General features: G+C 38.3%; 12 protein-coding genes, 1 long non-coding RNA gene and 1 pseudogene across 17 annotated transcripts in view; 7 read left to right on the top strand and 7 right to left on the bottom strand.

Annotated features, from left to right (window-relative positions):
- LOC148743512 (adenosine receptor A1-like) overlaps window positions 1–1,453 on the bottom strand; it is a 2,781-nt gene extending 1,328 nt beyond the window's left edge. The window contains exon 1 of the mRNA XM_088727224.1: window positions 1–1,453. This exon is cut by the window's left edge and continues 1,328 nt beyond it. Within this exon, the coding sequence (XP_088583350.1) occupies window positions 1–25 (25 nt within the window). The 5' untranslated portion in view covers window positions 26–1,453.
- A 126-nt stretch (window positions 1,454–1,579) lies between these two features.
- LOC148743511 (GFP-like fluorescent chromoprotein amFP486) lies at window positions 1,580–4,746 on the bottom strand. Its single transcript, XM_088727228.1, has 5 exons — window positions 4,655–4,746; window positions 4,031–4,128; window positions 3,397–3,615; window positions 2,487–2,696; window positions 1,580–1,833 (listed from the first exon to the last, which is right to left on the bottom strand). The coding sequence occupies exons 1-5, from the start codon at window positions 4,670–4,672 to the stop codon at window positions 1,704–1,706; spliced, it is 675 nt and encodes a 224-aa protein (XP_088583354.1). The 5' UTR covers window positions 4,673–4,746; the 3' UTR covers window positions 1,580–1,703.
- A 7,653-nt stretch (window positions 4,747–12,399) lies between these two features.
- LOC148743510 (uncharacterized) lies at window positions 12,400–13,242 on the bottom strand. The gene has a single exon (XM_088727204.1). The coding sequence runs from the start codon at window positions 13,057–13,059 to the stop codon at window positions 12,400–12,402; it is 660 nt and encodes a 219-aa protein (XP_088583330.1). The 5' UTR covers window positions 13,060–13,242.
- Window positions 13,155–20,383, bottom strand: LOC148743509 (uncharacterized). Its single transcript, XR_015989452.1, has 3 exons — window positions 20,159–20,383; window positions 19,473–19,576; window positions 13,155–15,829 (listed from the first exon to the last, which is right to left on the bottom strand). It is a non-coding gene; the product is annotated as an uncharacterized LOC148743509 (long non-coding RNA).
- Window positions 20,384–23,228: 2,845 nt separating this feature from the next.
- LOC111333570 (BTB/POZ domain-containing protein KCTD9) lies at window positions 23,229–39,693 on the bottom strand. 2 transcript variants are annotated; one of them, XM_022939173.2, is made up of 12 exons: window positions 39,542–39,693; window positions 38,039–38,163; window positions 37,388–37,455; window positions 36,891–36,945; window positions 36,415–36,470; window positions 35,598–35,726; window positions 35,202–35,269; window positions 32,775–32,867; window positions 32,525–32,674; window positions 28,002–28,107; window positions 27,685–27,818; window positions 23,229–27,308 (listed from the first exon to the last, which is right to left on the bottom strand). In XM_022939173.2, the coding sequence occupies exons 1-12, from the start codon at window positions 39,605–39,607 to the stop codon at window positions 27,144–27,146; spliced, it is 1,215 nt and encodes a 404-aa protein (XP_022794908.2). In that variant the 5' UTR covers window positions 39,608–39,693; the 3' UTR covers window positions 23,229–27,143. The 2 variants fall into 2 exon arrangements, with proteins under 2 accessions (XP_022794908.2, XP_022794909.2); XM_022939174.2 differs by lacking the exons at window positions 37,388–37,455; window positions 38,039–38,163 and having other exon boundaries at window positions 39,542–39,674.
- Window positions 39,694–39,744: 51 nt separating this feature from the next.
- LOC111333555 (xaa-Pro aminopeptidase 1) lies at window positions 39,745–55,894 on the top strand. Its single transcript, XM_022939153.2, has 24 exons — window positions 39,745–39,951; window positions 40,372–40,435; window positions 41,301–41,405; window positions 42,141–42,181; window positions 42,966–43,017; window positions 43,255–43,277; window positions 44,339–44,465; window positions 44,935–45,030; window positions 45,150–45,231; window positions 45,584–45,740; window positions 46,362–46,406; window positions 46,849–46,935; window positions 47,936–47,986; window positions 48,136–48,194; window positions 48,469–48,546; window positions 49,985–50,056; window positions 50,471–50,531; window positions 51,834–51,903; window positions 52,096–52,200; window positions 53,153–53,224; window positions 53,500–53,576; window positions 53,777–53,824; window positions 54,353–54,403; window positions 54,760–55,894. Exons 1-24 carry the CDS (start codon window positions 39,838–39,840, stop codon window positions 54,877–54,879), a joined length of 1,857 nt encoding a protein of 618 aa, XP_022794888.2. The 5' UTR covers window positions 39,745–39,837; the 3' UTR covers window positions 54,880–55,894.
- A 919-nt stretch (window positions 55,895–56,813) lies between these two features.
- Window positions 56,814–66,569, top strand: LOC111333571 (nucleoplasmin-like protein ANO39). The gene is made up of 16 exons (XM_022939176.2): window positions 56,814–56,914; window positions 56,981–57,078; window positions 57,704–57,826; window positions 58,253–58,304; window positions 58,643–58,681; window positions 58,920–58,961; window positions 59,097–59,149; window positions 59,246–59,303; window positions 59,936–60,054; window positions 61,877–62,077; window positions 62,663–62,701; window positions 63,774–63,836; window positions 64,205–64,273; window positions 64,794–64,829; window positions 65,696–65,770; window positions 66,458–66,569. Exons 1-16 carry the CDS (start codon window positions 56,884–56,886, stop codon window positions 66,497–66,499), a joined length of 1,140 nt encoding a protein of 379 aa, XP_022794911.2. The 5' UTR covers window positions 56,814–56,883; the 3' UTR covers window positions 66,500–66,569.
- A 5,348-nt stretch (window positions 66,570–71,917) lies between these two features.
- On the bottom strand, window positions 71,918–96,360 carry LOC111333545 (uncharacterized). 4 transcript variants are annotated; one of them, XM_088727166.1, is made up of 30 exons: window positions 96,015–96,352; window positions 94,704–94,807; window positions 94,196–94,236; window positions 89,781–89,869; window positions 89,140–89,175; window positions 87,928–88,377; window positions 87,100–87,231; window positions 86,492–86,722; window positions 85,877–86,053; window positions 84,564–84,701; window positions 83,860–84,111; window positions 83,381–83,527; window positions 83,049–83,186; window positions 82,542–82,643; window positions 81,819–81,922; window positions 81,099–81,284; window positions 80,711–80,782; window positions 80,079–80,194; window positions 78,597–78,819; window positions 78,177–78,245; window positions 77,249–77,391; window positions 76,540–76,654; window positions 76,266–76,416; window positions 75,681–75,807; window positions 75,283–75,340; window positions 75,111–75,199; window positions 74,882–75,002; window positions 74,136–74,177; window positions 73,186–73,321; window positions 71,918–72,600 (listed from the first exon to the last, which is right to left on the bottom strand). In XM_088727166.1, the coding sequence occupies exons 4-30, from the start codon at window positions 89,842–89,844 to the stop codon at window positions 72,533–72,535; spliced, it is 3,687 nt and encodes a 1,228-aa protein (XP_088583292.1). In that variant the 5' UTR covers window positions 89,845–89,869; window positions 94,196–94,236; window positions 94,704–94,807; window positions 96,015–96,352; the 3' UTR covers window positions 71,918–72,532. The 4 variants fall into 4 exon arrangements, 3 of the variants coding, with proteins under 3 accessions (XP_088583292.1, XP_088583289.1, XP_088583293.1); XM_088727163.1 differs by lacking the exons at window positions 94,196–94,236; window positions 94,704–94,807; XM_088727167.1 differs by lacking the exons at window positions 94,196–94,236; window positions 94,704–94,807; window positions 96,015–96,352 and adding an exon at window positions 93,599–93,739.
- A 5,009-nt stretch (window positions 96,361–101,369) lies between these two features.
- LOC148743508 (uncharacterized) lies at window positions 101,370–101,879 on the top strand. Its single transcript, XM_088745232.1, has 2 exons — window positions 101,370–101,651; window positions 101,740–101,879. The coding sequence occupies exons 1-2, from the start codon at window positions 101,406–101,408 to the stop codon at window positions 101,866–101,868; spliced, it is 375 nt and encodes a 124-aa protein (XP_088601358.1). The 5' UTR covers window positions 101,370–101,405; the 3' UTR covers window positions 101,869–101,879.
- Window positions 101,880–102,410: 531 nt separating this feature from the next.
- LOC148743507 (uncharacterized) lies at window positions 102,411–102,962 on the top strand. Its single transcript, XM_088751372.1, has one exon. It carries the CDS (start codon window positions 102,411–102,413, stop codon window positions 102,960–102,962), a length of 552 nt encoding a protein of 183 aa, XP_088607498.1.
- Window positions 102,963–106,141: 3,179 nt separating this feature from the next.
- Window positions 106,142–108,245, bottom strand: LOC148743506 (uncharacterized). The gene is made up of 2 exons (XM_088751363.1): window positions 108,064–108,245; window positions 106,142–107,912 (listed from the first exon to the last, which is right to left on the bottom strand). The coding sequence occupies exons 1-2, from the start codon at window positions 108,243–108,245 to the stop codon at window positions 106,142–106,144; spliced, it is 1,953 nt and encodes a 650-aa protein (XP_088607489.1).
- A 2,199-nt stretch (window positions 108,246–110,444) lies between these two features.
- On the top strand, window positions 110,445–113,194 carry LOC111342120 (uncharacterized). Its single transcript, XM_088727146.1, has 3 exons — window positions 110,445–111,572; window positions 112,061–112,178; window positions 112,458–113,194. The coding sequence occupies exons 1-3, from the start codon at window positions 111,120–111,122 to the stop codon at window positions 112,871–112,873; spliced, it is 987 nt and encodes a 328-aa protein (XP_088583272.1). The 5' UTR covers window positions 110,445–111,119; the 3' UTR covers window positions 112,874–113,194.
- A 1,506-nt stretch (window positions 113,195–114,700) lies between these two features.
- Window positions 114,701–119,191, top strand: LOC111342131 (microfibril-associated glycoprotein 4-like). The gene is made up of 4 exons (XM_088727140.1): window positions 114,701–115,209; window positions 116,589–116,709; window positions 117,221–117,632; window positions 117,927–119,191. Exons 1-4 carry the CDS (start codon window positions 114,886–114,888, stop codon window positions 118,150–118,152), a joined length of 1,083 nt encoding a protein of 360 aa, XP_088583266.1. The 5' UTR covers window positions 114,701–114,885; the 3' UTR covers window positions 118,153–119,191.
- Window positions 119,192–119,536: 345 nt separating this feature from the next.
- On the top strand, window positions 119,537–120,920 carry LOC111342130 (uncharacterized; annotated as a pseudogene).
- Window positions 120,921–141,765: the final 20,845 nt, after the last annotated feature.

The raw sequence follows: 141,765 nt of genomic DNA, 5'->3' as shown, positions 1-141,765 counted from the left end.
GACTTGTGGAGTTTTCCCAGCTCATAGTCAACGCCACATCGAGATAAAGAACAAATCATGTCAAGCTCCCATAATGTTTTCTTTTTTATGAGTGTACCAATATTAACTGCTTTATGCCCGAAATCATATTTACAAGGATCGTTGCCCACAAATAAATTTTAAGAGGTAACAAAAGCGCGCCCTTGAATCCTTAAATCAAAAGTTTAGCTTCTGAAAACTGTGTAGTAGATCTCAATTTAGATTGGAAGTATGAAAAAAAGTATCTTCCCATGCAAAAACTTCATTCGAAAGTTTTCTTCTAGAAAGGACTACGCATGTAGCAAAGCGACGGAAAGAATATTACATCCCTGTACCAAACATACGATAAAAGAGATTCTCGTTAAAGCCAATACCGTATGAAATTATGACAGTTATGACCGTATGATATTATGACTTTCAATAGTTCATACATTGAGCCACAAACCACTCAAAAGATATCGTTTCATCTTTTATTGAATAAAGCATGACACTAAATATGTGTGAGTAAACCTATGTGCAACCTATGTAGTTGCGGCTTGTAGAAATGGTATGCCTTGTTAAAATTCACAATTGCTAGAATATAAACAATAAAAGACATGAGCATGTTTTTGTGTTCAATGATCAATGAAACGATCGATATACGTTTTAAGCAGATCAATGCTAGGTTCATTATCTGATCTTTCAGTATAAATCCGCATATATCCTGCTTCGTGTCTTAAAAGATGACTGCATAATCGTCTGGTATCATCACTAGCTGGGTGTAAATCCAGGGTGATATATCCAAAAGGACGTTGAGTTGCTTGAGAATACACTTGCATAATATTCTGCCATGTCATCGGAAAGGCTTGTAGTAATAAATTTTTAGTGATGAGGATGAGGAATTCCTCTGAATTCCCTGAGAAACTGTCTTTGGAAGTCTTCTGGACATGTCAGCTCTTTAACAAAGCTACATGATTGCTGTTAAAATTTAAATGGGAGGTGGCAGGGCTTGGTATTCAGTGTCTTGGGTTCTAAACACTGCTCCATACTGTTTGCAATGTTACTATTTAGTGGTTTGACAGTTGTTGGTCTATCTGTACCCGAAAAGTAAAAACAAGGCTGTTTTGAGCCTACAGTTGTGATACCAACAACTCTTGATCTATTTCAGTTTAGCAAGGGCAGGTTTCTGCAATAGAAAAGCCGTTTTTTTCGGTGATCTGTCCCACAAGAACCTGGGCATGTGGTTTGCTAACAGGTTGCAAATTCAAATCATGCATATTTTTCCCACCAAGAAAGCTCTTTTTATAAAATTTCCTACGCATGTATCATGTGCAACTAAGAAGTTAACAGTGAGAAAAAATGTCAAAAGTTATGGGCTAAACGAATTGATCCGCAGGATTACAGAAGATTGAGAGAACCTGTTGGTGGAAATTCTGTAATAATTTTTGCGATAGCCGGACATTTAGTCTATTTGAGACCACGATGATACTTCAAATATGTAATCAGCAAAGAAACTAGTAACTCTTGTCCCATGATTGACCCAGTTATTTCGTTTGTGTAACTCAACACAAGGAAAGACACATTGTTTGCCCAGATTTTATTCAATAATCTGTGAATATTCCAATGAATTACTTGTCAAAATACATGTAATTAGGTACATGCCATGTGGTTTTTTTGTCCACATCGGTTTTGACTCCTTGCAACGTTCAAACCTCGAGGACTCTTGCCACAGCATGTTCTTCAAGTTTAAACGCCAGTCCTTCCTTATCAAGGTTGGTTCTGGTAAGACGAAGATCCACAAAATGGCTCGGTGGCATCTGAACTGGCTTGTTGGCCCTGAGGAGTAAAAGATCAAGGATAACTTGTGACGTTCCGTCCTAAAATATGAGGTATAAAAGTTAAAGAAATTGATTTATCGTCTATTTCCAAGGTCTCAAAAGCCTTAGTAACCTCGGAGATCCACATAGTTTCCATCAGTGTAAGTTAACATCGTGATGGAATCGTTAGCGAACAAACTGGAGCCTCAGTTTCCTCTGTAACTATGAAGTGTAGTTGCTAAAGCAGTGATTGCAAAATTAGATGGCAAAATCTCGACGGTGACTTAAACCGTTCAGCAAAACTGCTTTTGTTTATAATTTGTGCTATTACCACAAGACAATCATTTTTCAATTTCAATTATCGCACTACCGTTAATGGAATTCTTCTTTCCAAAAGTAATGTCCGTTTATCTTTGCAGTATGAACCTTACTGAAACAGGCGAAATAAAAATGATCTTCTTGACCATTGAGCCTCAAGAATTAAATTCGTATTTCACACAGCTAGCAGCTACATTCTTCCATGTGGAGATACAGAGAAAATTTATTGTCACGTTTGATAACTTTTCCAATTCTCATTATAACGTAGTTAAAAAAAAATACTTTTTAAGGGGCTCAGGAAAGTCCACGAAGAATGAGTTAGATACATGTGAATCTATGTACCCGTATAATTACCTGTAATTGTTTTCATATCGGCATTTCAGAGTTTTGCCTCCTTCAACCATCAGGTACATGATAGTGTCTCCCTTGATTATTCCATCACAAGGAGTCATTTTCTCTGAGGTTGGTTCCCAGCCAAGAGTCCTTTTCTGCATGACGGGACCGTCAATGGGAAAGTTGCCTCCTTGAAAATTGGTCTTGTGCATAAGGGTGTTGCCTTTGAGGCTGTCCAAGTAGAAAGTATTTCAGAACACAGAATAGGTAATACATAACGAACAACTGCGGCAGAAAAATCTGTAGTTCTTTTAACGTGGAAGAAAGGTTGAAAAAGGAATGAGACTGAAGCAAAAAGAGTAAACAAGAGTAGGGCTTAAAGAAACGAACATAATCAAGGATAAGCGAATAAACACGGAATGCCAAATCTCCAAGCTGAAAAATTAAGGTTTACTTTTGAAAACTAAGGTTTGCCTTATTCCTTTAAGGAAACAAAATAATTTACCTGTTTACGCAATTTACTGCAGTTTTGGTTTAATCTTCGGTAATGTAATTTAGAAACATGAAAATCAGTCATAAATGTTCACTTTCTCGCGTCGCGATCAAATCTTTGTGCAATGATGCAAAATATGTGAGAAAGTTGAAGTGACTGGTAAAAATATCAAAGACTCCATAAAATCGAAGATATCTTAAGAGTTTTTTGGCGCTTTATAAATTATTGATATTAATTGTAGAACAGTTAATGATTATTTGGAGGAGGATCTTTCTCCGATGCTTTCGTTCTTTCATCATTAATAAAAATAAAATGCGTAGAGCCCGACAGCGAAATCAACACAAGCAGATGAGAAACGTTCCCTTTTTTATCAAAGACTTCTGTGCAGTCTGCCAGTTAGAAAGCTGATAACCAGTTAGTTGATAAGGAAATGCTCACCTCATTTCCACAGTGGCCGTGGCACATCCTCCATCTTCAAATGTTATTTTTCTGTCGTATTTTAGACCTTCGGGAAATGCCAGCTTGAAATAGTCAGGTATATCAGCAGGGTACTTCATAAAACACTTGAATCCATACTTCAAGGTCGGTGCCACTAAGTCAAAGGCAAATGGAAGGGGTCCGCCCTTTGTAACACGGAATGTTCCTGCTTGCTTGCCTCTGAAATATTCAGATGGAGAGGGTTTTTGTCATGGTATTACTTTAAAAGCGAAATCGCCGCAACTACACTTGATTTATTTGTTTAATTTCATCACGAGCGATTTATTTACAATGACTTCTGATTAAAGAACATTGTTAATTTTAAGTGTAGGAATTGACTATGAAGAAAACTGAATTACGTCACAGAGCCCTGATGTATCTACCTTTTTGAGGCAACCAGATGTCACAAATGGGCACAAGAAACATAGTTGACATAATCAAATTCTCATCCATTCGAAGTCTGCAAGATGTAGTTTACTTTTCAAGTTTGTGTTGGTAACAAATGAGTTAGCAGGTAATCCCCGATTATCTGACTAGCACTGAATTTACTCAAAAGGTGAATTTAAATGCAGGTCGTTGTCTCGCATAAACTTACTCGTAAGGTTTTCCAGTGCCTTCTCCCTCGATGGCAAATGCATGACCATTTATGCTTCCTTCCATAAGCCAGGTCATCTTCATGGTATCGGCTAAGGCCTTAATATTGGAAAGAAAAAAACAACAAATAACTGTTTTGCAGCTGAAGCTCAACATTCCTCTGTTTCAAGCTTTACGACAGAAAACTTTACATGATGTTTTCAAAGTTACATAACATGGCACATTTGTCACCTTTATGGTATCGGCGATAAACTGGCTATACACTCAGAAAAGATGTGTAAAACTTTATCGAATCGAAACTGCCTATAACACAGAACTCTCCGTGGCTGTGATTATCTTTGCCGCAAGTTTATTAGGTAAAAGATTATCATACATTAAACCAAACAGTCAACGGACCAAATTGACCGTTATGACACCGAAGACGGGTGACAATCCGTTTCGATATTTCCGAACCTTTTGCTTTGGAGCTGAGATTCAATTGACGTTTCAATATTTTAGCAAGTTAAGCCTGAAATAGTTCACAAGTTGTTTTGGAATCACATGGTGTGGTGTGACAGAAAGGTTTGAACACTTGATTGAATTGAAAAAAGAAAAGGTAATAATGACTGAGTTGCAATTTACTTACTTGCTTTGAATGAGACATCTTGAGATCTTTCTTTCCTGAGGCTCAAACGTTTCCAACAAGTGGCGGTTCGATTCGGCGGGTCTGTCTGGCAGGTCAGAGGCTGACTGATGTCTGACTACCACCTTTCGCCAAATTTATAGCAATCTCCCGCCTCATATTATGTAACTACGCCGCATAAAATGCAATGTTACGTAACTATCGACGCTTTAGTTGAAAAAGTGTGCTACTTGTAGATCCTGCTACAAGAATTTACCGGCTCTCAACCCACGTTATGTAACTACGCAGCATATTATGCAATGTTATGCAACTATCGACGCTTTAGTTGAAAAAGTGTGCTACCTGTAAATACTACAATAAGAATTTACCGCGTCTCAACCCACGTTATGTCACTACGCAGTATATAACATGTGAACCTAACTGATGTCTAACCTGCACCTTTCGCGTTACGTAACTACGCAGTATATGTAACAGGTGAAGCTCACTGATGTCTAACCTGTACCTTTCGCCAGATTTATAGTACCACAAACGTGATCATTTAAGCAGAAAAAACGCAATTGATTTCTTTTCTGGGTACCGAACATTGGGCGCAACTTAAAACTACTGGAAATGCACTGCACCCACCTTAACTCAAGGTCAATCTCAAATTCGTGCATGACAGATTTCCGTTAATAGTACAGCTGTAATCCAGTTTAGATTCAATTCCTCTTTCAACTCTTGTCTGGGCTCCGCAAGGTCTTATCGGTTTCGCACAGTCAGATAAACTCTATTTTGGTCTCTTAATTTGGGTGCAATATGCGCAACCTAAACCTAATGGAAATGCATTGCTCGTACAGAAAAACGACTCTTGCTTCAGCACCCCACGTTATGTTATTACTCAGTATATTATGCAATGTTACGTAAATAACGACGCTTTAGTTAAAAAAGTCTGCTACATGCATGTCGTGCTACAAGAATTTACCGGCTCTCAACCCACATTACGTAACAAAGCAAAATATAATGTAAATGTGATGTACCTATCGACGCTGCAGTTTTAAAAAATGTAGCTACATGTATGATGTATCGATAACAATCTATAAAAACCAGTTTACTATTGATATCGAAAAATACTGAGGTTATGTAAACAAATGTTTAGATACCACTTTTTAAAGGATTTTTGTCGGTATAATTATAATGCTTTCTGTCTAATAAAATTCGTAAGGGAGGGATTTTTCTATAAATTGAACCGCTGTAATCTCTCACCCCACGAAATTATGTAACGACGCAGCATATTGAGAAATGTTATGCAACTATCGAGGCTTCAGTTTAAAAAGTCTTCAGTTTAAAAAGTCTGCTACGTGTATGATGTAATGATAAGAATTTATAAACACCGCCTTATCGTATCGTAAAATACCAGTTTCTGTGTACCGATGCTAAGATGTCCTTTTTAAAAGGAGTTTTGGTCGTATGAGTCTAATACACTTCTGTTTTATACACGATTTCAAATTCGTAGTTGACGGATTGCCGTTAATTGTACCAGTATAATCCAGTATGGAATAGACTCTCTATTTAGCTCTTGTCTACTTCCCCTTAAAAAGAATATAGCAGCTACCTAGAAGAAATACGAATTCAATTTTTGAGGTTCAATAGTGAAGAAGATTAATTTTATTTCACCCATTTCAGTAAGGTTCATACCGTAAAGAAAAACGAACCGATTGCTGATGGAAAGAAGAATTTCATTAACGGTAGTGCGATAATTGAAACTGGAAAGTGATTTTGAGATTTTGAGATTTTGCCGCTTATTTTTGCAATCATCGCTTTACCAACTACACTTCATAGTTACAAAGGAAATTGAGGCTCCAGTTTGTTCGCTTACGATCATATCACGATGTCGAGTTACACTGGTGGAAACTACCTGGATCTCTAAGGTTACTACGGCGTTTTGGTAAGACCTTAGAATTAGACACTGTTATATATTATAGTTTGGAGAGTAGGCAAAATGTGTAAGGATAGCTTGAGGCGCAGCCCACAGTAGTTTTTTTTTTAGGCCAAGCTAGCTTTTTGAGGGCTGTCCAAACTTCCCGCGTTCATTTATAACTCGATATACGCACAGCTAAAAGCATGAACAAATTCTTTCAAAACAGCAAGGATCTGCGCGAAGAAGATTTTTATTGTGATAGAGTGCAAACTTTTCACAATGCACAAAAAAGTAAACAACGTCCCTATTGGCTGGTCAAAAACACGCCACATTTTAGACTTGGGTTTCAGCGAGAAAATTTGATCCAGTTAACCGATAACTGTGAATGGAAAGCTCAAAAATAACGGGAGAAATAGAGAAAATCAAAGCTAACTGAACTTAAGTGTCACTATAAAAATTTTAAAAATAAAAGACCCGGAGACGAAGTTGTCAAGGGACTTGATTGTTCAAAAGAATGTTCACGCTGCGCTTGCTGAGTTTTTTTGGCTTTGTTTTTGCTGCTTGTTGGGTCAGGACCTAAAAGGTCAATGCAGATAGAAAAATTGGGCAGTCGTTCGCTGGTTTCTTCCATATTTCAAAGAGAAGGAAAACTGCACTGCAGCTTAACAGGACAGCATCTCTGCAGCCAGGTAAAAAATAAAAGCCCACGTTAACTTGCTTAAGTACAAGCGTGCGTAAATAAAGATTTTATTCATAGCGGCTCAATAGGACTTAGATAGGGCAAGCACGCTTTGTTATAATCCCTCTTTTTACCATTTTAAGCCTGAGCAATACTACGAAGTTATATTCCACGACATATCGTTTTCTGTCCGCCGAGACGTAATCTCTCTTTCAGGAATCAAAACCTCACGAGACATTGCATTTCATAGCCCCATAAAGGTCCAGAGGGATAAACCGGCGCATTTTAGTGGTTTTGGTTCCTTTACGTCGAGTGCCACATGACACAAGACCAAACAAAATCGGAAAGGGATGGAAGTGAGTCATTTGTAGCCTCAAGACATTGCATTTCATAGCCCTGTAAAGGCCCCACCCCGTTCCCAAAACCCTTGGAAATTTCTGAAGTATTCCCGAGAGCCCTGATTAAAGATCGCGAAAACAAAGTAGCACGCATGCCAAACGGAGAGACCAAAATATACTTAACATGACTGCACAATATCAATTATATCGTGCGAGGCCCAGACAGGAGATGAATGAAGAATTTATTCGATACTGGATTACACAGGTACAATTCACAGAAATCCATCAGCTGCGAATTTAATATTGTTATGAAATAGGTTGTTGTTTATAAAAGAGAAGTGTATCAAAATCCTTTAAAAAGTGATAGCTAAACATCGGTATAAAGGAATTAGTATTAAGGCAGTTTTTGTCAATTCCTATCAATACATCACACAAGTAGCAGACTTTTTAAACTAAAGCTTCGATTGTTACATAACATTGCATAATATGCTCCGTAATTACATAACGTGGGGTGGGAGCTGGTAAATGCTTTTCGGGGAATCCTCCGTGCTGAGGCAGATAGCGGTGAATTGAAGTGGTTTTGGTTTCTCTAAGTGGAGCACCAGAAAGCGCATAACCAAACGAAAATCAGGAAGGTATCAAAGTGGGTCATTTGTTGTCTCGGGACATTGCGTTTGAAAGCCCCATAAAGGCCCTACTACCCTCTAACCCCTCTCCCATCCCCAAAGTCTCCCCCCCCCCCGAGATACTCTGGAGTTTGCAGCAGAGCCCTGATGATAGATCGGAGAAAAAAGTCGCACCGAAACGGAGAGACCAAAATATACTTAATCTAATTGGGCAATACCAATAGTATCGTGCGGAGCCAGGACAAGGTCTAAATTAAGAATTTAAACTAAACTGGATTACAGCGTTTCAATTTCAGCGTTTCAGACAGAAGGGTGTTAGACTTATACCGAAAAAAATCATTTGATAAGTGGTACCTAAACCTTTGTTTCAAAGACCTGGTATTGTGCGATACCATAAGGCGGTTTTTGTCAATTCTTATAAATGTATATGTAGCAGACTTTTTAAACTAAAGCGTTGATAGTTAAATAACAATGCATATTATTAAAAACTGAATCATTGGATAATGCAATTCAAGACTTATTGGTTTAGCCATTATGGTATATGAGCCAATATACCATAATCTAATATCTGTACATTGTGACATCCGGTTTCTTCTTACAAAATAAAGTCGAGAAGATTTGTCTAATATCTTGGGAGCGTTTTTTTAATAAAACAGTTCTTCCACTCGCACTTGTTGGATATGAGATGATTATAATCAACTCTGCGCTACGAAACTCTTTGGCTATCTATCATCTCATATCCAACGCGCGCTAGTGAAATAATTGTTAAATATGCTGCGTAGTGACATAATGTAGGGCGGGAACCGAAAAATTCCGTGCGGAGCCCTGACGAGATATAGATTAAGAATTTATACAAAACTGGATTACAGCGTTTCAATTAATAGAAAAATCCGTCATGCAAGAATTTGAAATGGTTTGTTAGACAGAAGGTAATTATAATTATGGCGAAAACAATATTTTAAAAAGTGGTATCTAAACCTTTATTTACGGGACCTCAGCATTTTTCGATATGGTAGGGCGATTTTTATCAACTTTTATCATTACATCATACATTTATTAACATTTTTAAAATTGCGGCGTTGATAGGTATATCACATTTACATAATATGTTGCGTTGTTACGTAATGTAGGTTGAGAGCCGGTAAATTCTTTTCTTTTTGGTTTCTTTAACTCGAGCACCAGGAAGCGCAAGACTAAAAAAAAATCAGAAAGGTATCAAAGTGAGTCATTTGTAGTCTCAGGACATTGCATTTCACAGCCCCGTAAATGCCCCACCCCTCCCCCTTCCTTCCCCGCTGAAGCAAGAGTCGTTTTTCTGTACGTGTGATGCATTTCCATTAGTTTTAGGTTGCGCATATTGCACCCAAATTGAGAGACCCAAATAGACTTTATCTGACCGTACGATACCGATAATACCATGCGGAGCCCAGATAAGAGATGAAAAAAGAATTGATTCCAAACGGATTACAATTGTATTACTAAACGGAAATCCCTCTAGTACGAATTTGAGATTGACCCTGAGCTAATGTGGGTGCAATGCACTTTCATTAGTTTTAAGTTGCGCACAAAGTTCGTGTCAGATCAGAAAATCAATTGGGACATGTCTGCCTAGCTGGTCACGTTCGTGGCTCTATAAATTTGGCAAAAATGTAGCTACATGTATGATGTATCGATAACAATAGATAAAAACCACTTTACTATTAATCTCGAAAAATACTGAAGTCCTGTAAACAAACGTTTAGATACCACTTTTCAAAGTATTTTTGTCGGTATAATTATAATGCCCTTCTGTCTAATAAACAATTTCATATTCGTAAGAGACGGATTTTTCTGTAAATTGAACCCCTGTAATCTCTCACTCCATTAAATTATGTAACGACGCAAGGTATTGAGCAATGTTATGCAACTATCGAGGCTTCAGTTTAAAAAGTCTGCTACATGTATGATGTATTGATAAGAATTTATAAACACCGCCTGATCGTATCGTAAAATACCAGTTCCTGTGTACCGATGCTTGGATGTCACTTTTAAAAGGATTTCTGGTCGTATGAGTATAATACCCTTCTGTTTTATAAACAATTTCAAATTGGTAGGTGACGGATTTCCGTTAATTGTACCTGTATAATGCGGTATGGAATAAACTCTCTATTTAACTCTTGTTTACTTCCCTTTAGAAAAGAATATAGCAGCTACCTGGGAGAAATACGAATTTAATCTGTGAGGTTCAATGATGAAGAAGATTAATTTTATTTGACCTATTTCAGTAAGGTTCATACTGCAAAGAAAAACGAACAGTGCTGATGGCAAGAGGATTTTCATAGCAGTTTAGCACGTCTAACCTCTGGGATTGGAGAGGGCCTGGGTCCGAGTTTGTAAATAAATTAAAAAACGGCGCGAATATGAGTGGAATAAAGTAATGTTGGTGAACGACTGAAAGTTGAACACTCGAAAACGGTGAACTTGTTCCAACCTTTTGGATTTGTTCATCTATTTTAGGATGCGGAGTAGCCCAGGTATTAGGCACTGCCTGGGGTCAGCCTCGTTCTAGTCATTTTATTCCTCAACTTTACTCAGTTCGTGGCACTCATGCACTCACGGTAAGACATGACCACTAACAAATCCCTCTTCCTCTTTCCTGCTCTTGTCGCGTAAAACATGTAAATATGCTATGACTTGATTAAAATTTGATGGAAAGATAATCATGAGACAGTTACAACGCCTGCTGGTATTCCGTATTTTCCCCCGGTTTCTATGCTCTGTGGTTAATTTTTCCCGAGAAATGGGTATGTTCATGAGCATGGTGATGCGTTTTTTGAATACCCTTTTCGTTCGATTTTTTTTTCTGATAATTTTAATTGCGTCGATGTATCGTTGTTATTTTCCTCACTTGCGGAATTTTGTATAGAATTTAAAACACTTTCGTCACTGCTAGAGATCACACTCGCGCGTTACAGTTTATTTTTTAAATAAGATTTGAACTAAAGTAAACATTTTTATTGAGAAAAAAATGCCATCGCTAGTTCGTGAGAGAGAAGAGAGATTGATTGGAGACGTAACGTGAGCTGTACTCCTTCGCGTATGAAGTGTTTTGATAATGGAGAATATGGAAGGACCGTGATTCGTCCGGATCACCTATGGAAGTTTACTAAAGATAACAAGTAAGTCTGAGCGTTTAAGACAATTATCGTAGAAATATATTAAAATGTATGATTTCCTTCTCATGTAGAGTCTTCGAAAAGAAGAGAAAGCAGCGAGCAAAGAGAACTCGTCCTTATAAGCTAAAAAGAGAAACTCCCAGCACCCTCCTTTACTACCAGAAATGACTATAGACCACATGTCTGCAAAGACAGGTCCATTGAACACAGAATCGAACAGAGGTGTCGCAGGTAACACCTAGAGAGTATGATGCGATAGAAGTTTCTAATTAGGGTTAGCAGATGGGGTACATTTCTAAACTTAGTATGGTCATAAATAAAATTCGACAAAAAAAATTGTTTACAATTATTTTGTCTTTGTTTCGCGTAAACATACACACATACTATCCCCCTACTACAGTGGTTACACAGTGTTCATTTCCTCCTCTTTTTCACCATCATCATCATCACTTTCATCCAATAACGGTTAGTTGATCAGACGATTCAATAGGAATTTTCTCCTGTCCACGGCAGCCTCTAATGCCTCCTCCCAATCCATACCGTCTTCTTTCATCAGTCGTCGAGCGGTATGCATGACTTGCCTATGTATTTCATCCTGTTTAATACGGTTATACCACTTTAGACGATGCAAGTATAACCTTCGCAACTTACGCTTAGCTAAAGGTAAGAGCGAATTGTCATACTCGGATGCCCCCTCTTTTTCCTGTTCTTCTTCTTGTTCAGCCAAAGTTGTTTTCATATCATCTTCGACTTCCTGTTTCAATTCTGACCATGGATTCATACTGACAATGTCATCATCATCATCGTCACCCTTGTCTTCATCTTCTGTGTTCTCAGACTCTTCAACTTCTTCTAGTGGTTCGCCAAAGACATCTAGATCCTGAGAATTATCAGTCATGGTCACACACACACACGCACACACACTCACTCACACACACACACACACTCACTCACACACACACACACACACACACACACGCACTATAACTTTTCTCGATGTGTACTTGCTGGTGGTTGTTCCTAAATGATTTCTGTCCATTGTGTAGGGCTGTTTTAAAGTTTCACTTTTCTAGGATACATTCGCATACATCCTTCATGTGTCGAAAGATGACAGAATACGCGGTGAGCATCCTTACTAGCAGGATGTAAATCCAGGGTGATATACCCATAGGGTCGCTGAGTTGCCTCAGAATACACCTGCATAATATCTTGCCATTCCATTGGAAAGGCTTGTAACAATAAATGTTTGAAACCCAATTGATCGCGTGGGTTTTTGAAAGCAACCACGTAATGAGCATTCCTTGAAATACTTTTTGCATATTTGCCAGGTGGAGACATATCTTGACAAATATAGATAACAGTTATGTTACGATGATGAGAATGTTTGGTGAAAAGGTCTAACACTTCTTTATCGTCTCCTCCTTCAGTCATAAGATCATCCATGACCAGTAATCCACCATCTTTAGGGAACCATTGCTTTAACTGTTTTTCATCGGGTAGGTTATCGTGAGATTTTATACCATGTTGATGCATCTCACGGAATCCATCTTGCCAAGCACCGTAACAGTAGTGAATGACGGCACGGGGTGACGCAAACAATTCATCCAAATGTTGTAGCAGTAATGATTTGGTGGAGCAAGTTTTACCGCATCCCGAAGGACCAACGATGAATATGCTACTGGGTGATTTGAATTTGAATCCCTCACTCCTCATTTGTGATAGATTGAACGACTGAGTCGGGTCTGTAGTCACGGTTGGAATGGAATGGGTATTCACAGTTGAAGGGAACCGTTGATTTGGATTGACCTTTGAATTCACGCATGAATTTTTCTCGTGACGCTCTTTGTTATCCGAACGCGTAAATGCTCTATTATTAAATGAAATTATTATTAAATTTAAATTTATACCGCGCAGTTTCTATAAAAATATTCAACTGCATTAGCGGCAAAGGTGTGGCATTATCCGATCAGAAGTTTATCAAGGTAACACGACTCCCATTTCGTGTCACAGCAATACTAATGAAAAATGTAAGGTTCTCTGCTTTTTATATATTATTGTCTCACCACTTTCCCTACCCTATCACCCTCTTCATCCGTGTGTAAGATATCTTTGTTCTTGTTAGATTTTGATAATGTCTCTAACTTGGCGCAGAGTTGATCGTATTTTTTCTGTAATTCAATCACTTCAGTTTTCACCCGCGTGTGGTGAGACATCTTGGGTATCTTTTCTTGCCTTCCTATCAGTACTTGTCGCTCACTTTTTCGCTGTTGTAGCAAGGATTGATAGCGTTCTTTGTGTGCAGCAAGACTCTTTTCAATCTCTTGAATCGCTTCATCTAAGACCGTACATTCTACTTGATGGTATGCTTCATTGACACGTTTCTGAGCTTCAGGAATTTGCATCTTAGGGTAACTTTTCATTGATTTCATCCTTTTGGGGAATATTACGTTCTCGGCATGTTTTTTATATACCTTCAACACATTTTCCTGATACTTTACGCGTGCATGAACAGCGTGCATTTTTCGTCGATACGACTATAGAACCGCGGAAAGATCCTGACTTGTGGAGATCCACCGGGAAGTACCTCAGGCCCTTTGCTCCTCAGTGTTTACACAAACGATCTTCCCCTGGTGCTGCAAAGGTGTAGCTCCCAGAGTTATGTAGACGATACGAAGCTCATCATCCCTTTCCAAGTGAAAGATACAGCGCATGCTCAGTGTAACCGACTTAAACAATCAATGACCTTCTTCAAATTGCCGAATGGTGCTCTAATATTTATCTTTTATTGAACCCAAGTAAAACCAAATTGATGGTGTTTGGGAGCAGACAAATGCTCTCAAAGTTAGGCCCCTATTCGCTTCACTTCATGGGGAAGGAACTCTTACCTGTCAACACGGTTAAAGACTCGGGCGTATTTTTAGACTCTAATCTAACCTTTGACGAACACGTAACCAAAACTGTATCTTCCTGTATGCATCGACTCATTCAAGTTAATCGTACCAAACATATTTTTAACAAACATACTCTTCTTACGATTGTTAACTCTTAGTTTTTTGTAAATTGTTTTATTGTTCAAGTGTATGGTCGAATACCTCTAAGCGCAACATAACGAAATTACAGAGCATACAGAATTTCGCCAGTCGCATTCTTTGTGGTGCGCGCAAATACAACCATGTTAAGCCTCTTCCTAAAGAACTCAACTGGCTCCCAGTGGCAAATAAACTGTATCTACCCGACGCCATAATGACTGTCAAATATATAACAGAACGAGCCCCTAAACACCTCTCCTTCCAGTTTATCAAACGCGAGGAGATGAGCAGCCGTAAGACCAGAAACTGCCAAATGTTGCAAATCCCCTTTTTAAAACTAGTAGTGGTCAAAAGACTTTTTATTTTAGATCAGTTGATACTTGGAATAATCTTGAGCACTCTTTTGAGATTTGTGATTCAACACACATTTTTAAGCATCGCCTTATTAATAAGATACGTGATAATTTTGTAGATTAATATTTAGCAATTATTCGCCTCAGGTTCGGTGAATATCGTCGAATAATCCCCGAGACGAAGTCGAGGGAATTATTCGACAATATTCACCGAACCTGAGGCAAATAATTGTTTTAGTATAATTTCCGAGCAGAACAACAAAGATATTTCTAAAATCATAACATTTTAGTCACATTTATTAACATTTTATTTTAACATTTTATATAAACCGCGTGGAGCGGTTTATATAGCGTCATATAAGGAACCGCTCGGCCAATCAGATTGCTAGAAACTCTTTGCTTAGCTCTGTAATTATACTAATATGCATTACATATCATATAGTATTGTCATTATTATACTGTATTGTCACGGTATGTTGTTTTATTCAGGATATTGTCTTTGAAAAGCCCCATAGGGGAAAGTCAATAAAGTATGTAAATGTCAAAACCGAATGTTAGGGCTCCGCCCATTGTAACACGAAATGTCCCTGTTTGCTTGCCTCTGAAATATTCAGATGGAGAGGGTTTTTGTCATGGTAGTACTTTATAAGCGAAATCGCCGTAACTACACTTGATTTATTTGTTTGATTTAATCACAGGAGTGATTTGTTTACATTGACCTCTCAATATAGAACATCTTTAGTTTAAAGTGTAGGAACTGACCACTAAGAAAACTTGTTTACGTCACAGAGCCTTATTATATCCGCCTATTTTTAGGTAGCCAGATGTCACAAATGAGCACAAGAAATATAGTTGGCATAAGGGCTGAAGATTTGGCATTGACAACCGCAGACCAATTTCTGTTCTTTCTAAATTAGTAAATTATTTGAAAAAGCTATGTACTATCGCCTCTCCAGTTATTTGGAAGAGTTAAAGATACTTTATCCACTTAAGTTTGGTTTCAGAGAAAAATGTTCGACTACCCATGCTCTTATTTCTATCACTGAATCTTTTCGGCAGTCCACTGATAATAATGAATTTGGTTGTGATCTATTCATAGACCTGAAAAAAGCATTTGACACTGTTAATCATACAATCCCATTAACTAACCTTAACCACTATGGAATAAGAGGTTTTGTGCTTGATTTGTTTAAATCTTACTTATTCTAAAGAGAACAATTTGTAAATGTTAATGGCATAACTCACCTTCGTTGCATGTGACCTGTGGTGTCCCACAAGGATCTATTTTAGGACCCCTTTTATTCTTATTATATGTAAACGATTTGCCCAATACTTCTAACTTACTAACATTTCATCTATTTGCTGATGATAATAACATTTATTTTTCTAGCTAAAATCTTATTCACCTTGAAACAAACCTAAATCTTGAATTAAAATCTGTAATCGATTAGTACTTAGTATTTCTAAAACAAACTTTATTGTTTTTCGTTCCAATAAACTTAAACCGAATTAGTCACTAAGAATTAAAATTGATAATGTACCTGTTAAATAAGTTGACTCCACTAAGTACCTGGGTATAACATTTGATTCTACCTTACTCGAATGATGTTAGATTTTGTTAGACATTTAAGAATAAACACTAGCGAGAAAAACACACAATGTTTCGATGACTCCATGTCATCATTCTCAAGTGAGAAGAGAACAAAAACGAATAGCCAATCTATACCGTGCGAAGGCGGCAAACGTAAAAAGTTTAAAATATTTAAAATATTTAAATAAATAATTGCGCGTGTTGAGTTCATAAATGTAAACTATTAAATAAATAGTTTCGCGCGTATGGAATCTGATTGTTTGTTCAAAGAGGGCTTCATCTTCTTTATGAAAAGCATTTCATGAACTAAACAGTCCAGTTTCCCGGTGCACTTTTTAAGCACGTTGAAATGCTTGGTCAGGTCGCCGATGGTTTGTAGGCCGTGGTCGTTCTTTAGATGTTTGCCGATGGCCGAATTACGGTGCTCATTAATACGTTGATGTAACTGCCGGCTGGTGTACCCGACGTACTCTGCATCACACAGATCACATTTATAATTATATACAACGCATTTATATGAGAACGATCCTTCGCAGTAAAGCACTATTTGAGCAATAGTGAAAATCAGACCTGAAAAAAATTTCAGGCCTGTACGGGACTCGAACCACTGACCTCTGCGATACTAGTGCAGCGCTCTACCAATTGAGCTAACAAGCCAACTGGGAGCAGGCCATCAAATAAATTCGATATAAACCCGTAGATGATAAATCAAACAACAACAAACATATGAAACATATGTGTGAACTGCGGTTATGAGACGTATATGAGAACGATCCTTCGCAGTAAAGCACTATTTGAGCAATAGTGAAAATCAGACCTGAAAAAAATTTCAGGCTTGTACGGGACTAGAACCACTGACCTCTGCGATACTAGTGCAGCGCTCTACCAATTGAGCTAACAAGCCAACTGGGAGCAGGCCATCAAATAAATTCGATATAAACCCGTAGATGATTGCAGCGCAGTAAAGCACTATTGCTCAAATAGTGCTTTACTGCGAAGGATCGTTCTCATATACGTCTCATAACCGCAGTTCACACATATGTTTCATATGTTTGTTGTTGTTTGATTTATCATCTACGGGTTTATATCGAATTTATTTGATGGCCTGCTCCCAGTTGGCTTGTTAGCTCAATTGGTAGAGCGCTGCACTAGTATCGCAGAGGTCAGTGGTTCGAGTCCCGTACAGGCCTGAAATTTTTATTTTTTTTTATTTTTTTCAGGTCTGATTTTCACTATTGCTCAAATAGTGCTTTACTGCGAAGGATCGTTCTCATATACGTCTCATAATCGCAGTTCACACATATGTTTCATATGTTTGTTGTTGTTTGATTTATCATCTACGGGTTTATATCGAATTTATTTGATGGCCTGCTCCCAGTTGGCTTGTTAGCTCAATCGGTAGAGCGCTGCACTAGTATCGCAGAGGTCAGTGGTTCGAGTCCCGTACAGGCCTGAAATTTTTATTTTTTTTTATTTTTTTCAGGTCTGATTTTCACTATTGCTCAAATAGTGCTTTACTGCGAAGGATCGTTCTCATATACGTCTCATAACCGCAGTTCACACATATGTTTCATATGTTTGTTGTTGTTTGATACAACGTATTGTTGGCTAACTACAGGAGGTTTAGGCTCACGTACTCTGAGATCTTCACAGATTTTGCGACTCTTGAACACGGGATGAAGGGTGTGATCGATTTTGCTGCTTAGATCTGATAATTGCCTTTTCACTGCGTCAGCTGACTTTTGATCTTTAAAAGGCAAAACCACTCGGTGAACAGCATTTCCGTTGACGGATAATTGAGCTTGCACTCCAGGGTTTTCCGACCTAACTGAGGCGACAAAGTGAGAGATGGTGGAATTGATGAGGTGGTCGGGATACTTGAGGTTTGTAAACATCATCTTTAGATGATCACATTCAGATTTGAAGGACTCCCATGTGGACGACAGGCGGAATGCGCGATTCAACATGGTCTTAAGTAGTGATTTCTTGTACCTTTTATCGACGTGGCTCTGGTGATAAAGCAATAGGCCTGTGTTTGTTGGTTTCCGATCAACACTAGTTTCTAGTTTACAGCCTTTCTTGAGCACTTCCATACCGACAAAAGGTAACTTGTTTCCAGATGCTAGCTCTATGGTGAAGTGTATGGACGGATGGCAGTTATTTAGCGTTGATAATAAATCTTCAACTAAAAATCTTCTAAAATAAATCTCAACACGCGCAATTATTTATTTAAATATTTTAAATATTTTAAACTTTTTACGTTTGCCGCCTTCGTACGGTATAGATTGGCTATTCGTTTTTGTTCTCTTCTCACTTGAGAATGATGACATGGAGTCATCGAAACGTTGTGTGTTTTTCTCGCTAGTGTTTATTCTTAAATAGATTCTACCTTAACATGGAAAAGTCATATTAATGAGCTTTGCTTGAAACTATCCAAAACTGTAGGTATCTCGTCTAAAGTGAGACACTTTGTCAACAAAGATATTCTTATCCTGCTTTATTACTCCCTTATCTATCCATTCCTCACTTATGGCGTCCATGTCTGGGGTTTAATCTTTCCCTCATTTCTAACAAAATTATTTATTATCCAAAATAAAGCAATCAGAATAATATCTTTCTCTGAGCCAAAATCCCATTCTGAGCCTCTGTTTAAATCCTTCAAATCTTCTTAAGCTCAATGATGTTATTGAATTACAGATTCTTTCCTTTGTTTATCAGTGGTCACATAGACTGTTACCCCTTTGTTTCAGTAAATATTTCAAATTTACATCCTCTGTTCATTTCTATTCAACGTGGCAATCATGTAACAAAAATCTTTATGTAGCCTCAGTTAATACTACTCAATATAGCCTACGGTCCCTAAAATTCACTGGCCCTCGCCTTTGGATCTTTTTCTCTTTTTTCCTTTGCTGAACTATGTTTAGTTGTTATGTAAATTTAACCTATATACCTTGTAAAATCGAGCTGAGTTAAAATAAATCATCATCATAATCAAACTTTCATCCATTGAAAGTCTACAAGATGTGGCTTATTTTTCAAGTCTGCGGTGATAGCAAATGAGTTACCAAGTTCTCCCCAATTACCTGACTAGCATTGAATTCACCCAAAACGAGAATGTACAGGTTGATCGTTATCTCGCATAGACTTACTTACTCGTAGGGTTTTCCAGTGCCTTCTCCTTCGATGGTAACTGCATGCATGACCATTGACGCTGCCTTCCATAAGCCAGGTCATCTTCATGGTATCGCCTAAAAAACCTCAATATTGGAAACAAAAAAAAATATCCAAGAAGCGTTTTGGAGCTGAAGCTCAACATTCCTATGTTTTAAGCCTTATGCCAGAAAACTTTACAAGATGTTATCAAAGTTACATGACTTGGCACAGGTGTCATCTTCATGGTATCGGCGATAAACTGGCTATGTACTGAGAAAAAAATCTTTAAAACTTTATAGAATCAAAACTGTCCTGTCACAGAACTCTCTGATGATGCAGGTATCTTTGTTACAAGTTTATTAGGTATAATGTTATCCTGCATTGAATCAAACACTCCACGGATTAAGTTTGACCGTTATGAAACCGAAGACGGGTGACAATCCCTTTCAATATTTTGGGAACCTTTTGCTTAGGAATTGAGATTCAATTGACGTTGCGATGTTTTGGCAAGTTAAGCCTGAAGTCGTCCACAAGGTGTTTTATAATCACATGGTCACCATCAAACACTCAAACACTCCACGGACTTTTTTTTTTTACTGTTACACCACGGTGGTGTAACAGTAAGGTTGAACGCTTGAAAAACTTGAAAAAAAAAAGTACTAATAACTGAGTTGCAATTTACTTACTTGCTTTGAATGAGACATCTTGATCTTACTTTCCTGAGGCTCAAACGCTTCCAACAAGTGGTGCTTCAATTCGATGGTTTGACTGGTAGGTGAAGCTTATAGGTGTCTAACTTGCACCTTTTGCCAAATTTATAGTGCCACAAACGTGACCAGCTAAGAAGACAATACGCAATTGGTTTTTTGATATAGCAACCGAACTTCGTGCGCAACTTGTAACTAATGCAAAAGCATTCCACGCACCAAAGCTCAAGGTCAATCTTCAAATTTGTTCAAGAGGGATTTCCGTTAATTGTACAGCTGTAATCCAGTTTGGAATCAATTCTCTTTTGATCTCTTGTCTGGGCCTGTATGGTATTATCGGTATCAGAGAAAGTCTATTTTGGTCTCATAATTTGGGTGCAATGTGCGCAACTAATGGAAACTCATCCCATGTAAAGAAAAACGACTCTCACTTGAGTGGGGAAAGGGGGAAGGGGGGAGGGGTGGGGCATTTATGGCGCTATGAAATGCAATGTCCTGAGACTACAGTTTCAAATTCGTACGTGACTTATTTTTCTGTTAATTGAGATTCTGTAATCCAGCTTGGAATAAATTCTTAATTTATCATCATGGCTCTCCTGAATACTTCAGACATTTCTGAGGGAATGGGAAGGGGTAGGACCTTCACAGGGCTATAGAATGCGATTTTTTGCGGCTACAACTGACTCACTTTGATCCCTCTCTGATTTTGTTTGGTCTTATGTTATGCGGCACTCGACCCAAAGTAACCAAAACCACTGAAATGCACCCCTTTATGCCTCAGGGCGGAGGATTAACGGATTACCAGTTTCCGTCCCACATCATGCACAAGAAGCTCAAGCTCACCACTAGAAAAGCGGACGTGACTCAACAGTGTTGCGCAACGTTTTATATTTATAAAGGTTTGTATGGGATATTATCGGATTGCCTTAAAGTGCCCCTGAGACGAAAATTGACCATTTTATTTTGGCCTAAATTGTTTACACAATGTTGAATTGGATCAAGTTAAGACCCTTTTTGCCATTAAAAACTCAAAACAGGGAAGGGGTAGGACCTTCACAGGGCTATGAAATGCGATGTTTTGCGGCTACAAATGACTCACTTTGATCCCTTTCTGATTTTGTTTGGTCTTGTGTTATGCGGCACTCGACCCAAAGTAACCAAAACCACTGAAATGCACCCCTTTATGCCTCAGGGCGGAGGATTACCGGATTACCGGTTTCCGTCCCACATCATGCACAGGAAGCTCAAGCTCACCACTAGAAAAGCGGACGTGACTCTAACAGTGATGTGCAACGTTTTATATTTATGAAGGTTTGTCTGGGATATTATCGGATTGCCGTAAAGTGCCCCTGAGACGAAGATTGACCATTTTATTTTGGCCTAAATTGTTTACACAATGTTGAATTGGATCAAGTTAAGACCCTTTTTGCCATTAAAAACTCAAAACAAACCTTCGATGACCAATTTTTACCGCTTCAAAGTCGTTCAAAAGTCGTCCGCTATTGCTGAAAATATGATCCAGCCGAGCCCGCTAAGACGTCATTATGACGTCAAAGGCTCAACAAACTTATGCTTTGCTTTGTCACAACTCTCTTTGTTCACTGCACAGAGAATCACTGTTTCGTTGTCAGTCGGGAAATGTCGACTTTTTCAGACGATGAATTGTCCCAGAAATCATCTGAAGCTTCTGTGGATAGTTTTGCGCCGACAAACAATGAATTTTTGCCCTGCGAATAAAGATAAACAAAGAACGGCACGGGTTCCCCATGTTGCTTTTGTGGTCGCATCGCTTTATCGGCTTCGAACTGTATTTTTGCTTGTCGTAAGGAATTTTCCTTTTTTGTAAGAAATGATCGGGTGATTAGTAAAAGTAGTTTTCGGCAATGGCTAATTGTGTATCCGAAGGCGGATATTGGGAGTTTGTGAAAACCATTTCTAAGCCATCAATGTGTTTTCCCCGATGCATTTGGTCAATTATCTCATTAACCCTTTCCTACGTGATTTTTACTATCTGTTGAATGCGCCTCATCGAAAATGATGAGCTTTCCACCCTTGTCTCCTTCTTATACAGTAAAGTAAAACTCAACGCAAAATCTATCAAATCGCTCAAATTCGCCACTTAGAACCACAGAAAGGACAATAGACAGAAAGTGAGGTAGGTTTACATTTATTTTGAGCCTTAACATAGACATTCCTTGATATAAGTTTACGATAATACGACTCTTCAATATTCTTCCCTATATTTATTTATATTTCGAACAAACGACCAGACACGCCGCTTGTGTGGGCGCCGTGTGTTTTTTTTAGCAGATAAACACCAAAATAGCGCTAACTCGCCGAAAACGCTTCAAAATGGCCTGAGACGCTGGTAATCAACAAAGAAAACAACAAGGCAACTCCATTTTATTTTAAAACAAGACATTTTTTCTCTCTTTTAAGGCAAATCGATAACATCCCATACCACAGGCCGCCCAAGCTCTCTTTGAGAACTACACAAGGAACACAATTGGCATTTCGATTTATAAGGATTTGTATGGGATTTTCTACGAGATAGCCAGAGATAGTTAAAAGTGAAAATATTAAATAAAAATGGCTTAACTTATTCCATACGTATGTTGCTTGCTCCTGGTGTCGTTATCTTACCGATTTCACTTGATTTAAGCGGTTTTATTGAATCCTGGTTTTCTCTTCTTAAAGATTCTTTAAGAAGAGAAAACCAGGATTAGCCCCTGGGCCTCCGAGGATGGCAAATGACATGCCCCCATTCTTGAAGGACAGACGAACAAATTAAAGCGGCTTTTCGACCCCAGAAAGCTGAATTTAGTAAAACTTTAAGAGCACTTAAGTACCTTTGCCAAAGAGCTAAGGAGACTTCCCAAGACAATTTTTCGATGGATTCAGAGGGATTCCACATCCTCAGTGCTACAAGTGTTTTACCTGTCCTTGCCTACTTTTCTCCTTTGTCGGTATTCAAGAACCTTTTTCGAAAAAACTTGCTTTTAAACATACAACTCAAGGTTATCCTCAGACAAACACACGCTTTCTCAAATAATATATAACTTAGTTTATTTTTCATCTTTGATTAATAATGGTTTTCGGCAGTTGTTTCAGTGCTCCAATAACTCTTTTTCAAAATTGTCAGTGGCTTTCTCTTCGGCAGGACCGTTCGACTTCCACGCTTCTATTCGATATTCGACCATTATTCAGTAGTCGTTATTTACGAATTTGTTCAAGCTTATCGTGCGCATCCATAACTCGATATACGCACAACTAAAAGCAAGAACAAATTCTCTTATAACAGAGCGACAACAAGGATCTGCGCGATGAAACTTTTTTATTGTGATAGAGCGCAAAATTCTAACAACGCACAAAAAAAGTAAACAATCGTTCCTCTTGACTGGTCAAAAACACGCCACATTTTTTACTTTGGTTTGATCCACTCAACCTACAGGCAGCCCAAGCTCTCTTTGAGAACCACACAAGGAACATAATTTGCATATCGATTTATAAGGATTTGAATGGGATTTTCTACAAGATAGCCATAAAGATAGTTAAAAGTGAAAATATTAAATAAAAATGGCTTACCTTATTCCATTCTTAAAGAGAAGACCAGGATTCAAAAAAACCGCTTAAATCAAGTGAAATCGGTAAAATAACAACACCAGGAGCAAGCAACACACGTATGGAATAAGGTCAGCCATATTTATTTAATATTTGCACTTTTAACTATCTCTATGGCTATCTTGTAGAAAATCCCATACAAATCCTTATAAATCGATATGCAAATTGTGTTCCTTGTGTGGTTCTCAAAGAGAGCTTGGGCGGCCTGTGCTCAACCGATAAACGCTGTGAATGAAAAGCTGTCAAAATTAACGGGAAAAATGGAGAGAATCAAAGCTAAATGAACCAATGTGTCATTAAAAGAGCCGGGGGTGAAGTTATCAAGGGTTTTGATTGTTCAAAATAATGTTCACGCTACCGCTTGCTGAGTTTTTTTTCGGCTTTGTTTTCGCTGCTAGTTGGATCAGACCTTGAAAGGTCGATGCCGATAGAAAAATTGGGCAGTTGTTCGCTGATTCCTTCCATATTTTGTAGAGAAGGAAAACTACACTGAAGCTTAAGGATACGGTAGACCTTCGCAGGCCAAATTTTGCCAAAACTTTTTTTTCACCCCAAACAAAGCATTACTATTTTAACTAGAGTTTCTAAACTTTTATTTTAAAATATTGAAACGTACTCGAGTTATTTAAAAACGTTTTTTCGAACTGAATTCTTTGAGCCACCACAGTGTGAAAAGCCATTTATTGTTGAGATAGATTGTGTGACAAGTTAGTAAGATAAGTGATTGGGTGGTGACAACTTTTCGCTTGTGGTTTCAGTGTCGGTAATGGGATCAATTAACCGGTCCATTTGTTAGCTTATATCGTTATCACATACTGATCTTATCGGACTAGGGAATTGAATCAGGGGCAAGCGACCTTTTTCCATTGGAACTATTTCATTTGCCACAAACTGTTAACAACAAAAAAAGTTTCTCTTGTCTGGAAAGGAAAGAAATCACGTTCTGTCTTGTGTGATAGCGACACACTGATTTCACTTTTTGTTGTTGTTCTGTCTGGAAATATCTTTTAAGTTAATCCACGCTTGTGTATTAATGGTGTGCCGAAGAGATAAGAGACTCGGGGAGACTACAATTACTGCCTCTGAATATGACGCTTTGTTCCCGTAGTTTTAACAATCGATAATTGTTGTTTTGGGGCACAGCATTAGCATATATTGGTGGATTAAATCTTTTCCGATGAGTACTCTTGTATCCATTTGCTTTTCATTTGTGATAACTTCTAATAAGTGCTGTGCAAGCTATTTCCAAACATTTCCAAACTATTGTGCGAACTGTCGTGCAAGACGTATTCACTAAGCAGCGGGCTTAACAGACACATCAGTAAGAGCTAAGGTAAATATGAAGGCTTGAGGAATTATTTGCGAATTACAGGAGTCGCGTAGACCCGCCAACACCTTTTAAAGTGTATGTGGACGGGGCTCACGTGAGTGAGATAACTGATCTTTCCAGAAAGACTCTCCCCTAGCGACCTAAACATATCTTTTGAACATATTTTTTTATCATTAACAACTACGGTAGAAATACTTCTAATTAAGGTTTCCATTACCTTTTTTCCAGCTCTTTCTCTGAACTACTCGATTCTGTGTGGTTTACAAATAGAAATATATTAAGAAAAAATTGATAAATAGTGCCTTTACACTTCGGAATCGCTAGGAGTACAACCAATAAAGACAACGGACCACGTGGTGGGTCAAATTTAGCATTCAAGTGAAACCACAACCATAAAAAAGTAACTGGAAAGAAAAAAAACTTACCATCTCCAGAGACAACCGAGGAGTAAGTGCTTTTTTGTCTTTTTCTTGTTGAGAAGAATCCATCAGTACAAGGTTTATATTCAAAGGCATATATTCAAGGTATATATAATTAACGCGAAAAGGTGTCGAGTAACTGACGATCTCTCAATTTTAACAGGAGACCGCTGGTAGCTGCCTTGATAGCCACCAGTGTGGTTAATAATTATTTAAGGTAGAGTATTAATTTGTAATAATTCGGAGATTTTTAAAATTGAAACTACTAAACTAATTGGAAATATTGCATTTGTTTAATCTTCTGCAATGGTTCCGGCTGGAATAGCGTGCCGGCTTAATGGTCATTGCGCCCTAGATATCCTATAGGTGTGTAAACGTGTGGAGGCGAATTTAAAACGGGGAGTAACCATGTGATGGACTAGCATCCCATCCAAGGGGGAGGGACAGTACAAATATTTCGTCGCTTAGGCTGTATGGGCTACTCGCCCGACGCAGACTTTTTTTAATTCTAATACGTGCATCTCCATGAACAGTTCCGGTAAGTGTTTTTTTTTTTTTCGGGACCCTCAGAGATAAACTTCGCATCAAATTATTTGATTAAGTTGTAAATTTACCATTAATTTTTAATCATCAATATTCTTATTCATTTATTTACTTTTATTTTTTTTAAATTTATTATTTCTTGATCATTCCGGGAATTCCGGGTATTCCGGCATTCCATATCTTCCAAACTACCGTAGCCAAACTTCAGGACAAGACGCGACAATTTTCGAGCGCCGAAGGCGCGAGCTGCTAGGGGGGTCTAGGGGCATGCCCCCAAGAAAATTTTGAAATCTAGAGGTTCAGAAATGCTCTTTTAATGATTTTTCGTGGCATTTTCTTAAGAAAAGTCAATCTTCAAGAAAAAAATTAAAAAAAAGGCCAAAATCAAGACGAGGCAATTGCCTCGTCTTGCCTCATGCTAGCTACGGCCCTGTTGATATCCCGCAACGGTCTCCGAAGTAACGCGTATCGGTAAAATTTTGATAACCAAACTTGACAGAAAGATTGCAAAGCAACCAATAGGAACATCGAAAAAGCCCCACGTGGTTTTGGAGACCAACCCCTTACGATTGAAACTGTGCAGAAGTTTTACTTGTGCGGGTAGATTTGATACCCGATTAATTAGCTCAAAGAAACGTCTTCCGTTTCCGCTTGTCGCGCCTCTGTCGGCTTACGATTAGATCAAGCTAAAATGAAAGAATTGTTGCTGGAAAGTGCAATTGATAACCTTTCCATTGATATATAGTTTATGGTGGTAACGTTTTAAATAGCGTGGTAACAATTTCTTTGTTAAGGACACCCGTGAAGGTCTACCGTATCCTTAAGAGGACGGCAACTCTGCAGCCAGGTAAAAAAAAACTATAACGTCCTCTAAGTTACGTAGGGGCGTGCGTAAATAAAGATTTTGTTCATAGCGGCTCAATAGGACCGAGATGGGGCAAGCACGCGTGCTATGTTATAATCCCTCTTTTACCATTTTACGCCAAAGCAATCTTACGAAGTTATATTCCACGACATCGCGTTTGCTGTCCGTCGTTACGCAATCTCTCTTTCAGGAATCTGGCGTTGGGGGTACAGACAGCGCAGAGCCTGGTAGCTGGTTTCTAACGAAAGCTGTCATGTGAAGTGGTCCTGTAATTTCTTTAATCGTAGCACCGGTGATATTGGCCCCTCGGAGATTAGCATCTTGTAGATCGCAGCCGGTTAAATTACAGTTCTACGAATAATATTGTGTACGATAAACTGTCAGAATTCAAACACATTAAACCAGCGGGGAAAGAGGAAGAGGGGAAGAGGAGTATAGCAAACAAATGTTGTGCTTTATGAGCCTGAGTAAAGTAAGCTTACGTAGAAGACGCTCGATCAACCAGTCGCAAGTAATTTGGCGTTGTACGCACGAGCGGTAAGTCACCCGTGCTAACGAAAAAAGTGAAAGGGTAGTCACGCACGCAGGAACTCCTCGCGTGTCTTATCTCTGTCGGGCACATAAGTCACGTTCCCGCCGACCGCTTCCTTTGACAGACACGCCCAACGCAATAGGTTAATTTTTTAAAAAACATCTTATTTCTTTAGTGTAACAAACTAAATCTCACCTCTAGATCAGCTCCAGCCAGTACAGCTCCTCGCAATATACAATTTTGAAGGTTTGCGCCTTTTAAAGTAGCAACACGAAGGTTAACATTCCCTAACTGACTTCCTTCTAGATCAGAATTTTTTAAGTTCACACCTGGAGATGAAAATTATTCCAACAGTGAGTCATGCTATGTAGGGCTCTGTTGTATGGAGATTTCTCATCTTGCCTCTTCAGCCAGAAGCGCCTGAAGAATTAATACAAGGCAGTAGATGTGAAGGCACGAGCGAAGGAACAGACAACGGAAAATAATAATTTGAGCACCAGCTATCTTCGTACCTTCTAGATTAGCCCTTGTTCCTGCAGGGTCTTCAAAATTACACCCTCTGAGGGAGGCCCCTTCCATATGGGCCCTTTGAAGACGAGTGCAGCTTAAAATAGCTCCCTTGACAATGGAAAAAAAGAATGGAAAAGATTTTATTTAACTGCGTTTAGCCGCTGGGTAGCACACCAGTTTCTGGTCAATAACGAATAATGAAAGCAGTCCTTGAACGAAAACCTGCCGTGAATAGTAGTTGTGATACAAGTTTCTTGTTGACAAATCCATGGCCTCCTTCACTGTTCGCTTTACTACTTGTGCGGAATCAAATAAAAGTGTCAAAACCATGAACACTCTTGAGGAAACTTGCACACTGATTGCCGTAGAATGAAAACCTACATGATTGCTCAACCAATCAGACCAAAGCTACTGAAACGTCATGACGCACCAGTGAGAGAGTTTTGTTTTCTGACATTTTTAAAGCTCGTGTTTATGTTCTCGTCCAGATCTCGTGCGCGTGCGGTGAAAAAAGCCAATTTCCGTTACGTCTGCTTGATAAAAGGGAAAAACTGATCCTAATACTTTTCGTGCAAAAGGAGAATTTGTGAAGTACTCATTAGAGCCCTGATGATAGATTGGAGAAAAAAAAAAACGCCCTTAAACTGAGAGAACATATTATACTTGACCTGTAAATTCCGTGTGGAGCCCAGACAAGAGATAAATTAAGAATTTATCCCAAACTGGTTTATAGCGGTTCAATTAACATAAACATCCGTCCCATACGACTTCGAAATTGTTTATTAGACAGAAGGGTAAAATACTTAAACAGACAAAAATCCTTTGAAAAGTGGTATCTAAACCTTTGTTGAAAGGATCTTAGTATTTTTCGATATAGTAAGGCGTATTTTATCAATTTTTATCAATACATCATACGTGTAACGACATTTTTCAAACTGCGGAGTTGATAGGTACATCACATTTACATAACATTACGTAATGTGGGTTGAGAGAAAGTAAATTCTTTCCTTTTTGGTTCCTTTAACTCGAGCACCAAAAAGTGCAAGACTAAACAAAAATCAGGAAGGTATCAAAGTGGGTCATTTATAGTCTCAGGAAATTGCATTTCACCCCACCCCCACCCCCCTTCCCTAGAGTCGTTTTTCTGTACGCGCGATACATTTCATTAGTTTTACGTTGCGCACACTGCACAGACCTCAGAAAGGCAGACCGTAGGCCGCACACCGCACACCTAGAAAACGCAGACCTCGAAAAATTTGTTTTCGAGGTTTCTCGAGCAATTTTTCGGCAAGGGAGACTTGGTCAGTAACAAGCATTGCGCGCGACCGGAATTCGGCAAAGATCAATTTCAAGATTTGTTTGGTGTTGAGCCAGTGGTCTGCAAACTAACAGATTTTGATAAAAGTTGCTCTCGGTTACTTCAGTAATACTACTACGATAAATCACGCGCAGACGTCCAACCTTGAGCGCGGGACAGTACCATATAGGGCTCCTGAGATAGACATTCCCTGGTTTCAAGTCGCGGTGTACCTTGAATGCAAAAATTGAAGTCCCTCGGCGATATCAATCGCTGCCTTGGGAAAAACCGGTAAGAAAACATTGAAAGGCTTCGCCTGCTTGTATTCTATTGAGGCAATGCAAAAATTTGAGGAGATCTGAAACCTGGACATCAAGAACGACTGGCAGGAAATCAAAACATTCGTATTCCATCATTATAGGAGGGGGGCATCGGGGCCTCTGGGAAACCGCAAAACCGGAGAAAAAAACCTCCAAACCCAAGAAACCGACCAAAAAAGGCAGAAAACCGAAAACCGCATGCAAACCTGACAAAACTGCTACATTTTCACCTTTAAAGGGGTCAAAAAGGAAAAACCGAAAACCGCATCAGAATTTTTGTGAAAACCGAAAACCGAATGCAAAAACACGTAAAATCTGCAAACCAAAACCGAAAAACCGAACATTTTTAGCCCAAAAACCGAAAAACCGATCCGAAAAACAGTCAAAACCGCAAAACCGAAAATCCCAAAGCCCTCCTCTTATAGCAACCGGTTTAGGACAAACAGCAACAAATTCAACAACCTTAGGATGCCGTAGCTTTTGTAACATCTTCGCCTCCTTCGCTACGATCTTCAGATTTGAGTCTCCCTCGCCGAAAAAAAATCGCTTCACAACTACGGTTCTCTGCGTTTTCGAGGTCTGCAGTCTGAGAATCGAGAAAAGGTATCTTGAAAGCCACGTTGGGCTCAAAAGAAGAAGCGTTCAACACCAGTGTCCATGTTGTGAGTTTGTTTGATAGCACATGGTTTTGAGAAGCCAGTCTCACATGATCCTATTGCGGGAAAATTCGTCACGCAATGCCTCGCGTGACTAAGGCTTTAAGTCAACTCAAATCGTTGTTATGACATGTTCCTTAATCGCAGTACTGAATAACAAAGAAGGAAGAAGAATGTCATAAGTGTCCAGATAACATCTGAGTGTAAAGCTTTAAAAATCCACCAGAAGTTCGAGTAACAAGAGGACAGTAAATGCAAGGTTAGGACAATTACCAAAAAGAGGTCCCCTTTAACCTGCGATTATCATATTGATGGGACTAAACTCGATTCGGTTTCTTTGCATAGAGACCTGGGCTTGCTAACTAGTGATGTTCTCTTTTGGAATTACCATATTGCCAATATTACAGCTAAGGCAAATAGTATTTTAGGCCTCATCAAAAGAACACGTCGGGATGTCAATGATGTCACAACTCTTAAGACTCTGTATTGTACTCTTATGAGACCTAAGGTTGAATATGCCTTTCAGGTGTGGAACCCTTATACGAAGAGTAACGTTAGTCGGATAGAGTCAATTCAAAGAAGGGCAACCATATTTATTCATAAAAGTCATGACAATTATTTGGTTAGGCTACGTGAACTCTGCTTGTTATCTTTAGAGGATAGGAGATTTATTGCGGATGTTGTTTATAGGTGGTTAATAATATTGTTTATAGGTGGTTAATAATCATGTTCGCCTGACCCTTGATTCTAGGGTTCGGTTCTCAAGGGATATTGACAGGGAATATGCATTGAGAGGTATGGATACTCCAAAACCTTTTAACCAGCTTTTCTTGGACTAATTTATTTAAATTTAGCTTTATTAGGAGAATGGTTGGGGAATGGAAAAGTCTCCCTCTTGATATTCGAGACGAAAAAAAAAAAAGGAAAAGCTTTATTCAAGTGTCAATATATTTAGCTTTACAAGTGTAAAAACTAATTGGGGACACTACTTAGTTACTTAACCTAAAGAATTTTAAAGATAAATATACTAGTTATTTACACATTTAGAGTAAAATTTCAAATGTAAAAATAGAGCCTTGTTTACATACTAATAATACTTTTAGATGGCTAAAAAATTGTCCAGAATGCTAAAATCTAATTTTATGAGCAGATTTCACAGTCCACGCAGGTGTCTTTCAACAATTCGGTCAGGTTTCGTTTCTTTATGATTTTTTTAAAATCGTTTAAAGATGTTTTCTCCCGATCGCTGACGCTTAACTTCCTCCATAAGTACGATCCGAAGTAACGAAGTGAGTGTTTGCCGTAACGGGACGTTCTAACCCGCGGGATATTAAAGAAGAAGCATCATCCGTGGCAGATTTTAAGTTAAAGGTTTCTACATTTTTAACTCTTTGAATTTCTGTATATACATTTCTGATTTTTTTTTTCCTTTTATGCGTGTATATTAGTAGGTCTATAGATAGGTTGGAGTTTCCTCCCAGAATGGTGCAGCGGCGCTTTTTGAGGACTCTTCCCATTTCAAAACATGATCACGTAAATATTTTTATTGTTGTTGTTGTTGTTGAAATAAAGCTTAATAGACAAAAACTTTGAACCGACATGATTTACATCGTTTTGAAAACGTCTGTGCAGCTGTTTTAAAAATCATCAAAAAAAATAGATAATCCTTCTTTAAGGACAACAAATGTCGAAAACAAATTTTTCGAGGTCTGCGTTTTCTGAGGTCTACGGTTCGCGTTTTCGAGGTCTGTGTTTTCGAGACACCCGTTTTTATCAATACGCATGTAGCCAACGGCGGATCCAGACCTTAAGCTAAGGTGGGGGCCCGTTGAGTAGCTAGGACACATGAATAAAGTGGGCAAGTTTCTGAAGAAACTGTGGTGCTGCGTCGGTGGGGGTAACAAGGGAATTTGGTTTTATCAGCTGAGTTGATAATGTAAATTAGCCACGGTAAAGAGCTTAAAAGCTGACGTTTCGAGCGTTAGTCCTTCGTCAGAGCGAATGGACACACCTGGCCTTATCTTTGCACCTGGTTATTTTTTTTTTAAAACCAATCAAAGCGCTGCCACAGAGAGGTAAACCAAAGCAAGTCCGGATTTCCCTCGACACCTAATTCATAAAATATTATCACCGTCTCATCACACCACACCACAATTGCATCTTATTTTCTGTTTTATGAAAAGTGTAATTTAATATTTTATCTCCACGACCAATAAACTTCCATATGCAAATTAAAATTATTGTGTACTTACATCCATGTGTGCTCCAGATAGATTCGCTCTCTCCAAACAACAATTGGATAGATTGGCATTCCCCAAGTCTGTTTTTCTAAGATTTGCCATTTTAAAGTTTATAAAGCGCAGGTCAAGCTTCGAGAGATCTGCCGAGTCTAAATTGATTCCCTACAGAACAAAAAAGGCGAGAATTCTAGGTATAATAGAAAACTCGTACATCGAGAGGGATAATCACCTGGTAAAAGTGGTTAAGTGTATTCTTACTTACCTGACAGCGAAGCTCGCAGTTTGACGGTGTTGACAAAAGAATTTTAACAAATTCGCTCCTAGAAAGGGGAGCATCTTCAACATTTTCCATAGCCTAGGAGATGTAAACAGAAATTTCTGGTCAATGAATACCTAGTCAATAGTGCTATATAAAGTAACCAACAACAGAATTGGATTAACAAACATGTTCAATGTCTGGTCAGCTGTATGCCGTATTTCAGTTCTGAACTGGTTGAAACCAGTTTACTATTTAAGGAGGAAAGGTGAAAATGAAGCTCTCCTTAAAAGTTAACCTCTGAATACATGCCTATAAAAATGTCATGATTTATATTTAACAATTATTCGCCGAAGGCGAGGTGAATATCGTCGAATAATCCCCTCGACTTCGTCTCGGGGATGATTCGACAGTATTCACCGAACCTGAGGCGAATAATTGTGAAGTGTCCGTTGTCGTGCTACTAGATATGTCTAAGGCATTCGATAGTATCAGATATGATATTCTCCTTCAGAAGTTACAGAGTATAGGTGTTGCCTCTTCGAGGGATAATCGAGCTTGGAGTGTTTTCATAATTACCTGTCTGGTCGTAGCCAGAGAGTGCGCATTGGGGATGCTATCTCAGACCCGCTCCCTCTTAAATATGGAGTTCCTCAGGGTTCTATCCTTGGGCCCGTGTTATTTACCATCTATGTAAATGATCTATTGTCCGTTCCAACCCACTGCAAGTCTGTGTGCTACGTTGATGACTGTAAATTATACCTATCCTTTCGCTCAACTGACATCGCTCGCGTATTTGGCTATCTGAACGAAGACTTGAGTGAAATCTGCCGATGGAGCTGTCAGAATTCCCTTCTAATAAACCCAGCTAAAACTAAAATCTTACTGTTGGTGTTCCTCAACTACTGCGGAAATTGCCTCCAACGTCAATTTCACTCTTGGGAAAGGAAATAACACCAGTCCCTATAGCAAAGGACCTTGGAGTCTACATCGACCAGTCCTTAACATACAACGATCATATTACTAAAACTACTTCTAACTGTATTTTCAAACTAGTACAGATCAGCAGGATCAAACACCTTTTGGACAGGAAAACTCTCTTACTTTTGATGAACGCTTTTGTTTTTAGTACAATGTATTATTGTTCAACTGTATGGGCCAACACTTGTCAAAGAAATATAAAGAAGCTTCAGCTAGTGCAAAACTTTGCTGCCCGTATTGTATTAGGTCTTAAGAAATTCGACCACATCTCCCAAGGCATAAAATCTCTTAATTGGCTCACTATTAAGGAGAGACTTTATTTCAACAATGCTGTAATGGTATTTAAATGTGTAAATAATTTAGTTCCTGAATATCTGGCTAACACGTTTGTCCCACGATCTCGTATTCACAGTTGGGTAACAAGATCACGTAATCTGCTCCACATCCCACGATGCCGCCTGTCCTCTGGGCAACGTGCATTCACGTATCGTGGATGCAAATTGTGGAATAACCTCCCAAAGGACTTAAAAGCAGCTAAGAATGTAAACGCCTTTAAGTTCCGCCTACTGAATGCGCTCCTTAATGGAAATGTTGCGAAAAGATGAATCGTTTCTATCTTCTATTCTTGTGTAATTTTTGTATTAGTTCACTGGTGTTCTTAACGTGTACTGGCCTTTTGTATTTATATTGTATTAGCTTTAGATTTACTTATATATATATATAGATATATAATGTTATTAAACAAATGTTACTATAATATTACAATAATTTAATGTAGGCTTTGTAACTGAAAATCCCAGCTTGGGAGTTGCAATAAACGTATGTATGTATATATGTATGCATGCATGCATGCATGCATGCATGCATGTATGTATGTATGTATGTATGTATGTATGTATGTATGTATGTATGTATGTATGTATGTATGTATGTATGTATATATGTATGTATGTAATTGTTTTAGTAGAATCTCAGAGCTGAACAACAGAGAAATTTCTAAAATCATAACATTTTGGTAACATTTATTAACATTTTAGTTTAACATTAATTTCTATATAAACTGCGCGGAGCGGTTTATATAGCGTCATATAAGGAACCGCTCGACCAATCAGATTGCTGGAAACTCTTTGTTCAGCTCTGAAATTATACTAATAATTAATAGTAGTTGCTTATAGATTTAAGCTATGCATACAAGCTACATCTGATTGAAAATCAAAGCCTGATGAATATGAGAAAGCTGTCATGGACAAATATTTTGTTGCATTATTTTGTACATTTTTCTTCCACTTGGTTCAACATTTACGCATTGTTTCTCCATTTCCTATACCCCTTTTCTCTTGGTCTTTTGGTAGCTGTATTTGAAAACCTCTGATAAAGTATTTAAGAGATCTATATATGAACAATGCTATAAATGTATACAAAATAAGACGAAAAAGTTTTCACGGTTAATACCTTTACCAACTCTTCTAATTGTTCTAAGATGCCTGAGATTCCAAAAAACTTTGCCTCCTCTAGGACACCTACATATAGAATAAAAAAAAAAATAAATAAAATAAAACAAAACATCAGAATAATTGCAAGATTATTCCTTCTGTTTCCCTCGCATGAAGACCGAATGGTTGAGTGGTGCCATGTATGTTGGATTTGTCCTAATTTGTTTATAAAGGCTATTTACTCATTTATACATTTGGGATGGTTAGACAGGCTCGGGCCCAGTTCAGCTTTACAGCTGGTTTAAATGGGGACCTGTATAAACAATGACAGGCTGGCTCAAACCAGCTTTAGAGCTGGTTTAAATGATGCCCTGTAGTAACAATGACACTCTTTATCATACTACAGTTGCTGTACCTTGAGGATTGACTTCCTTGTCTAGTATGAGCTGCCCATGTCGTAAATAATTGATGATTGGCTCAAAGTACACTGGACTTCTGTCAATGAGGACAGCTCCTGAGGCATCTGAAACATTACTCCAAGCCTCTGTAAAAGAAAAGATAATTCTTAACTGTACATAATGCACTGTTAACCCATTTGTAGTGTCCAGGCCTCCAAGTTCACGCCCAAGGCCCCAGGAGACATTTACTCGAGTATTTATTATGCACGGTAAAGTGAGAACGGAGGTGATACAATCTAGGATAACGAACAACTAAAGGAGCTGTAAGCGAACTGTAAGTGAACTGTAGAACTCCAGAACGTTACACCATTACCCCCAGAATTGATCAACATAAAACTACTCCCTTCATTATCCATCCGTTATCCAGCAAACAGGTAATGAGGATATTCAAACTTGTCAGGTAGAAGTAATTATCCTGATCTAACACCAAATTCTCGTAATGATTTTCAAGGAAATGTGTGGCAGCTGTAGAGGGAAGAATTAACAATAAGATCTTGGGAGTTAAATGGTAAATGAAAAGGCTTCAAATTAGCTGAGATGGAATAGTGTTCGCTTACTATCTCCTAATTTTAAACAACCATTTACCACATTTGACTCACGGACAGTTGCGTAATAAAGATGATAAGGCATCAACCCTTCACTTGCAGAGTCACGCCAGCCACGGTTGTAACGGAGGGGTGGGTGGGTAACACTATCAGCTGAATAAACCTCTATTCAGTGGGTGACACAGTATGTTGAGTTAATAATTATCTGTGACCTGGTCTTCAGACTAACCTGCTGGGGAGAACATTCTTGCTAACATACTATTAGGTTCATTCATCAGTGTTGCCCTTTTAAGGAAAAAAAAAATTAATAGATAATTGAAAAATAAGAAAAAATTAGAAAAATCATTTACAAGTATGGTATATTTCTTTAGTCAAAGTTCTGGACTGGAAGCCCAAGAGTCTCTGCACTTGGTGTTGTTTTTGTTATTGTTTTGTAGTTATATATTCAGTAGATTCCATAGACTTAGCTAACCTTTATAAATTGAGTTCATTATGACTATACAACTACATGTATCACTATTTTGCTGGATAAAAAATCTGGATCATTGTGAGTACCTGAGCAACTGCCTACCTGTAGGTACCCTTCCCCTCACCCAACTTTAACCCTAACTTGTTTTGACTGTGGTTGAGTTAGGGGAGGAATGGGTGTGTAGTTGCTCAGTTGCTGAGTCACACTGATCCAAAAATCTCTATCATGTTCATTACCTAGTTGTTGTGAATACTCTGCCTCCCACATTGAGTGTCACCCAGTCTGTAAAGGCTGAACAAAGAGCACCACATTCAATAAGAATAATCCCTGATAAATACTGTTGTTCTATACCACACAGCCGGCAAATAGTGCTTTTTAGGCACACTGTTTGGCTAGCTCAATAGTGACTAGCAAGAACTATTCACTTCTGGGCAGCCACAATGACAAAATCAGGCATCAAAAGTTTAATTCATGACCACTTCTTGGTACAAAAACAGTCAGATCAACAATTTTTTGGTTCTTGTGTGGACTGTATAATTATTAAACCAATTATTCTCCTCAACGTTTAAGTGGAACAAACTCAAGTAAGTCAGTACAGTGCTCAATTTCATGGGCTTGTTAATGCCTTGAAAATGAAACTTCATTCACCATTTCTAACAACATTCCTTGTCAGGATTACGTTCCCCAGGATGGTCAGACTACTCCATCACAGCGAATCTAAGTTGCCACTTACATTTCTCCCCAATTGCAAGAGAATTTGGTTCTGGTTCCTCGGATGATATGTAAAGCACTTCATCATCTCTGGAAAAATAAATTTTGCTCCTCTATTTAAGAGTAAATGACTGGCATTGTGTCAAATAACCTACAGTTGTAAATATACAAGCAAGTGAGAACAATTTGGCATATGTCAACTGACACAAATATCTGTACCAAATAAAGGTGAGCTGTATATGCAAAAGGTAGCAACAATGTAGTAGAAGGTGTTCTCCATAGAATTCTATTTCTTTTGGTTGGTCTTCAAATAAATTATATTCTCATCTCTAATTGACCTAGGGCTCCTAAACTCTAAGGATCTTATTAACACAGTGATTAACTCTTCCTAAACAGCTGATGTACATTCCTCTGAAATTTAGTTACTGTAATAAATATCACATTAAAATAACACCATTGAAATGACAAGTTTGTACATTGTCTGTCTGTGTGATATAAAGAAATGAAATTGTCAGAAGGTAGGTGATAAACACTCTAACAACAGTGACATTAAAAAGGAACATGCGGTCATAGCCATGGTGAAAGATTTGAATAATCTGCATCATCCCGAATCATATTGAAAATTACCATTATTTTGAGGAAAACGTAAAACAGACCAATCTGCTTTTCTCACCTAATTAAATTAACATCATCAATCAGACCTCCTTTGGCAGTGTAAACTTTAGTTGCCAAAGGAAGCCCAAGCTTTCGTTTTGCTACAAGGAGTAATTCACTGAGAGTTCTAGGGACAGCAATGACCTTTCAAAAGGAAAACAATACATTACAGAAAAGGACGCACAGCAAATACATCATAGTAAAAGCATCTGTGGTATCTTATCAAAACCATGTAAAAAGATCTCTTCAAAAAGTGATCAGACAGTTCAGTAAACCCTTAACACCATAACATCAGTATACATGTTCTTGATACTGTTCTCTACACATTTCCTAACCCTTTTAAGCCCTGATATCAACATGTATATTCTCATAAATGTTCTACATATCTTTCTTATTTCACTGATTGAGAGACTTTGTTCAAACATCAAGACATTTCATATTTGGTGATCATTTCATTCATTCCCATGATCTGTACATTTGATCAGGCAGTGATTTTGTTGGGAGAAATTAAATGATGGTCACTATTAGGGCTTAGAGGGTTACGGTACTGTCAAGAAAAATGTGTTTGATGATCAAGAGCTTCTATAGTTGATTTGCATAACATAAAGATGTGATTTAGGGGTGACTATTAAGGTGAGAAATTAGACCCTAGTCACTGTTATGGATCAAAGGGTTAAAATAAGTTTTCTAGAGATGCAAATCACCAGTCAGTTGGTTGCTTGTAGTGCTTTACATATCACACACTGCAAAATGTTTAGTTAATAACCTTGTGGGACCGACCATTAATTTTTAAAGGTATAAAAGGAGAAACGTTGCTACACCAGGCAGAAGAGCAAGTGGCTAGAATTGTGAGTAATGTAAATGTTCTTGTGCTTTTGTGATATTTTCTTAATTCTTTGTGTATTTGTAATCATGTCATGCATTTTCTTTTTCTTTGTTGTTTTGACTATGAATTAAATAAAACATGGTTCAAAAATCTGAAACTGTTGACATCTCTTCCAAAGGGGCAATCAGATGCCTAATTGATGCTGACCCTGCATGAGATCAACTGTTAAATTGTAAACAGAGCCTTCTTTTGTACACAGTTAGGTTTGCTTGGAAATTGGGTAACATGAAAGAGGATCAGAGAATTTGTTAGTGTCTCCACACGAAAACAAACACGGTGTATCCCCCCCCCCCCCCAACCACCCACTTTAAATAATATCTTTTAAAATCTCCTTGATACTTTTCCAAAGTGTGCGTCTGGCTCCATAAAAGAAATCTACAAGATTTCGAGAATCGTATATCGATCAAATTTAGAAGATGGAAAGTTGAAAGAAATGTTTCCGACGTCTACCCAAAACTTGCACTTTATCCTCCGCTTACGTATGTTGAGAAAAAAGAATTGTAAATCAAGTTAGGCAAGAATTTTGCGAGGATCAACTGGTATCACGTACAAATCGTGCGAAATCGCGCGCGCGATCATTTTCGAAACTTCATGTAATAAATTAGCGGATATGTATTGAAACATTCCGAACCAAACCTTTCCTACGTGAACCGTACATCCTTTGGCAAGCAATGTCACTCTTTTTTGAGAAAATTCTGGCATATTTCATCGACTTTGTAAAAAGCACGGAATCAGAACTTTCCTCCCTAATGTAAATCCAAATTCTACATTGGCATAGCATAAAACGTAACAGGCGTTTTCGTTTGAATGAGGGCTCCTAGACACTAGTGCCTAATCTTCCTCAACATAACTGTGCAGACGCGGAAACTACAGCGCACTCATTTAGAATCAAATTTTGTTGTCATTGTGAACATTAATTTTTTGGTAAAAACATGGGTAAACCAACTGGACATCTGTTACGTCAACTGAGGTCTCTCATGAAGAATAAGCATCATTTACCTGAAGTGATTCAAGGTTACATTATCCCATCTGAAGATGCCCATCAGGTATATTTACAATACTCCGCTGGCCTGGATACTCGTGGTGGCTGTAAAAAAAATACTTATTAATAATATGAATCTACATCGGTCTTACTTAAGACTATGGCAGATGCACTAGCGATTTTTTCTTTCTTACCAAACGGAATAGCCTTTGCATGCACGTTATCTCGTGGAGTTCTGCCTTCCTCTGCATACTCATCTATCGCTATATTTTGTTCTGTAATTATCTTTTGAATTCCAAGAAGTGATGAGAAAAGTTGGCAAGGTTAAAAATACTAAACAGACAAAGAGAACAGGTAGTTCACCAAAGTCTGCCATCTTTAGCAAGAAAAAAGGAGAGGGTAGATGTTTGAGATTCACCTGTTTTTTCTTTTTGTTGTTGCTGTTGTTGTTTACTCTTCTGATTTTATTATTTGTTTTGTGCAGAATGAATATCTAGCATCATGTGACTTGAGAAGAGAATTTATCAGTGGCTTTAGTGGCTCAGCAGGTATGAATATCATTTGGTCTTTTAAATCAGTACCTACCCCACCCTCAGGATAGCAAGGAAAACACAGTGAAAGTTTAAGCCTTTACATATTAACATCAGTATGCATATTCTCCGCACTGTTCCCTAGACATTTCTTGAATAGTGCTGACAAGCAGAATTAGTTTAACAATCAAGAACTACTTTTTTTTGTGTATTCCTGTAACCTTCATGTTTAATTTAGAGGTGATATTGTAACGAGAAATGAGATGTTTGACACTCTTGAAGTCAAAGAGTTGATAAACGAGAAGTATCGTACAAGTGGGTATGAATTACAAGAGGAGTGAATAACCCTTTTCATCAAGTCACACAATCGTTACACTTAATTTGCAAATTAAAGTTTTGTTCATCATGACAATGTGGAGGAAAGAGCTCATATTAACCGCATAGGATTGTAATTATGTATAATGTTGTGGTTCAATTTTATCCTTGGTTCAAATTTTATTTTCCTTTGTTCTCAGTCATGTTAATGTATGATGCTATGAGTTTGAAAAAAAGGAAAATAAAATTTGAACCAAGAATAAAATTGAACTACAACATAATTTATATAATGCTTAGGAGAGGAGGAGAATTTAAAGTGTTCCCAATTACTTTTAATATTTAAAACAGTTGGCCAGGTTTTCTAGAACAAGGATAGACTGAATTAAGTTTAACTTGTATGCTTATGTATGCTGATGAATGTGAAATCTGCAGTCTACACTCATCTGGTAACTATTGTACATATTTATCATCCACAGTTAAAGTTAAAAATCTTTATTAATGTGCACACATGTAGCCTTTGAAAAGCAAATGGATAAAGATGATGTTGAAACAATTGGACTTTTCACAGGAACTGCGATTGTTACAGAAACCAAGGCAGCACTTTGGACAGATGGACGATATCACCTACAAGCAGAAAAGCAACTGGATTTAAACTGGACACTAATGAGAGATGGTGTGTAATGTTACAATATGTTATCAATAGCTCATTTATTTCAAAAGTCATGTGACTCTTGATTGTAATACAATGATTGCATGATTCTTCAGTTAGTGTATTGAGATCCTCACATCCTCTCTAGATGTGCTCCTTCATGGCATCTATAAATAACACTATGGTGTGACTCCTCAAGAGCTGTTTCTTACATTTCCCATAGACCACTTTCATAAATGGCTGCCATATAAATATTCTTTTGTTAAAATTTTAAATTAGCCCTTCTGGCCTCGCTTGAGATAATGGATTCTTTTAAATTTTGTACTGGAGAACGAGGCCAGTAGGGCTAATTTAAATTTAAACAAAAGAATATTAATCTGGTCGCCATTTATGAAAGTGGTCTTTTAGTAGACCGAACAGCACACGATACATGAAACACGATTTACAGAACCATCTAATTTAAGACTACAACCTCTATCAAAATTAGGATTAACTACATGTATTCTATAGGTTTCTATTTGGACTGACTAGACTCAATGGCACTGCATGGATAAAACAAGATGGGGGGCTATCTCATGTGGCCAATTTATGAAATGTTGACAAATCTAGCAGCATTGTTACAGTTTTTGGTTTCATAATTACTAGTTACCACTTAGCATGTGGTTGCCTTGGAAACTTTTTGCTCAGCTCCACCAAGCTTAATATCCCAAGGGCTGGTATTTATTGTTGATGAGAGTCATTTGTTACTGATATTTTCAGGGTTATCTGAAACTCCATCTCAGGAAGACTGGCTGATCCAGGTAGAGAGCCATTGTATTTATTATTATTACATTTACTGATCATTGATAATTGACAATGTTATCAGATGAGGTTGAGCAAATGGTCAAGGCAATATAGCCAATGGCTTTTGTTATAAAAAAATGCAAATTGAAGGCTGAAGAGGATGTACTCTATCAAAGGCCTTAATTTAAGCTATAATAATTGTGGCTACTATGAAAAAACCAAATCTGATAAATAAATGTTCCTCTATGAAAATTTTAGTGTGATCGTCCGGGTGAGTGTAGTCCCGAGAAGGACTGTTGTCGGTGGTAGTGACTGATGTTTCGACAACCTGTGCGGAAGTCATCATCAGTGGAGTCAAGTGAATAGTCGTTGTCAGTAGAATGTTCTTATTTCAATTCGTGTAAAATGATTGGTCAGTTTTGCCGTGGTGTTATTGGCTGTAAGACTCTAGTGGTGTAAGTCGGTCGTGATTGGTCTGTTTCGATCCGTCAGTAAAGTTAGGTCATTCTGTTCAGTTCGTTTGTAATGTTTATTTCGTGAATGAGTCGTTTGTATGGGGCTGGTAGTAGCTGACACCTGTTTAGGGGAGTCTGTTCAAGCCATTTACTGCGAATGTTTCTCTGTTATACATAGTAGAAACTATAATTATCTCTGGGGAGAATGTAAATTATGAGAAATATTTTGGTACAGGGAGGCCAATGTGTCATAATAAGCACTAACTGCTTTCGAGTTAAACTGGCTGATCAGAACTAGACTTAAACCGTTTTATACATTGTATTTGTTTTTCTTGTCTCTTGTTAGGAATTACCTAGAGGTTCAAAGATTGGTGTTGATCCATGGGTTATTACACATGGTGAGTTGATTTTCAGGATGATTCATAAAATGTAATTTCTTCCAAAAGATTAGTAAGAGTGTTGGAGTCATGGCACTGTTGGCCTTGTTGAGTAAATTAAATTCTTGAATGAGAGGTTTGGTTGGCATTGAAGCCCTTTTCCCTCTCTACTCAGGAGTAAAATATGTTATGGAGGACATTTAATCAGAGTTAATATTAATAATAAAAAGTACAAGCCTTTCTTTTGTTTTACTTTAGGAAAATGGCACAAAATATCTCAGGTGAGCTTCAAGCAAATATTTATTACCAGCTCTCTATTAGATGATTGCTGCAGGGGCTGCACTCTATGTAATTCTTAATTCATTTCATATTTCTTTGTCATGCATGATGTGACTTAAATTTATTCTTAAGTAGGTAACATTCTTTGTAAGTAATGTTTATCCATTTTACTCGTGTCCCCACATTAGTATGGGATATCTCCCAACCTAGAAGGTTCTTTGACATGTTAATAAAGTTTCTATCTATCTATCTATCTATCTATCTATCTATCTATCTATCTATCTAGTATCTACCATTGCACAGCAGCTTCAGTGCCTGTGCATAGAATTAGTGTACACATGGTGCCTCTTTTGAGCAGGGAATGGTCCTCAAGATCTTTAATTGTCATTAGTATATACTAAAACAGTGGATAGCATTGAAGGCGCACTCTAATTGGCTAGTCAAACTCCGAATATCCTTTGCTCTTTACCTCTGAGCAATTCGGGAAAAAATGGCGTCCCGGTTTGCACCCGTGATAAGCGGAGAAATCACTCAAATTAACAGCGGTGGTGTACATTATCTCACTGTTTTAGTATATACTAAAACAACTATTCACCTCAGTGTCGGTGGTTAGTGGTGGAAATTTACCTCGCGGCTTCGCGGCTCGGTAAATATCCACCACTAACCACCTCCACTTTGGTGAATAGTTGTTCATTATTGCTTGTTGTGTGTTGTTCAGCTGTCTATAGGGTTGACGAAGACCAACTAGTCATTAAGGTGGAAGGGGAGATCTGCCATGCTGGGATGCTCAGGTGGCTGGCAAGATCAATCCTAGTCCTGAAGAGCCATTGGCAGAGTGGACAGGGAATGATGGCTGCATATGGTGGTTTACTTGCCCTTGAATGCCTTGAGAGCCTGTCAACACCCCTCAGCTGCTCTGGTTCTATTGGCCATTTAAACATAGTGTATCATATTGACCAACATCTCCAGAGGGTGTCTACAGACTGAGTTAAAGTAATTTTTCTGAATTGCAACAAGTTCATATGAAAAATATGTCAATTTTTTTTCATTATTCCTTGTACAGAGTCTATTAGCAGCTGGGCTGTCATTAGTATATGCAGAGAAGAATCTGGTTGATCTGGTGTGGGCAGATCACAATCGACCTGACCCACCCTCTGAGGGGCTGATGGTATTGGACATCTCATTCACTGGTCAGTCACAGCTGTTGTGCAAAAAGAAAAAAAAAACTGAAAAATTATGGGAATACTTACTCTCTTTACATTTTTCTAGATTCTGGGATAATTCATCTTGAGAAAGTCATCTACACACACTACGCTCTAATAGCAGAGTCTGAACATCTAACCCTTCAATTTATTTAAGCATTACCATTTAATATTTAACTCCTTAATTGACTCCTGGCTTAGAGACTGACTATCATCTAATTTCTGCTAACAATATCACCCTTGAATCGAGCATTCGATCACAAGAATAATTTAAAAGAAAATGATCACCAACTAAAGAAGCTCTTGATAATGTTAAACAAATTCTCCTTGTCAGCAAGTACTCAAGCAAATGCATAGAGAATGGTATGAAGAGTATGCGCATTGATGATAGCTAGAGTTAAGGAGTGTTTTAATGTGTACTTTAAATGGGAATCACATTTTTTTTTCTTAAATTCAGGAAAAACCTGGCAACAAAAAGTAAAGGAAGCACGTGGAACAATGAAAAAGAAGAAGGCTGATGCATTAGTGGTAACTGCCCTGGACGAAATTGCATGTTAGTAATTTTGTTACCTAGCCCATCATATATTTTCAGTCAGTGTCTCAAATACTGTGATGTACATTAGCAAATGAAAGTTTTGTCATGTAAACTGCTCCTGCTAACTTTGTTTTTAGGGTTGTTTAACTTGCGAGGTGCTGATGTGACTTTTAATCCTGTGTTCTTTGCGTATGCTATGATCACTCAAGATGAAGTTAGGTGAGTATTAGATAATGTGAAAGTGAAACCTTGGTGATTAGTAGAATGTTTAACCTAACTTTTCTTTGAACATCAATGTTCAGCTGTATAACCATGTAGGACACATCAAGTATTGGCTCAGAATAAAACATTTCAGACTCTTGATCATGATTTTGTGAACAAAAGTGGTTGCCTGATTAGTGCAGAAGGATCCCAGCCTTCAGGTACTGCGTGATTCCTCCAAGTCAGTACAGCTTTACAGTTGCTTTATTTCTTCATGTTGGCACTAGGAACTTCCTATTTTCATTTTTGTGTTAAGAAAATAATTGCTGAAGGAAACCACTAGGAATTCAAAGTATTTTATTGCATCTAGTTTGTTCATTGATGATGCCAAACTTGACAAAGCTGTATCTAAACACCTGGGCTTGGATAGTGTAAATGGCAACAATCAGATTAAAGTTACTGTGCATCCATACGAGGGAATATCAGATGCTGTCAAGGGGGCTGCTAGCAGTGGAGCAAGGATTTGGGTATGAAAAAGAGCTTTTGATTTTAACCAGCATTTTTCTTATGGCTAATCTTTGATTATGTGTTCTAATTGAGATTGGGCTGATTCTTTTGAGATCTGTGGCCCATTTTTATTATCTGCCATAGCATTAATCCTTGGTTTCTTCAGAGGGAAACCACACAAATTTTATGATCGTTGGTATATTTAACCCCTTATACTATAACATCAATATGCATATTCTCCGTACTGTTCTCTATACATTTCCTGGGGTACTGATAATGAGACAGTTTGTTTAATAATCAAGAGCCCTTTTAGTTGGTGATCATTTAACCCAACCTCGTTCCCAGGGTCTCTCATCTTCCTGCCCCCAGGAGCGAGTGGGGGTGGGAAGATGAGACCTTGGGAACAAGGTTGATGATTACCTTTCTTCTCAGTGACCTTATTGTGTCTCCAGGGTGATATTGTTAGGAGAAATTAGATGCTACTCACTCCCAGTGATTTAAGTGTTAACAATTGGGCTATGAGCTCAAGATTTCTAATGTGTGCCAGTCATGGGTACAAGCTTAGTATTCATCTCTCAGACCATGATTGTTATTATTGGACTTGTTATTCTAATGCCTTGACTATTGTGTCTTTTTTGTAGATTAGTTTGTCATCCAGTGCTGCATTAGTAAGGCTCGTCCATAGGGTAATAGAATGATAAAATGTTGACATAATGAATTGCTAGTCTTAAGAGAAGTGAATTTGTTACTTGAATGAGAGAATGGGTAAAACTGTGATAAGTGTTTCATAGAGATATCTGCCCAACAGAGAGCATAGTCGCTGAGAAAGGTCAGCATCTTTTATGGCCAGTCTTTGGATGTCGCACGACGCTCCCTAACTCCTCTTTTTAGAGAGAGTTGCAAGAGAGTTGCATGACATCAGAAACAACGGCTTGTGAAGGAGACAAAAAAACAAGACAAGAGAGGGGGCCAAAAAAATCACTTTTTGCCACAGAGAGCTTTACCCTCTGACATCGGTATTTGTTCAGAGAAGGTTGATCTTATGTCAATTTGGAAAGAAGTCTGTTCAACTAATTTTTGGGATGTTTATTTGTTCACTCTTACTGTACTCCATGTTAATCCCTCTAGACTCAACTCATCTCTGATCCGTCACCACTGGCTCGTAGCAAAGCAGTCAAGAATGCAGTGGAAATTGAGGGCATGCGTGAAGCTCACGTGAGTACATTACTCTATGAACTAGTATGTGTTTTTGTAAGGTCAGTTGACTTGCAATGTAAGTTATAACGTTTTAGATGCGTAAAAAATCTTAGTCAGCTCATTGAGACAGGGAAACCATGTTTAGTTTCTTCCCAAACCTACCAAAGAGGTCAACGGAAAACTGCATTGTAATCGAGAATATCTTAATTTGTTCTTGTCGTCATGTTGCTTGTCTTTGCTTTATGAAATAGATCGTATACACTCTACGTGGTTTTTTTGAGTGTACTCTTTGGTTGGTCGATAAACTGCGCCACGGACAGTCACGTTATTAGATGGGTACAGCGTAAGGTCACTCCGTAAAAACAATCCGGAAAATGCCGGTCGCATTAGAGTAGTGTCGAAGGTAATTCGGGATTGAATTGTTTTTGCCTACTTCGCTCTGATTAGTCCAGAAAACTCGCGCCACTCTATCAACCAATCGTATGCAAAACCAAATCACGACTCGGTCACCCGCATTTTAGGCAGTTGAATTGTGTTTAATTACTTTGAGTTTTCATTGGCTCTTTAGGGTATTTTCTTGCCCTTTGATAGGCTGGGTGTTTACTTTTGTTTTTTTTCAGATACAATGAAATATATGAAGTTTATATATTTTGAACTGCGGTAGTAGATACATATGGTGCACGATCCTCGCAGTAGATAGCGCTATTTAAGCAATAGCGAAAATCAGACCTGAAAAAAATCAGGCCTGTACGGGATTCGAACCACTGACCTCTGCGATACTGGTGCAGCGCTCTACCAATTGAGCTAACAAGCCAACTGGGAGCAGGTCTGATTTTCGCTATTGCTTAAAAAGCGCTATCTACTGCGAGGATCGTGCACCATATGTATTTTGTTTTTTTGTTGTTTTTTTGTTGTTTCTTTTTTTACGATACTCAATCAAAAGTTAAGTTGGCCAATTTTATCACGTCAATTTGATTACCCTGGTTTTAATTTTTAGTTTCCTTTTTCTGTCGCGCAGATTAGAGATGCCGTTGCTTTGTGCGAGTATTTCTCTTGGCTGGAACAAGAGGTAGGGGTATCATCCACTGGTTTGTTTGTTTGTTTGTTTGTTTTTATTTTTTCAACATAAAAATCGAAGCAACTACTTTTGGGTTGCAATCAGTAAAGAATATCGAAGTGGGTTTGATTTCTCATAACAATGATACTTTTATCGTCCAGGTTCCTAAAGACGACCTCACAGAAGTCACAGGAGCAGCCAAACTAGAAGGGTTTAGAAGGTGAGATGTACCAGCCACACCCAGCGTCAAGTTACTGTGGTAGCTAATGGCCTGAAGTTTGTGTCACTTACCTCCAAGAACGTCCAACAGTTGTTAGGGAGAAGTGATATGTAGATAATTCACGTTTTCAGACTGTGTTCTTTCGATATGATGTTCTTGCTATATGATGTTCTTGCTTTGTATTCACAGGCCTGTCAAGGAACCATTTGACAAGTTTTACGTCCTTCCCAAAGGCAATTCCTAACCTAATAGATTTAAAATTTCTCTGTTTCAGAGAGCAGGAAAATTTTGTAAGCCTGAGTTTTGAAACAATCTCCGCTGTGGGTTCCAATGGAGCAATTATCCATTACAGGTATTTTCAGCCTTCATTTAAATTTCGAGAGATTGCTATTTTTCTTTTGAGATATAGCTAAATATATCAAACGCCATACTAAGTGTCATTTAAAGTATCATGAACTTTAAAAGTCTATAGCTAAAAATGAACAACTAGTACGATTAGTGTCCGCTGGCCGATGGATAAATCCAGCGCACTGTCAGTCTCATAGAATGGCTGATGATCTGATCACTGACCATCGATTTGATTGGATTATGCCATATTGAATCAAAGTGTTCGCCAGTCATTGTAGTCATGACTATGAAATAAAGGTGACTGACTTCTGAAAAGCCGGCGAAAGACAAGGATCAAAACAACGATGCTGCAGTTTGGAATGGGCGCCGGCACGCCATCCACAATCTTTTTTTGTTTTGTTTTTTTTTGTTTTGACAAAATAGAAAGTTTAATTTATAGGTCAGTCGGTTGATAGTGATTGAATGTTCTTAAACGTTGAGAAAGGTTAGATCCTAGGAAACCTTCGTATAAGAGACCGGTCATTATTTTTCGCTTGGAGAAGGGTGGGGGGGGGGGGGGCACGTGGCTGTCAGGGGCAAAGGAGGGGGATCAGTCGTCTCTAACATACTTTAAAGGGGGTGGCGATTAATTAACAATTGGTTCAAGACTCTTGCCTCGGGCAACTCAGTCTTACGCTTCTTTCGTGCTCTCCAAACTTCCCACGTGCTCCATAACGCGATAGTGCACAGCTAAAAGCATAAGCCAATTGTTTTAGAAATAGCCGGTGGAATTGTGTATCAAACGACGCGAAAAATAGACAACAGTATCAAGTGAAGCGAACCGTGACGGCGCTGATGCCGACTCCTTTTCCGTTGCTTTTCCCTTTTTCTGCCTCATTTAAGAACTCTAGCCCATGGGAAAAGGTCCTAAAATTGTTTTCGTTTTGGGAGTATTGGGCCGAGTTTCTGTTTGTATCCATTATTGTCGCGAAATATATTATTTTTCCCCGCGCTAACAATGGCCGCTCGTGCGAAAAAAAAATTCTGTCGAAGCGATTTGCTGACGCTATCAGCGCGCACTATCGGGATTTTGAGCACGCTTACGTATATTGAATTTGATTGTGCGGCTCTGCTAACTATGTTCTAAAAAAAAGTACCAGTTGCTAAGAAAGGGGTATCATTAGAACACTACAAAGCTTATAGGGGGATCAGGTGAACCAAATTCCGACCTACCCCCTCCTCAGTTGACAAATGATGACCGGTTTCTAACCTATGGCAAAAAGAGTTGTCGGGTTTCCTGCCCCGTCACTTATTACTACAGTAAATTTGTCAATGATTTCGGATTTTTCGGTAGCATGCCATTGGGTCGGTACACTTCGCTACCTTATCAACAGGGATCTTTGATAATTTTTGACAGAATTGAATCAGGTCAGCACATTACTTTTTTTCCCTTCTGTTTTCAGACCGGCTGAAGAAACGGACCGTATGATTTCCAACGAAGAGTTGTACTTATGCGACTCTGGAGCTCAGTTTAAGTAAATGTCACTTTATTCAGATCTCATTAGAGCGCATTTCAATTGAGTGTACTGTCCCTAAAGAGGAAACTGTTAACATCAGTGTCCATATTCTCCATACCTTCTTCTATACATTTCCTTTGGTGCTGACAAGGAGAATTTGTTAAACAATTTAAGCTTCCAAGGTTGTCTATCATTTCCTTTATTCTCGTGATCTCAATGAATTAAACGGTTACCAATGTAGCACCCTGTATAAATAACTTGCCAGCGTCCCATAAGGGAGCGCTAACGCACTATCAACTCAGTCAATACAACCAAATTTTCTCTGAGAAACAAGGCCGACTAATCACCTCAAAGTTAACGGTTTGTCATTACCTTAAGAACTATTCTTTGTTGCTATCCTGGATATTTATTGTACCTAAATTTTTTCCTTAGGGATGGCACCACTGATGTTACTCGCACGTGGCATTTTGGGGTCCCTTCAAAGCGGGAGCGGGTAAGTTTTTTGGGGAATTGAGAAGAAATCGGTACTCATAGTATTTTAATCGGTTGAACACAGATTTAGATATGGGTCAACTGCTAGACCTTTGTGTGGAATGCAGTTGTCTACTGGAGAAGGTTGGACGCCGGGTTGCGCGCGAGACTTGGCGTTTCCCGCCCTAAAACTTGAGATAAGCTCCGTTAAATCTGGAAGCAAACTGTGTGTTACGCTGTCCAAGAGCGTAAATAAGGAGAAAATTAAAGACGATAAACAGTCTTTATGCCAACAACATCTCCCTGTTTAATTAAACACGGCGAAGACATGGCAGAGCGTCACGTAGCTATTTACATGACGTCACACGAACCGCGTTTGAAAACTCGGATCAATGCCAATTTTTGAGCAACTGCGTACCTACCCTAATTCCCCAAACCCAACAATAGGGGAGGGGTAAGTGCGCAGCTGCTTAAAGACTGACGTAGATAGTGACATTGGTCCGAAGACTCCTCCAACGATAAGGTTTGGGTATAAATAGTGTTTCCCTTTTCAAACCATAACGGAGCCTTCCAGGTTTTTTATTTCTCTTTTTTTAATCATGGCAATGGTAATGGTTTATTAGATATGAATTCGGCACTAAAATGAAATACTTCATATTTACAAGAAATTACAAAAAATATTTACAAATTAAATGAGACTGTATAAATAAAAATTTTGCCAGGGGACTGGGTTACTGGCTCACAAGATTCTATTAACAAATTATTATAAAATGTGATATAAGTCTATTGCGATAATTCATTAAGCTTTGACGTCATTGCGGGAAAAAAACTTATTTGAAATCGTTTTGTCCTACATTTAAAAAGAGTCAAGTTATTGCTGGAGCGCAGCTGACGGCCGTGTGCGTCTAGCCTTTTCTGTGGAATTAGTGATGACAACTGTGAGTTTTTAATTTTCTTGAACTGTTCGAGGCAAAGACGTTCCCTATTTTCTTCCAGTGTGGGGTAATTCAAAACATTACATGCAGTTCTGTAAGAAATTAGTGGTTCGATTATCCTGAAAGCTCTTCTTTGTATCTGTTTTAAATTGTCCACAAGGTAAGATGGAAGGCTAGAATGCCATACCGGGCATAACCCTTGTTAAGCAAATCAACGCTGAAACACACGCGAAAGCTAAGACTGAGACCCAAACCTATCTCGGCCATGTTTTAGACGTGAAATAAAACTGGGAATTCCTCACAACAAATTTAAGATTAATCATTTGGCACAGGTATTAAATATATATTCTTAATAAATGTCATACAGTTATACTTCTGTTTATCTTAAGGAATGTTTCACTCGTGTTCTGAAGGGACACATTGCATTGGCAAGAGCTGTCTTTCCAAACAAAACCACAGGTAATGCGCTCGTAAAACAGTACCAAAGGCCAGAGACCAATGTTTGTGTAGTGTTTAGCAGACAGGCTATCTATTTTTATGCTTTTTGTTCGGGATGTCATTCTAAAAGCTGTTGCACTCACCCCACTCCTTTTTATTGGGTAAGTTGTAGTTCGCTGGGTAATTTTTTTCCTTCTGCCTTGCTTATCTTAGGTCATAGATTAGACACTTTAGCCCGCATGGCCTTGTGGGATGCTGGATTGGATTACCTGCATGGTACAGGGCATGGGATTGGCTCGTTTTTAAATGTACATGAAGGTATGTTGCACATGCGGCGCTAGCAAGCACGCGAACTTGCAAGGAGAGGGCGTGTGTGAGTGACGAATGTGTGCAATGATGTAAGGAATGGTCTCCAAAAAATTGATGGAGGTAAAGTTATATGTACCGAGGTGCCTGCATGCGTGCTAGTGTTTCAGCCCGAGGAGGGTACTTGGGCCTCTTAGAATCCCTTCCTTGTTTTAACCTATTCTTTGGCCAATTATAGTTATTCTTGGTAATACCGAAACAACTTTTTAAGAGCGAATCTTCCCAATTTAAAATCTTTAGTTACCAGAATTTTCTTACCTCCATGATCCCGAACTTGTGCGACCTCCTTGTTGTAAGTCTACTGAAAATGCAACCCAATAGAGTCCATCCAGTCGTGAAAATGTGACCCCATCCAGCGGAACATCTCCCCATTAGCCTATTACTAGGAAGTCTTGGGCCCTCCACAGACTGGGGATTTAGTTGTCGACAACTATTTGTGATCTACAACTAAATAAGTCCGATAAAGGGATTCCACACACTGGCGCTCAAATACTGATTTAGCAACCGATACACAGGGAGGTTGGGCACCAAGAGCTTACCACGCATGCTCACGTGTTCGTGCATTCAAAATGGCGCAAGAAAGGAGAAAAGCGGCAAAAGAGAACGCCGATTTTACGACGTAGAAAAATGTGATTTTGTTAATATAATATGCAACGAAGAAACTACTATTGCAGATGGGGATCAAGATGAGCCTGTTTTTATAAAACTATGTCAAAAACCATATCTAGCAAGGAGAAAACATCCCTTTATCGATCAGTTGCCGTCTTCAAATCTCTCATCCTCTTGACAAAGCCAAATTTAAAGTCTACCTTACAAAACAAATATTCTATTTCCAGAACTAAGATATGAATCTCCATCGGGCTGAATTGATGCGAGCTTTATGTTGTAATGGTCCTATGTCTAGGTCCCCAGGGGATCGGATTCCGGAGCAGAGAGAATGAGGCTCCCTTAGAAGCCGGCATGATGGTTACTGACGGTAAGGCTTTTAGTTCCCTGCTCAAAATGTACATTCCCCTTATCAGTCACTTAATATTTCTATACGGTACGCGATTGTTGCGAGAATTTAGGGTCAGGCCAATGAATTTCATTCAGTGACAGTTACTCTTCACGGTTTTTACAGGTTTTAAAAAGCCTGGAAAAAAAAAAACGCAGAATTTTACAATTCAAATCAATTTTCAGACCTGAAAAGTTCTGGAGTTTACGACATTGAGTGCCTTTGATGATTATGTTGTCATTTGTTTTTATCTTTAGAGCCGGGATATTACGAAGACGGTGCTTTTGGAATCCGCATTGAAAATGTGTTGCTTGTAAAACCAGTTGAACTACAGGTAAAAAATACAAAAAAAAAAAAAAAAAAGGAAAAAGCTCGAAAAGTGCTCTACCGTAAATGATCCGGCAACTATCACCCGATAACCGATTTCAGAAAAGGGAAGGGACAGTCAACTGAGTGTTTCTTCAACCGAATGAATTTAACTTTACAGTTTCTTTTAATTTCCGTGAGAAACTAACTTTGGTTATCTCTTCACAGAATAATTTCAAAAACAGAGGGTACCTAGGCTTTGAGCCGATAACTCTGGTAGGTTTTGGTTTAGAATTTATGTTCTTCAGAATATTGCCCTTTGTAACTTACACTCGTAGTAAAGCAAAAGCAACAACAACAAAAGAACAACAAAACACTAGCAATGTATATTAAGCTATTTAATAGAATTTTTGAACGTGTCCGTGCCTTGTATAAAAGTCTTTACCATCAGTATTTCGTTTCGTACCGTTGGCGAGTTGAACCTCCTTGAAATCTTTTTTCGATCCTTGATATATGTATTCAAGTTCTTTCCCATATTGTAAAATGACAACTTATTTTTTTAATCGTGCAATCGTTACACGTCAGAGAATTTAAGATGCAAAATTAGAGACCTTCCTCACGATAACTCTCCCGTCCCCAAAAGATAAGATCTTTTTGTCACCCCTCTTTAGAATAACGAGTTTCCCCTCCAGAGTATGCTCTTAAACTTTACTTTTTCTGTGTGCTCATGTTTGTTAATTATTACAGTATTGTATGATAATTTGCATCAAATCGGCTAAAATCTGACATATGTTTTTTCCGTAGTTTCCAATCCAAACCAAGCTTCTGATGCCGTCCATGTTAACAACAGAAGAGGTGGGATGGGCTAATGGAGGCGTTATTGTTTGAATTTTCAGCTCGTTCACTGCGGAGATAACCTTGCACTTGTGTGTTGTGGTCGCGCGTGTTGCCTTTTGCTGTGGACCTAAAGCATGCGCTTATCTTGATTGCTGCAGCTACACCACGTATTTCGAAGACTTTAGCCCTAAAATTTGGTGTTGTGGTCTCCGTATGAATGTGACAACAAATAAATCTCATTTTTCTTAATCGGTTTCCCAGGGTAATGACAGGATATCTTTTGTGCTCTCGTGTTTCCCCAACGTGAGTGATAAACAGCGGTTTAATGTTATCATACCAACAAATGATTGTGTGTTTCCTTTTCTTCTTACAAGATCGACTGGATCAATTGGTATCACGGCTTATGTGCGGAAAAGGTTGGATCAGCTCTAAGAGAACAAGGCCGTACAAGCGCACTGAACTGGCTAATAAAGGAAACAGTTGCTTTAGGTTGATTGCCCCGGCTGACAACTGGATAAGAGACCAGAGCGTGAGCGGATAAATGATATATGCTCGCGTTACGTCTGTTTTGTAAGTCTATAGATGGTGCTTAGTAAATCGATTAACACCACACCCAGGCAAAAGCGATAATTAGCAAGAAAACCATTATGGGTCCTCTACCAGCGCTGCTTCGAGGGGACTCTGCACTGCGTTACGTTGCAAAAACTCGATTATTGGGATTAACAGTAGATCACAACCTCACTTGGATACCGCATGTATTGGACCTTAAGAAAAACCTCGCGAACAAATTAGAATTACTAAAACGCTCTAGATTTTCACCAAAAGATGTTTTAAAGAAATTCTATTTTAGTGTTATTTTACCATCTATAAATAATGGCCTTGTTTTATGGGGATCGTGTTGTAATTCTGAGTTAATTGATTCAAAGGGTAGATTACACTGTAGGGTCGCCAGGATTATTTTTAATTTATCTAAAGACATGGCATCCAGCGAAGTAATGAAAACCGTGAACTGGTCAACAATTAGATTAAGTTACAAACTGGAAATATTTAAATCAACGTACAACGCATACAAGAATATTTTACCTGACAGTTTATGTGGAAATATTTTTAGTAAACGAGACAACTATTACTCACTGAGAGGGCACGAGGTAGCGGCTATCTGCAGACACCAAAGCAGATTTATGAAAGACTCATTAGCCTATCGAGGGCCTATATTATGGAATCTGGTGAACTTCAATGAAAAAAATAACTAATGTAAACTTCAAGGAATAAAGAAACGGCTTACTGCCAGGGATTATTTGGAAGATTTTATCTTTGACGGCACAGCAATCTCCACGTTGAGACACAGAGTCAGCGACTATGTGTACTTTTAAGTTTTTAAGTTTTTTTAGTTAGTTTTTATTAAACATGTACATGTATATATTTTGTGACGTAGTTAGTATACACGGCCCCACAAGCTTGTCAGCTTTAATTCTTATCGTGTGTTAATAAAGGTTTTATGTTGTGTTATGTTATGTTATGTTTTGTCAGCAGCAAGATAAGCTTTGTCCCTTTCAACATACGGACAAAGTGAAGTGGTGCTACAAGGCGACAACAACAACACTGATAGCAACAAACATCAACGACAGCAAAAACAAACAAACCGAAAAGATGAACATAATTTCTAGTTTTACGAGGCAAAAATGAAGTGTCTTGTCTAACGATCTCCAAACTTTGCTTCTTATGGTTTACATCGTCGGCCATAGTTGCCATAGTCACCATAGTCGCCTTCATTTCAGCTCACTGGACTAACTAACGTGTAGCCCACTTGTAGCCCAGGCGCAATTTGAAACATTTGCACCTGGTGATGTGGGTGTGCCTCCTCCCCACACATCTCTTTGTTAAAAAAAAAAAAAAAAAAAAAAAAAAACCTCCAATACAGATAACAAGTTTTCTTTTCCACGCCCGCTTTCAGACCTCGTTTCTGAAAGTTATGCTAAGTTGGTAAAATTTGCACTACGATATCAGCTCAATTGACACAATCATTTAGTGTTCTCCCTTCCTCTTCAAAATTGATTTGGAGTCGATAAGACTGATAGGTCTAAACCCTCTTGCGGTTCGCTTGAAAATCCTTCGCGACTTAACACTGACTTAACACTATTTCGTTACGCCTATTTTGAAAATCTCTACACCAGATTAAAGCGACTCAACTCCATGCCATTTAGGGTTACCTTAGTTTGAATAGCTTGCACGAGTGTAAGGTATCCTCTAAGTTCTGTTGCCACCTACGTCTTTGGTGTTAGTAGTATTCGAAAGCATAAAGGCTCCATTACTTTATCAAAACCGCGTCGTCAAAGTACTCTAGAAAAACGCAGTTTCAGTGGGCTATGTTGGGTGCATGGGTTGCGATTACTCTCACTGGTATGCTCTGCGTGCCTATAATCAGACAGCGGTCGAGTTGTTACAGTGTATGCGCCTCTTATGCATGACCACGTGCAACTAATCGTTCTTTTGACAAGATGGCGTCGATGGAGAAGGAGTACTTCTGGGGTAAGATGTCTTTCCTGAAGCGTTTCGGCGTTCAGTGCAGTATGTTTTACCTCAGATCTTTTGTAGGTTGTGAATTAAGTAAAGATAAGAGAGAACATAAGTGGGATTCCGAGGATGAAGAACTCGGCAAAGCAGACATCGATCAGAAGCTTGTTGTATCCCAGGTACAAGTTAATTATCATAACACGTGCATGTGTTTATTTTCAAGCGTTTAAATACCTAAGTGGTCCTATTTCATCGGAATTAAAAGAGAAAGTTAGATATCCAACCGTAGTGGAGGCGGTTGATATTTTCAGAAAGCACTTAGCTGGCCTTGCTTTCAGCTGTAGAGATCGACTTGAAGCAATCTGCAAAAATAGAACTCGGACTTACTGTGAGCAAGCAAACATTGAGTTTTGGAACAACTGCACACTCTGCACTAGGCTGATGTACTGTATCTTTATATTTATGGCTCAGCAGGTGAATACGTATTGGTGTTTTGCTAAAATTTGATTTGCGTTATGGCAAACCCTTTGCAGGACTAAAAATTTTTTGAATCACCAGTACCGTACACTTACTGTGGGTTGATAGGAGCTTTCTAGTTTTAACCTTGTAATTCCTGAGATCTCATCGTGATTCTCCCCTCTAACTACTGCACTTATTGAGTAAAAGTGTCATCATAACAATCTACATGAATTGCAAGAAGTGTAACTGAGAGTTTTCCAATTTATTCTCATTACTGTTGATGAATCCTAATCAGAGCTTTCATCTGTTTTTGTTTTTGTTTTTGTTTTTGTTTTTTTTTTTCAGGCCTGTCTTGGTGCAAAAGCCAAAAATAATGAAAGAAATCTTGTACAAGTCACCACAACAGACAGCAGTGATAACTCAGTGACATACACAATTCTATCACTAACTTCCGGAAGAAAAGACCAGGTAAATGTTAAGAACTTGTTTTTCCTTGTGCTTTTTCTTTCTTCTTTGGTATTCTGAATTGTAAGATCATTTCCTTTGAAATTTGTTGTGTATTCTGCATTGATTGTCCACTAAATGAACTTATTTTGATTAGTATTCATTGTGATTCAATGAAAATTGAACATGTGCACTAATGGTAGAATGGATGATCCTCATTCCTGTGTTTATTTGGCATTTGAATTAAAATATTTCTTTCTCTAAACTTTGATTGCATGCACTATATGTGTGTTTAATTTTCTGATGTGTTAACACCGTATTCCTGAATAAAAACCTCACTTGCAGCCTTCAGTTATTGAGATTCAAGAAGGTTTGATATTTTTCTGAGTTTGAATATTAAACAGCCCTAAGATAAACAACAATTTATTTTCTTATTTATTTTATTTATAGAGTAGACTTAGTCTGGCATTTCCAGCCTCAGTTGTTTTTAAACTTATAGAAGGTAAGATTCTTTGTCAGTAGTGTACTTTTCATTTTTTTTTTTTTTTTATGCACATGGTTTGTTTGATGTACCAGAGCAGTAAAATTAATCTTTTTATTACTCTCAAGAATTGTTGGCTCAAGCTGAAGGAGATCAACCTAAATATTTTTTTTGACAAAGTTTGGATTCGAAATTCTTCATTCATGAGCACCATCAGTTCCCACTTTAAAATATACTGGAACCAAAACAAGATGGGCTATTCTATCTGCTTATTCAACTTCCATTATTCTAAACTTATTTGACTTTTTATCCCATTCAGTCATATCCTGACTAACAAGAGCCTTGAAATTTTCCTTTAGGTTCAGGACCAATTCACTTGACTGGTTCTGTATATCAAGGTGAGATGCTCTTAACAAGTAGCCAAGTACATTGTAATTTTCATTCCCATTATTTTAATTTTTTTTAATCAAAGTTGCTTTGATTAATTGAATCTAGATCAACTTATAAGTGTATTTAGAAAACCTTCCCCTTCTAATGCTAATATTCTAAATGCACACATAATCATAGCAGTGTCATGCTCAAGAAAGCCTTGGTAGCCTTCAAAGATGTTTTCTACCTTTTACTTAAATTTTGCAGAACTGTTTGTAGGGGATGAAGATGAAGAAGATAGTGACCAAGGTATTAGATGTTGCTGTCTAAATGTATTTGTAAACCTTTAGGAAAATAGTAATAGTCTTTCCTTTGTTGGCTTTTGTGTTTTATCCCTTCAACAAGTTAGTGCTTGGTATTGATTAATTTTTTTTTCGTTTACAGATGAAAATGATGAATCTGATTTAGTTTTATCAGAAGCTAAGGAGTCTTCGAAGGTAAATATACAGGAGTAAACAACATTTTAACCATTATGTTCTTACTAATAATTGAGTTTCTTTCCTTTTTTTTTTTTTTTTTTTCAATTTTGTCAGAAGAGACCATTAATAACATCCAAGGGACCACCAATGAAGATTGCACGTGTTGAAGCTGGTTTGTTTACTCTTTCTCTTAATTGTTCATCTTTTTATAGCATTTGATGTTGCTTTGCTTTCAAAGAACTTATTTTGTTAGTCTTGGGATGTGGTTCTGTGCTACGCATTATCTAGATGTGATGGTTATCGTATTTGACTTGGGATTGGACGATTGTATTTTAAGCTTTGACTCCTCAGTGTCTAGCATGTAATTATTTCTCCTTACAAAATCACCCCAGAATTGCACATAAATGCCATAATAATAATGGTAATAATAATAATAATAATGATAATAATGATCACCAAGTGAAGAAGCTCTTTGATTGTTTAACAAATTCTCCTTGTTAGCTACTTGGGAAATTTAGAGAGTGTATAATTATGCTGATATTAGGATGTAAATGGACCAGGTCAATTTGTTCAGCTCTTGGGTTGGACAATTTGCAATTTTGACTGTTTCTTTCCACCAAGGAGTAGAGTGTGCATTCCAACAATGAGCATAATTGGCAATGGACTCAGATTTCATTCCAGAGAAGTGTAGCACCCTTACTGTTTCATGCCAAAGAATTCGGGAAAAGCTAACAGTTAGCTTGTTAGTATGCAACCATGTTACTTTGGTCTTACTTCAATATCATCTTATCCATATTTTAATAGAAAATGGTGAAGAAAGTGATGAGGATGATGACGATGAGGAAGAGGATTCAAGTGAAGAATCTATGGAAATGGAAACAGATACTAAACAGAAAAAACCTGCAGAGGCTCCAAAGACAGCTGTAAGAATTATGGACTGGACTGGCTTTATTATTTAGTGGTAGATGCTGTAATTGTAGTAGTACAATTGTTAGTGAATGCTGCACCCGTTTCCAGAAATGCACAGAGTAACGAAAATGGCAGATTTGACAAAATTTTGTCAAACAAAGTGAATGTTCATGGATTTGACAATGTAGGTGAATTTTGGTCAAATTTGTTGAAGTAAAATCAGCTTGACGAAATTTGGCCAAGTATGTCATAGTGAAATTGACTTGGTAAAATATGTGAACTCTCACGGGAAAATGTTCTGAACGGTTAGCTGTTTTTAAACGGATAGCCGTTCGTCAGCCGTTCGAATGGATAGGCATGCCGTTTGAACGCTTCAGGCCATCCCTTCTTGAATATTCATCATCCGTTCGAACCATTCAAGCTATCCGTTTAAGAAACTTCATCATCCATTCGAACGCCTCTAGCTATCCGTTCTTGAATATTCATTATCCGTTCGAACGCCTCCAGCTATCGGTTCTTGAATATTCATCATCCGTTCGAACGGTTCGAGCTATCCATTCGAGAAAATTCATCAGCCATTCAATTGGCACTTTGGCAACAATGGTAGAAACATTTTCGGTGTGATCGCAATCCATATCTTCTCTTGTTGAACTCTCCATTTTGTGATTGTGTGAAATGGCAATGTTTGACACAAGTTGTAAGCAGTTACCAAGGCAATGAATTTTTTATGGACTGACAGGGAAGCTGGGATTATGGAAATTTAAACCTGAATATTGAAGTTGAGAAGTATCGAATTATAAGCTTTTCGCTTGCAAGTTCTTTGGTTGTACCTTATCTTAATCGGTCCGATTCAATAATAAAAATATTAATTATAATCCATTTGAATGCGCCAAAAGCGAAGTCAAGTTATTCAAACGACTGAGTTTCGACTCGTTTCAAGTGATCTTTTCACAGATTATGTCAAATACCTCGCGTAACTTAGCACTGCGTCACCCAACGCATGACGCTTTCATGAAATAATCCTTTGCTTTGGCTCAAGACAAAAGCTTGGGACACCTGTGTCGGCATTCATTTTGACGAAACCATCTGTTCAAATAATTTCTATAGGCGATCACTTGTTTGACTGCTTAGCCGTTTATCCATTCGATCTCATCTGTGAGGCTCATCTCAGTGTTCGAAAAATTAGCCGTTCATCCCTTCGATAATTTTCATTAGCTGTTCATCCATTCAACCTAATCCGTTGGAAAATTTTAATTAGCCATTCATCCATTCAACCTCATCCGTTCGAAAATTTTAATTAGCTGTTCATCCATTCGAAAATTTTCACTAACCGTTCATCTGTTCGAAAATTTTAATTAGCCATTCATCTGTTCACAGTATCCGTTTCGAATGGCTTTCCTAGCCGTTCGTCACCCCTTTGCTTGCCGTTCCGTTCACTGTTCGAACGGCTACCGTTAGGAACATTTTCGTGTGAGAGGTCTCATATATGATTTTAAAGAATTTTGGTCAAAGTAGTTGAAGCAAAATCAGCTAAGTGGATTTGATGATTTTGACAAATTCATCAAATCTCTCATTTTTGTCAGTGTGCATTTCTGGACATATTTAACAATGCAAAAGGTGCACCAATTTCCCATCAATTGTCGCATGTTTTTTCACCTCTATAGTCGTGTTAACTTTTCACAGCTTTTGTTGACCAGTAAATTTTTACTTCTGTTTGCTACCGGAGAAACAATACAATTTGGATGGGGTTATCATACTAAGACTAAAGAGGATTGGATTGAAACGGATTATTTTGTGCCTGGCAACACCCAAGAAGTATGAAAATTTTGTTTACAGAAAAACAAACCAGAAGGTAAGGACGCCAAACCCATGAAGAGCACAAGTGAGGAGGATGACGAAGAGAGTGAAGAGGAGAGTGATGATGATGATGATGAAGAAGATGACGAGGAAGATGAATCTGATGAGGATGACGAGGATGATGAAGATGAAAGTGAGGAAGAGGATGAGATTGCTGCCAGCTTAGCAGCAAAGAAAAAGGTGGGAATTTCCCTTTTTTCGGTTAAGGTCTTTCATCTCTTACTTTTCCTTTCTAGAGTACATTAAAAAATTATTTGTCATTCAAATTTGTGCACTCTCAGGGGTTTCAATGAAAATCAGTAACTGGGAGTGTCCTATCACCTGTAAGACCTCACCACTTTCTGTTTACCGGCAATGGTGAATCTAGGGAGGGGCCCTTATTTTGTTAAAAAGATAAAAGCAAAAAATTAATGCAGAAGGAAGAAAAAAGCAACAGTTGAACACACACAAAAAACCAGGCTCTCCCCCCTCTCCCTTCGCCCCCCTCCCCCTCTTATCCCCCTTCCCCTCCCTCTGTTAGCCCAAGGTAGTGATCCTCCACTGACATTTACATGTTGCTTGCGAGCAGGTTCTTGTTTTTGGATTTTGTCTTCAGCACAGTCACTTACACCATGGGTAGCTGTCTATTGAAAAATTATTTAAACTTGTAACACTGTATGTGCATACATTGTACAAGTTTGTGTGAAGTTTTGGCCAAAATTTAGTCTTACACTGTGGTGAAGTTTTAATAAGAGTTTCTTTTGATGATTACTGTTTCAATCACAGATGGAAGGGAAACCTAATAAAAAACCACCGATGACAAATGTAAGTTGAAATGCAAATTGTGTTTATCTATTTATTTATTTTTTATTTAGTTTTTGAGAAGAGAGTGGATCTAGAAGGTTCACATGTAGTTATGTGAGATTTGGGCCTTCATTTTAACCTTTTTAACTGCAAAGATCTCTCCAGTAACTCTCCTCTTTGTCTGCCATATAATTCTTATGATAAGAGTTTGATGAATTTGGTTTTGGCTCAACTAAGTTTATCCAGAGAGTTCTGGACACTGGTATCCTTGGTAACTTGCTGCCACATCGCATAACTGTGTCCCATGGATACAATCTACACTCAGGCACTCTTAGAGATGATTTGGTTATGGCTTTCACTAACCGTCTCGACAAATTTATTACATATAGATATTCTTAGTAAAATGTTTCATGTTATTGTATAGATATGATTTGTATCCTGACCACTCTTGTAATTTAGGTGTAAGCTACAAAAAGAGTAATTAAACTTATTATTATTATTATTATTATTATTATTATTATTATTATAATAAATGCCCCAATGAATATATATTTTTTTAATTTTCATCACTTGTCTGCTTGATGTTGTATTTACCATAAAAACCCGCAGCTAAGCAGGGGAACATTTGAAAGAGGTGTCATGAATCCAGTTTTCCAGTTTCATGTCTAATCTAATGCCTGGTTACTAAGCTTTGAATGTTCCACTCATGTTCCTATTGTAATGTAAAAATCTAGGGAAAAACTGTGTTGAATGAAGAAATTCCTGTCAACAAATACCAGAAAAAGATCAATCATATGTCAAAGTTAGAAACAACATTCATCACATTAAAGTGCTAAAATTGTTTATTATTAATATAAATTAAACTTTGAAGTATTTTCTGTGGCAATTAATTTTTAATAGTGAATTTCCGTTTGATGAACAGTGGTTGAAGAAGACTTCTCAAGACTCGACTTTGGATTTCTTTTGATTTCTTAGAAAAACTCATTGCAAAATTTGAGCCGTTAAATTCAGGGTGCAGCTTATCTGTTGGTTCTTACGTTATATTGTAAGGAGAAATTTCTGTCTTGTTATTAATTTGTGTTGGCTTTTGTAGGGAACAGCCAAAGCAGACAAAAAGGATAAGACAGAAAAGCAAAATAAGATTCTGGCTCAACAGGTTTGTGTTCAGAAAACAGCTCCAGGACTTGATCAGTCCAGATCATGTCAAAGTTCACCTTATGTCACAATATCATGGTTCCATTAGTCGCTGCATTGCACTGAACCTTAAACAGGAAATTATCTAACAACCATGAAATTACAGCCTGTGTCATTGTTTTAAGATATTTTGTTGCGGGTGGTTTTAAAGAGGTACTACATGGTTGTATATACATGTACTGTACAACTACAATCTCTTGCTCCAAAGTTGTACAGATTTTGAAACCTTTGTTATAACAACTGTGGTTTATATGTTTATAAAATTATTTTTTGGTACTTCAATCACTTTAATCACCTGTGCTAATCTGTTCTTTCTTCTTTTGATGATAGCCAAGTACACCAAAGGCTGATGGGAAAAAAGATCAGGGGAAGAAGGCTGGAGCTAAAACTCCTGAACCGGTATGATCCATCTTTATAAAGGATAGAGGAAACTAACATAAACATCAGTGTATGAGGGGTACTTGCAGATAAGCCACATCTTGAGTTTGGCAACCCAAATGTTTGGGAAAAAAGAGTTTTTTAAAAGAAAGCAAAGAAATTGTACAAAGTGGAGTACTGAGAAAGTTGCTTTATTTTGGTATCTTCATCAAATACACACACACACACACACACACACACACTAAGTCACTCAAATTGAACACAAAGAATGGTTGGCTACTGATTTTTTCAAGTAGAAAACAAAATTTACAATAGTTGACAGTATAGCTGATGTTCCCACTCGCTCCATGCTCCCCCCTAATTTGCATCAACCACAATCTCATATTTAAATATGGTTGGTCAAGAAGAGATGAACTAGAGTGGGGCTGGGCCTGAAACTGCGAGAGAATTACTTTTCCAGTCTGATAATTTTTTGAAAGGGGGGAGATGTATTAAAAGTTGATCAATGTCACTCTCTGATAAAACTATTGTGTTTCCTTAGCTATCCATGGACCAACTTAAGCAAAAGCTGCTCAAGGTAAGGAGATTTTGTAATCATAAAAGGTGTTTCATGTGTGAAGTGGAAAGCATTTCATTGTTTGTCTTTCACAAAAGTAAAATACTGGTCGTGTTTTTTGGAACCCTTAGCTGTAACCCAACACTTACCAGGTAATCTGCCATGCGGGTAATAGGCCGGAAATTATGGTACCGCCTATTTGAATTTCTGAACTTGTCTTTTGAATGCTTTGTAGTTTTAACTGACCCTCTCTTTTTTTTTTTTTTTCTCCTGAACTCTCAAGATTTGATTATTAATTCTCCCCTCCAGTTGCTACAAATTTCCTTCTAAATCAGTCATGAGAATTTGGTGTTAGATCAAGATAAAAACTTTTATCTGATAACTTTAAGTTTTCTCATCACCTGTTCATTGGATATGTATGAATATGGTAGGAAGAAGTTACAAGTTAATCACCTCTGGGATTTCAAGGGTTTATCAGTTTCAGTATTTTATCATAGACCACTTTCATAAATGGCTGCCATATAAATATTCTTTTGTTTAAATTTAAATTAGCCCTACTGGCCTCGCTTGAGATGATGTATTCTTTTGAAATTTGTACCAGAGAACGAGGCCAGTAGGGTTAATTTAAATTTAAGCAAAAGAATATTAATCCGGCAGCCATTTATGAAAGTGGTCTATTAGACGTGTATTGGGTGTTGGAATTCCTACTTAAGTAACGTAATTTGCTCGTCACACAAGGAGAAATAGCTCTTTTTTTTTAATTTCTTTTGACAAACCTGTCATGTCTTCAAACATATTTTCACTTGAACTTTACATTGTGTTCCAGGGATAGTCTTCTTTTCAATTGAAATCCCTGATTATTGATAGTTTAATTTGTTTAACTGTAGACACCTAATTTGCCAAAGAAAGTGGAAAAGTTCAAGAACTATTTGAAGCACTCATTCAAAGTCACAGATGAGGCTGTAAGTTCTTGCAGAGTGTTAAAAAAGTGTGGGCATGCCTAGTAACATCTCGGACTGTTGTTTTGTTTTTGTTTTGTTTTTTTATCTGTGAATTACCTCTCTTTATGGGGTCAAAGTTACCCTCCCCCCCTCTAATTTTCCCTACCCTTTATGCTCTACTTATTCAACAACTATTCACAGTAGACTTACCGAGCTGTGAAGTGGCATCAAAATTAGATTTTAAGAGTTTAAGAGTTCAGTTCAAAATTAGATTTTAAGGTTTTAGAGTTCAGCAAATTCCTGTGGCAAACAGGCCTTTCTTTGCGTCTTTTCAATGGAGCGGATGTATTGATTATGGTTTTCATTTTACCCACCCCTCCCCCTTATTTTTTCTGCAGCTTAGCATTTATGAATACAGTGACTGCTAGAAAACAGCAAATTATCAGAGCTTAGGCCTGCGTAAACACAGATAGCTTACCCACATGTAAAGGTATTAGCTAATCGACCATTCATGCAATGAATGGGCGTTTTATAACAGTACTGACGCATCCGTTAGAATAAAGCAAAATGTGAGGATGTCACCTTTTTTTCCTAAATTTTGGTTTTACCTGTAACAAGGTTAAGTAAACTGATGCAAAACTGGTACGCAATACCACATGCGTTTTTATTTGCAAATAAATAATTTGCTCGTATGTTTGTTCTTCGCAGGAGTTAACGAAACTCTGGGATTGGCTGAAAGAGAACAAATAGAATCAAGTCCTCTATTCTTGTATCCATCGCTATGCCTAGATAGTGAATTAAAGTCGTTTTTTTAAACAGACCTTTGGGTTTTGTGTTTTGTAAGACGAAGAGCAGTTCCTGTGTCCCAAATTGATTCGACGCGTAAGTCAAAGGAAACCAACTACGGGAACTCTTGGAATGGTACGCGCGCGAAGGCTTTGACTGTAGTTTCTCTTTCCCGCGCGCCCCGCGCTTATAATTTTTTTTTTTCAGTTTTCTTTAAATGGCACAATGGATTAACTTGGGAGAGGAGACCCTTCTTTCCTCTTGCAGTCTGTTTGTTTATTAATTTAAACCATAGTTTCTGACTAGAGAGTATGTACATTCATGTTGTCTGAACTTTGATTACCATAATGTCAGATTTATAGTGTTCTCTCCTGGCACCACACGAGAGTAAATAAACAGTATTGTTATTTGGATGTATTTTACATTTCCTTCCATAACTTTCAATAGCTAAATGGTTTCAATCATGTGCCCATACATAATATTATCTTAATCCACTTTAAATTCCTTTTTTACTTCATGTTAGGGTTAGGGACACATCGGACTTATCGAAACGTGCGCAGATTACTTTGCGATTTGAGCAAGCAAGCTGCTGATTGACTGTCGGCGTACGCAGCACCGTGCGTCTGTTAAAGAAATCAAAAATCATTTCGTCAAAGACCATCCTAAAAAAATTCAAGAGGAGAACTAGGTCTTTCTGAAGTTGGTTCGTCTGTCGTATCTTGTTTTTCGAGGTCTAAGGAATGACACAATACCGAGCTTCCTGCAAGGTAAAGAGAACTTTACACGTTAAGTTAAAGTGAGTTATACATCCATTATGAACTCACAGGTGGTCCTTGGAGTCTGATTGGCTCTCAGCAGAGCCATTTGTTCGCAAATCGCACGATGTTCTCCTCTAAATCGCATAATTTTCCCTGCCAATGAGCAAGCAACACAAAAAAACGAAAAAAACCAATCGCTTTTCAAGGCAAAAAAAAGTATAAATAAAGTGTAGAACGCAGATATTCGTAAAACAGTGCTCAATACATTAATGTAGAGCGAAGTAAAGTAGTAGCGCGACATTAATCTCTTGAGCGCTGTTTGACGAATATCTACGTTCTACACTTTATACCCGCTCCAATATCTACGTTCTACACTATACCAGCACCAATATCTACGTTCTGTACTATACCCGCTCCAATATCTACGTTCTACACTATACCCGCTCCAAGTTTAGGCTTGTCGTGCACTGTAAGGTAATTCACAATGGAAAAATTCAACCTCAGCTACTCAACGAAGAATACTCCTCTACCACCACGCAACGACTACCTACAACGATTCATCGAAAAGACCGAACAATTTCTTCGCAGAATGCGCTGGAAAGCCCACTTCTTTCTCGACCCCGACACAACACCGTGCTCCAAAGAAACCAACGGCTTCAAATCTACCAAGAACCCATCCCCCCTTGAAGATTGTTATTATGTAAATTAATTTGTATATAAAAAGTGATGGTAAAGAATATTCTTATTAAATCCCCTGATGAGTGGGCAACCACGAAACAGGCTTGTCGGAATGAAAGCGTAGTTTATTTGTTTCTTTCCTCCCCGAACATATACTTCGCTCTACATTAATGTATTGAGCACTGTTTTACGAATATCTACGTTCTACACTTATATATATATAAATGTGAGGGTAGAGTCTACCTTGGCATAAAAAAGTTCCCAATGTTGTGTTAGTAGAGCTGGGATTAGTTGAAGAATCAAAGAGGACGCATCGATTCTCTGTTACTCTGCGTTTCACGCCGAAGCGCTCGTCAGACAGAATTTTATTCAATAAGGAACATTCCTCCTTATATATAGTAGCTCATTAATACGCTAGTGCGATGAAATAAATAAATATTCTCTGGGGCTATTGTTGGCGGCTTGTGAGATTTGATAAGTAAAATTTATTCTCGTGTCGGCATTTAGAAATAAGTTCTGTTCTTTTGTTTAATAAAGACGGCTTCTTAGCTCTAATTAGATACAGTTTCTCTGTGAGGCACTAATGGCACCAAGTACTTTGATTCTTCAACCAATGTATACCCAGCTCTGCTAACACAGCATTGAGCACTTTATGCCAAGGTAGACTCTACCCTCACATTTATATATATAGTCGTTAATGGAACTCTCACTGAGGCCAACAAAGGTGCTCCGCGCCAGGAGGATCAATAAAGATTCGCAGTCCAAACCTCACAGCCAACACGAACGTAGAAAGTTTAAAAAATTGCGAGGATAGACAACTTCTGACGTAAAAAATATAAAAAATTTTAATCAAAAACGTTTCGGTCAGAGACCTTCAGTCATTTACCAGGTAAATAATATACAGATCGCCAAGATGTGTAACAGTTGACTTTTGAGTTACCCTATACGGAAATGAAATAGCGACTGCCCCGCAGATTTTTACATCTCTCGCAAATAGAAAATTCAGAAAAAGAAAACTCACCTGTTTTATCCTACGGCCAAAAAGATTCCTCTGGATAATTCATTGACAACTGTCAATTTTATCTCGTTAGCAAATAGATGACGTCAAAATGTAGTAAAAACAAAAAGTGGCACACGAGGCGAGGTCGAGTTTGTCGCGTTTGTTTTTACTAACTATTCAAGTCTTCACAGAATAAAGCCAGGAGGGTTATTACGTAATAATAGAGGGTTATTACGTAATAATAGAGGGTTATTACGTAATAATAGAGGTTATTATGTAATAATAGAGGGTTATTATGTAATAATAGAGGGTTATTACGCCGGTAAACTGATAGAAAGTGCGATCTATATCGCTGAAATATGTTTAAGAGGCAGAGTGTTGTTAATGATGACGTCATCTATGTCATCCTTCAATAGATCATCAGTAAAAACCAAACAAAATGAGTGTATGATTCAACCTATTATCTTTTATTGCAGAAACAAAATGAACCAAACAAAATGAGTGTATGATTCAGCCTGTAACGATTATCTTTTATTGCAGGTAAAGTCCAAGGTTAAGGTAAAGGTAAAGCCCGCAAAACATCGAAAAGCATACCCTGGTATGCATCATTTGCATCGTTTGCATCATTGTCTTCTTTAAAGGGAGACATTCTTCAGTCCAGGGTGATCTCGAAAAAGAGAGAAAGAAAGGCTGTACTTTTGACAATCCAGCCTTTGCTAAACGTCCTTAGCCTCACATTAACGCATAAGTTCAAAGGCCTTTCTTCAGTTTTTGAATGTTTTATGTTTGTCAGCACAGTTAGCTAATAATAACTACATTACTCTTGTTGTCATTTTGAAATTGTCAGAAGGATTGTTTTCGGCATTGCAACTTACTTTTAATTGCAAGGGAACCTTAAAGAAAAATCGAGTAGGCGACCGAAAATCAGGCTTACTCACTCTATCTTAAAAAAAGCATCTTTTTTTCACGGCCAATGCTCGTGGTAACCATCGTAACAGAGCTTAATTACGCAAGCATAAAGAGGCTCAAAACAGATGAATGCAAGAAGGCATTGATACATTGTTAGCGCTTTAAGAACTTAACCTGGTGTTGTGGTGCAGGTTCTAGAACAGTGCCCAAGACGGGCACCTGTATTAAGAGAACACTGACAAGGTCCCATGGTTCTCTGCTTGCCGCATATTTCACTGCATCCACGAGCAACCTATACGCACTTCGTTTTTGTTCGTTTAACAAATCAAGCTAAGAAGGCAAGGACTGATCGTAAGCATTCGTCGTTATTTCTTCTCAAATTTTCATGCAATCGGCCCTGCTCTGTCATTGGCTTAGGAGTGAGTCTATAAACTTGTGTGATAATTGCAAGTGTTGTGAAACATGAAGGATATTTGGGTTTCAGCAGTCGTTTAGAGTCAGTAGACCATCTTTATCTGGTTGTTTTGTAGTTCTAGAGTGACTATATCCAGATTTTAGCTTTAAAGAATTGTCTTTGACCGTTTGTAAACCTCATGTAGCAAAAAATTTCATTAGAGGATGTGCTTAGTTTGTATTCTGGCCTTATCTTGGACCTACGCTGGAAGTCCTGTTCTGGCTTTCTTAGTCAAAAAATGGTTTTTTTTTTCCAACGTATTGACAACGTCGTTTTCCATTTTTGAGGTACTAGTGAAAGTGTTTAAAAACGATATTAATCACGTAAGGTCAGGGCCTGCATATCCACAGATACTTACCGATATTGTATAGTAATATAAGCGTGCAGTCCTGTGTTATTCAGAGAAGCGGGGTGAATTTGCTGTAAGGTGAGGATAAAAGAAACGGCAGCAGTAGTTGTTAAGATAAGGTAATAAAAAAGAGTGAAAGAAACAGACACTGGGCCTGTACCATTTGTGCTCAGTAACATTTGGCGCAGAGGTCAGTGGTTCGAATCCCGTACAGGCCTGATCTTTTTTTTTTTTTTTTTTTTCCGGGTCTGATTTTCGCTATTGCTTAAATAGCGCTATCTACTGCGAGGATCGTGCATCATATGTATATTTGGCGTTTCCTTTGTGCAATTTTTGAGCAAAATATAGGTTTAGAACACTTTGCAAGCGTGAAAGTCATTGAAAAGCTAACACATAACCTGTCACTGGATAACGTTTCCCAGGCCTAATGCGATCTTTATCTAGTAGTATAACGGATATTTGACTAAAATGACGTTCGGTAAGAAGTCAAATTAACCATGAGTTTTTTCCCGCTAATTATAAATATCCCTAAATCTCGCACATATTTGCAAGCAACTCTTTAAAGCTAAGTTTCAAGCAATTTTCCTTGACTTTGACTTATAAACTATTATTATTGCGAATAACGAAAAATAAAGGTGACAACTTCTACCCGATAAGCTGGAGTATTCTCATTATGTGTTTGCTGGATAATGTATGGATAGCATAGGGAGAAGTTACACGTGAGTCTCTTCTGGGAGTTAAACGGTTTACGGTTTCGTGCGTCCTGAGTTAAGAACTAGGAATTAGAATATAACAGAAACTGTGGCAGACAAAGAAGGATTAGTTATATTCTTATGATTTTATAATCTCCCTCCCCCCCCCTTTCGTCATTGGCAATTAATCGGTTTTCAGTTTTCCACAGTACCCCCCTTTAAAATCTGTTGGCACGACTGATCCCACCTCCGTTCCCACTGAAAATCATTTGTTCCTCCTCCTCCTCCCCCCCCCCCTCCTTTCGTCATTGGTAATTAATCGGTTTTCAGTTTTCCACAGTACCCCCCTTTAAAATCTGTTGGCACGACTGATCCCACCTCCGTTCCCACTGAAAATCATTTGTTCCTCCTCCTCCTCCCCCCCCCCCCCCCCAAAAAAAGTCCTTCCCCTCTCAATCGATAAATAAGAGCTAGTCCCTTTTCCCTTTAGCCCCCTGGTCAGAGTAAGGGTGACCAACTGGTTCCTACTAATGACGACGGGCGTTCACAATTTTTTTTAATTTGGAGATTTCACGATCATGCATCTGAACACAACAACTAATAAATAAGAGCCTTAATGGTTGATAGCCTTTACGGCTAACGGATTAAATGTTGGCAATTTTACAGCTAACGGTTTAGTTCTTTTCGCTACGTTTTAAATTATGGTTAATTTTTTTTACGACTAACAGTTGAATTTATTTTAATTTTTACACTTAGCCGTTGTACACCTAACGGTTGATCCCTTTAAGACCCTCTTTTAACCTTTTCCTTCGTTAGCTAGCCATCTTCAATTTGTTCCTTCTCGATTTATTATTACGTCTTTTGAGATTTAACTATCTTACTCATCAAATGTTTTGTAGTTTATTTACAATACGAGTTCATCGTCGCCATCCTGAGCCATCCTTGTACCTTGTTGGTTTAATTTATAATTGCTTCCTTTCCATATTCCATCTCATCGAACAAAATTGAAAGAGGTATAAAATGAGAATGATGCACGCGAATAATACTACTGTGGGTAAACCTACATGATATCTTAATTATAAAAGATGAAGAAATGATCTCAGTTTTATCTTGAACTATTCTCTCCAATATTTGTTATTCTTACTTAATATTCGTATTTATAAGACACTTTCGTTATTCTTTTTTCCCATATTCGTTCTGCCTTCATCTGCATCTATTCTTCCTGCTGAAAACGAAATTTTAGAGCAAATATTGAGCAATGTCTTTGGTTCATTACCTGGCTTATTTACTTCTTTGTCTACGACAAAAAGGATTTTATGGTCTTCTTCTCCTCCGGAAATGAATGAAATGAATAACTGAATAAATGAGTGGATGAACAAATAACAAAGAAATGGATGAATAATCGGATGAATGAGTAAGTAAGTAAATTAATAAGCAGATGAATGAACGCCTGAAATGACTGAATGGAAGGTGAATGGGTAAATAGGTGAGCGGCTAGCTATGGGAGTGGAGCGAGAGATCGAGGTAAAGATGCAGTCTGAAATGACTGAATGGAAGGTGAATGGGTAAATAGGTGAGCGGCTGGCTATAGGAGTGGAGCGAGAGATCGAGGTAAAGACGCAGACATCGATGTAGCTCCAGAAAGATGGGAATGACGGTAGGAAAGGACGAAAGAATGGATAAATAAACCAATGATTAATTGAATAAATGAATGAACGAACGAACAGACGTCTTGATAAATAACTGGACGCCATGGATAGCAAACGAATGGAATTTACTCTAGTAATTTTGCGATATACTTCAAACGTACTGGATTCCTGCAAGAGGTTCACCACTGAGTGTCTCTCCATCTCAGGTGTATCATCACGGTTTGAAACTGGTGTTGATCTCGTCTTTGGTAGCTCAACAGACCGCGGGCCAAATAACTTCCGGGTAGCATGTTGTACCTAAACCAAAAAAAAAAGAGAACAAATGCTGGTTTTTTTCTTTTTCTTTCTTTTCTTTCTTTTTTGCCAACTGAAGAGAAAATTAGAGAACAAAGTCGAAGGCTCCCGTGCGCGTGGGTATGTATGGATCTGTAAATCACTGAAAGACCTTGGGAAAAAGCTTGATATATGAAAAGGAACTATCAAAGGCAAACGAGATAAGATACAATGAAATATATGAAGTTCATATATTTTGTACTGCGGTATTAGATACATATGATGCACGATCCTCGCAGTAGATAGCGCTATTTAAGCAATAGCGAAAATCAGACCTGAAAAAAATCAAAAAAAATTTTTTTCAAGTCTCATTTTCGCTATTGCTTAAATAGCGCTATCTACTGCGAGGATCGTGCATCATATGTATCTAATACCGCAGTACAAAATATATGAACTTCATATATTTCATTGTATCTCATTTATCACTTTCACGGGTTTATTACGAATCAACTTAACGGCCTACTCCCAGTTGGCTTGTTAGCTCAATTGGTAGAGCGCTGCACTAGTATCGCAGAGGTCAGTGGTTCGAATCCCGTACAGGCCAGATTTGTTTCAGGTCTGATTTTCGCTATTGCTTAAATAGCGCTATCTACTGCGAGGATCGTGCATCATATGCAAACGAGATAGTTATGAATCTAATTATACATTGAAATTACTCTGATTCATAACTAGTAAACGTTTTTTTCATGCAGTAGTTAGGATCTTTACGGCACATCGCAAGAATCTTCCTTTAATTGAGAATTATAAAAAGAAAAACTTTGATTTAGTCTTTTCCTACCTCCTCGTCAAGAACACAATGAAAGATAAGAAACACGATTCCCTAGAAACACAACAAAAGACTCAAAATTAAATAGTCATATACACATTTTTTTTTTAACCAAGTAAGAGTTGCATGTTTGCATGGGCAAGAACGAATATTTTTAAAACCATCAGGAAGCCTCGGTATCGCCTTGTTTGGTATGAACGGAAATCCCTTGTGATTTTGACTAACACTCCGGCTCTTCAGAAAATGAGATAGTGCAAGAGTAACTACTACCAAAAATGCAAGTAAAGTTTAAATAAATCTGTTTGATTAGTATGGCACAGCGTCAGTGAAAAGAAGCCACAGTGGCAAAAAAAATTAAAAGCCAAATTTTAAGTGTAAAAAAGAGATTATATTTAGAGAGTTTCTACTCGCATTGTTTCTGTATTTTGAAAGTTTTAAGGACCAGTCATAATTTTCGCCTGAGGGGAGGGGGGTTGGGTGGAGGATCTTGCATGATAACATGAGTTTTAGGGGAATGATGGAGGATCAGTCCAATTAGTGTTCGGTAACAGAGTACGAAGGAGAATATAGAAAATTGACTGCCAATAATGGGAGGAATCGTAAGAATATTACAGAGACATAAAGGAGGATCATGGCGTAAACTTATCGTGATGCAGTCAAAATCCTCTGACCCTCCCCTCCCTGAGCGATGAAAAATGACCCGTCCCTTGGGAACGCTAGATATCAATTGAATTATATTTAAATCTTGATCTACATGCCTGTGAGGAGTTTAACAGAATGAAGATATATGCTACGGCATGATGGAGCTCTACGAAAAAACCAAACAGCCAGGTAACCCCGAGCAACGGGAGCAAGGCGACGGTACTTCTGATGCCCTTCCTGGTAAGAAACAATTGGAGAAGATAGTTCATCGACACTAAAATTACGATTTAAATGTTTACGAAATGGAGCAACGTAGTTCATAGGGAATGCAAATAATTTCCTTACTTTGTAGCTTGTATGCTATCACCTCCGTATCTAGTGGATATTTTCCCAAATATGACGCGAAGCAGAATTACAAATAATACAGTATTTGCCTGGAAGATAAATCAAGATAAATAAATAGTCTTCTTCGATAGTCACTGGAAAGAAAGATCGTTAGAATTAAAATATATCATACCACAAGAATCCCTAATATGGGTCCTTTGTAAATCCATACACTCCCATTGATCCAACATCTGTGGGAGAGATAATTGCCTATTTCAGTCGACGCAGTCAAGTATTTCCAATTCAAAACGTTTTACATCACAACATAGCGATCTTCATCTAAGGAGCAGTGTTGGATGAGATATTTTTCTAATATTCCCTAGAGTTTCAGAGTTTTTGTTTAACCAAAACCAAATTGTGAAGAGGAATTCCTCGAACCAAGAGTAGGCTATTCCTTCAACCTGTTTCGGGGTATTTTAAAGACCTATCTTAGTACCCAGAAAACGAAGAGTTTCAGAGTTTTTGTTTAACCAAAACCAAATTGTGAAGAGGAACTTGCGTTGGAAAGAAGGAACCTTTCAACGAACATACCTGCGTCGCTCATTTCTAGCGGTGAGTTGGAGAGCACCACAAGATATATCTGTATACGAAGGCTTCCCCATGTCAAATGTGGACGAACTGATAGCAGCCACCAACCCCGTGATAACAGTAGGAATTCCTTAAAAAGGAGAACACAGAATGCAATAACAATTGAAGCTTACATAAATTGCCTTATCCTGAGTCTGTCTATTTGAAAAAAAGTTACTTTCTTTTTATTTTTTTGATGTAAGATGTAGCGTGAAGTACCACTGCCATAAACAGTCTACCATACCGTATTGAAAACAGTAGTTTTCAATACGGTATGAAAACGTATTTCGGTGTCGACTGGGAAGTATTTTCATTGGTCTTTTGCAAACTTATAACTATATAGCCAGCCTTTCTCTATCCTCAATCCCATTCTTCAGTTCCTAAGAGAAAATACAATGTAGCTGCCACACCCCGTAATTTAGGTTTTTGTCTTTTTTAGGCTGACAACAAAAAGGGTCGAGCGAACTACTGCAGCTGTGTCTCTGCCAGAAATAATTATTAAATCAATTAAAATCGCTGGATCAAATAGGAAATAAAATGGATAATTACCCCATCCGAAGGCCACGTATGCCACATATTGTTTCTTCGCTGAAAATACTTTAACCAGCTTGATGTAGAGATTTATTCCTTCCACAAGCATCCATGTAAATATTGCCGTGTGGAAGAAATACTGAATGACCGTCACCACTGTACATAAAGCCTAAATAAACGAAACATTAAAAGATGCGCGGTTAGGTAGGAAATATTATTATTTCATTCTCAGTCATCTTACATCCAGTACAAATTCTACGTTATTTTCATTTTGCTTTGAAGATTTGCTCACCGTATGTTTTTCTCTTGTATCAAATAAAGTCTTATCCATAATATACACAAGATTTCCAAGACCCAGCGACAAAAGGAGACTCTTGTGTATGAACAGCTTTTCTGAACTCTTTAACCTAAAAAAAATGAACTCAAGACTTGAAAAAATAGTGTCAATGCCGTCTATTTAAAATACATATCCTCCTCCAAATATAACTCCTTCATCATTTCTATAATCCCAAGAGATAATCAAGCTAGGTTCTTTCGCATGTCATACAATATTACTTGCCCTAAGAAGGACCGCGAAAGGACTGAGACCTAGGGTTAGGTTTACGACGAGGAGCAGGATCATGTTCGTGTAACTAGTTGAACGCATCCCGATTGAGAAACGTAAAATGTAAAACCAAAGTAATCACATGGACAATCTCAATAGAAAATGTCATAAGATGGTGGGAACTCAAACTGATGAGGAGTAAGGTGTCAGAGGCTGGAAAAGCGTGGGTGACAGACGTTATTGGTTTTAGTTTGACTCTAATTGGTTGAAATAGTGGCGCGATTTTCTGAACCAATCATTGAGCAAAGTAAAGCAAAACTGAAGCAATCTCGAACTACATGCGACACTTGATACAAAATTGATCTAAAAAGCGGTTAAAATGGCAGAAATGCCAGGTATAATTATTGACGAGAGTACTGATTTAAACAATTTTCCTTGGAACTCGTAAAAAACTTACCTTAACGCCGTCAGTAATATGAGAGCCAGTAACACTGCTGCTGTAGAAATACACATTAGCACTAGTTCCATATTAGTTTGGATTTCTTTGTGCTTTTGATGTTCATTCAATATGTCTTTGTTATAAACGACGGCTCCGGCCTCCTAGGATAAAACAGGAACGTAAGAGAATTACCAGTTGTTCACTTTACACATTACAAAGACAAGGAGTTACTTGAATTAGATCCTGAGTCCCTTCCTAGTCACTTCTCATCTTCTTTCTCTGAACAAAATCTATGCATGGCGCCACAACCTTTCTTATCTATTAGAACATAGCTGGCAGAGTCGCGCAATCAAATTCATTATACGTAAGCGTGCTCAAAATCCCGATAGTGCACGCTGATAGCGTCAGCAAATCCGACTTCGCCAGAAAAATGTTTTTTTCGCGCGAGCGGCCATTGCTAGTGCGGGGAAAAGTAATACATTTCGCGACAATAATGGATACAAACAAAAACTCGGCCTGCTATTCCGAAAACGAAGACAATGTTTCGACCTTTTCCCATGGGCTAGAGGTCTTAAATGAGGCAGAAAAAGAGAAAAACAAAGGGAAAGGAGACTCGGCATCAGCGCCGTCACGATTCGCTTCAGCTGATATTGTTGTCCGTTTTTCGCGTCGCATTTGATGCACAATTCCACCGGCTATGTTCTAAAACAATTGGTTCATGCTTTCAGCTGTGCACTATCGAGTTATGGAGCAGGTGGGAAGTTTGGAGAGCACTCAAGAAGCTAGAGTTGCCCTCTGCTATCGCCTCGGGCAACTCTTACGCTTCTTTCGTGCTCCCCAAACTCCCCGCGTGCTCCATAACTCGATAGTGCACGCTAACGCATGAACCAATTGTTAAATATAAACAAGGTTTTTAAACCAGCTGACATGAGAAAAATCACATTACCTCATCAAACTTTAGGTTCGTGCAGTTGTTAGCCCGCAGTAGATCGCGTATTTCCTCATCTGTAAGCTCCTTAGTCCCACGAAAGAAAAGACAATATTGACACAATATTTGACCAAGATGAAAAAGAGAAAATCATGATTAAATACAATTTTTACCTTTTAAGTGAGCACATCTTTTTAACCATTGAGATTTATACATTTATGGGACATTTTGGCGTCAAACAATAAGATATTTTCCCCCAATTTAGGGGAAAATCGTGAAAAAAATTCAATTTCCTCCAAGCAAAGATCTACAAAGTTAGGGATCTGAGCATTTTTGAGACTGTCTCTTATCGTAAATAACTAAAATTAGGCTAGACTTGCAAGTTCCATTGGGCTGATAGTGCACGATAGTTAAGTTAAACACTTTTCAACGACCTACCACATTTCCATCTGGAGCGCTAGCGTTATTAGCTTTTGTTGTATTTGCCGTTGACATGTTACCCGTGGTGTTCCCGTTATCGACAGGTACTGAGATAGGTTTTGCCACCTCTCTTGGTAGCAGCTGAGCTGTGTTTAACTGAAGAGATAGTTCTCGCCTCTGTATTACGATGTGAAATGGCGGCGCGGTTGGCCTGAAGTTGTCCACGACGTTCGGCTCGGTACTGTAAGATTAATTGAAAAGAAGATTAAGATGCGATAACGAAGAGACTGGATAGAAATCCCCTATTTATGTCTTCCTAAAAATGTAAACCTCTAAAGGTATTTTTAGTAACAAGGTGTTTGGTCACCTTGGTGTACTGTCACGCATGTAAATCACTGTTGCTTTAATTTCTAAGGGTGTGAACGATCACACTGGATGCAAGTTCAAGAATACAGGTTTTCCATAATTGGGAATGATTTAAAGATAAGGTTAGAGTCACCACTTTAGGAACACACCATGCAAATATGAGGGGGTTAGTCTCTTAGCGTGATATCACCCTTCCACGATAGAAAAGGCTTCATAGGTTTAACAATTTAGCTGCTTTGTCTCAACTTTTAAAGTTTTATTTGTTCGATTTTAAGGCTGCTGTTAGGGGTGAAGAATGCATAAGTATTATCCACTTCGAATTTTTAACTTTGAAGTTCGATATGGTGACTCTAAGGTGAAAATAGAGGTGTTCTACTTGTATATTTAACTTCTCGTGCCCACACAAGATCCTTTCGAAAACAACAATACTTTCATAAAGAAACACGTTTTCCCGTCTGATCACGAGAATGAGATAAGCGTCCGAGAAATCGAGCCTCAGGCCTTCGGTTTCTGCACCTTTGCGCTCAACCACCGAGACACAGAGACTCTACGGTGGGCACAGCCATTATAAGGTTCACATGTGACACGCGTCCCGTATTCTTGGTTTTCACGTGACGTCATTAAAATTATCAGTCCTAATGAAATTTTAGTTTAGTCAGTTGATCGAACAGTTGAAGACTTTTGTCTTGTGATAAAGCAAGGTTAACTTTCTAAGCTTTTGCGTGACACGATATTAACATACTGTCACGTAAGTCAAAAAGGTGACTTATCTGCTGAGATTTCGCAATCTGAACAGTCCTTGCATGAGAATTAGTACCCATCTAGATGTTTATGAGCACTCAGAAGACGATTACAGGCTTTTTAATTTATAGCAAAACTCGATACCATATGTTTTTGTCCCTCAGAGAGACACCAACATGGTGTCTTCACAAAGTCTTATAAATTTGAGGAAACCTTTCTTTGAATATCTCTCGCACAAAACATCGCACAGATCTGAATCTTTGCGAGAATATTTAAATATTCATCTTGTTTTATCTCTTTGATTTTTGAATTTATTTGTTCAATGGTTTTATTGATGGTGGGACAATTAACACCGGCAATACTGCTAAAATCAGAAACGGTATGGTCACTTACGTATATTCTCGGACTGGAGAAAATCTTATCTGGCCAAAACGGTAGGCTTCGGTATCATTGGGAGCCTGACGGAGAAACTCTAATGCCTTATCGACATGATAGTTTCGATCAGAAGCCTATGGGAAACAAATATTACACTTTTACATTCAGGTAACATGAATTTATTACTTTAAAATAAAATTTTAATCAATCAACTGTGGAAAATCACTCATGCAACGATCTCACCTCATTACGCTTGGTGATTGGTTTAAAAAAAAGAACACTCCTGCACCCCCCCTCTCAACCAATTAGATGTAATACTGAAAGCCAGCGTAGCCTGGAAACTAAAGTTTGCCGCGCATGAGATCTGGCTTATGTTTTCCCAAAGTGTACTTCATTCTGAGTTAGCGTAGATATTTTGTTGGTCGTGGTTTCGTGATGGTTAATCGAAAACACTTCGATTATTAATCATAATTTCATAGGCAGGTCGCACTGCTAATTAATAATAAATACTTTGAATCAATCAGAACCAGCCCACTTTCTGCGAAAAGAAAACAACAAAAACAATTATAACAGTTCATTTCAATCACGAGTTTCCTCTCTGAAGCTCAAATTGTTTCTTTTGAACCAAGATCACAGTAGTTGTTGCTTACCAATTTCGGTCGTCCACAAAATGATGTTTTTCGCTCGTAAATCGGAGATGATAGAAGAGTTTTGATGAAATGCTGAAAACAGGACCAAATGATTAATTTCTTCATACTCCTCTGCAAAATTCTATTTAAAGCATGATTTCACATGACATCACGATGGTAATATCTTTTCATTCACCAAAACAACTCAATGGTGGCCATATTGGCGGCCATGTTTCTACTCACATTCTCGCATCATCTGAACTTTATTTCAATTTTTACGTTCCCATTGATGACATTTTAAATAGCCAATGATATATCCCTATTTTGTGCTTTATTAGATTTTAAACTTTTAAACTGGCCAATGAGAACAAGTATTTCTCTTAACAATGGATCTTCTTGAAGTTCGTACCTGACAATATTGCAGCGCTTTACCAGCATTTTGCACAGTGAGTGGTGTAAGTGACCGTGTTACGTTGTAAAACAAATCTATGAACAGCTCATGAAACACCCTGATATTCGTGAATTCCCCGTTCTCTGCAGCGGTAGCCAGATCGTTTGACACATTGAGGAAGTTTGAATCATTGCGATTTGCGAACTAAAGTGGAGAAGCATTTTACAGGTAAGTCTAAGAGCTCGTAGGTAATGACTATTTGAAAAAGATAATTTAGAAGAATTCACATAATCTTCTTTGAATTGGCGTATCTCGTTCACATAACGATTTTTCCACGTTCCACAGAGCTTCTTAACAAATCTCATTTCTTTTTCATGAAACGACTCAGAGTACAGCTACTCCCCCATGAATGGGATGTTGCAATCAGTTTATGGAAGGTCAAGTTAGCTCTTCCCCTCACATTTTTTCAGGCTTCACTGCCAGTAACGTAGCAGCCATACACATTGCTGAGTGGAGAGAGGTACCTATAGAATCAATTTTCTTGCCTCAAAACGCAATACTCTCGTATCCTTCGATCTGGAGCCCAGAACTTTGATAGTCACTCTATTGACTTTACATAAATAGTAGAACTGGACAATAACCCTAAACAGAAGCATGGATATCATCAAAAATAACCTAAAAGATATAGAAATTTCACTGCTAGCCCTATTTGCATCCGGAAGGCATAATGGAACTTACCTTGTTCCTAAAACTCTCCAACGTGGATTTTCTTTCACAAGTACAGGTGCTCAGGTGTTGCCATACAGTGTAATAAGGCATCATACATTTGCTTCCGAATATCCCTATTTAATTACAGTACAGATTGAACACATATATATGTTATTGACGGGGCAGTAGATCCATATGGTAGCGAACTGTGCCCCAAGGTCTTAAGTAAGGCCTGGGGCTAAAGGGAGAGGGCCGTACTCAACTGATCTAGGGCACAGCTTTCCCAACTACAGACGAACCTAGACCGGTCAATAACTTTTTTATTATTTTCTGCTGGTGTCACTTTTTACTCATTTGCGACGAATGACCCGGATAAAAGTCTGGACCGTTGTGCGTTCTGCATAAAACTGGACCAGTCATGAGCATACGATTAGCCAATCAGGTTCAAGGATTTAAGATTGCGACCTGCTGATATTCCTCAGAGAAGAAATAATATATTTAAAAAGAGAAGTATAATCGTTTGTCTAGCGATGTGGTCACTTCGTATACATGTGGATCGCAACGTTTCGACTGCATACTGCTAGTCTTCTTCAGACAATGAGGTTGCGATGAGATACGCATCGCCTATATACTAACGTCGGCTTTTGACACTAGTGTCTGATTGTAAACACAGGTGTCCGATTTTAGTCTTTAGTATTGGAAAACTTATTTGAGCTGGTTATAAGTAACGTTTTAAGATGAATCTGATATTACCTGCCCAGGATGAATTTGCTACGGCACATGATTTAAGAGTTTCACTTCCGACTTGAGCTCTCACCCAAAGAAAACCATGTGATTCTTCAGTAGCGCAATAGTCTGAAAATAGATAGTAGTGAACATTAAGAAAATAAGGGAAGCAGTCTGTTTATTAACAAAGGAGTTAAATACAATTTCGTTCGCAAAATTAGCACGCAAGATAATATTTTAAACTCCGTTTTTTCATCAAATCCCTTAAGACACGGTACCATTTAATTCACATTTCGCTACCGCCTATTTTACTTTTATGCCTTTTTCGATCATCTATTCTTCGATTGAGTTTTTGGTCATTTTATCTCTTTTGATTACATAATTTCTACCTCTTTCCAAAATGTCACGTTGTTCATAGACGTAATTCCTTCTTTCATGTCTCCCTTGTTTTTCGCTGCTTTTACTTTAAATTCCATGCAAAAACAATTTAGAAGTATTTCACAAATATACCAAAGTTAATTTTCAGAAACTCACACTGATTGCAGTTTCGTTCGTCTGAGTGATTGGCGCAATCTTTCCAGACATCACACCTGTCCCCAAGGGATCGTATCTCGTCCCCACTCTCGCACAGAAAAAGGTCGTCTTTTGATATCAAGGACAGCTCTCGTAACCCTGTGAGCAGATGGCATACAGAAAAAAAAATCAGGGTTCCACTCATTAAGTTGAGGGTACAGGAGAATGGAGGAAATGTTTAGTCGGGCGCCCCGTTAGAGACCTGAATCTATGTCGTGTCGCTTTCCTAGTACTTTAGGTTCTAATTCAGTGCAATAAGGTTGAGAGCAAGTTTGAATCGAATAGAGCCGCACCTGGTATCGCTCCAGTACAGGTCGCTTTACTGTTAGAAACGTAACACCCAGGCCTGACTTGCAAAATAGAGCTGCTGCAGTAAAAGTCAACGCCATTTTGCGCCCAATGATCACCATCGTAATACAATTTTCCGTTCCACCTGCATGCTGAGGGGGACGAAGAAAACAATTAAAAAAACAACAAAAACAAAACCAGAAATCAAAACAAAAACAAAATCAAAACAAGAGATAATGATGTCGATAGCGAAGAGCCGGAGAACGATTCGAAATTTCGCCTGAAATGTGAAAACAATCCTCGTCTGGAGGGGTGACCAAAATAACAAAATTATCAAAAGGAAACGTTACCCTTTCAGTGAGAACAGATATTATCCATAAAGTGCATATTTAAAAATGCACATCAATATAACTCATTCGTATCCTCCAAGAAACATATCTGGAAAAAAGAGGTAAAATTGTATTACCAAGAGTTACAAACTAACCTTTACAAACTCCGTGGTTTTTCTTCATAAAATTAGCCACGTTACATTCAAATTGTTCGCAGTTTTCACTGAAATTCGGTTCGTTGTTGATAACAGTTGGCTTTTTCATTCCAAGCTGGAGAAATGAAACTAGTAAGAGCTTCCTTGTGCAGCGAATCTTGCCGTGAGTGCAGCTGCACTTAATACAATTGCCAACAGACCACGTGGCACCCTCGAAGTACTGGATGGAGTCCTCATCGCGACAAGTGACCTCTGAAAAGGAGAATTAACAAATTTTTTATAAAGAAATGATGAAGATAAAGATAATTTTTTAAAGGTGTCTTGAATAAGGGTTTGTAACCGCTTGTCGCCGTTCCTGTGATTAGCTACTTCAAAAGCGCATAACAACACATGCTATTTTATTAAAAAAAAAAAACAAAAAAAAACACGACCTTCAAAACAACCACAGCTTGAAAAAGTGTCAACATTCAATATAATTAAATCAAATCCTGAATACGTTTTATGCTCCACGAGCACAAATCTAAGGAAAGGTGCATTGGAACTAAAAAAGCTCACCAAAAATTATGAAAAACTTTATTCAAGATCGGTTGTCGAAATACTTTCGCCCAGTGTACAGAGAAGGTAAAATGTTTTCGAGCTATTTATTTTTACAACGAGAGTAACTAAAAAATACTTATGTTTACTTTAAAGGTCAGAGTTGTTACCTGACGAACAATTCTGCAAATGAGAGTTCTTCATGCAGTGAACAGCCTGGTTACATTTCAAGTCATCTGACACAAGCTGACGGCCGCCTGGACACAAGGTAAGGTTTGCCCTCAGTTGATCTGCCACCTGCTGCAAGGCTTGAATAAGCATAATTAAAGAGTCACTAAAGCATTCCAGATAGTGGGAAGGATTCTATCCTTGATATAGAAACATCACTTGACTCTCAACTAAAAATACATTTTTAGCCAGGTTATAGAAATCGTAGACTGGAAATACTGAAATATAGAAGGAAAAGTTTCCCAGCGAACACAAACCGTGTGTACAACGCTTGACAAAGTTAGGGATGAGAAATTTCAGTACCAGTCAGAAAGGATGATCTTGAAAATTCGGGCCAGATTTTTTTTCCAAGGTCCTTCCGGGCCCCTCTCATTGTTTGTCTCCGAACTAACTGACAATCGCAGGGAGATAGGAGCTAGAGAACAGAGCAAGGACTGTTCTAGAGAGGCGTCCCAACAACTATTCGCGTTGCTCTTCCAAATGTGTTCCTCAGTACTTTGGCAATTTGTTTTTAAAAACTAACTCAATGTTCTTTCTCACATGGGAACAATAATTTTTTTTAAATCAAATTTATAGCATGAAATAAGTAACGTTATTCATATGCCATTCAGGCGTTTTACTTCTGGAACCTTAAAGCTCGGCCCACCGAAGAGGTCTTGAATGTTACCGGTGATTTGTCATGAGTCATATTCTTCTCACTTATTTTATTAAGCCTGACTGTATCATATCCATGAGCCACAAAAACTCTACAGCGCCGCTTAACACGACTGAAATTAACTCTTTATAAAGAGGAGAGCATAAGTTTTGTCCCTGCAAAAGAGGACGGGAAGGAATGGGTTGGGGGAAGGGACCTAAGCTTCTTGCTCTTATCAAGAGTGTGCCGCTTGTTTTTCTTTTCAGTGACTGGTCATTATTCGTTGCTTGAGGGAGCAGGAGGGGGGGGGGGATGGAGAATTTGATAGTGTTAGGAAACCCCCATAAGGCTCTGTAATATGCTTATGCATATCCTTAGCAGTAATTTTCCATAGTTCTCCCTTTATACCCTGTTGACGATTACTAACCTCCCCCCGCTCCTCCGCTCCCCCGCTCCCCCGCTCCCTCACTCCTCCGCTCCCCCTGTAAACCATAAGATTCCCTCCCAAGGGATACATAATGACGGGTCCCCTTGGAATTTTAAAATTTTTCCCACGACGAAACGATTTTCATGTATCTCGGCAACGCCCTTCGCTTATAGTTGTGCACTTAAAGTACCTACCTGGGCACTCAGATGCGCAACAAACAGCGCCATTGTAGACATAACAGTCAGGTCTGGTCATAGCTGGACAGACGTTTCGTGGATCACTGTTGGCGCCGGGAAACAAAAACTGACATCCGTCAGATTTCCATGTTTGGCCTTGTAGATAAATACCTTTATCCTGGAAAAATTCCACTCCTAATTGTAATGAGCATGAGTAAGGTAAGTTACTTTAATTTAAAAACCAAATTTTTATGAAAGATAAGTAATGGAATAGTCTGTAACAAACATCAACAATTTCGATTGAAGGCAATGCAAATTCAGAGAGGATATAAGTAACCAAGTCTCGATTGGGTTTGCTGTGTATAGCATTTGATAGGTTTTACATTAAGGTTTGGATATTTGAGTCATTCCTAAATCGTAGCGAAGTAAAGCAATGTTATCATGAACTAATTTCGACACTCGATGCAAAGTGATCTAATTTGCTAAAAAGGACGAGGACAGTTGAGAATAGCAAAGATTTTTGACATGTAATCACAAAAAGTCGAGTAGACCTGGTACTCCAGTTAAATCTGTTTAATTAGGAGCTGGGTATATAACAACGCCCCAACACATAGCTAGCTAATTCCCTGATACCTTCGCAATCATCTCTATTTTCTCTTATAAACTTGGCGACGTTGCACGAAGGCTGAGTGCAGTTCTCGTATTGTGTATAGACACCAATGAAATAGCCAGGGAAGTTAATTCTGAAGGTTCTACTGCACGTCAGCAGACCTCCTTTGCAGTGACATTTCATACATTGAGAAACTGGCCAACCGTTTTCATCTTTTATGAGATATACACCGTCCTCGTTGTCTCTACAAGTAGCTGAAAGAGAATTTCAGAACAAAAGATAACATTTTCGTTTGCCTCTCATGGAGATTTGACTTCGTAAAATATAGAAGTGAATAAGAATGACTCAGAAACTTTATGATTATAGCTTTTAGAAAGACCAAGGCTATTTTTATTTATTTATTTATTTATTGCATTTTTCAGGCGAGAAGATGCAAAGGTCACTCATGGGAAAAACAGTGTAAAATCTCATTTTTTGAGCTCTACCATTTTCCCTTGACTCACTCTTTTGCATTCGCCACCCAATTGCCTCTGCTCGTATAAAAAAGCCCATCTCCTTCACCAAAAAAGGGGGAAAAACAAAACAAAAAAAACATGATACTTAGAAATAGATAAATAACGTCTCAAACTACCATTTTTGCAGTCGTTTTCGTCTGACTTATCCAGGCATTCATAAATCCCGTTGCACTGGTGACTTTCCTGGATAAAGGATTCACCGCTTGCACACTGGAAAAGCTTTCCCTTCGCAGAGAGGACATGATATGCTAACCAGAGATGGAATAAATGATTAATTGTCGACTGAGTGGGAGGGCCGGAAGGGAAAATGTTCAGCTCGTGGTCATGACGTACAGACCGAGCGCAGCGAGGTCACTGCATCATGACTAAGAGCCAAATGTTTTCACACCTGGCCCGACCAAACTCAGTCAATAAGCACTTTATCACGTGATCACTTCCAGATGAAAAACATTTTTAACCTAAATATGACGTACTTTCATGAAAAGAAGGGAGCCTACTCAACAACTACAGCTTTCATTTTCCTCACTTTCTCATTTGGTTTGTTTTAATTTGAGTTCCACGGATTCAATCCATGTTCTTGTAAAATACAAAAAAGTTGTGTTACTGTATGGCTGGACGGCTTTACTCGGACCGGCTTACGTCATCCGTCCTGTTATGCACGTCGGCTTTCACTATGGTTTCACATAGCACATGCGGAACCGTATGGTCATATGATAAGAGATTCACTCTACCTTTATAATCTTTACATGCATACGTGGAAAGGAAAATAACATATCAAGAGAGAAAGTAGAAACACATAACACTTCACTCTTTCATTCTTTTGGAAAAGGTTTAGAGGTGTTGAACAAAATATTGTAAGCTCTTACACTTGTTATGCAGGATTAATGAAAATTATAAACCATTTTGACCAAAGGCAGGTTAAATAACTCATTTTTTTCACTCACCTTCGCATGAACTTAAGGCATCCGGCGTTCTTGATACGAGATCACACCCTTCACAGGTTGGATATAGGTTGACCCTGTACAACCCATAACTTATATTGACATGATAACCAGTGCAGTTTATTCTACCAAGGATGCACGTGCAATGCACGCAAGAACCGTTAGTCCATACTTCTCTGTCTTTCCTAAAGTTTCCGTTGCCATCCATACATATGGGCTGTTCTAAGATGGTGCATGCTATCAAGTTTCCTTGATGGCAATCACACTTTAATGTTGGGCTCTGCAACCACTGGTCACCAGGATTTCTTACATTTCCACGGCTATCAACGCATCTCAAACTCAGCATGCACTGGATGGAAAGGGGTGCGACGCATCGGCATAACGTAAACGGAGTTGACATCCATTCGTCACCGACATTATAGATAGTGCCGTCTGAGGCCGTACAGGTTTGAGCTAACGCGAACAATGAGTAAAAAGGTGAAAAATTGACATCCGTTATAGCATTCTACTCACTACTCTGCCAAGGGGCATTTCATTGGTATTAGAAGCGGAGAAAATGGCAAGATGATACGTGCGCTTTCATCGGTCGACACAGATAGGTTTAGGGGAAAGAAAGAAAGTCTTAAGCACTCTAAACAAAAAACGTGTCTAGTTACGATGATAAGGTTGAGATCGGACGTCAGCATTATCAGGCGCCTCTGGCAGCCGCTTCAGTCCATGTAACGATCTCACCTTCCCTCCCATCCCACCCCAGGGGAGGACATCCACCACATAGTACAGTAATCTCGTGCGTGGGAAATTAACGTCTCCTAACCCTAACCCTGCAGGAGACGGGGCCCACGGTTTATTCGTCCTTATCCGAGAAGACTAGAATATCTATCCACTTCTTGATATTATAGAAAGGTAGCAAATTCTCCTCACTTATTTTAAGACCATGAGTATTGGTCCGGCCGGGGCTCGAACCCTCGACCTCCTGCACAACACAATCCGGCACTCTAACTAATTGAGCTAACCGGGAGTATGTAAATATGTTTGATGAAGACCGATCGAAGAAAGTGTGTGTAATATCTCACTCAATGGCGATTGGTGACCTATACTAACAGGATACGTTTAGTAGGCGCCAAGTAGTAATGTAAGTACTGCATTCTAGATTTCTTTTGGTTAAAGTATAATTACGATTGCATGAAAGGGAAACAAATCTAGCTGAAGGCTTACCAAGGCCAATGGTTGGGAAAAGTGAGAGATTTTGAGCTGTGAATGAAAACAAAAACTTATCAATCAATGAATAGATCAAATATCAAAAAGTGGATGATGATACTTTACTCTATATGTAAATGACCACCCTTACTCAGCCATGAGTTGTAGCAGTTCTTCATGTAATTTGAGTTTAAGCAAAGCCCTCCAGCAATGTCTCTGTACAATGTATAGCTCAATTGTAAATCATCCAATCACAAAACCAAAAGGGACAAGTCATCTTTTTTTGCCTAGGGGAGTTTCAGAAGATTTTGGTGGAGGATCACATGGTTTTCAGGGGAAGAGGAGGGGGGATCAGTCGTCGCCAACAAGTTCTAAAGGGAGACTATGGAAATTTGAACATTACAGAACCTGGTGGGTGAATTCGCCCCCTAAGGTCTAAGGTTCAAACTCTCGTAGGGAGCCAGATTTTCCTTAATCCATCGCCCACGTCAAATAAATAACATAACAGTTCCTCTTATTCAATCACTAAGCGTTAGACTTAACGTCTTATTTTATCTATGAGTAGCTCATTATTTGGTGAAACTTCGAATCAAAATATACGGCGATTTTCATTTCCATTGTTTCTTCAAAACTATTCAAGATTCAATTCTGAGTCCTACCTGTTACATTCGAGAAAATGGCCAGTATGATAATTCCAAAAAGATGTCTTGATTCTTCTTCCATGATAAGCCCAAATTGCGTCTTTTAACTTTAGGAAACAAGAGATAAGAAGAGTAAAGGATGTTTGTCTTTGAAATTTCACAATGGCTGTTGATGACGAAAGATGACCTCTTGTGTTTAATTACGCTCACAAAATCCAACTGTTCAACTGCTCTGAAAATGTCATATTAATTTTCACCTTGTTTGAGGAACAAACTCGAGTTGATGATAACGTCCGCTCAAGTTTTCGAAATGCGTTTTACTACATGAACAAGAGCCATTACTTATGGGCTCCTAACATAAAGTAGTGTTCATTGGATCTTTAATGATCAGTGTTCTTAATGATTTTAATGTGTGGTCGTCCCATTGGTTCGATGTAGGCAATCAGAAAAGGAGATAATGTGGTGAATCAACGTCTGTGAATACATGAATATCACATATTTAAGCTTTGAACTGACAATTGAAGATGAGAGTGATTATCGCAGTCATGAACACAACAAAGCAGCAATAGATCAACAAAGCAGTAATAGATCAACAAAGCAGTAATAGATCAACAATGCAGTAATAGATCAACAAAGCAGTAATATATCAACAAAGCAGTAATAGATCAACAAAGCAGTGATAGATCAACAAAGCAGCAATAGATCAAGAAAGCAGTAATAGATCAACAAAGCAGTAATAGATCAACAAAGCAGTAATAGATCAACAAAGCAGTAATAGATCGACAAAGCAGTGATAGATCAACAAAGCAGTAATAGATCAACAAAGCATTAATACGTATATGATGCACGATCCTCGCAGTAGAGAGCGCTATTTATGCAATAGCGAAAATCAGACCTGAAAAATCAGGCCTGTACGGGTTTCGAACCACTGACCTCTGCGATACTAGTGCAGCGCTCTACCAATTGAGCTAACAAGCCAACTGAGAGCAGGCCGTTAAGTTGATTCGTAATAAACCCGTGATAATAAATCAGATACGATGAATATATGAAGTTCATATATTTTGAACTGCGGTTATAGATACTTCAGTATGATGCACGATTCTCGCAGTAGAGAGCGCTATTTATGCAATAGCGAAAATCAGACCTGAAAAAAAAAATCAGGCCTGTACGGGATTCGAACCACTGACCTCTGCGATACTAGTGCAACGCTCTACCAATTGAGCCTGCTCTACCAGTTAGCTTGTTAGCTCAATTGGTAGAGCGCTGCACTAGTATCGCAGAGGTCAGAGTTCGAATCCCGTACAGGCCTGATTTTTTTTTTTCAGGTCTGATTTTCGCTATTGCATAAATAGCGCTCTCTACTGCGAGGATCGTGTATCATATACGTATCTATAACCGCAGTTCAAAATATATGAACTTCATATATTCATCGTAACCAAAGCAGTAATAGATCAAGAAACCAGCAATAGATCAACAAAGCAATAATAGATCAGGGCCGGTTTGTTCAAAGCTGTGTTGAGATAACCCAGGGTTAGTATGAAATTTGATTTCAGATCTGAAAGCTCTGAAAGAAAAGTCAGCTTAATATCATTTCTCTACAATTTGATGATTGAATGTCCTAAAAAGAACTAGGAAAATTATCCCAAAATGGCTTTTGATCAGAGAAATTTAGAAACCTGGATTATAATTTAACCCTGGGTTAGTGCTAATCGGCCTTTAAACAACTGGGCCCAGAGCGCTGTAAGAGGCAATGTGGTTCATCAAGTCAAGTCTATCAGCTGTCTTGGTGTTGAATCAGAAAAGAAACTTAATTGGAAGATTCACGTCGCCGAACTAATCAAGTCTTGCACTCAGAAACTAAAAGTTTTTAAGGTCTTTATATTTTTTTTACTCACTACTGTCAAAGTTTATTTTTATCTATCCGTTAATCTATGCGTTAATCCTGTGGGGTTCCTGTGGGAAAACCCTCTCTGACAAGCTCGAAAAGATCCACGTGCGTGCCGTGCAGATAATTTACAATGTAGACTGGCACCGATAAGGTGCTAGCCCGTGACAACTGGTCTCTTTGTTTGACGTGTACAAGTTAACAATTTTTCATTTCGGCCCATAACTGTCCCAATAGAACAGTCCAGGTCTCTATCAAAGAACATTGGAAGAAGTATCTTTGCAAATACAACCTACGTAGGAAACTGACCTTTGTGTTACCGCTTTCGAAAACGGAACTCAGTCGCCGATCAATTTACCGCAAATCGATAAACATTTGGCCGATATACAAACTAGGCAGCTATATCCAATTCAAACTTTTTTAAAAATAAACTAATAATCATTTCGTGTAATTTATATATATTTCTGACTTGGATGAAAATATGTCTATCTGAATTGCTTTTGGATCATTGTAAATAGTTTTAGTTTTATTAAGTATTAATATGTAATTTACTTTTTTGATAGCATTTTTACATTTTTATTCATAACACGACCACATCAGCTCTTCTGTAATTTTGAAAATGCATAAATGAATGCTACAACTATGATACCCTTATCTACGTGTACTCAGTTGCTCGTTTTATGAAAATCTATTTACAGTGCGTACCCTTTTCACTCTTAATTTCTATGAAAATGTCAAAGCGTATGTAATAAGGCATATGAAGAAAATTTTATTTTGAAAAGCATTTGTAAAATGTTATCCCCTCCAAAGAGTGTCTTCGCAAGCTATTCAATAGTTGTTGATGTCAACACTTATGCGCTTTGGAACCCTCTACAGCCGATTTGCGACTGATCCTGAACGACCCCAAATTTTAATCTCCGGCCTTCTACTGCATACCTCAGTAACATAGTATCAGCATCCTGTTAAATTATCTGGGTTTTACATATTATGGTTAGACAAGAGTAAACCCAGGTACACTAACCTTTTGTGATTGCAGAGTAAGGCTCCTATATATGTCTCCTGTTTACTCAGTGTTTTTGTTGAGTTAATTCATTGTGTAATTTTCTTCTTTGTACTTGTAATCCACGTTGTCATAAGAATTAAATACTAAAAAAGTGATAAATAAAAAGGATCTTAGCAAAACCGCAAATCCAACGTCTCCTTGCTCTAAATGTTTTTTGCTTGTTCTAAATTTTTTCTAAATTTTTCCTCAACAAGTATGAAATATTCTGAGATAAGCATACATAAATTCATCATCGCATCTGTTTCACCAAGTTCAGTCAATTCTTTTTAAAACGTTCCAGCAACCTTCTAATTGTTAGTCGAGAAAACGCAGAAATTTAGCCAGCCGGTAAGACAGAAGGTAAGACCTGTTAAAATTCCGAATCATAGAATGTGACTTTTGCTTTTTTGGGGCAACTTCGAGTAGCGTTGGTCTAAAAGGTATCATCATAAGCTTTTAAGTGTTATTTTAAATCTCTCAATGATGTATGACCCAGCTGGTGCATTCTTATCTTACACACGAGACTCCGCTATTTATCTCCATAACTCCCATAATCTTTGCGAGAGGGAAAGAGATTTAGAGGTTTAACTTTTCCCCCTAGCTAATCTCAGCAGTTTTCTCTGGGTCAGGAAAAAGGGCAAGTCTTTGCAGGTACTGCTAATTCTTCATACCTGGGGACCAATATATGTTCTCGTAAACAAGACTGTCTTTGTAAACCTGCAGGCTAACAGTAAAAGTGCCACCAATATCCTGATTTGCTTTCAGGTATATTTTTTTCCAAGATGTAAAATTTCAGCTCTAAGTTGCTTTAAATTCGTCATGTTACTCGAGATCTTACAATTATGCCTCGAATCGTTTTTATTGTATGCGTTTCAGTTCTCGTTTTCAAGCTACCAGCTTTTTCCTTACCTTCAGAATTAACCATCCATCTTTGAAGCGTGAAAAACTGAAGTGGTTAACACTTTTTGAATTTAGTTCAATATATTTGCTTCTAAGCTAGAGATGTTCCAACAGAGAAATTTAAGTCGACTTTAATGATTTCTAGCACGCTGTTTTGCATGAGAATCAATGTTGTGTTCATCTGCTGATATCTAAATAAGGGGAACTTATTAGTCATACAGCGTTTCGTGAAAAAAAAAAAAAAAAAAAAAAAAAAAGAAAAGACCAATCGGACATGCCACATGCATTCCTATTAAGGTTTTGCTGTTTTTGTTTCTATTTTTGTTGTTTTGTTTTTTTTGTTTTTTTTCTCAGGATTTTCAATATTGTCGAATGATCATAAATATACAAAATAAATGCGCTTGCATAATGATGTATCGTAGAAACGCTTTTATGGAAAAAAAGAAAAATAAGGCTCATTTCTTTGTAGCGAACGATAGTGGAAAGCTCTGGAGTAAGAGATGACCACACAACATAATCCTCATTCATAATCATTCTAGCATAACGCGTGTTATATTATGATTTATGGTACCGTGTCATATGAGCAATACACATCTACAAACTTACCTTGCACCTGTTGTCGCATTTATAACCTCAAAAGGAACTTTCTTCGAAAAGAAAAAAAATATATTCTTACTTTAATACAACTTATATTCCGGCTTACCTTTCCATATTAAGTTCAGTGATTTGAAAGCAAACGCGGTTGTTGTCGATAAATAACCACAAAAGTAATTAAGCGTTAATCTATGAAGTCATAATTAATTGTAAGACGTTTTGAATACTAATAATCTACTTGAGGTATTTTCACTACGAAAATATGAGATCTTCATAGAACACTTCTATTCAATTTTTGCCCCATTTTTCCATTTTATTTTTAATTTTAAAAGAGTTGATGTGCAAGGGACGAAAATTTTTCTTCAAATTAGATAAATGAAACTATTAGCAAAATTACTAAATGACTGGATAGCTTGACTGAACTGATTAGCTATCAAGGAGCGTCCAATAGTTTGTTTTTTTCCCACCTGCTTTAAATTTCATTGGACCTATATCTGTAAATACAACTGAAATTATTTACCTCTAAGTAGATGCTCAATTTAGTTGAGTTCCCTCAGGATGATAGCTAACTTCGATAGAGATCTGCTGCGATCGCTGACACTCGGGAACAAATGCACGTGAGAGCTAGCAAATGGAAATGTATGTAAAAGGCGATTGCCAAGGAAAGCGATTCTTGCTTGGCAATTATAAGATAACTAATTACTAATTCTTTTGACAATAGTGTTTTCGTTAGCAAAGCAAACTGATTGTCACATCTTCTGGCATCATTAATCACTGGCATCGTCTATCTCTCGAATTTATTTCTACTCCAGTCCTCACTAGTAGTTTAATAAGGCAATAAATTTAGTTAAGAGATGTATATTGATGGAAACATTCTTCTTTTGAAAAAATCAGGAGTCTTAAAGACACTTTGGCAGGTATCGTAAGTGCTCATTTTGGTTCACTAAGAGCGAGTTAATTAATCAAACCATAAGAGCTTTCAAATGTTCATGAGAGCCATTATAATTTTGTGGGTGATGAGACCAAGCTCTAAAAACTAATATTTCGGAATACTTGCCACTCGACACAGTTTTCAAACTGCATTCACGCTGACAAGTTCACTTTAAGGATTACGGGTTTCCCAGCCGCGCAAGCATTCCTTTAGTATCTCCTCGACAGATATTCCTCGTGTACCGATTTTGAAAATAAGGGCTTTTCAAGGAAGAACATACCCAAGGAGTAAATTTGGTCTGGATTTGAGAAAAGTCGAGCAAATCGTAAATGTATCTTCTATGTCTGCAAGTTTTTCTCGAAAAGTGTTAGAATATTTATCTGCTAAAATGAGAAGGGAACAGTTTTTTTCTTAATAAGCTTTCTCTTCATAGAAACTTGTTGGGAAATGCGACTTTGCCTCGAAGGTGTATTCTCAATTCTCCTTATTGTCATAGCATCCATTCCTTTGAAACGTTATGCCGATGAAGTGTTTTGACACCTGGTTGCTAGGCGAGAAAATAACTTAAAAAATCTGGGCGGGTATTTCTCAAGTCATTCAAAGACTAATTTGCTTTGTGTTCAACTTTAGACGTCATTCGAAAGACATGAAAACAATATAGTTGGTTATGAGTTAATCATGATCGAGAACGTTGTTTCGACTATTAACAAGAGAAAAGGGTGGAGTAATGAATAAAAAAAGATATTACTAAAAAAGAAATAAATGTGAACACTGATCAACTGCCAGCATGCACCATTTTAAAGTAATTCCTTTCAATGGCAATGAAAAATCAATCTCTGCGCAAATCCAAGCATCGACCAAATCCAAATATTGTTATGTAGCTAGGAACAAATTACCTACCTTTGATGTGATAAACCGCAGATAATATTTGTTAGTGGACGTCTTTAAACAAAGTGTAAAAGTTCAAATCTGGGTTAATCTCAGTATTACTCCATTTGAATAAAAAAAAGCCAAACAATTGAGGTTTGACAGTAAAAGAAAAGTCTGACGCCCAACAGTAAAAATTTAGATGCGATGTTGTAAATTTTGTTACGGATCATTTCTTCTCACCTCCGCTGCTACCTCAATATGTCTGTTCACGCACGATTGCAGCCAAGATTTAATGCTTTGTGTGAGAATCTATTCGCCATTGGATATTTACAGCCGTCAATTGTGTGCCCACTTGCAAAAGAAGTACTCATCCGCACGGATCGCTGTTTGCTTCACACGTCATCTGGAAAATATCTTAAACATCACTCACAGTGCATTCTCCAAGATTATGGTACCGTTGTTCAATTGACGTCATGCTCGTTCGCTAGGTTGCAGGTTTTTGTAAGGTTATGAACGACCAGCCCTATTAAAAACGTTTAATAAAAAAAAAAATCTGATATCAACGAAAAATGATTTAAATTCAATTCACGCGACTGAAAACTTGAAAGGACTACTTTCCAATTCCTTTTTTATTCCAATTTTATTTATTTACAATTATTTTAGTTACATCGATTTCACTTTGGCCTCTACGCACTTTTCTGAAATTTAATGTCCATTTAAGGTCATTTTTCCATGTCATATTTTAAGGCCACTTTTTTTTCAGTTCTGATTTTGTATTTAGTTAATTCAGATTAGAAAAATACAAAATCACGATGAACTGAAAAAAAAAAGAAGGAAAAATTACATTAAATATGAGAACAGTGTGCAGTGGCGAAGAGGGCAAAAGCTTTAGAGTTTGCCATTCACAACCACGGTAAAACGTATTGAGGATTATAGAATGCAATAAATTAATTAAAATTAACATAGCAATAGTATGAATATATTGTAATAATAAAATAAAATGATGTAAATATCTTTGATACCCAATTTCTAACCGCAGATGAGAAACTGCCCACATTCTTTTTATTAATTGACGGATGGATATGAAGTAACTTCAAGCACCTAGCTAGTCATTGATCAAACGAATCAATGGCAAGTAAATATATTTCGATGACGAGTTCCTTTTAATTTTGACTCTCATCTGGTTAAACGATAGCAGTGAAGCGGCCAAAAAATTTAGCAGGTAGCCGTTTAAAATTTGACCCTAAAAATTTTTTCTGGTGACAACAGCATTAGCTAAGACCGTTCTTTGGGTGAATCTAGTTAGCGTAACTTGACTTAATTTTGTTCTTATTAGACTAACTATGAACAGTTTTTGCAGAAAGTAAGTGCTAGCCCGTTGATGACGCCATTGGGACACATTCGATGTCACGTGATCCAGAACAAAAAAGGCACGGTTCTTAGAAAGAAGACGTTTGGAAATATATTTTCAGTCTCTTTTTAATCCGCAGTATTATGAAGAGAATTTCAAGCATATGTTTTACATAAGCATCGATAGAGCGCTGGACTGTTGTGCGGGAGGTCGAGGGTTCAAACCCCGGCCGGACCAACACTTAAGGTCTTAAATAATTGAGAAGAATATGCTCCCTTTCTATAACATCAAGAAATGGTTAGATATTCTAGTCTTCTCGGTTATGGACGAATAAATGGAGGTTCCGTCTCCTGCAGGGTTAGGGGTAGGAGACGTTAATTTCCCACGCACGAGATTACTGTGTGATGGATGTCCTCCCCTGGGCTGGGATTGGTGGGTTTACTGGGCCCGCAGTAACTGGCGCAAGCTGTTGCGGTGTCCCTACCTGTCGGCGAAGCTAATAAACTAAACTAAACTAATCAATATATGATAACTGGGAATAAAATGTGTCCTGATTTTAAACGTAATTTCTATTTTTTTTTTCAGATTTCCTTACACACATGCTTGCATTTCAAGAAAGATGTAATCTCCTTCTATTAACTTTAAAAAATGAGGCTGCAGCTTTCCATTGTCGAGAATGGTGTGTTTGTTTTCTACACCGAAGGTAGAACTTAATGGTCACTGACTGCTTGAAATATGGTAATTGACAGCAGCACACTGAAATTGCTTCCTGAAGATATGGAGCAAGCGGGAAGTTTGAAAAGCACGAGGGATGCGACTCTTGTGTCTTGAGTGCTCCCAAAACTTAACAAGCGCCTCATATCTTGATGAACACACGGCTGTCGCATGAGTTAATTTTTTAATGACATTTTTAACGCTGTAGGTTACTTGTTGCATAAAGAAAAACTCCCTCTGCTATGCTTTAAAGCGTGGTTGACTCTGCCGTTTCAGGGAGACATTTCAACATCTTGCCACACCTTAAACAATCTCGTTGGCAAAAAAACTAACAGGCGAAGCGGCGTAAGAATTAACTCTCTTTTCTCCAAATCTGAAAGAAAAACGGAGGTGCTGTATATCACTATGGACCTTAAGGTGGCAGACGAAGCTAATAAGTACCAGCTTTTGATTGGAGGATACAGAGGCTCGGCTGGTGACTCAACGGCTGCGGTGCTACATCCAGCTCAGTAAGAAATTCGCCGTGATTTTTTAATTTTAATTCCGCCCTACAATTTTTTTTACTTTGACGTTCCCTAGGAGAATGTAATAAACTGACTACACAACAACTTCTAATTAGAATAGTTAATATGCATTAGTCAGGAGAAACGGCGTAGGAGTTAAACGGAGATTAGAGAAATTCCCATAATCTGAAATGAAATTATCATAACACAGGTACTCTTGGAAAGTTATGGGGGTCTTTTTTGAGCTAGTGTTATATTACCGTAGAACAACTGCTGAGCCCTTTCGGCGAATATCTCAGGGAAGAGGTGGAAGGGGGAGAGGGACGCCATAAGTGAGACTTGAAAGGTCGCACAGAAGCCAGATGCGTGCCAGCATTCATTTGATTGAAGAAGACAGTGCCGCCACAAATGACTCTATGACACATCCAAAGGAGCAAAAGCATTAATTTATTCTAACTACATGGCTGCTTGGTTTACCATTTATGCTGGAATGAGGTGTCGCCGGTTAGAGAATGCGAGAAAGTGCCATAGATAGGGGAGGGCGTATTTTAAGGAGTCACCTATTTTGTTGGCTAACTGTAGCCCAAAAGTGTTACTGACCTCATTTCAAATAAACACATATTTTAACTCTGAATGATGAAAATGAAACGGATGGAACATAGATCTGCCTGCATTGATGATGTTCACTCTTTGCTCTCACTTTTACTTTACTTACACCAACACTGTCCTGTTGTTGCCTCATTTGAAGTACATTTATCTGCCACCTCGCGTCAAACTTTGGTTCGTAGAACAACTGGTTGCTATAACGTCACACCAAATTCTGTTGACTAACTATTTATGTTTTGTAAGTTTATAGCAACATGAAGTTTTCAACGAAGGGTGAAGACTATGATGGCCATCAAAATAACTGTGCCATTGAATGCAAAGGAGCTTGGAGGTACAGCGACTGTCACGATTCAAATCTGAATGGATTGTACCATAGCGGCCCACATGATTCCCACGCCGATGGAGTCAACTGGAAGAAATTTCGAGGCTACTATTATTCATTAAAACGCACTAAGATGATAATTAAGGCTCATGTGAAAAATCGCTGTTGTAGACGGGTTAGCTATTAACCAAACCATAATCTGTTCAGCATTAGCATCGAAACATTTTGACCCGTATGTAAATACAAGAGGGACCATGACCATGACAGTTTTAGATAACATATATAAGTACAGCAACAAATCCCTTTTTGCACTCTATATCTCTTGTTTTTGGCCGAGATCTTAATAAAGAAAGATTGCAACGATTTCATAATTGTGTTAAGGATTTATCATTCTATGCAATATGAGCAGAAAGTTTGCAGCACAACTAGTAGAAAATAGAGTTAGGAAGACAACACAGCTGGCCATTTTTAGTTGTTCTTGTCGGTTTCTCCTGACTGCCTGTCTGTCGATCTGTCTGTCTATCTGTTTATCTGTCTATCTTTTTATCTGTCTGTCGGTATGTCTGTCTGTCTATCTGGCTGTCTATCTGACTGTCTGCCTATCTATCTATCTATCTATCTGTCTGTATTTTTTTTCTGTCTGTAAGTCTGCCTATGTATCTTTCTGTCTGTCTGCCTATCTGTCTGTCTGTCTGTCTGTCTATCTGTCTGTCGATTTGTCCGTCTGTCTGTCCGTCTATCTTTCTGTCTGTCTGCCTATCTGTCTGTCTGTCTCTGTCTGTCTGCCTATCTGTCTGTCTGTCTGTCTATCTGTCTGTCGATTTGTCCGTCTGTCTGTCCGTCTATCTTTCTGTCTGTCTCCCGATCTGTTTGCCTGTCTGTCTGTCTGTCCATCTATCGTTCTGTCTGTCTGTCTAGATAGACCGTGTTTTATCAAAATCACCTTGCAGTCTTACAACTGAATTACGTGAATTTACAACAAATTGTGAAAGAAATCGTATAAAACGCAAAAACTTATCTATTAATTCATCCTAGGTAAAAGTATAAAAATCCATCTAATTATTTAATTACACATGAGTTCGTTGGTGCACTTATAAACAAATGAGTCAACCAGTCTCTTCGTTTCAGTGGACGGTAGTTGATTTTTCCGTTTCTTAAGAGGTTGTATGCTGGCTTGTTAGAGGCTGGAATTAAGTCGTGGATCTTGCTAGACGGGTTGTTAGCTGTCGCCTGAAAGATTGGCAGAGTCAGGTTTTCTTGATGACCTCATAGGTTGTCTATTCCGGTAAGTTCAGTGAAGGGCATTTGTGTATGATATCCTCGGGAAAATGCACGAGAGAGCTCTCCTCTGGGCTCTGTCTAGTCAGATAGTCTGTCTTGTAGATAGTAAGTAAGTAAGTTAAGTCTTTATTTAGTGAGGGTAGCACGAAATAGCATCTTAATGCTAATAAACTAGTGGCCCTCATTACAAGATGTTCCTTACAAGATTAAAATAATTAAAAATCAAGGCTTACAATAAATTATCAAATATCTATAAAACTATAAAACTATTATAACCATGTGGCACAATATTTAGAAGGAAAAATGATTTAAAAATTGCTGATTTTTAGTAGTGGGTGTAATTAGGTAATTAGGTCTATCTGTCTATCTTTCTGTCCGTCAATCCGTCTATCCGCCTGATGGTCTGTCAGCCTGCCTATCTGTTTGTCTGTCTGTCCGTTTTTCTGCCTGTCTATCAGTCTCTTTGTCCATCTGGGCGTTCACCTATTTTTCTGTTCATGTGATTGTCTGAATTTATTTTTTCTACTTGTAATACACCCTATGCAGAACGAAAAGAGACTGGGAGCGTTTAACTTGAAAACGAGGCTAGTTAGGCCAAGTAAATAAAAATGGCCGCCTGATGTGAAGAGCGCCAGGTTTTGAAAATGCCGCAAAACTGTTGCGTGCCAAACTGTACCAAAAAGAGGTACAGAACCGAAAGTGGGGAGAAAATTTCTTACTTTAAATTTCCGGACGACACTATCCTAAAAAAGCGTTGGCTCCATGCCATTCGTCGAGACGAAGGAAAAGAGTTTAGAGTCAGCGAAAAGACGAAGGTCTGTTCTCGTCATTTTAAGCCCGAGGACTTGGTTAAAGCTGTTGGAGGTCAGCGTGTTTATGTGAAGGCAGGGGTAATTCCATCTCGATTTTCGTGGTCCAAAGCAGGTTCTCCGAAAAAGAGAGCACCTCCTAAATGTCGCAATATTTCTTCTATAACAGGGTGTTCAAACAAGGAGTTGCAACAATCTCAAAGTCAAAGTCAAACAACTGCAAATGCAGCTAAAGCAACTTTTGAAACCTGTACTTCATCGGCAGCTATTAGTTATCCTGATGTGGAAAGCAGCTTAAATTCGTGTGGAAATCAAACAGGTGAAGTTAAAGAACTTGTAAGTATTCGAGGTTTTGAACTCGAAAATGCGAAGTTTAAGGCTGAAATAGAGGTATTAAAACGCCAGTTGAATCTTAAAGATTCCCGCCTTTTTCAACCACGCAATTTTACTACCGACGAGGACATTGCCTTTTATACTGGATTTCCTAACTTAGCAACATTTAATGCTGTGTTTGAATTTTTAAATACTGGATCGAAAGGAGAAAACATCAGGTACTGTTCATCAAAAGAAAGAACTGTCCAAAAGGAGTTTTACGATGGTGGAAACGAGGAACCAGAGGGATGTACTAGCATAGGTAGACGAAGAAGCTTAGAACCCAGAGAGGAGTTCTTCCTTGTTCTGTGCAGACTGAGAAAAGGATTTTCAGAAACACATCTGGCTCACTTGTTTGGTATTTCACAATCGACAGTAAGCAGAACATTCCTTTCTTGGATTAATTATATATATTTAAAATTTGGTCAAGTATCTATATGGCCTAATAGGGAGGTCATAAGAGCTACAATGCATGACAGCTCTAAAGAGAAGTACTCTTCCACCCGTGTAATAATCGATTGTACGGAAATAAGATGCCAAATGCCTTCCAGCCTTCTGTTGAATTCCAAACTGTTCAGCTCCTATAAGAACCATGTAACTCTAAAAGGCTTAGTTGGAATTGCTCCCAGTGGAGCTATAACTTTTATCAGTCAGCTATATAGTGGAAGCATTTCCGATCGTGAAATTGTTGAACGAAGTGGTTTCCTGAAGTTGAAGTTTGACAATGGTGACACCGTGATGGCCGATAAAGGTTTTACAATTGAAGACCTACTCCCACTGGGTGTAACCCCAAACATTCCCCCCTTTTTAGGTTCCAATAGCCAAATGACAGCACAAGATGTTATCAAGACTCAAGAAATTGCTTCTGTTAGAATACATGTTGAACGGGCTATCAACAAAATCAAGAATTTTCACTTATGGGATAGTGTTGTACCCCTCAGTTTGTTTGGGGTAGTAAACCAAATGTGGAGTGTCTGTGCCTTTTTATGTAACATTCAGGACCCTCTCATTTCCACTTAACACTGAGTTAGACAGAGCTCTGAGGTACACTACAGAATTTCAGTCAATTTAATAAATGTAAACTTCATGATATCTCTCAGGTTAACTATTTTCTAAACCAACTAAAACTAAGGATGTGATTCGCTTGCTTTCAGTCCCAAACACTTTAACCCTTATCGTGCGGCTCCCGGAATATTCCGGGCGCACGTGTTCGTCCATGTGGACGGGTCCCGGAATATTCCGGATTTCCGAACATCATCGTTTTATTGGCGGAGAAGTTCGGAATATGTTGGGCTTATGTTGGTTTATGGTCATGGGCCAACCCAAGGGACATAAATTAAGCATCCGACAGAGTTCCGAAGACCCGAGTAGAACAAAAGAGTTAATTAGCACGAAATATATTTTGTTGCGCGGTAACACTGATAAACAAAGATGGCGGCCAATATTGTATTTGTTGATGAAGGAACTATTGATGAAGTTGTCGGCGGAGAGGATAGCGATTTAAATGAAAATACGGATAATTCTGAAAGCAGTGAAGAAGAAGATGACAGAAGAGAAGAAGACAGTGATGGCGAGGCGGACAGCGAAGAAGAAACCGAAGAAGACAACTGGGTCCTTGGCGATCGCATCCCGCGAAGGCTTGACTTCACAGCTGATCGAGGGTTGAATGTGGAGCTTCCTAACAATCCATCATTCTCTGACTACTTTCATCTCCTCTTCCCCGAAAACCTATTCGACGAGATTGCATCCCAAACAAATAAATATGCTACGGAAGCAATCGCATCTTTACAGCGAAGAGGTCGTTTACCTCAGCACTCGAGATTTAGAAATTGGCCTGAGGATGGTGTGACAGCTGGTGAGATAAAAGCTTTTCTTGCCATGATCATTGCAATGGGCCTGGTGAATCAAGAGAATATCCAGGATTACTGGTCCATCGACGAGGTTTTATCAACTCCCTTTTTCCCTCAAATTATGTCAAGAGACAAATTTATGAACATTTTAACATTTTTTCACTTGTGTGATAATGATGATTATGTTCCTCGAGGACAGGAAGGGTATGACCCAATAAAAAAGCTTGGCACTATATTCAGCGTTGTCACTGGGAAATTTTCAGATGTCTGGAAGCCAGGCAAAAATATTTGCATTGATGAGGGAATGATTCCATTCAGAGGAAAGGTGCATTTCAAAGTGTATAATCCTGACAAGCCAGATAAGTATGGTGTTAAGTCATACCAGTTGTGTGACTCAAGTAATGGATATTGTTGTAGGTTTGAAATTTACACTGGTGTAAACCCAGAACCACCCAGTGCTAAAGGAAAGACATATGACTTAGTCATGAGGCTCATGCAACCTTATTTGAATGTGGGTAGGTGTTTGTATGTTAACAACTACTACACATCACCTACTTTATTTGCTGAGCTCTATAGGCAGAACACTGGGGCCTGTGGAACAGCCAGATACAGGAAAGGTATTCCCCAGCAATTTAAAAGGGCACAAGTGAAAAGAAAAGGTGACAAGTATGTTATGAACAATGGAACTTTGCTGGCAGTTAAATTTAAGGACCGCAGAGTTTTCCAGATGCTGTCATCAGTTCATTCTGTTGCGGATGTAGAAGTTGGCCGAAATCACCCTGGAACTGGCCAACCAATAACTAAACCTGAGATTATCCATGACTACAGCAAGTTCATGGGAGCAGTTGACAGATGTGATCAGATGGTGGCCTATTCTTGCTTCAGGCGACGCACCATGAAATGGTGGAAGAAAGTGTTCTTCCACCTGTTTTCCTTAAGCATCCTAAATGCTTACATCCTGTACAAGCAAAGAACCCGGTCACCTGTGCTGCAAAGGACTTTTGGAAGGGAGCTTGTGAAGGAGCTTGTTAGGAATTCTGGCATCTCCCATTCTCTCACTCCGAGAGGCCGCCCAAGGAGGTCAGCCGAAGGCTTAACCCGTCTACAAGTTGGAGGTCACTTCCCAGAGAAAATATTGGGCACTGGGAAGAAGTCCAACATCACCCGGGCATGTGCGGTTTGCTTTCCTGCCCAAAAGAAGATCCTAAAAAGGGCAGGAGAGAAAAGGAATAGGCCAGGAAAAGAGTCTAGCTTTCAGTGCAGTGTCTGTAAAGTAGCCCTTTGTATACAGGACTGCTTCCAGTTGTTTCACACTGTTCAGGACTATGTTGCTGCCTACATTCGAAGACACGATGCTAATAATGACAATGAGGATGCTGAAACTAACTGATCATAACCATGATTCATCTTTTGTTTGGTTTTGTTAGGTTTTGAAGTCAATTCAAACACAGAAATACATAAATTTACAACATAGACCCCAACAACTGAGCTGACTGTTTTGAACTAATTCAAAACCAAACAATGTATATAAATTCCTAATTTTGATTGTGTTGACAAGTATGCAGTCTTGCTACTGTATTGAGAAAAACAAATGTTGTCTCAGACACAGGAATTGTTTTATTAAGCTGGTGGACTAGGGCTTAATTCTGATTGCCATTTTAGGCTTGTACAGATAATTTTTGGAAGAAATTAATATGATTTGTTTTTTGTTAATGTATAATTTTTGTCAAGTTTTTCCAAAAGCATGATTTCATAGCAAAAATTTTAAAAGCAAGATAGGTTAAAAGTTTATTGTAATAGAATAATCAGAAAGGCAATTCCATAAGCTTTAATTTGATATATAGGTTGTTGGGATTTGATGAAATGTAAAGCTTGCACTGCTGATGAAAGGATCAACTGTCGTGTATAAGTGTGTTACTAAAAATAAAGTCAGTTTAGGGGATTGTAACCTGAACTCGAACTCAGCATGATTTTCAATAGTGCTTTACTGCGAAGGATCGTTCTCATATACGTCTCATAACCGCAGTTCACACATATGTTTCATATGTTTGTTGTTGTTTGATTTATCATCCACGGGTTTATATCGAATTAATTTGATGGCCTGCTCCCAGTTGGCTTGTTAGCTCAATTGGTAGAGCGCTGCACTAGTATCGCAGAGGTCAGTGGTTCGAATCCCGTACAGGCCTGAAATTTTTTTCAGGTCTGATTTTCACTATTGCTCAAATAGTGCTTTACTGCGAAGGATCGTTCTCATATACGTCTCATAACCGCAGTTCACACATATGTTTCATATGTTTGTTGTTGTTAGACACAATTCTCTTTACTCATGACAAGATTAGATTGTGGTAGTTAACCCTTCTGGTGCTTACTGAACTCTACAGAGGCTGGTGCTATGAAATATTCAAAATAGCTGTTCCTTAGGCCTTCATTCAATACTTCCCAGAATTGAGGATCAATTATGATCCTCTCTATACTTATGCCTTTGTTAGTATAGATAACAAAGTCACACCAACTTGCTCTTGTAATACCTAGTTGACCCTGTATCTGGAAGTAGTACTGATGCCCCCTTTTCAGCCTTGGCTTTCCATTTACATTTTCTGCAAAGAAACTTTCATCTGCACATGCTTCTAAGGGACTAACATGAAATTTTGTGTAAGGACATTTAACCTCTACCAACCCAAAAGGCTTGCTACAGCCTCGGTCAATGACCTTGCCATCTGGTGATGCTGCTAAAAAGGGAGAGGCCATACTGACAACAAGACCACTTTTGAACACTGAAACTGGATTCCTTGTTGAAAACATATATTTTTTATACTCCTTTAAGGCTACAGGCTCGTAGGTTTTCCCATGTGCAGTTTGTTTGGCAGTAAATGGTTTGGGATGAAGCAGATTGTTTACTAGAGTGTCATGATTCCTTTGCCTTTTTACAATTGTATAGAAATTAGATGCTGTATACCGAAATTTTCTTTCTGCCTGCCATTCTTCTGATGCTACTTGTTCAATTGTTTTCTTCTCGATGGTATTAAGCTTTACCTCATCAACAATCAAATGTTCCAGGAGTGCTTCCTGGCTGCTTCTTAAATCATCTGGCTTTTCATATGGCTCAGATTGTTGCAAAGGAAATGGAGGATATACAGAAATAGCATTTTGTTCATTATGACAGTCTACTCTTGGCATTGAGTCAGTATTACAGAAAACTTGAAAATTAGACTCTGTGAACTGTAACTGGTAACTTGCATAGGAGCCACTTGGACATTTTCCAAATTTTGTTTCCTGTAAGTTGGTACAACCAGTAGACATAATTTGAAACAGGGAAAACTTAGGGTTGACCTTTTGAAGTTTGTCTTTTAACAAAGCCTCATCAGATGCCTGTGTACCCAAATTTTTCCTAGCTTCATACAACAAGCACCTTACTCCACTATCAGGGTTATATTCTGCGTCAAAATTCACCTTTTTTACCTCAAGTTCCATGACAGGTTGGGGCTTGATTTTATCCCCTCTTACAGGCCTGTGCCATAGTTGTAAACTTGAAGTGCATGCCTTAGCTTGTGTCATATCAGAGTCATTTTCCAAGTCCTTGATATCTTGACAACAATACAAGCTGAACTTACAGAGTTTCATCATAACAGCCAGCACATGATTGCAAAAACCAACAGTTCCTGCTACACATGTACATGAGGCATATTTAACAGCTCCAGTTACTAAACAAAGTGCAACTTGTAATTTATGGGGTGGCTCATTTTTTTTGAAACTATGGTAACACAAGCATTTAAAAAAGAAATAATGGTCGTCACTTGCGCAAGTTAAGTCCTTCAGATATTCATCAACAAGAAATGTTTTTGCCTTTTTCATGCTTGTTGGAACCGCATGGTTCTGTTTATTTTTGTCCAAGTTTTTTCCAGATTTAGAAATATGTAAATCCATCTCTGCCCTTGTGAATAATGGCATGCGTTGCAAATTTGTAGACCATCCAGCTGATGGAAATTCAACAGTTCTTTCCTCAGGCATCGCATCACTTTGAGCGAGTTGTTCTTGTCTCTCCTTCCGACGCGTGTATAACAGATTTTTATCGGGATCCACAACATCTTTATCACGACCAGACGCAACATATTCAAGAACTCTTTAAAATGAAAAGTTGAAAAACTATTAATCATTTCATCAACATTTCATTTCGAAAAGTAATTCCTAAAATCCTTTGATCTTCTTGTACGATATTAAAATCTGTTTAATTCTAAGAAGTATCACGCACGACTGACAAATACTGTACTTGCCTTTTCGCCAATTGTGCCTTTGTTTTTAACCCCTTTGCTGGATCGCCACGACATTTTAACCAAAAACGAAGTTCATCTGATTTTAGAGCAGTCGGATTTCTTCCTTGAAGCGATGCTGCTGGGATATCTTCCTCTGTAAGAATCTGAGAAAGACGGCTACTTACAGAGTCATGAGCGGCCATATTTTTAGCACGAGCTAACAAGGCCCAACTAGCCTCGTTTTCACGTTTATCGCTCCCAGTCTCTTCTGCAGAGGGTGTATCCCTTGCTTCTGCCTCTGTTTAACAAATGGTAAACACCACAACGTACACTATTGAGTTATGGATGCACGCGGGAGGTTGCTAAGCACGAGAGAAGCGTAAGATTTGCTCGAGGCGATAGCCGAGAGCGACTCTAGCTTCTTGAGTGCTTAGCAAACCTCCGAAGTGCATCCATAACTCAATAGTGTACGCTGTGGTGTTTACCATTTGTTTTATAACATAACATTAATACATTGTAGCTAAAGAGTTCCCTTTTATTTAACAAATCTTACGCGACCAGAAAAAACAAGCGCGCGCGGAAAAATAGTCTTAGTATTTGCTCACGTGAGCAGCGTACACCCTTGGGCAAATGGGGGACGCTAAATTGACCAATCAGAGCGCGCGCTTTACTTTGGTTATGTTATAAATTTGATTTAAGAGGGTGCGCTGCGTCGGTGGGGGTATCAAGGTAATTTGGTTATATCAACAAAAACATAGGCAATTCTTTTGTCAGAAGTTCAACTAATGATCAACCCGGCACTTTTAAATGCACTCGTGCACGATGCAGAACTTGTCCTTTCATTCACAATGCTGAGAAAATAACGGGACCCAAACGATCCATGAAGATCACCGATAACTTCACGTGCCCCTCCGCCAACGTCATCTATTGCATAACTTGCACTTATTGCAAAAAGATATACATTGGCGAAACAGAAAGACGACTAGGTGATCGATTCCGAGAACACATCCACGACCTGGAGAGGAAAGACAAGGAAGCATCAAAACCAGTCGCTAGACACTTTAATCTACCTAATCATTATAAGCAGCATATGGTACTCTGCGTTCTTTCCTTACATTTAGGTGGTTCGGAAAGCCGCAAAACCCTTGAACAAAAGTTTATCTTTCAAATTGGCAATCTTAATCCCACAGGTATCAGCGAACGCTTTTGATTCTACTAAGTTATTCGCGTTTTTCTCTTCACCGTGTTCTCACCAATAACGGAGCTCCACTTTCTGCACATAAACCCATTCTACTAATTTATCTCATTTGATTGTTTGTTAGGTACAATACGTCAACCTTCTATCAATCATAACTTGTTTTTGTCGAAACAAGATTTTCAATTTAGAGATTTTATACACCACAAATAACTAATTTATGTAAATTTTGAAAGGGAATAATTCATTCTTGACAATACACAATAAAAGAAAAACAAAGTCTTTCACAAAAATTTTACTCACTGCGGCAAAATATTAATGCATTCTTAAAACCATGGATAGCTTAACTTTTCTCTTAAGAAAAAAAAATTGCTCCACCAATATTTTATATGTCACAGTGTGCAAGGTCAAGAATTTAGTTCCCGCTTTCGCAGGTGTCCTTCGGAAAAAAATTCGTACGCGCGCTAGTTTCAACAAGACCTTAACAAACAATACATCAAAAGAAAGCTTAATAACTGCAGTTTACGATAAAAATGTAATTTAGACGATTTTTTCATTTAGTGAGTAGCAGGAGCTGGTAAGGCGTGAAACGACCGAGGGTCCTTCTGCTGAATTTATCGGGTATTGGATCCCACAGCACGAGCAAAATGACTGCACATCTTATTCACAAGGCATCAATCAAAAAAACTGTTTCAAGCTTTTCCGATATTCTGATTGGTTGTCTAGATATCCGCATCTAAACAGTTAGAGTAGCGTAAAAATATGCGAATTGTGTTGCGTAAATGGACACAACGTGAAAAACATTTCAATTATCAAACTTTCCTGACACTTTCGTTCGTCATTATCCCTGGCGATATTTCACGAAAATCGGTCAATTCTGCATACCCTATAAATTCGCTTAAAGTGGGTGTGTACCTCTCAAAATCAAATCCGAGATTTTAGCTCCTAAAGGTTTGTTAACAACTAGCACCACAAAGGAGATTATCTCGCCTCCTGAAACCGCGAACCAATGGGAAGACAGTGGGAAGACGGGACCTCCTGGCGTCATTGACGAAAGTATCGCATAGCAGTCACGTTTTTTTTTTGTCTCACTCTGCTCGACGTTAAGTAATGGGCAAAATTGGCAAACAAAAGACCCGCGGCAAAAAAGGTAAAGCTAGAGAAATTGTTGAAAAGCAAAACAGACTGAAATGAGTTCCCTCGGGTAGGTTTATTCATGATTTCATACGATTCGAGGGGACTGCCTATGTTCTGTATCAACGCCGATACTTGCCAATTAAAAGGAACTTCGTTTTTAACCTTATGTAGGACAAAGGTAGATTTGATGGCGACTTCTTTGTTCGTAATTTGGTTGCCAGCGTACAGAGGAGTGCCAGAACTGGTATTTTTTCCTGATAAAATGGTGCCTTCTCTTTCTTATTTAGGCCTGTTTTTTTTCTTTTTCTTTTTCTTTACCCACGAACTCCTCTCTAATTTTGAGTTCTGTTTTTTTATCTATGAGAAAACACTTTCCCCTAGCAGAGAACTTTCACGTAGCATGAAATTGCCGCGAATATTCCCTCAGGAGGTTCGCCCATTTAAGAGATTATGACGCCCTCCTAATTTATTAACTTTTACTTAAAAATAAGTTTTCCTAAATAGGTCGGACGCTTTTTGGGATTTTAAAATTTTTCTTTTTGCAAACATTAGGTCAAATGTCTAACTTCAATCTGGTTCAATAAAAGAAAAAACGATTTTTTCGGCCTCTGAGGGTGTAAAGTAACCTTGAAGGTTATTTAGAAGAAACGCATGTATCTATAGTTCCTCTAAAGTGATTAACAAAACTATACGTAACGAGGTACTGCATTGTTGACAAAATTAAATACAGTAAATCAGGCAAATTATGCAAGTTTTTCAATTGAAAAAGGCGAGTAATGTCATTAATATTTTATTTCTTACTTTTCGCAAGATAAAGAAACTTTATCAGAGGTGTACAACTCGTCAAGTTGAGGGTTCGTTCGAGATGGAAGGCGTGAAGGTACAATTCCTTTTAAGCTTCTTGTTGATTTCGTTCACAAACGGAGACATTCGAATGATAACACCAAACTTCAAAGCGGTTAACTTCGCCAGAGAAATAAGAGGAAGACGCCTCAATGGAAGTGTTATTAGAGAAATAGAAGTGGATTCAGAGGGTTCTTGTCGACTGCAATGTGTGGAAGAAGAGTCATGTATGTCATACAACTTTGGCCCCAGTAAAAATAAGAAGAGATTTAAATGTCAACTAAGCGACTCTGATCGATTCGTTGGACTCAAAAATTTTACCGAAGACGACGAATATCTTTACCGAGGAGTAAAAGTAATTCAATGATTTTTTAATTAACCTTAGAATAATAGAATAATCTCCCAAATGCTTCTGCTAAGATTTTTTAAAAGATGTAGCTGATTCTGATATCTGAGATTCGGACGTCAAAAAATTACTTGTTATGAAAGCTGAAATTTATGTATGGCATTTGAATTGAATTTCTCATATGTGAATTTAAACCAACAGCTAATTTATTGCACAAATTTTTTCGCAAGGTATTCAAATGAAAAACTATTTGTGTTTTAAGTACTTTACAATTCGTCTTCAATATGTGGAAAGATAAACGAAGCGTAAAGGAAAATTGAAAAGTACTGAATATGATTATCATTATAAAAGATACCTACGAAAAAGACTCGTGTCTCAGAAAACAGCATAAAAGCCTTTTCACTAAAGTCTTACCGTTGCATTTCAATTGATTCAAGTTGCATAAATATGTAACAATAATAAAAACACCCACAGTAATATTTTCTTTCCTTTTACAGAGCTTATGTGAGTTGGGCGATGTATATCAGTGTGGTAGCAATGCAGTCTGTATTCCCAACTATCAGGACAATACTGCACAATGCAAATGTCTTGATGGATTTTATGGAAGCCCATGCAGTGAGTGAATAGTCATATAGTGTTTTAATTTAAGTGCCATATTTTAACCTTATTGCCAAATATTCTCATTTACCTTCTTCGTATCAAGTGAGTTCGATGGTTTTTACTGGTACCTCCCAAAAATCCCTTACTTAATTATATGTAAAGATAGCCGTTAGAAAGAGTCAACAAGAGCCAATATTTCTTACCTCAAACCCGTCGTTACAAACGTTCTAAAGCTCCTTTAAGATGAAAATGAGTTCTCTATCAAAACTATATCTCACTTTTTACAATTAACAGATCCAAAAAGCTGTGCTCTGCTCCGTCAAGGTGGTATCACCTCCAGTGGCGTGTACACCATCAATCCAGATGGCGGCAAACCAATTCAAGTGTTGTGTGACATGACCACGGATGGTGGAGGTTGGACTATTTTTCAGAGACGTTTGGATGGCTCTATTGACTTCTATCGGGGATGGGAATCCTACATAAGAGGATTTGGAATTCTGAAAAGCGAATTCTGGCTCGGAAACGACAATCTTCACCGTTTGACAGTCGCTGGTGGCGTCATGTTGAGAGTTCACATGGAAGACTTTGATGAGAACATCAAGTACGCTGAGTACACGACTTTTAAGGTGGCAGGCGAGGCAGATAAGTACAGGCTTTTAACTGGAGGATACAGTGGAACGGCTGGGGACTCTATGGCACCACAAAAGTAAGAAATGTTTTCGTGTTGACAGAGAGGGTATCTATAACCAGCCGGAAGAGGGGCGCGTTATGATTACCATTTGTAGCCTTAGAGAACTGATACCGGAAAGAAACTGAACGGCATCTATTTCCATTGTTAAAAGATTTCTCCGGTTGGTCTTTTTTACGACTAACTAATCTATTCTATTCTTCTCTATGATATTGTATTACAAATCTAGTTCTTCATCTCTATCTCTCTGGTGTCTCTCGATTTTTCTGTAAGGCAATTTGTCGATGTAATTCCTTTGAGCAGAATTGGTTTTCTAAGTTTAATGAGAACATTTATCTCTACAATGGCTGTGCAGAAATAAACATGGCAGTTTTATTTTTATTCCAGCCAAATGCAGTTTTCCACAAAAGATCAAGGTAGTGATCTATATAATGCCAGCTGTTCCCAACTCTTCAAGGGGGGCGTGATGGTTGAGTAGCTGTCATGGTTCCAATCTGAACGGATTGTACCTCAATGGCCGACATGCCTGTTGTGCTAATGGTGTCAACTGGAGCACATTCAGGGGCCTATACTACTCACTAAAACGCACTGAGATGAAAGTCAAAACCAAGAAATAAGACAGTTTCGCAGGATGACAAATGCATGATTTTACGTATGGCGACATAATTGAAACGATCCTTTTCTCATAGCTTTAGTGGATCAATCTTAACCGACTGATAGTTTTAGTAAACCAGATATGTGGCATAAGCTGTAGTTGTCATTCCCTTGGGTGTGCGCCGACGATGGTTTCGGTGTCACGTTCGCATCCTTCCCTAGTATGCTTCTAGTTACTTAGTTATATTTCGTAATCGTTCTTCCCGGCGACCAATATTCATGATTTATTCATTTTATTGATTCACTTAGTGTGTGTTACCGAATTAGATTTTTAAAGAAAGCCTCAAGTTATTGATCAGCTTAAGCTCACGCACAAGTCCCCAGGAACAAGGTTGTGCTAGCTTTTATCTAGAGAGACAATGACCATGGACGAAATGTGTGTTAACTTATCCAGTCTCCAATGTAGACTAAACCCTGTGTTTTGTGAATCAAAGTTTCAAACCAAGCAGTCAAATTTTCCTGGATCTATTGTGTATCTTTTTAAGCCAACAACTTTGGGACGTTTCTTTACAATTGGAGCGGAAATCAGCTTCGCCATCCTCCTTGTCAGCCCTCCCTGTAAATGAATTCTTCATTTGGCTTTAGTCTCTTTCCTGTTATTATAATAAGCAAACTCGAATGCTAAAAAAAATGTTTGTCGGTAATTGCCACCCGAAATTTATTTGCCACTTAGGCACTCCGCCATTATTTATCACCGGAGGGTGGGGGGTAGAGGCAGTCAGAGGAATTTGAGAGGATTGCACGCCTAGAGAGCTGTTTACGCTGCTTTCGTTTATCATTTTGCATTATTGGCTGTCGAGATGAGTAAGCGAAATTACATAGACCTACTTGAGGAAACCAAAATATGCGGATCCCGAGGAAGAGAATTAAGTCAATTGTTAGCACTGACTTTGTTCCAAAATTTTCGTTGAGGAAGACGATGTCATTGGAGGCAACGAAAAGTCTACGAGAGGATTAAAGTAATGGCCTGCAAGCGCGCCCCAGTTACCTGCACTGCATGAAGCGGGACAATTACAGACGGGGGTGGGGAGAGGTTTTCCGAGGGTCTGGAACTCTGTCAAAACACCAAAATTTTCTTCAGGTGTGTGCGTCCAGTTCAATAAAAATCTGACCCCAAACTTAAATGTACAATTGCAAGTACCAAAACATTCTATCGGGAACTGGCGGGCAACGACGGATGACTTAGGAACACCTTTGATTTACATTCACTCTCCTCCTTTACAATAACGTAATTTGTGTATTGATTGTTTTCTTTTCCCTCAATTGAAATTACAACAAGTTAACGATTAATAATTAAGAATGCGAAGTTGAAAACTAAAAACTGCGATAAACATCAACCACTGAGAGATTCCGAGGCATCTAAGTAAGAGACTCCGAAACATGTATCTGATTAAACCACTTTTAGCGTCCTTAGCAATTGCTTTTACATGCGGAGACCCTCGAATCATAACACCTGTCTTCAGGGCGCTTAACTTTGCCAGAGAAATAAGGGGACGACGTCTTAATGGAAGTGTTATTAGAGAAATAGAAGTGGATTCAGAGGGTCTATGTCAACTGCAGTGTGTGGAAGAAAGTTCATGCGTGTCCTACAACTTTGGATCCAGAACAAATAAGAAGTTTAAATGTCAACTAAGCGACTCTGATCGCTTCACTAACTTCAAGAATTTTACCAAAGACAACGAATTTCTGTACAGAGGAGTGATGGTAAGAAATTCTGAATATCATTTTCTAGAACGAAGCAGATAAGCTTTTATTACATTCCCTTTATAATAAACTTGACTTTGCAAAAGTGTTCGCTGAAATGATGTGTAAATTTTTGAGTCTTTCAGGATTCTACTGAAACAACTTCGGATTAAAAAAGAAAACTCAAACCTCCTCGCCCTTTAGTGACGGGAAAAAAATTATATAATGTGTAAAACAAGGACAGTGTAATCAGCTGTGTTATTAAAACCATATATTCTCAATATTCTCAGGTAAAATTGGAAGGTAAGGATTTGTTCAAGGAATATAATGGAAAGAGAATATCAAAGATGGAACATAACTCCTTGAAGACTTGCTTTTTAGTTCTTTGGTCGCAAATTTAAGTTTTAGGTTAATTCTAATTATGTGAGAGGTAAGCATCTGCAGCACACAAAAAACTTTTCAATTATTTAAATCGCGGTAGAATTTCCTTTTTCTCTTTGGAAACAGTCCATATGGATGTTTTTCTTGAGCAATCGTATTACAAAAAGATTGTTTTTCTGTGAGTTCATTAAAGTTTTAAAGGCATAATATATTTGCTATTGTGATTGTAACGTTAACTTTGCTAAAGAAAAATATATTTTTTACAAAGCTCGTGTAGAAAATGCCCTCTGTTATTTTTTTACTGATCAGTTTAGAATACATATCTCTCAATTGTCTGTATTTGACTCTGAGAGTAATTCATCAGCGAACTTGTTGGCAACTAAAGAAAATTATTAATTAATAGGGGTCCTTCCTTATCAACGGAACTGCATCCATAGAAACCTCGTGGTGAATCCTAAGAATCAAAATAATATTTTTGAGTTTTTATAATTAACTTATCCCCAGGTGTAAATGCACTGTCGGCGATATTCGAAACAAACCAATGAAGGGCACAACGAAAGCATAAGTTTACCAGGTTGATTTAGATTTACTTTGGAAAAAATAATTGCGTTATGTATCCTTTTGTCTAGGTTATTTAGGTGCTTTTGAACAATTTGAGCCACGTCTGTTTATCTGATACTACTTCTTCCCCTTTCAGCAACAGAGACGTTATATCCAGTTTATTTTCAACTCACTGGTAAATAGAATTCAGAACAATTAGGTGATACTCGATCGTCCTTGTGCGAGAAGACAAGAACGTCCAACCATTTGCAGATATCATAGCAAAGGCGTTACAATCCCCTCAGTTAATTTAAAACACTGAGTGTTAGTCCTTTCAGAAATCTTTGTGTTGGCCGGTCTAGAAGCTTACAATTCAATCTGAAAAATGAAACAGGTGCAATTTTAAAAGTGTATCGAACAATCAATCTAAAGGATACGTTTGTTGTAGTAAAATTAATCAGGTGTTTTTGTTTCAACAGAGCGATTGTGAGGTCAATTCTTCCCTTTGTGCAAAAAACGAAATCTGTGTTCCCAATTATAAAGACAACACTGCAGAATGCAAATGTCGTTATGCATCTGGATATACTGGAAAACCATGCGGTAGGTATTGTGGCTGGCGCTTTCACCAATTTTCGACTCTCTACTGATAGAATGCATGTTTGGAACAGAATCTTTTTAATACGAGGTGTTTTCCTCACTTCAAAGTTAACTTGATCTGCAACTGGAGGCTTCTTTAAAGTGGAATTTTTCACATTGTTATCACTTGGTCAAATTTCCTAGTCGATCTTTTTTAGTATTTTTGGATACACCGAATGAGGATATGATTTTTATTAAGACGAAAGGAAATAAATTTTGAGTTGGATTTGCGAAATAACGAAAGTTGTCCCTCGCTTTTTCAAGAGGGTAAGACAATACAAAAATCCGGGACTCCTGTGGGAACAGAGAATCCGACTGGTGAGCTTCAAGGTAAGCCACTGCTGTGTTCATAATCATCTAACAACAAATCTTGCAAACAGTAAAGATCCTAAACTACCGCATCAGCTCTCCTCGCAATGCTTTATCAAAAAAGTGTAATCAATCTTATGATTTACTTCTGTTGCACATACGGCAGAAGCACAAAGTTGCAAGCAGCTCCTTAAAGATGGCGTTGCATCTAGTGGAGTGTACACGATTAATCCAGATGGCGGCAAACCAATTCAAGTGTTGTGTGACATGACCACGGATGATGGAGGTTGGACCGTTTTTCAAAGACGTTTGGACGGCTCCGTTGACTTCGAACGTGACTGGAGAACTTACAAAGACGGGTTTGGAAATCTGATCGGCGAGTTCTGGCTTGGAAGCGACAATCTTCACCGTTTGACAGCCGCTGATGACGTCATGTTGAGAGTTGACTTGGAAGACTTTGAAGGGAACATCACGTACGCTAAGTACGCCACTTTCAATGTCACAGACGAGGCAGAAAATTACACGCTCACACTTGGAGGATATACTGGCGAGGCCGGTGACTCCTTCACACGTCATAGGTACGTAAAACATACAATTTTTCAGGACCTTTTTTACACGTAAAAGTTCGGAATTTCGGAACTATAACAAAAACAAATGACCTTCTACAAGCTAATAATTATTAAGAACGTCCCTCCTCAAAAGATTGATTAACATAAAATGCGAACATCCTGAAAAAAGTCAAATAACACTCAAAAGCAAATCTGAAATCTTGATATTTGTCTTGCTTCTCTTTTTACACGTTTCTATGAATCATTTTATTTGTAATTAAAAGTCATTTGATAATGTTTTTCATTCGTAAATTTCCTTTATAGTGATAATCAGTTTTCCACCCAAGATCGAGATAATGACCAGTCACCATACTTTCACTGCGCACGGGATTATCAGGGAGGAGGCTGGTGGTTTTATAACTCTGGGTGTTTTCAATGCAGTCTTAACGGTTTGTATAACGGCCAAACAGGGGTTATCTGGAACGCCTTCCGAGGCCTTTACCATTCACTCAAACGTTCTGAAATGAAAATCAAGCCCAACGATCAATGATGTATACATATGTGTGCTTCCATTATCTTATTAATGATTTACTAAAAGTTTCTGCAAGTTCACTTACAATACAAACTTTATTGACATTCCAATAAATGGCTTTTCAATGCCAATTTACAAAAACTGAAAAATTCACAGATATATATAAAAACGATTACCTTTGAATCAACTTTCAACTTTAACTCTCGATTTCATCATTCATCCGTAAATTTCTGTATCCAGATAAACTTGAGCTTCTTTTTAAAAGTAGTGATATTTACAATAGATTTTAAAGAAGTGTCTTAAGTCTAAAGTCTCAAAGGCTTTAGTTTAAGACTGTAACTTCAACGGGAAAAATTAAAATAACACAGCTTTTATCCACCATTCCTAGAGTTGATCGAGCTTAGCCTAACCATTGACAATGATTCTGAAAAACTAAAGCTGCAACCAACATCTGCACGTATGCACGTTTCATTAGTGGCAGGTATAAATACAAGAGAACCTAAAAATAAAAACAAGCAAACAATTTCAGGCGTTGTAAAAACTGGAGTAACCAGGTCGAGATTACTTTTAGTCACGCATAAAATTTGTTGAGAAAGTGTCGCGAGTTTTAAGGACCAATCATAGGGAATAGTGAAGCAAACCAACGTAACCCTTGATCTCTTTTGATACTCAATTGAACATCGCTCTAATTAAACTTTTTGATTTAGTCCCTTTATTTGTCTCTTCCACTAACTCTGTTTCATGGAATAGACAACAGGATTAAGGTGATTCCTCAGAAAAAAAGTTAAAGAACAATTTTTTCAAACTTTCCTTAATTGTTCCCTTCCAACGTCTATTTCGAAATATACATGTAAAAAGACAGTTCACTGTGCTTGTTTAAGAGACGACGGGCCTTTAAGGTTCAAATATAATTCGCATCATCGAGTAAGAGGCTTCGCGAACCCTTTTCGCTATATCTTTTTTCCCTGTGATGAATTTTTTTTTAATATCTCCAAATTAAAGAGGACTATTTGTACACCAAAATTACGCAATAAAAACTATGGGTCACCTTGCTCGTTCAAGATGTAATGACTATCTTGCTTCTCAACCTTGTCCATTTCACGCACAACACCGCTTTGATTAGATTGAATTAGCATAAGAAAAGCATTAGCTTAAGTACATTTTGCTTTTGGCCAATAGAAACATCACACTACACGGGCATATATACCAGTCAAGGGAGGCTAATGAATCAATGTCTCCCCTACCTGGCCTAGTAGTGTAACATCCTTTTCTCTTGCTATCGTTTCGGCTGCCCCACGACCACCGTCAACTTGAACAACCCATGTATTCGAATACACATCCTGAGTTCAACATGTCGCCAAGTTTATCACCGCGATAACGAACATGCAATTGGTCAGCGGATGTTGGTCAAGAGGGTTGTGATTTTTGAGCTCCGCTAAGTTTCCTTATATTTTTCGGTTTTTCTTATTTTTGTATTCTATTTTTATTGTGTGTCCTTTCGTATAACCACTGTGCAATGCCTGGGTCAGTTGCGGCTTTGAAAGAGGAGAATAACATACTTAAAGCGCAACTATCGTCAATGTCGGACGAGGTAGCTAGATTGAAGGAGTTGATACAGCGACAGCGACAGAAGCGAAGAAGTTCTGCCCAGCGAAGAAGGTGCCCAATGTGTAGAGTTCTTGAGCAAGAAATACGACGACTTCCATCTCTTTAGCGGCATGGCCAAAGACGAACTCCAGCGACTACGCACCAAACTCGAAGAGCTGAAAGCCAAGGTAGATATTACTGGAAATGCTATTGACGAAATTCAAGAATGTAGTTTCCACTATAATGTAAAAATTGTGGGAGTGCTTGAGAGGCTGCAAGATGAATCCGCAGCCTCGATAAGCAAGCTTTGCCTAAACATTTTTAAAGAAACGGGAGCTGATGTATCGATGTATGACATTGACACCGCCCATCGTGTTCCCAGCAGGAATAATAATGGTAAGCCAAGGCCGATAGCTTGTAGATTTGTCAGGCGTTTAGCCAAAGAAAGCGTCATGAATCATCGTAAAGATGCATGCAAATTGGACCCGGCTTCCGTTGGACTCCCTGAGGATGCCTCGTTAAGCGCGGTTAGAATTTTTGATCATTTGTCACCCCGAATGCAAACAGTCCTGTTCGAGGCGAAGAAGTTTAAAGAACAGCATTATTACCAGTACTGTTGGTGAAAGGGCTCCTTTGTTTATTTACGGAAAGATGCTACGTCTCGAGCTATCAAGATCAAGAATATTGGTGATTTGCTCAACCTGAAAAACGGAGACCAAAGCTAAGTATATATCTTGTAATAACAACTCTCAATGGTAGTCCTAAGTGACAGATATGTTTGCCAAGCAAACAAATCTTTATTAAAAAACCTTCCGTTCTCAAATGTTGATATCATCCGAACGCATGGTCAGTTCAATAATAGCCTGAACAGTAACTTGCCAACGAAAAAGTACTTAGATAAGCTCCGTAGCCTCCAAAAGTTAGATATTTTTAGTTTGAATACTTAAAGTAGTGTCAATCCTGATAGCAACCTAAATAATCAACAAATTCGAAGCCGATATTTCTCACCACATAGCTTTTCCAAGTTTAAAAACGATCTCATGCGAGATGAAAACAAAACATTTTTCTCAATTCTACATAATAATGTACGAAGCCTTCGCCGTAACCTTGAAAATCTGCAAGTACATTTACTGGATGAACTAGACTACCACTTCAGCGTAATCGGAATAACCGAAACTGAAATTACAAATTCGGCTAGAATAGACTTTAATCCACATATACCTAATTACCGATTCGAACAGGTGCCAACTCCTCTTTCTTGTGGAGGTGTCGGTATGTTTGTTGACGCCAGTTTAAACTACACAGTCCTCGAAAAAACCTCTAACGAGGCTCTCCAGGCCTTATGGATGGAACTATAATTTTTAAAAGATAAAAATGTTATATGTGGTGTAATCTATCGGCAACATACTTCTCCTGAACAATTTCAAACGTATTTCGACATGACAATAGAAAGACTAAGCTCTACTAGTAAACCGATATATGTCATGGGCGACTTCAACATTGATCTCCTCAAATCTGAAACCTGTGATTTTTCTCATAACTTTCTGCTGTCTCTGCAAAGTTACTCCTTTTTTCCAGTAATTGACAAGCCTGCAAGAGTCCATAATAATTCTGCCACGCTTATTGACAATATTCTTGTAAACAGAATTGGCTTCAAACTTTCCAGCGGTAACATTATCTCAGATATACGTGACCACTTCTCTCAATTTTGCATCATCCATTCTCCATCTTTAAAATCTCGCTATCGGGGGACTAAAATCCGTGACTATTCGAGATTCTCGGAAGAAAACTTTATTAGTGATATTTCTCGAACTGACTGGACCGGTTTGATCTCTAATGGCTCTATTGACAAACGTTTTTCTTCGTTCTACAACAAATTGAATAAACTTGCTAATAGACATGCTCCTCTCAAAATTGTATCAAAACGCAAGGCCAAGCAACTATCTAAACCGTGGATAACTAAAGGTTTACGTAGATCAATAAAAATAAAGAACGATCTCTTTTACTCTGGTGACATGGCTACATACAAGCTGTACAGGAATACAATTTTAAACCTTACTCGCCAGAGTAAAAGACTTTACTATCAATCCTATTTTAGTAGAAATCTAAATAATATAAAAAAAAACTGGGAGGGGATTAACACTTTAATTTATATGCACAAAAAGACTAAGCTCGTATCGTCGCTCCAGCTTCCAGACAACCAGGGTACAACACAAACCCAATCAGAAATAGCTATTGCATTGAATTATCATTTCGCATCTGTCGGACCTAAACTTGCAAATAGCATACCATTATCCACCAGGGACTTTAAAGATTACCTAGGGAATTCAAATTACACCAATTCTTTCTTCTTTGACGCTGTCACTTCTACTGAAATTGAAATGGAAATTTTGAGTACTCCATCAAAAAAATACTACGGACTTTATTCATGTCCAGTTCGCCTCCCGGTTAGCTCAATGGATAGAGCGCTGGACTGTTGTGCGGGTGGTCGAGGGTTCGAGCCCCGGCCGGACCAACACTCAAGGTCTTAAAATAATTGAGAAGAATATGCTTCCTTTCTATAACATCAAGAAAAGGTTAGATATCTTAGTCTTCTCGGATAGGGACGAATAAATGGAGGTCCCGTCTCTTACAGGGTTAGGGGTAGGAGACGTTAATTTCCCACGCACGAGATTACTGTGTGATGGATGTCCTCCCCTGGGGTGGGATTGGCGGGTTAGGATTGATTGTAAAGCGCTGTTGATCTGTCATTGTAAATAGCGCTCTATAAGTGATAAATTGTAATTGTAATTGTCTTTTGAAGTCCGCACGTCAAGCTATATCTCATACCCTAGCTGAACTAATGAACATGTCCATTTCAACTGGTATCTATCCCCACAAATTAAAGCACGCTATAGTAATCCCAATTTATAAAGCGGATGATGAAACTGACCCAAACAATTATCGCCCAATATCGTTACTGTCCGTGTTTAATCGAATATTCGAAAAACTAATGTACAAACGCCTAAAATCTTTTATAAATAAGAATGATATATTCTTCCCATCGCAATATGGATTTAAGGAGAACTGCTCAATTGAACATGCAATTCTGGATATTCTAAATACAATTCAAAACAACATTGATAAAAAAATTATATTCCTGTGGCATTTTCATTGACTTGAAAAAGGCCTTCGACACGGTTGATCATTCGATTTTGTTGCATAAATTACACCGTTATGGAATTAGAGGATTGATTAATGAGTGGTTCTCGTCATACGTGTCTGTTAGGATGCAATCAACCCTAATCGGTTCTATTGTCTCTAGCAAAGAGAGAATAGTGTGTGGAGTCCCTCAAGGTTCTGTACTTGGTCCGCTTCTTTTCTTAATTTATGTCAATGACATGTATCGTTCCTCTAAAAAGTTTGACTTTTACCTATTTGCTGATGATACCAATTTACTATATGCAGAAAAAGATCTAAACAAACTTGAAGTTGTCGTCAATGAAGAGTTATTAAAGTTGTATGAATGGCTGAATTCAAATAAATTATCTCTTAACGTATCTAAATCTAATCTTGTTATTCTTCATCCTTATCAACACAAACTATACCGAGAAGTAAACCTTAAAATACTTGATAATAACTCGGAGCAATTGGTATCTCTTGAACGTAAGACATATGTTAAATATCTAGGTGTTCTAATTGACGGTAATCTCTCCTGGAAGCACCATATTAACTACATTTCCACAAAAATAAGCAAAGGTATCGGTATTGTTGCAAGGCTAAGACACTTGGTACCGCTCACTACTCTTATAAACATTTACCGCTCGCTCATTGAACCGTATAGTTCCTATGGTCTCGTTGCTTAGGGCCAAGCCGCGAATACTCATCTAGAGAAAATCGCCATTTTACAAAAGCGGGTTCGTCGTCTAATGTACTTTTCCGATTATACATCTCACAGTGCTCCTCTTTTTAGTCGTTCGGGAATTCTACCGATAAAAATGCTTTACTACAAATTGGTTGCCTCTCTGTTACATGACATCAAAAATCGCTGTGCTCCTCCCAATATTCCTGAACTTTTTATTCACTCTGAACAGGTTCATTCCTACTCTACTCGTTTCTCAGTAGCTGGAAGCTTTTATATAAAACAGGCGAGAACAAATCATCAGTTGCTTTCCTTTTCTAGAGTTGGTGCGAAAATATGGAATGGCATCCCCCCTGAAATTCGTAAGCTAAGGAAAGCACCTTTTAAACGTGAGCTAACTCACTTGCTTTTGAAAATTCTTGAAATTGAGGAGATGAATGTTGACTTGCGCTACCTTGAACTTTCTAGCTTATATTTGTATTTCAACTGATTAGCTTTCTCTTTGACCTGTTAAAAACTCCCTTGTGTGACTGGCCCAATTAAAACCTTTAACATGATTATCACTACTATTATTTATTATTTATTTTTATTTGCTCATTTATTTATTTATTTCATTGTTCCGTGTGTGTGTCTGCGTGTGTGTGTGTGTGTGTGTGTGTGTGTGTGTGTGTTAGAGCCTATACAGTGTCTGTTTAGGCAGCCCGCCTAGAATAGCTTTGCTAACTGCGGGCTACAAAAGCCTTTATTTCTTTCTATATGACCACCATTTTGATATGTTTGTTCCTGGTTTAACATTGATTTCCATGTAACTTCTGCGTTAAAAATATAATAAACAACGTGAAAATGAAATAAAGGATGTCAGTTTCGTTTCATTTACTTTCAATTCAAATCATTAAACTTCATGGTGCTCTTGATACAAGTAAATCACGCCGCTATTTTAAATATTTTCGTTAAACCTGTTTTGTTTCGCCCTCTTCGTTCGCTGAGCCAATGTATTCACTCTGACGAATAGCTAACACTCGAAAGGTCAGCTTTACTGACTCTTTAAAGTGCTTGGCCATTTTAAATTGTCAATTCAGCGTATAAAACCAATTAATCTGATTATAACCTTGCCAAGCAAAGCTGTGGAAATTGAGAAAATTTTTCTGACGTGAGAATTTCTGTTCCTCGTTGCCATTGTAACAAAAATTTTCAAAATGTATGTTAAATCTCGCAAAGATTCACTGAAAACTCCGTTATTGGTTAAAACTTGACATTGATCAGAATGAACCATTTTTAAAACATTCGCTGTAGGTTGATCACATTTCCATACCTCTTGAACATTTCACTCTAAGATTCTGCATCAAGCCTAAAAAAACCAAGAGCAAAAGTGTGGAATTCGACTTCCCGAACCATTTTTAGTTTAGCTGCTATAATAATTTCTGTAAAACTTGATTGCAGAGTCAATCGTATTATAATGCTATTTCTCAGTGACGGCTGTGTTTTTAACGCGTTCTGGTCGTTCTCGCAGTCTTGCTACATCATTCTGATGTACTAAGATTGTTAGCGGGCTTCCCTGTTTGTTCAGTTTCGCGCCCTTTTGATTAAATGACCTCTGTAACCTAGTAATGTCCTGTGTGTGAATCGAGTAAATTTTAACCGTTTGAAGTATGGATACACAATAGGAACGTTTGTTTTTTTTCCCGTTTTTCTTTCGACGTAGAAACCAATAAGAGAAAGTTTGATCCATACAGAATTATACGAAAAAGTCATCTCCCTCGCTTATCTATTGGTATTTTCTCATATACTGCAGGGGTCAGTTTAATAAAACTTCTACACTCGTAATCTACAAGTTAGACCTTTATATTTACAAGTGCAGACGAAAACGAGTTTAATAAACATCGTTACAAGTCCAGGCTACAAGTGTCCGAAAACGAGTTTAAGAGCATCGTTACAACTCCAGGTTACAAGTGTCCGACTTGTAATTACAGGTGTAGCGCTACAAGTGTAAAAGATGGTAAGTATCCAATTTAATAAAACTTTTACAAGAGTCAAACTTGTATTATTACAAGAATTCGACTTGTAAATCACAGGTGGAAAATACATGTCGCAGGTCACTTTTAAACACTGAGTACTTCTTCTGAAAAAGGACATGGGAGCGTCACAATATGTCATTTTCTAGTGATGAGGAACTCGACGAACTGCTAAGACGTCAAGTTATCTGTCGACTTAGGAATTTCCAAAACAGATTGCTTTTCGACACCGAAAATCCAAGGGAATTTCAAGAGAAGTTTCGACTGTCTGTGGACGCCTTCGTCCGCCTTTTGGAATAAATAGGCTCTCGCTTGGAGCATAGAACGAGACGTAACAAAGCAGTAACGGCAAGACAGAAACTTTTAGTATTTCTCCACTTCCTTGGAACAAATTCCTTCCATCACGTAATGCACTCTTGTCATTGTATCTCCGCATCAAAAGTATGGCATATCATTCATCGCGTTTTCCGTGGAACAAATTCCTTCTATCACGTAATGCACTCTTTTTTTCATTGTAGCTCATATGTCATTTATCGCGTTTTCCCTGCAATACTAAGCTTGAAGGGGGAGTTTATACGATGGTTCTGGCCAGCCTCTAAGTATTGCCGCTAAATTCAGAGCCACCGCAGGCTTTCCGTGTGTTGCAGGATGCGTCGATGGAACTCACGTTTAAGTAAACCCACCTAACAATGATGAAGACGCCTACGTCAACCGCCATCATTCCAAATCTCTGAATATCGCCATGGTATCAGGCCCAGATTACACATTCTACTTCAGTAGCAGTCTATGCCCAGGAAGGTGGCATGACTACGAGTGATTAAAGAAAGCTGACTGTGGACCGTCTTAGAGCAACCTGGGAATAGATCATTCCCAGAAGCAGTTATTTTAGGCGACTCTGCCTTCGCCTGTAACAATTGGTTGATCCCCCCTTTCAGACGAGACGTAGAAGGGGCTCCCCTGCAGGTTTAATGAGGCGCGTACTGGAAAACACGATGCACAGTCGAGAGGGCATTTGGCGTTCTCAAGAGAACGTTTTACGCTCTCCAAACGGGTATGAGAGTGAAAAACATGACAACAGCTGCCGAGTTTCTCCAGTGCGCTGTCATATTGCACAACCTCTGCATCCTATTTAGCGATAATGACGATGATCTGCTGGACGATGCAGATCTCAACAATGTCCACGATGAGTTGGATATCGGTCCTGGAGAGGAACAAGAGGACAGAAGGCAGCAGCTGTTGCAGCACTTCCTATAAATGTGAGGACTTATACAAATGACGCTGAATTAAAAACTGCCACTGTTTCAATATCGTGCCAATTAAATGGGCCATTTTTTATTCAATGACGATAATCATTATCTTTTATTACACAAAGTCACTTACACCTAACTTCCAAAGGTAAAAATGAGTGTACATGTAGGTCAAAATTCTGATATCGCCCATCACCAATTTACAGTATTCCTTAGACTATCAATAGCATTACAATATAGTAAGTTCGAAAAATTTCCAAAGGCTACTTTTATACAATTATTTTAATTTCCATTTTGGACGCCGTTTAATGAAATTAATTTTTAAGATCCTTTCTCATTTTTTTTCTTTCCAATCTCAGCTCAACGTTTTCTAGTTGAAGCTTTCTCTTTATAAGCCGCAGTACGTCGTCCTCTTCTTATCTGCAGCTGATGATTTCCCATTTAGCCTTGAGAGCTCCTTTCTTTCCAGCTAATGGAAAAGCTTGGCGTCTAATTTTGTTGACGTTGGTGTTTCGGCGACCGCCTGCCTGGGTAACATTTGTGGTGAGCTGGCACCACTATGTCCACTTACGTCTTCTGCTTCACCAATCCCAGTTTCTGTGGTAGAAACTTGCACCTCCTCAGTGTAAATGCCAACACCACCTAGTGCAAAGAAATTGAACGTAACGATAACTTCATCATATGTTGGGTTAGAAGTCGCTCCGGTTTGTCCGCGTTGGGGAAGGATAAGTGTCGCAGGGTGGGGTCTAGGGTTGCAGGATCCAAGATTATATACCTCTTCCGAAACCTCATCCGAAACGGCTTAAAGATTTGAGTTGGTTTATAAAACTTTTACTCCAGTTTGACATCATACAATAGTTCCTCCCCCTTTTGAAAACGCATTAAAAAACGTTCTCATTTCATTACCAACAAGGCACGTTGAAGACGGTTGAAACCTTTAAATATGGGTTACAATTATTTTGCCTTCAATGCTAGGAGTTGTTGTAACAACGATATCCTCTCCAAATGCAATATCTGAATTGTCGACTTTCAAGGACTCTATGTTTGCGCTTTCGCGGCCTAAAACATCAAGGACTATCTCGTCTACCTCGGTGAACTCTCCACTTCCCCCTGCACCCGTCTTCTTAGATTCGCTACCTTTTTTGAGAGTAGCCCTGCGAATACTTAGTTCTTATTAACCGAGCGGGAGGTTTGTATGGGAGAATCTTGACCTTGTTCGCCAGTGCAGACCGAACTAGTATGTGACTCGACAGACAGCTTATCCGACGAGAACAAATACCTTCACCGTGTTTTTACGAAGAACAACTACAACAACGACTTCATTGGACGAAACACTCACCGACCCACTACCACTACCGAAACAAACGACACCGCAACCCCTACGACTACATCAACCATACCGTAGATAAAAGGCATGTCTGAAAACATCTCGCGCATCTTACTACCCTTCAATATTCGCGTCGCCCACAAACCCATCACCACACTACGTCAGTTACTAACCAACGTTAAAGACAAAGAAGAACCGAGGAACAGACAGGGAACGATTTATAAGATCAATTGTTCCGACTGCCAAGCTTCCTACATCGGTGAGACTGGCAGAAACCTCACTACAAGATTGACTGAACACAGACGGGCGACGAGGAAAGGTGATGTCAGCAATCACATTGCTGAACACCATCGACTTACCAACCACAACATTGACTGGGACTCTGCGCAATGCCTAACCTACAGCACTAACTATTTTCAACGACTGACTCTGGAAAGCTGATTTACTAACTTAGAACAGACTCCCCTAAACAGATGTCAACGACTACCCGCCCCATACAAACTCCTCTTTCACGACATAAACGTCACAAACGACCGAAAAAGAACGATCTAACATTACCGACAGATCGAAACAGACCAATCACGACCGACTTACGTCACTTGAGTCTTACAGCCAATAACATCACGGCAAAACCAACCGATCATTTCACACGAACTGGAATAAGAAAATTCTACTGACAACAATCATTCACTTAACTCTGATAATGACTTCCGCACAGGTTGTCAAAACGTCAGTCACTACCACCGACAACAGTCCTTCTAAGGACTACACTCACCCGGACGATCAGACTAAACCTTCACACTATTCTTAAGGTTGGTTGAGCTTAGCCTAACCATTAACAATAATTCTGAAAATTTCAGCCTCTACCAACATCTGCACGTATGCACGCTTCATCAGGGGTATAAGTTCAAACAATTAAATTAAGGTTGCACAACGAATTCGCAAACACTTTTGGTGGCTCCCAATCTAAAACAAATTAATTTCCACTTACTTCTTACAGTATCTAAAACCCTTGGTTTTCTTTTTTACCTTTCTATGCTATGGAAATGGTTAGAACAGGACCTTACAAGGTGCTCCTTAAGCCCATTTCATCGAGTGACGTGAAAATTGACATAGGAAAAATTATGGCAAATTATTTAAGGAATATGCAGTCTTCTGCATGATACTTGAATGTTTTAATTGAGCTGTGGTATGAAAGGGCTACTGGTTAACCAGAGATGATTTAGATACCTTGTTGGAGTGATTGTTATGAGTTATGACGCCCGATAGATAGGAAAAGCCCACTTACTGAGAGTCTGTTGAAATGTTGTTGGCTGGCGAACTAGGCCACAAGTTCATCTCTAAGGGTTAGGTCCATGAGTTAGGTCCATTTGAGTAGTGCGTAGGTTTACGATTTAGGATATAGTTTGCCCACTTGTACTCTTCACTAAGAATTCTTAATCAAACTTGCACAGAACAAGTGGTGACAGTTAACTCTCACCACCGCTTTGCACTTGAAAAGGAGGTCAAATGGTGAGACGTTAGCTTCAACTCTCAATAGATTAAATTAGCCTTAGGAAAGCACTAGCTTAGGTCTGTTTTGCCATTACCGACTTTTAGCCAATAGAATCATCTAGCCCCTGCTACGGGCGGAAACAATGATTAAAGGGGGTAAGTTTCTAAAGAAACTGTGGTGCTGCGTCGGTGGGGGTAACAACGTAATTTGGTAATATTAACTGAGTTGAAATTGTAAATTGGTCACCGTAAAGGGTTAAAAAGCTGACATTTCGAGCGTTAGCCCTTCGTCAGAGCGAATGGAGGAATTGTGGGTTGTGTGTGGGTTTATATGCAGAAAGTGGAGCAACTCTTTTGGTGGGACTCCCATGGCGACGATAAAAAACACGAATAAATTAGTAGAATCAAAAGCGTTCGTTGATACCTGTGGGATTAAGACTTTTGTTCAAGAGTTTTGCGGCTCTCTGCAATAAGTGCAAAAAGTTATACATCGGCGAAACAGGAAGACGACTTGGTGACCGATTCCGAGAACACCTTCGCGACGTAGAAAGGAACGACAAGGAAGTATCAAAACCAGTCGCCAGACTTTTTAATCTACCTAATCATTCTAAGCAACATATGGCAATCTGTTGCCATATGGCAACATATGGCAATCAATACCTTACATTTAGGTAGCTCGGAAATCCCCAAAACTCTTGAACAAAGGTTTATCTTTCTAATCGGCACTCTTAATCCCACAGGCATCAACGAACGCTTTTCATTCTACTTATTTATTCGTGTTTTCTCGTCGCCATGTTCCCACCAATAGCGTAGCTCCACTTTCTGCATGTAAACCCACACACAACCCACAATTCCTACATTCGCTCTGATTAAGGGCTAACGCTCGAAACGTCAGCTTTTTAACCCTTGACGGTGGCCAATTTACAATTTCAACTCAATTGATATAGCCAAATTACCGTATACAATGATGAACGCCAGTTAGACATGTTGTGTTCTTGATTTAAATATCGTTTTCCATGTAACTTCTGCGTTAAAAATACAATAAACAACGTACGTGAAGATAAAATTAAGGATGTCAGTTTCTTTTTACTTGCTTTAAAATTGTTGGCCCAAGTAAATCACGCCGCGGTTTTAAATATTTTCACTTCACTAAGCTTGTTTTGTTGGTTCCTTTCAGTTTGTTTTTGATTACTTCTCTAACCTAACGTATCTGGGAGTGATTGCTCATTCGGTTCAATTCTGCACGCATTGCACACTGCTCATATATGAGAGTTTCGTGTTTAAAACACGTTCTTGAAAACAAATGAGGCGGCGATGTAAATTTGACATTGTTCTACCATCTGATTCACTACTAACAGTCCAGATGACTGCGTCCTTCCTATTTCGAGGTATGGTAGAAATATGTTACCCACTTTGCTGATGCCGAGAATAATTGAAATTCAATCCTCAAGTTGAATACGTGAAGAAGCGTAAATGCGTTTCATGTGGCAGCACATATTTATGGTCAGTTAAGGCATCTGTGTTCCAGGTGATGTAACGAGTCTTTAAATGTCTCAGGAATGAATTATGTAAGACAGGAAACTTAAACATAACTGCACGAGCCTTAAGAGTTCTTGCTGAGGCATATCACTAAACGTTTAGCTGGAAACAAGACCGCCTTAATTCTTGCACGTAGCCGGGATCACAGTTGAGAAATGCCGATTGTAGTTTCTGTTTTCATCAGAAACACAGCTATGAATGTACCCTTGTTGGTGCTATAGAGATTAAATAACTTCTAGGTATTTTACACCTTATATCTTCGAAAGAAAGACTTGAATTCAGCTGGTATCATGAGAAAATAATAGGACCTTTTACTTTCTCTTGGTGGAATCCTAAAAAATGATATTAATTTAGATGTATATCAAAAACATACGCGCAGAAACAAAGACAAATATATATGACTGCAGATGGAATAACACCCTACGATTGTCAATGAACAACTCTACAATCTAAACTGATATTTCAATTCACTGATAAACTATCTAAAGGTGAAAGAACCTCTCCTCTTAATGCACCTTCAGTCAGTTGGTTGTTGGTAGCATACCAAGCTGTAATGCGAAAAGAAAATTCCCAAACCACCCTTCGTCATTTTGTAACTATGCATAAAGACTAATATTAGTGTTCATATCTCACACTGTTCTGACAAAATATGCAAGGAAACCTTCGTAATTATGGCTGACAGGGGTTTAAACAACAGATTGGATGTTTGTCTCTAATAACTATTTCGTCAAGTTAATGATCAGAATCTCAATAAGTTCGCCACATGTGGTGAAAAAGTGCATGGGAAACTACAGTTGCAGTTTCCTTTCGATTAGGTTCGAGCCAAGCAATGAAAAGGCTAAACTTTGGACTAATATCTTCTGTTAGCGAATTTATCTTTCTCTTATAGATTCAAATTATGAGTCATTATCACATAAACGTGGTCAGGTCAGTGAATATAGCGAAGGTCAAGGCAAATGGCGCTCGATAATCAGTAATGCTCTTACATTTTGCATTTGACTGTTCTATCTCCCAATTAGATAATACAGTTAGTAGAGATGTCTTTATGGACATTGTAAATCTTTAACTGCGTACTCAACAGTTTCGACAGTGTTACTGGAAAAGTGTTTTTAAAATAATTCAACAATGAGCGAAAACATTGACGGTGATGTGCACTTGTTGGTAAAACTTTCAACGAGGGTTTTGCAATTCATCCATAAATACCAATTAGTGGTTGATTCATGACCTAGTTCCGAAACTGACGAAGGAGTCTCTCAAACATAATTGAAATCTATCAGTTTTTACGGAGTCGTAAAAAGCAAGAGATAACCTCCTCTATTGACCTATAATCGTATCTTTTGTCCAATCAAGTCTTCAGTCAGACTACCGGTAGTTATTGGGATTTTGAGCCTTTTTTATCTCCCTCGGAAGAACACACTGTTCTTTGGAGCCTTTCTTTTAAGTCAGAGAAGAGGAACTGGAAAAATATAGCCTTGCGTTTAATAGTCCCCTATTGCCCCGACGGCTGTCATAACTTATCACTTAGTTATCACGAATTCCTGATCGCATGTTCATATTTATCCCTTACAATCTTTGAAAGTCATGATCAAGACAGTTAAAAATCTGCCCAGATGTTATCTGTCAAGAAGCGAACGGAGATTTAACACGACTTATTTATCATCGCTCCTCGAATCCATTTGTGTTGTTGTTTTTAACATTATTGTATCCCTGTGTTTTCAGTTCCTAAACCTCTACGATGACTTTCATTGGTAATCAGTAATACTGGCAATGTTAATTTTTCCCTCATAAGTATTTGAAAGTCGTAGAAACATTATGTATCAATAAAATGCCTGACCACTTTTGCAGTTTTCAGCTGAAATATGCCATTTAAATGTAATTTTATTTAGTGCGTGTAAGTATGTGTTCCACACGTTATCGATTAAGAGGAGCTAGTACCAAAACAAAACATCTTGATCTCGAATTTTCGCTCGTTAATTGAGGCCAGTAATTAATTAATTTTTCCAAATATATCAAATCGTCAATGATTGATCTTGAAACACCGGAAATACAGACCTGCACAGTATGTCAGATATCGGCAACTCTTCTTAAAGGCGGTAGAGCTAAGTCGATCTGCGGGAAATGATATTTCTACATCTCTCTTGGCAATCGAAAATAATTTATCAGAAACGACATATTGACTGCAACAGCCTTCAAAACCTGCAAGTTATCAGGGACGACAAGAAAGGGAATAAAAAACAAGCATATGTCACTTTTTTGTATTTAGAGAGGCACTTTTTTTTATTATAATTAACAGTATATAGAGTAGGGATTTTTTTTTAGAATTTTCAGTGTTACATGATTTTAAAGGTGAGCAATTTTTAGCTTTCTTGAGGTGCTTTGGTAGCCAAAGGATATATGAAAAGGTTCCCAGTAGAACAATGTAAGTTTGCAATGGGTTGTACGAAGGGAAAACATCCCATTGCCATAACTGTTCGCTCCCACATGAAAATACTTATAACCTCGAATCTATGGAAAATTTGAAGCAAATCGTCAGGCGTAAACCATAGAGTTTGCATAAAAAAAAACCACAAGCCAAAATGTTTCGCTTACAAAGCTGGAATAATCGTCAACTTATCTAAGGGGAGCATCAGACCTAACCTTTAGTTAAGTTTAAAAACAGTTCAAGCCATCATACTGATAATTGAAATTTTTATCAAATTAAATGTATGCTCAATATTTCGTTTGTTATCACTGAGGTGTAAACAAAACGCAAATATTTTGATAAAAACAGCAGAAACTGCAACGTGTATAAAAGAAATTTATTACAAAATGTCGCCGGTTAATTCGATTGTTTGCTCAGAAGCAAACTCGATTTTAAAATATATTTTGTCAATCATGGTAATTGCCCTTGTACACTTTAAGATATGATACTACAGTTTACGCCACTCTTGTTTTCTTCTCAAGGTGGTTTGTGTTATTCTTGCTGACCCGTATGAGGGTGATAAGGTATCAAATTAAGACTAAATTGCTCCTCTAATTTAAAAATATCAGTTCTCTCTAATTATAGTCAAACATGTCTATTCCATGTTATTGAAGATGACTTGAGCATACACTACTCATAAAAAAAGTTTCCAAATCTCTTAAAACTGAGCTTTAGGGGTGTCATACATGTATGGAAAAATGCTTAGGATTATCTTCTCAGTTGCCAGAAAAATAATGTCAAACATCTGAATTAAAAACCATATTGAAATAAGATTGAAAACAATTAAAACAGAACAATTTTGAAAAAAAGTTACCCTTAACTAACAAAGCCTGAGAAAATTATGGTAAATTGCCTAAAATATAAAAGCAAAATGCTTTTGCAAAAAATAAGAGTATAAAAATAAAAACTTCCTCAGTTTTCTCGATAATTTCTCGCAATCAAGGCCTTTAGGCGACCGAAAAGAAGTAACTTTTGCTAAACTGAGGTTTAAGATATCATGGCCCCTTTTCTCATAGTGTTCCCATGGCCATGAGAAATCTTCCGCAGAACGTTACCGAAAAAGGAATGTGTAAGCCATGTAATTTACTATTGCAATAATCGCAATGAACTGTTCGAGAATTGAAACTCCGGCACAAGGAAGACCATCTATGCCAGGATTTCTTTAAGGCCTACGGTTTATTCGTCCTTATCCGAGAAGACTAGAATATCTATCCATTTCTTGATATTATAGAAAGGTAGCAAATTGCTCTCACTTATTTTAATACCATGAGTATTAGTCCAGCCGGGGCTCGAACCCTCGACCTCCCGCACAACACAATCCAACGCTCTAACCAATCGAGCTAACCGGGAGTATGTAAACATGTTTGATGAAGACCGATCGAAGAAAGTGTGTGTAATATCTCACTCAATGGTGATTGGTGACCTATACTAATAGGCTACGTTTAGTGGCTGCCATGTAGTAATGTAACTACTGCATTGTAGATTTCGTTTGGTTAAAGTATAACTACGATTGCATGAAAGGGAAAAAAATCCAGCTGAAGGCTTACCAAGGCTAATCGGTTGGGAAAAGTGAGAGATTTTGAGCTGTGAATGAAAACAAAAATTTATCAATCAATGAATAGATCAAATATCAAAAAGTGGATGATGATACTTTACTCTATATGTAAATGACCACCCTTACCCAGCCATGAGTTGTAGCAGTTCCTCATGTAATTTGAGTTTAAGCAAAGCCCTCCAGCAATGTCTCTGTACAATGTATAGCTCAATTGTAAATTATCCAATCACAAAACCAAAAGGGACAAGTCATCTTTTTTTACCTAGGGGAGTTTCAGAAGATTTTGGTGGAGGATCACATGGTTTTCAGGGGAAGAGGAGGGGGGATCAGTCGTCGTCAACAAGGTCTAAAGGGAGACTATGGAAATTTGAACGTTACAGAGCCTGTTGGTTGGATTCGCCCCCTAAGGTCTAAGGTTCAAACTCTCGTAGGGAGCCAGATTTTCCTTAATCCATCGCCCACGTCAAACAAATAACATAACAGTTCCTCTTATTCAATCACTAAGCGTTAGACTTAACGTCTTATTTCATCTATGAGTAGCTCATTATTTGGTGAGACTTCGAATCAAAATATACGGCGATTTTCATTTCCATTGTTTCTTCAAAACTATTCAAGATTCAATTCTGAGTCCTACCTGTTACATTCGAGAAAATGGCCAGTTTGATAATTCCAAAAAGATGTCTTGATTCTTCTTCCATAATAAGCCCAAATTGCGTCTTTTAACTTTAGGAAACAAGAGATAAGAAGAGTAAAGGATGTTTGTCTTTGAAATTTCACAATGGCTGTTGATGACGAAAGATGACCTCTTGTGTTTAATTACGCTCACAAAATCCAACTTTTCAACTGTTCTGAAAATGTCATATTAATTTTCCCCTTGTTTGAGGAACGAACTCGAGTTGATGATAACGTCCGCTCAAGTTTTCGAAATGCGTATTACTACATAAACAAGAGCCATTACTTATGGGCTCCTAACATAAAGTAGTGTTCATTGGATCTTTAATGATCAGTGTTCTTAATGATTTTAATGTGTGGTCGCCCCACCGGTTCGATGTAGGCAATCAAAAAAGGAGATAATGTGGTGAATCAACATCTGTGAATACATAAATATCACATATTTAAGCTTTGAACTGACAGTTGAAGATGAGAGTGATTATCGCAGTCATGAACACAACAAAGCAGTAATAGATCAACAAAGCAGTATTAGATCAACAAAGCAGTATTAGATCAACAAAGCAGTATTAGATCAACAAAGCAGTGATAGATCAACAAAGCAGTAATAGATCAACAAAGCAGTAATAGATCAACAAAGCAGTAATAGACCAACGAAGCAGTAATAGATCAACAAAGCAGTAATAGATCAACAAACCAGCAATAGATCAACAAAGCAGTAATAGATCAGGGCCGGTTTGTTCAAATCTGTTGGATATATCAACAAAGTTGAAATGCGCATGATGGACGATCCTCGCAGTAGATAGCGCTATTTGAGCAATAGCGAAATTCAGACCTGAAAAAAATCAGGCCTGTACGGGACTCGAACCACTGACCTCTGCGATACTAGTGCAGCGCTCTAACCAATTGAGCTTTTTTTTTCAGGTCTGAATTTCGCTATTGCTCAAATAGCGCTATCTACTGCGAGGATCGTCCATCATACGTATCAAATACCGCAGTTCAAAATATATGATTTTCATATATTTATTCTATCTCATTTATCACTTTCACGGGTTCATTACGAATCAACTTAACGGCCTGCTCTCAGTTGGCTTGTTAGCTCAATTGGTTAGAGCGCTGCACTAGTATCGCAGAGGTCAGTGGTTCGAGTCCCGTACAGGCCTGATTTTTTTCAGGTCTGAATTTCGCTATTGCTCAAATAGCGCTATCTACTGCGAGGATCGTCCATCATACGTATCAAATACCGCAGTTCAAAATATATGATTTTCATATATTTATTCTATCTCATTTATCACTTTCACGGGTTCATTACGAATCAACTTAACGGCCTGCTCTCAGTTGGCTTGTTAGCTCAATTGGTTAGAGCGCTGCACTAGTATCGCAGAGGTCAGTGGTTCGAGTCCCGTACAGGCCTGATTTTTTTCAGGTCTGAGTTTCGCTATTGCTCAAATAGCGCTATCTACTGCGAGGATCGTCCATCATACGTATCAAATACCGCAGTTCAAAATATATGATTTTCATATATTTATTCTATCTCAAAGTTGAAATGGTAAATTGGCCACCGTAACGATTACAAAGGCTGATGTTTCGAGCGTTAGCCCTTCGTCGGAACGAATAGAGGAATTGTGGGCTGTCTGCTTTTAAAGGCAGAAAATGGAGCTACGTTATTGGTGGGAACATGGCAACGAGAAAAACAAGAATAATTTAGTGGAATGAAAAGCGTTCGTTGATCCCTGTGGGATTTAGACTGCCGGTTCGAAAGATGAGCTTTTGTTCAAAATTTTTGCGGCTTTCCGTGCTACCTAAGTGTAAGGAAAGACCGCAGATTGCCATATGTTGCTTAGAATGATCAGCTAAATTAAAATGCCTACTGAACGACTGGTTTCGATGTGTCCTTGTCATTCCTTTCCACGTCTCGAAGGTGTTCTCGGAATCGGTCACCTAATCTTCTGCCTGTTTCGCCGATGTATATCTTTTTGCAATAAGTGCAAGTTATGCAATAGATTACATTGGCGGAGGTGCACCTTCGAGATTACTGTGTGATGGATGTCCTCCCCTGGGCTGGGATGGGTGGGTTTACTGGGCCCGCAGTAACTGGCGCAAGCTGTTGCGGTGTCCCTACCTGTCGGCGAAGCTAATAAACTAAACTAGACTAATCAATATATGATAACTGGGAATAAAATGTGTCCTGATTTTAAACGTAATTTCTATTTTTTTTTCAGATTTCCTTAAACACATGCTTGCGTTTCAAGAAAGATGTAATCTCCTTCTATTACCTTTAAAAAATGAGGCTGCAGCTTTCCATTGTCGAGAATGGTATGTTTGTTTTCTGCACTGAAGGTAGAACTTAATGGCCACTAACTGATTGAAATATGGTAATTGACAGCAGCACACTGAAATTGCTTCCTGAAGATATGGAGCAAGCGGGAAGTTTGAAAAGCACGAGGGATACGACTCTTGTGTCTTGAGTGCTCCCAAAACTTAACAAGCGCCTCATATCTTGATGAACACACGGCTGTCGCATGAGTTAATTTTTTTATGACATTTTTAACGCTGTAGGTTACTTGTTACATAAAGAAAAACTCCCTCTGCTATGCTTTAAAGCGTGGTTGACTCTGCCGTTTCAGGGAGACATTTCAACATTTTGCCACACCTTAAACAATCTCGTTGGCAAAAAAACTAACAGGCGAAGCGGCGTAAGAATTAACTCTCTTTTCTCCAAATCTGAAAGAAAAACGGAGGTGCTGTATATCACTATGGACCTTAAGGTGGCAGACGAAGCTAATAAGTACCAGCTTTTGATTGGAGGATACAGAGGCTCGGCTGGTGACTCAACGGCTGCGGTGCTACATCCAGCTCAGTAAGAAATTCGCCATGATTATTTAATTTTAATTCCGCCCTACAATTTTTTTTACTTTGACCTTCCCTAGGAGAACTGTAATAAAATGACTACACAACAACTTCTAATTAGAATAGTTAATATGCATTAGTCAGGAGAAACGGCGTAGGAGTTAAACGGAGATTAGAGAAATTCCCATAATCTGAAATGAAATTATCATAACACAGGTACTCTTGGAAAGTTATGGGGGTCTGTTTTGAGCTAGTGTTATATTACCGTAGAACAACTGCTGAGCCCTTTCGGCGAATATCTCAGGGAAGAGGTGGAAGGGGGAGAGGGACGCCATAAGTGAGACTTGAAAGGTCGCACAGAAGCCGATGCGTGCCAGCCCTCATTTGATTGAAGAAGACAGTGCTGCCACAGGTGACTCTATGACACATCCAAAGGAGCAAAAGCATTTCCGAGTTAATTTATTCTAACTACATGGCTGCTTGGTTTACCATTAATGCTACAATGAGGTGTCGCCGGTTAGAGAAAGCGAGAACGTGCCATAGATAGGGGAGGGCGTATTTTAAGGAGACACCTATTTTGTTGGCTAACTGTAGCCCAAATGTGTTACTGACTTCACTTCAAACAAACACATATTTTAACTCTGAAAGATGAAACTGAAACGGATGGAACATAGATCTGCCTGCATTGATGATGTTCACTCTTTGCTCTCACTTTTAGTTTACTTACACCAACACTGTCCTGTTGTTGCCTCATTTGATGTACATTTATCTGCCACCTTGCGTCAAACTTTGGTTCCTAGAACAACTGGTGACTATAAGGTCACACCAAATTCTGTTGACTAACTATTTGTGTTTTGTAAGTTTATAGCAACATGAAGTTTTCAACGAAGGGTAAAGACTGTGATGGCCATCAAAATAACTGTGCCATTGAATGCAAAGGAGCTTGGTGGTACAGCGACTGTCACGATTCAAATCTGAATGGATTGTACCATAGTGGCCCACATGATTCCCACGCCGATAGAGTCAACTGGAAGAAATTTCGAGGCTACTATTATTCATTAAAACGCACTAAAATGATAATTAAGGCTCATGTGAAAAATCGCTGTTGTAGACGGGTTAGCTATTAACCAAACCTTAATCTGTTCAGCATTAGCATCGAAACATTTTGAACCGTATGTAAATACAAGAGGGACCATGACCATGACAGTTTTAAATAACATATATAAGTACAACAACAAGCATATGAAACATATGTGTGAACTGCGGTTATGAGACGTATATGAGAACGATCCTTCGCAGTAAAGCACTATTTGAGCAATAGTGGAAATCAGACCTGAAAAAAATTTCAGGCCTGTACGGGATTCGAACCACTGACCTCTGCGATACTAGTGCAGCGCCATCAAATTAATTAATTTGATGGCCTGCTCCCAGTTGGCTTGTTAGCTCAATTGGTAGAGCGCTGCACTAGTATCGCAGAGGTCAGTGGTTCGAATCCCGTACAGGCCTGAAATTTTTTTCAGGTCTGATTTCCACTATTGCTCAAATAGTGCTTTACTGCGAAGGATCGTTCTCATATACGTCTCATAACCGCAGTTCACACATATGTTTCATATGCTTGTTGTTGTTTGATTTATCATCTACGGGTTTATATCGAATTAATTTGATGGCCTGCTCCCAGTTGGCTTGTTAGCTCAATTGGTAGAGCGCTGCACTAGTATCGCAGAGGTCAGTGGTTCGAATCCCGTACAGGCCTGAAATTTTTTTCAGGTCTGATTTCCACTATTGCTCAAATAGTGCTTTACTGCGAAGGATCGTTCTCATATACATATATAAGTACAGCAACAAATCCCTTTTTGCGCTCTATATCTCTTGTTTTTGGCCGAGATCTTAATAAAGAAAGATTGCAACGATTTCATAATTATGTTAAGGATTTATCGTTCTATGCAGTATGAACAGAAAGTTTGCAGCACAACTAGTAGAAAATAGAGTAAGGAAGACAACACAGCTTGCCATTTTTAGTTATTCTTGTCGGTTTTTCCTGACTGCCTGTCTGTCGATCTGTCTGTCTATCTGTTTATCTGTCTGTCGGTATGTCTGTCTGTTTGTCTGTCTATCTGGCTGTCTATCTGACTGTCTGCCTATCTATCTATCTGTCTGTCTGTTTTTTTCTGTCTGTAAGTCTGCCTATGTATCTTTCTGTCTGTCTGTCTGTCGATCTGTCTGTCTATGTTTTTATCTGTCTGTCGGTATGTCTGTCTGTCTGTCTGTCTATCTGGCTGTCTATCTGACTGTCTGCCTATCTATCTATCTATCTATCTATCTATCTGTCTCTCTGTTTTTTTCTGTCTGTAAGTCTGCCTATGTATCTATCTATCTGTCTGTCTGTCTGCCTATCTATCTATCTATCTATCTATCTGTCTCTCTGTTTTTTTCTGTCTGTAAGTCTGCCTATGTATCTATCTATCTGTCTGTCTGTCTGCCTATCTATCTATCTATCTATCTATCTGTCTCTCTGTTTTTTTCTGTCTGTAAGTCTGTCTATGTATCTTTCTGTCTGTCTGTCTGCCTATCTGTCTGTCTGTCCGTCTATCTTTCTGTCTGTCTCCCAATCTGTTTGCCTGTCTGTTTGTCTGTCTGTCCATCTATCGTTCTGTCTGTCTGTTTAGATAGACCGTGTTTTATCAAAATCACCTTGCAGTCTTACAACTGAATTACGTGAATTTACAACAAATTGTGAAAGAAATCGTATAAAAAGCAAAAACTTATCTATTAATTCATCCTAGGTAAAAGTATAAAAATCTAGTTAATTATTTAATTATACATGAGTTCGTTGGTGCACTTATAAACAAATGAGTCAACCAGTCTCTTCGTTTCAGTGGACGGTAGTTTATTTTTCCGTTTCTTAAGAGATTGTATGCTGGCTTGTTAGAGGCTGGAATTAGGTCGTGGATCTTGCTAGACGGGTTGTTAGCTGTCGACTGAAAGATTGGCAGAGTCAGGTTTTCTTGATGACTCATAGGTTGTCTATTCCGGTAAGTTCAGTGAAGGG

Source organism: Stylophora pistillata, chromosome 1 (genome assembly GCF_964205215.1).
Source record: "Stylophora pistillata chromosome 1, jaStyPist1.2, whole genome shotgun sequence".
NCBI classification, from domain to species: Eukaryota; Metazoa; Cnidaria; class Anthozoa; order Scleractinia; family Pocilloporidae; genus Stylophora; species Stylophora pistillata.
Note: the sequence above shows the minus strand (reverse complement) of the source record. Positions and strands in the feature narration are given on the sequence as shown.

What these genes read in the sequence shown, in the direction of transcription:
- LOC148743511 (XM_088727228.1), bottom strand. An exon ending in ACGGCCACTGTGGAAATGAG is followed by an intron (nt 2,697 to 3,396) that starts GTGAGCATTTCC and finishes CTACTTGGACAG; the next exon opens with CCTCAAAGGCAACACCCTTA. An exon ending in CGATATGAAAACAATTACAG is followed by an intron (nt 1,834 to 2,486) that starts GTAATTATACGG and finishes TTTACTCCTCAG; the next exon opens with GGCCAACAAGCCAGTTCAGA.
- LOC148743510 (XM_088727204.1), bottom strand. Translation starts at nt 13,059, where the DNA reads ATGAGGAGTGAGGGATTCAAATTCAAATCACCCAGTAGCATATTCATC.
- LOC111333570 (XM_022939173.2), bottom strand. Translation starts at nt 39,607, where the DNA reads ATGCCAGAATTTTCTCAAAAAAGAGTGACATTGCTTGCCAAAGGATGT. An exon ending in ACTGCGAGCTTCGCTGTCAG is followed by an intron (nt 32,675 to 32,774) that starts GTAAGTAAGAAT and finishes TTTGTTCTGTAG; the next exon opens with GGAATCAATTTAGACTCGGC. An exon ending in TGGCTGGAGCTGATCTAGAG is followed by an intron (nt 27,309 to 27,684) that starts GTGAGATTTAGT and finishes TATTATTCGTAG; the next exon opens with AACTGTAATTTAACCGGCTG.
- LOC111333555 (XM_022939153.2), top strand. Translation starts at nt 39,838, where the DNA reads ATGGGTAAACCAACTGGACATCTGTTACGTCAACTGAGGTCTCTCATG. An exon ending in CATCTGAAGATGCCCATCAG is followed by an intron (nt 39,952 to 40,371) that starts GTATATTTACAA and finishes TGTTTTGTGCAG; the next exon opens with AATGAATATCTAGCATCATG. An exon ending in AGGGCATGCGTGAAGCTCAC is followed by an intron (nt 46,936 to 47,935) that starts GTGAGTACATTA and finishes TCTGTCGCGCAG; the next exon opens with ATTAGAGATGCCGTTGCTTT.
- LOC111333571 (XM_022939176.2), top strand. Translation starts at nt 56,884, where the DNA reads ATGGCGTCGATGGAGAAGGAGTACTTCTGGG. An exon ending in GGAGAAGGAGTACTTCTGGG is followed by an intron (nt 56,915 to 56,980) that starts GTAAGATGTCTT and finishes GATCTTTTGTAG; the next exon opens with GTTGTGAATTAAGTAAAGAT. An exon ending in TGAAGAAGATAGTGACCAAG is followed by an intron (nt 58,962 to 59,096) that starts GTATTAGATGTT and finishes TTTCGTTTACAG; the next exon opens with ATGAAAATGATGAATCTGAT.
- LOC111333545 (XM_088727166.1), bottom strand. Translation starts at nt 89,844, where the DNA reads ATGGAAGAAGAATCAAGACATCTTTTTGGAATTATCATACTGGCCATT. An exon ending in CGAAAACGACTGCAAAAATG is followed by an intron (nt 86,723 to 87,099) that starts GTAGTTTGAGAC and finishes ATTCTCTTTCAG; the next exon opens with CTACTTGTAGAGACAACGAG. An exon ending in TCTCCAGTCCGAGAATATAC is followed by an intron (nt 78,820 to 80,078) that starts GTAAGTGACCAT and finishes TTAATCTTACAG; the next exon opens with TACCGAGCCGAACGTCGTGG.
- LOC148743508 (XM_088745232.1), top strand. Translation starts at nt 101,406, where the DNA reads ATGCCGCAAAACTGTTGCGTGCCAAACTGTACCAAAAAGAGGTACAGA. An exon ending in GTGTTTATGTGAAGGCAGGG is followed by an intron (nt 101,652 to 101,739) that starts GTAATTCCATCT and finishes CTTCTATAACAG; the next exon opens with GGTGTTCAAACAAGGAGTTG.
- LOC148743507 (XM_088751372.1), top strand. Translation starts at nt 102,411, where the DNA reads ATGCATGACAGCTCTAAAGAGAAGTACTCTTCCACCCGTGTAATAATC.
- LOC148743506 (XM_088751363.1), bottom strand. Translation starts at nt 108,245, where the DNA reads ATGGCCGCTCATGACTCTGTAAGTAGCCGTCTTTCTCAGATTCTTACA. An exon ending in AAGGCACAATTGGCGAAAAG is followed by an intron (nt 107,913 to 108,063) that starts GCAAGTACAGTA and finishes TTCATTTTAAAG; the next exon opens with AGTTCTTGAATATGTTGCGT.
- LOC111342120 (XM_088727146.1), top strand. Translation starts at nt 111,120, where the DNA reads ATGCAAGTTTTTCAATTGAAAAAGGCGAGTAATGTCATTAATATTTTA. An exon ending in ATCTTTACCGAGGAGTAAAA is followed by an intron (nt 111,573 to 112,060) that starts GTAATTCAATGA and finishes TTCCTTTTACAG; the next exon opens with AGCTTATGTGAGTTGGGCGA. An exon ending in ATTTTATGGAAGCCCATGCA is followed by an intron (nt 112,179 to 112,457) that starts GTGAGTGAATAG and finishes TACAATTAACAG; the next exon opens with ATCCAAAAAGCTGTGCTCTG.
- LOC111342131 (XM_088727140.1), top strand. Translation starts at nt 114,886, where the DNA reads ATGTATCTGATTAAACCACTTTTAGCGTCCTTAGCAATTGCTTTTACA. An exon ending in TTCTGTACAGAGGAGTGATG is followed by an intron (nt 115,210 to 116,588) that starts GTAAGAAATTCT and finishes TTGTTTCAACAG; the next exon opens with AGCGATTGTGAGGTCAATTC. An exon ending in ATATACTGGAAAACCATGCG is followed by an intron (nt 116,710 to 117,220) that starts GTAGGTATTGTG and finishes CACATACGGCAG; the next exon opens with AAGCACAAAGTTGCAAGCAG.